This window comes from Haemaphysalis longicornis, unplaced genomic scaffold (assembly GCF_048455015.1).
Source record: "Haemaphysalis longicornis isolate Haplotype H1 unplaced genomic scaffold, Haemaphysalis longicornis Haplotype H1 scaffold_10, whole genome shotgun sequence".
NCBI classification, from domain to species: domain Eukaryota; kingdom Metazoa; phylum Arthropoda; class Arachnida; order Ixodida; family Ixodidae; genus Haemaphysalis; species Haemaphysalis longicornis.
In genome coordinates, this window is record NW_027526204.1 from 141,114,012 (window position 1) to 141,235,907 (window position 121,896).

General features: G+C 47.5%; 4 protein-coding genes and 6 non-coding genes across 12 annotated transcripts; 6 read left to right on the forward strand and 4 right to left on the reverse strand.

Moving 5' to 3' along the window:
• Positions 1-22,057: 22,057 nt before the first annotated feature.
• On the reverse strand, positions 22,058-22,149 carry Trnai-uau (transfer RNA isoleucine (anticodon UAU)). Its single transcript is given in 2 exon segments — positions 22,058-22,093; positions 22,112-22,149. It is a non-coding gene; the product is annotated as a tRNA-Ile (tRNA).
• Positions 22,150-27,635: 5,486 nt separating this feature from the next.
• Positions 27,636-47,858, reverse strand: LOC144157973 (glycine receptor subunit alpha-2-like). Its single transcript, XM_077688677.1, has 8 exons — positions 47,717-47,858; positions 47,571-47,638; positions 38,321-38,388; positions 35,401-35,615; positions 35,006-35,088; positions 33,453-33,614; positions 29,429-29,754; positions 27,636-28,587 (listed from the first exon to the last, which is right to left on the reverse strand). Exons 1-8 carry the CDS (start codon positions 47,785-47,787, stop codon positions 28,321-28,323), a joined length of 1,260 nt encoding a protein of 419 aa, XP_077544803.1. The 5' UTR covers positions 47,788-47,858; the 3' UTR covers positions 27,636-28,320.
• On the reverse strand, positions 39,088-39,160 carry Trnaa-agc (transfer RNA alanine (anticodon AGC)). The gene has a single exon. It is a non-coding gene; the product is annotated as a tRNA-Ala (tRNA).
• Positions 40,719-41,960, forward strand: LOC144158073 (uncharacterized). The gene has a single exon (XM_077688736.1). It carries the CDS (start codon positions 40,719-40,721, stop codon positions 41,958-41,960), a length of 1,242 nt encoding a protein of 413 aa, XP_077544862.1.
• Positions 46,814-46,886, forward strand: Trnaa-agc (transfer RNA alanine (anticodon AGC)). The gene has a single exon. It is a non-coding gene; the product is annotated as a tRNA-Ala (tRNA).
• A 1,079-nt stretch (positions 47,859-48,937) lies between the features above and the next one.
• LOC144159521 (ras-like GTP-binding protein Rho1) lies at positions 48,938-115,065 on the forward strand. 3 transcript variants are annotated; one of them, XM_077691072.1, is made up of 5 exons: positions 48,938-49,399; positions 100,664-100,839; positions 102,688-102,888; positions 113,726-113,914; positions 114,882-115,065. In XM_077691072.1, exons 2-5 carry the CDS (start codon positions 100,675-100,677, stop codon positions 114,918-114,920), a joined length of 594 nt encoding a protein of 197 aa, XP_077547198.1. In that variant the 5' UTR covers positions 48,938-49,399; positions 100,664-100,674; the 3' UTR covers positions 114,921-115,065. The 3 variants fall into 3 exon arrangements, with proteins under 3 accessions (XP_077547198.1, XP_077547196.1, XP_077547197.1); XM_077691070.1 differs by lacking the exon at positions 48,938-49,399 and adding an exon at positions 85,252-85,406; XM_077691071.1 differs by lacking the exon at positions 48,938-49,399 and adding an exon at positions 85,252-85,406 and having other exon boundaries at positions 100,667-100,839.
• LOC144159520 (ras-like GTP-binding protein Rho1) lies at positions 55,650-69,556 on the forward strand. Its single transcript, XM_077691069.1, has 5 exons — positions 55,650-55,964; positions 57,795-57,970; positions 66,689-66,889; positions 67,823-68,011; positions 68,970-69,556. Exons 2-5 carry the CDS (start codon positions 57,806-57,808, stop codon positions 69,006-69,008), a joined length of 594 nt encoding a protein of 197 aa, XP_077547195.1. The 5' UTR covers positions 55,650-55,964; positions 57,795-57,805; the 3' UTR covers positions 69,009-69,556.
• On the reverse strand, positions 72,472-72,544 carry Trnaa-agc (transfer RNA alanine (anticodon AGC)). Its single transcript has one exon. It is a non-coding gene; the product is annotated as a tRNA-Ala (tRNA).
• Positions 73,129-73,201, forward strand: Trnaa-agc (transfer RNA alanine (anticodon AGC)). Its single transcript has one exon. It is a non-coding gene; the product is annotated as a tRNA-Ala (tRNA).
• Positions 74,510-74,582, forward strand: Trnaa-agc (transfer RNA alanine (anticodon AGC)). Its single transcript has one exon. It is a non-coding gene; the product is annotated as a tRNA-Ala (tRNA).
• Positions 115,066-121,896: the final 6,831 nt, after the last annotated feature.

Genomic DNA, 121,896 nt, shown 5'->3' on the forward strand with positions numbered 1-121,896 from the left:
TTGTGGCAATATCATCGCTGAATTTGAGGCTATTAGCTGACCTTAACTATTCTATACACATTAGAGCATCGCATCGCATAGCAGCGCTCGTGCTCATCATTGCCCTGTTAGCTTTTATTCTCGAGTAGACCTTTATTTTTACAAAAAGGTATTGTTTTTTTGTCTTCTAGCCTCTATTTTCAATCTCTTTAGCAATTCCCTCTTGTGATTATGTGCCCTTTCTTCATTTAAATTTTTAGGTTTCTAATTTGCAGTTTTGCGAAGCGGGCGTATTAGACCTTACACCCGATTCCTGGCCAATCTCCTGCGTGGGTGAGCTTTATACTCGAAGGAACAACAACAACACCGGAATGGTAGGCTAAAGTGCAAGTCAGCAGATGTGTGAATAGCTTATAACGATACACTTGCTTACCCTGGATTTCTCACGGGTTGGTGAACTGTTTGCGCAACATAACAGTGCGAGAATAGATGAATTAGGATCCCAGGCAGAAGCCAACAAAGAACACTGCCACGCTGATATGAATGTCGAGGCGCAAGGCACTTGGCTGCAGATACGTATGTACTTGCCGGCACCCTCCCGCCATTTTGGTACAGTTCAAATGTATTGATTCGTTGGTTCACAAGCGGGCCATCAAATAAATCTTTACTGGGCAACACCTTATCATTAGTGGTTGGAGCGGCTGCGAACGCCCGTATTAATATAAGAGTGGTGATCTTTGAATCCAAGATGCCTTAATTAATAAGTGAAGAGCACTTTAGGGGCTCGCCTTGTCGTCGTAGCTAGCTCGCTGGACTCAAGTAGAGCCACACGGCGTTCCGTAGTAGCGGCTGTCGTCGCGGCGTAATCCAGAGGCTTATGCGTTCGGAACTCGTGAACCGCTGGCGCTTGTCATACGTCTCCCTATGTTTAACGAAAAAAAAAATTAGCTACATTTGAATCAAAATGTACCCAATTACCCGCAGTGCCCGCGTTCATTTATTTAGGAACGTTAGAAAGTAAGCAAAACAAAGCGGCAATGCAACGCCGGCACGTACGGGAGGAAAAACAAGCACAAAAAGAACAGAACTCCCGCTGGCGCCGTTTCAGGCAGGGGGCGCGCGAGCACTTTGAAGGCGGGAAATTTGAATTGCATTGGGTGGTAGCAGTGAGCGGATAACAGCGCTTCAGTCCATTATGTCGAATCACTTCTCTGCACTTCCGAGAGCTTTCAAATTGAGTGGAACGGATTTGTTTTTTTCCAGAACGGTCGAGTGGGTTGAAACACTGTGTCAGCCCAATCGTCTAGAAGGTGGAGCAGAAGCAAAACAGTAATTTTGAAGCGGTTCCTCGTTGTTCGTTGGGCCTTGGGATTGTGAGAAAGTTTTTGCCTTCAAGTCTAACGCTTCGTTCGCCCGCAGGGGGAAAAAGAGAAGGTTGGTTTTTGTGCCCGAAATTTCCGCTCACGTGGTATACGCAGGCAACGCCCACCCACCTCGGGCCTCTTCCGGTCGCATTGTGGTGGCCTTCTGGTGGCTGGCGTTGCTGGTCTTCACCAACGTGTTCACCGGCAAGATGAAGGCGGCACTAACCGTTCGCCAGCTGAGCGGACACCGCATCGACTCGCCCGCTGACCTTGCCGCCCGCGACCATGTCAAAGTCTACATGATGAGGGGCACGGGACACCCGCTGGTTCTGGCGGTAAGTTTCTTGCTCACATATTAACACGGGAATGTGTGTGTGTACATGTGTGTGTGTGTGTGTGTGTGTGTGTGTGTGTGTGTGTGTGTGTGTGTGTGTGTGTGTGTATTTCTTGCTTTCCTTGTCATTCTTGACTGCCTACTTTCGGTCTTAATTCAACGAACCCCCCATTTTTCAGTCTGATATACATATATATATATATATATATATATATATATATATATATATATATATATATATATATATATATATATATATATATATATATATATTTATATATATATATATATATATATATCAATGTTGCAGTCCTTATTGCCAATGCCGTTTGGCGTTTTAACAGTGTTTTTTTATAGTGCCGAATGAGGTATGATTGCCTTTTTTTTATGCAGGAATAAATAATTGAAAATTCAAGTCGAGAAAAAATGCGCCGTTTTTTCCGGAAGCGGGAATCGAACCCACAACCTCCGCATAACGCGTGCGGTGCTCTACCATTGAGCTAGTTCCGCGGCGACTCCTCTCTCGACTATACCGCGGGGTTTTGTATTTACGACTGCTCAGAGCACGGTCAACTAGCGCCGCCCCTCGACCACCGCGGGAAGACGTAGAACGTCTTTTCCCAGCGGCCGCACGTAAGACGTGGTCGGAAGTCGGGGAGAGCCAAAGGCATTTCAGACTGCTGAAGCCAGAACCCTCGTAATGCATTTTGTAGAACAGAGACGTACGGGACGAGGGATTCCGTAAGGACACATATCAATGTTGCAGTCCTTATTGCCAGTGCTGTTTGGCGTTTTAACCGTGTTTTTTTTTATAGTGCCAAATGAGGTATGATTGCCTTTTTTTTATGCAGGAATAAATAATTGAAAATTCAAGTCGAGAAAAAATGCGCCGTTTTTTCCGGAAGCGGGAATCGAACCCACAACCTCCGCATAACGCGTGCGGTGCTCTACCATTGAGCTAGTTCCGCGGCGACTCCTCTCTCGACTATACCGCGGGGTTTTGTATTTACGACTGCTCAGAGCACGGTCAACTAGCGCCGCCCCTCGACCACCGCGGGAAGACGTAGAACGTCTTTTCCCAGCGGCCGCACGTAAGACGTGGTCGATATGGCTCATAATATGAGACGGATTTATTACGCCAAAGCAAATCACTGCGCTTCTAGACTATAGTTGAAACTATAGTTTTATTTCCCGCAGTTTTTACGTTTTTGTTTACTTTCTGTGACGTCACAAACCAAAAGCGCAATCCACTGGAGTTTTCCGGCCTCCTGAGGGCGCCGCCGTTTTTCTGCGATTAGTGCGCCGCCATGCGGGCGTTTCCTGTAGGACTGCCAGGAAACCGCCGCCGATCTTGCCACATGCTGCCATTCGCGCTGGACGGTATACCGTGCGGCTTATTGTGGAGGCATGTACTTGAAATGTAGCAGACGACGCGCCTCACAATTTTTAACCGAATTACTCTATTTATTTTACTGCCATCCACAAAAACTAAGCGACCCATTGATTGAAAATGCCGGCGTGTGTCACTCGTCTTCACCTTTTGTGGTGAACGGGGGACACGGCAATGTTACTCTAGACTGGAAGGGTTGTACGCCGTTCCTCATCTCAAGAGGAGAACGGGAATGACGCTAGAGGGAAGAACGACGTCTGTCTTGGGATGCTGGCCCAAGTGATGCACACCAATTCAAAAAGAAGCACGCCTATTGGATGTGACCCGTCCCATAGCGCGCGTTGGCACTCGAAAAGCGGGGGTACAGGTTCCGTTGGAGCGGAAGGCTGCTAAGCGTTTCACTGACTACCGAGAGCAGCCCGCACCTGCTGCAGAAACATTAAAAATAATTAACACCCATTCAATCCCTAAACAAGATGACAGAACACGCAGAAAAACTAGAACACGTTACTTACAGCGCAAAACACAAATAAGCACTCAAGGGCGTTTAACTCGACATTGTTGGTTTTCGCATTCACAAGTCCTAAACAGTGCTAAGATGATCTCGGAATTTTCTTTTACAAGAACTCACGCCACCGTACGCACCGGGAACAGCACGGAAGCGGAAGAGTGTGTAATAGCAGTCGCAGTCAGCACTCGCCCTTCAGGAATCCCAATAAATATTATATCCGACTCACAAGAGGCATGCCGAAATTATGCGCAAGGACGTATCTCCCCGACCGCCCATCACATCCTGCAGCGAAACCGACGCATTCCACCAATCCGTCTGATTTGGACCCCTGGGCGTGTGTGTCTCCCTGGCAATGAACGCATTCATGCGATAGCCCGAGGCCTCACCCTCCGGGCACCAGCGGAAGACCAACCCAAACCAGACAAGCCAGAAAGCATCCCACTCACATACACACATATACTGCAACACTACTGACTCTCCCGTAGGACATTGCCTCCGCAACACGCGGAACTCATCCGTGAAGAAGCCGCTGCAAGTCGCCAGCTACAGACTAACACGTCCCCTAGCCTCTCGCTCTGGCACACCTTCTGCCCTACCATCTACCAGACAGATGTCCATCCTGCGGAGGACACCCAAACCTGTATCCCTCTACAGGGGAACGTCCCAAACCCCCGAACCCATTGCCGATACCAGAGTCCTTCAATGAGGACTCTGCCTATCGGCGGTGAGCGCGACCACTGGCGGCGCTGCGAAGCGCGTCTGCACGGCTATAGGCTTAGGGATTCTCGCATTTGTCGTCTTCTTCACTGCGGCTCGCTCTCCCTGCTGTTTCTTTGCGCTCGGTTGACGTCTGATGCTTGTCAGCAGCATATTTTGTGTGTGCGGAACTGTATCCTAACAAAAGACTTAAAATCGCATACACTAGCTTAAAGCAACCCACAGTGATGGCTCAGTGGCTTAAGGCGTTGCGCTGTTGAGCATGAGGTCGTGGGTTCGATTCCCGGCCGCGGCGGCCACTTTTCTGATGGAGGCGAAAAGTAAGAACGCCCGTGTGAATGAGATTTCGAGATCCTCCGGTGTTCAAAATAAATCCTGAGCCCTCCACTACGGCGCACCTCATCGCCTGCGTTGCATCGGGGCGTTACACCCTACAATCAATTATTCACTAGCTCAAAGCGCGATTTAAAGTATAGTTTTTGATACCGTTCCGGAAGAAACATTGCGGCGTCACCTGATTCCTTGCGAAGCTGGTCCTGCGTAGAGGGTGAAGAGCCGGATGTAGGTTATGTATTCAGCAATCTTTGGAACACAGGAAACAGCCAGCTGCTAATAAGCTACAAAAGCGGAAATGCAAGACAAATTCACGCCTTCGGGGCTGTCGGCTTGGCAGAAGGCATTACGATTCCCGGTAATCGTATGTAAGCTAAAGCAGTTTTTGCAACCTTGCCGAACGCTCGAAAGTACTGTATCACATTGCTTTACGTTGTCATGGCATGAAAGTATGCCGCCATGCACTATGAGCCTCAAAACAAATGTAGGTTGAGTTCCGAATAACCTACTGTATGTGTAGGCGCCTACTCGTTTTATACCAGCCTTCTAACTAGTATAGAGGCTCATTGAGCAATAAGAGTCACATGTACGGTAAAAATACAGTAACACCTGTTTCTTCAGACCTGGAGGGACATTACGGTGCATTTCCCCCAGCCATATTTTCCCAATATTCAGATATGCATTATAGCAAAACTGCACTCAAGAGGAGGAGGGGGAGGAGGAGAAAGAGGAGGAGGAGGAGAAGCAAACTTTATTTACAGTAAAATTGAGCTTTTTAGTTGGCGGAGTCCTTAGTCAAGGACAAGAGAGTAAGAGTAATTTTCTTCAATTTATAGAACGCCATCCGGGATATGATCAGGATATGTTCTTTAGGCCTGAACGGGTAGGAAAACAAAGAGCTGCTCGGACAAATTAATCGGTTTCGATTCATGTTATACTGGAAACGGGCACGTATACTATTTATTGCATTTTTAGTATATCAAGCCTTCAACACCGTAATCATGTCATAACCATTCGAGTTGAGAGTCAGTTCGTTATTAATGCGATGATTACGACAGGAATTCGGGGCACAAAAACCGCCTTCCAGTACTCGGACAACGTTGTCTGCGCCGTTTCGCGATGGCGTAGCACAAACCTTTTCATTGCATTTGCCCGTGAAAAGACAACGCACGCTGCGAATATGCCGCTTCTTGCACGCAGCCATGGCGATACTCGTTTTATGGTATGTCTTACAGCCCGAAGAAAATATCCGCACGAACTTCATGAGCCTGCCGGACCTCCACAAACCTCCTGAGACGTTTGTGACGACGCAGAAAATTTAATACGTCGGGCACAGAAAAAAGAACATTCACCTGATACATGTCAACAACAACGAAAGCGATAGAAGACAACCGTTTTATTGCCTGCTGTGCGATGCTGCTTGCGGTGCGAATCATTAAACAGTTCAATCTTCATAAAATCATCTCAAAAATACTTCAGGGAAGCCGGCGCATTTTGAATACTTACCGAGTAGCTCTGAGCACCGAACCTCGCAAATAAGCTAGAGAGGACGAGTTACACACGCTCTTCTGGCCAATGTTCTCAAGAAAGTTGTTCTGTCTCTCCTCGTGTGTTGAAAGCTTGTGCGGGATAGAGCTTGAAACTATTTAGATGTCAGAAGCTGAAAGAAGCTTCCTGTACATATTCATCGGTTTCGATTCTTGATATACTGCGCTTTATTGCGTTCTTTAGCGAGCATATAAAGCCTTCGACACCGTAATCATGTCATAACCATTCAGGTTGAGAGTCAATTCGTTATCATAACGATGGTTCCAGTAGAAATTTTCGCGCACAAAAGCCGCCTTCGAGCCCTCTGGAGAAAGTTGTCTGCGCCGTTTTGCGGTGGCGTAGCGCAAACCTTCTCGTATTTGCATGTGAATAAACAATGCATGCTGCGCATATGCACTTTCTCGCGAGCAGCCATAACGAAAGCAAATTTGTGAACAAGGTACTGTATGCCTTACAGCCTGAAGAAAATATCCACACGACTTTTTGAGCCTTCCAAACATTCTCAAACCTTGTGGCAGTGCAGAAAAATTAATTCGTTGGGCACAGAAAAAATATTCACCCGACACAAGTCAACAACAACGAAAGAAATAGCCGTTTTATTTCCTGCTGTTCGATGAGCGTCTTGGACCCGCTGCTAGGTGCGTAGCATTAGACTGTTGATTCTTCATAAGGGCATCTCGAAACACTTTAGGGAGGCCTACGGGTTTTGAATACTTATCGAGGAGCTCTGAGCACTGAACCTCGCAAATAAGCTAGAAAGGACGAGTTACACACGATCACTGATGCTCTGAACAAAGTTCCTCTCTCTCTCTCCTCGTGTGTTGCAAACCTGAGCGGGATACAGCTTGAAATTATTCAGACGGGTCAGAAGCAGCCAAAATAACTGAATTACTGGAAATGCGCTTTTTAATGCACTAAAGCGTCAAAGCGGGCGATTTCTAGCACATGCGTTGCTGCTCCTCACAAGCGGAGGGTAGCAGACGACAGCAGCGCAAGTCCCTAAGCTGACGTCAGAGCCAGGGGGCGCCACTCAAACATCTCTCTGCCAATACCCAGCCCCTTCCCCACCGGGTTGGAAGCCGCTCTTTCCAGCCCAGCCTATAGGACAATTAGCGCTCACTGATCGACCGGGCAAGGCGGACCGCAGCAACAAATGGGGCTCAGGACTAAGGGAACCACCTTTTCAAAGCTGAATAATCTGACTTGATAATAAAGTTTTCTACTACTGCTAATTTACGGATTTGAAACCATTTCCCTAACGAAAATGCACTAGTGCTTCGCGCTCTTGTGATCTTCAGGAGCTGGTACGTGCTGAAGAGCTCTGCTTGAGTCAGCGTTTTTCTTGGTTTTGTGGCACATTGACATTTCTTAGTCAATGAAAGATGCGCATATCTCACTGCGGAGCCTTCACTGCGCAGCTGTCACCCCGGGAGCAGGACCGGAAGGTGTACCGCATGCTGAGACAAGAGTCCTTCGTCTCATACCGCCGGCTGTGGTCACCGGAGGTGCTGGACCAAGTGGCCAAGGGCAAGGCGGTGATCATCGGCGACAAGACGTCGATGATATACCAGGCTGCCAAGGCGTGCCAGCGCTACCCGGACAGCGAGTTTTACTTCGCCAAGGAGCGGATCTCGTCGCACGTGCTGGGTACCTATCGCAACAGCCACACGTTCCGGTCGCTGTTCAAGAAGTGGAACGAAAGGTCAGCTGCCCATACCATTGGTGTAAAGAAAATGCATGAGCGCACGGGGTTCTACAGAGTACCGCCCGCTCTTGTCTGAGTGTCTGTCGTCAGTGCATTTTTCATTTTTGAAAAGCCACCACCACCACCACCATCATCACCATCATCATCATCATCATCATCATCATCATCATCATATCTACGCCCGCTGCAGGGCAAAGGCCTCTCCCATGGATCTCCAATTATCCCGGCCCTGTGCTAACTGCGACCAATTTATCCCCGTAAACTTCTTGATCTCATCTGCCCATCTAACATTTTGCCGCCCCCTGCCACGCTTGTCTTCTCTTGGGACCGGGTTGCAGACCGTTCATCGAACGCCGTTACATCGAACGCCACTTCATAGAAGCCTTTTCATCGAACACCGTTTCATCGAACGCCGTTTAATAGAAGGACGTTTCATCGAGGACATTTCATCGAATTTGGTCGTACACAACAGAGCAGAGCATTCAGGGCGTATGGAAAGACATAAACGACTGTTATTTTTTCTCGAGCTCTATGCAGTTCATCTCAGTACTTCAAACTGGCTACTTTCGTCGCGGAAGAAGCTTTGATTTTTTTTTTCAAGCACGGTACCAAGCGCTTTAACAAAATGGCCTAAAATGGAAGTGACAGCTACTGCGCGCATGAAGCCAAAACTTTGTCTTTATGGCTACGCGTGCATCGTCGACAAAAAGGTCGAATTCAGAGTGAAGTAGAAGTGCAGCACTGTATACTGCCAGTGCAGAGGCCGCGTGGTCACCATTCACGGTCAAGCTGACCAACAAGTACGCAGCATACAGTAATATACCCACACTTCGAACAGCACAAGGCTGAAGGTTTTGCGTGAGAATCAAGATTTAAAACGAACTGCTACTCACACTTTAGCGCTCCTGTACAGATCGTTTAGGTAAGTGCCTACATTTGGAGGCGCTTTTATGAGCTAAGATTCTTGGCGCATACTTGACTTTTTACCTACTCAGCAAGTGTCCTGCTCCCAGCGCGGGAAAGGACGCCAGGCCATCTGATGTCATGACACGCTGAGAGAGGTTATTGTCAGGGCATGCGGGCCACTTTTCCCTCCGGAACCAACTGACCCAGCCAGCCTATAGTCATTACACACTCTTTCCGGGTTTTAGTCGACAACTTCCCGCAATTTGACGAGGCGACTTTTGACAAGACCAGAATTTTGTTATCTGCACCGAAAATAAAAACAACGAAAGGAAAGGAAGTAAAAACAAAATTCAAGCCGAAACAACGGATTTTAAGGGAAGGCACAGTCATGTACAATTGAAATCAGAACAAACAATATGGACGAGAACACCACGCAAAATCAAAGAACATCGATAGTGGGCATAAAATAATGGCTCGCTGGTCGTATATAAACAAACACGTTTTCAGTCTTCGTTACTGGAATAATGCCACGAGACCATTTCGCTTGCACGCAAAGACACCGCCCTATTTGTGTATTTTTGTTCATATTTTTGTGTTCGTGCTTGACTTGTCCATGACTACATGGCTATGTCTTACGTGGAGCTGTACATCCTCATATTTATGCTCGGCCAACTAGCCCAACATCGAACCTTATTAGAAACAAGGAAGATAAAAACAAAAAATCAGTAATCACAACACAAACGGCTGCAACAACCGGTGCGAGCTCAATGCACTGCATGTCGCCGATAATCCCCACGGGAAGCGGCAGTGGCAGACGAGGGCTTTAATAATGCGTCAACTATAAAACATTTCATGCTTCGTGCAACTCTTGATGACGAAAAAATTGGAACTTTTCTAGCAGCAATACGAATTGTGACTGCAGCTTCAAAACAGGATTCGATAAAACGGTCGACATCACATCGCTGAAACGGCGTTCGATGAAACGGTTTCGATGAAACGGTTTTGATGAAACGGTCATGCCTTCGATAAAACGGCGTTCGACGAAACGGTGTTCTATGAACAGTAGTGGTCTTGAGGTCCCTCATGAATGCCATCCGCACGTTACTCACTAACATAAACACTCCATCTGCGTTGAGTGCACTACAAGTATCGGAGGCCCTGGAGCCAGTACTCGCAAGCCTCGGGTGAGCAAGTGCAATGGCCAACGTGCGCCCTTCGTTGAGTGCGGATGTCAAGGACGCTTCCATTTTTCAGTGGAACGCCAAAGGTCTGCTGTCACGCATCGCTGATCTTCGCCAATTTGTGTTCAAGAAGTCGATTCCCATCCTTGTCATTTGTGAGGTGAACCTGCGTAAACCTATTAGACTATCTTGCTATGAACTTTTTCAATCAACCACAGATGGGGATCCAAGCAAAGTCGTAGTTTTTATCAGACGTGAGCTCACCTATGTAGTACACCTCCCCGTGAAAGCTTACAGGGCTAATGAATGCGTCAGCATGACCATAAGGAAAGGTGACCTCACATTCACACTTGTGGGTGCGTATATACACCCGGCATCTCGCTTTAATCGCAAGAGGCTGCAAGACATCTTAAGTGCAACAGCTGGTTCGTAGGTTATTACGAATGATTTTAATGCACACCACTTACTGTGGGGAAGCTAAAGCACTAACAGCGAAGGCCGGAACCTGGTGTCCTTTGCGTCAGACCATGGCCTATGCTAACTGAACGGTGGAAGTCCGACTTTTTTACGTGGCGCAAACTACGGCAGTTGCTTGGACCTAACGTTAGTTTCGCGGTGCCTGTCCGGACACACACAACGGTATGCAGACGTAGAAAATCATGGAAGTGGCCACATTCCTACCTATCAAAAGATTAATGGAATACGAAGTCGCATCGACCCTAACGTCATTCGGGTGACCGATTGGTCACAATTTAAATCCCAAATGGAAGATTTCTGGGCGAGTAATGAGTCTGGAGATGTGGAGTCTGCTATTGGACGCAAGCTGGTTGCTTGCAAACGTTCCGTTTGCTTGTCCCCGAAAATCACAGAGTTTTACATTGAGTTGGAACACGTCAGAGCTATCTGTCGGCGCGCCGAACGAAGGTACAGACGTACGAAGTCTCTTCAAGACTTGAGGGATGCCAGAAGGACACAAAAGAAGATTCATCGCTGCATTATCCAAGTGCAAACACAACGTTGGAAATCCTTTGGTGAATCGCTCGACCCTCGAAAGAACTTGTCTGGAATATGGAGGATTGTACGAGGGTTAATGACCCCCATGCAACAGCGCTCTCCATTCGAGGCTTTGGCTCTTCACCAGAAGCGCGGAGAGCTCGAAGTAGCAGAGGACTTCTGTGTTCGGATCGCCAGTGGAACAGGCCCTTCCGGCTCATCACTTGCCACCGACATTCCCGAATCGCGGGATCCTCGGATGGACGTCCCGTTTTTGATGGAAGAACTGGAGGCGGCATTGGCTGTGTGCAAGCGGTCGTCATCACCTGGGACCGATGGAATCACCTATACCGCTCTCTGTCGCCCTAGAAACGACGCCGGGCACGCCCTTTTGAAATATTTCAATGAACTCTGGCGTGATGGCATAGTTCCTGAAAAATGGAGGTCTAGCCGCCTTGTTCCTCTCCTGAAACCGGGCAAATTTCTGCTAGACCCTGCGGCATACCGACCCATAGCACTTGCCAGCTGCGTTGGAAAGCTGATGGAACGAGTTATCCTGGCACGTCTGGAGTGGTTCCTCGAGCACTACAACGTCTACCCTGCAGTCGTGGCTGGTTTCCGTCGTGGCCGTTGGTCAATCGATTGCGTCATCGACCTGGTAACTTTTGTGCAGCAGCAGAGACGTGCCAAGTGCATATGCGCTGCGCTGTTCCAGGACGTTGAAGGAGCATATGACAATGTGGAGCCCGATGCCATTCGTAAGGCACTACAGACAGTGGGGCTGGACGGCCGTGTCTACAAGTGGGTGGGGAGTTACCTTTCGGGGCGGTCGTTCTTTGTAATAACTCACGATGGCCCTACGTCAGTACACTATACCCACCGAGGTGTCCCCCATGGAGGCGTCTTGAGCCCCACGTTGTTTAACCTAACACTCTCCGGCCTGGCAACTTCGCTTCCAAGCATGGTTCATCTGTCGATTTACGCGGATGACACTTGCATATGGGCAGATGGAGTGACGCGACGGCACGTGCGCGCGCGCCTGCAAACGGCTGCAGATTTGACCACTTCCTATCTGCACACAAAGGGGCTGGAAGTGTCTACCAGCAAATACGAGTGCTTGCGTTTTCGCGGGAGCCCATGTATGCATACCCTTTGTCAATTAATGGCGAAAAGGTCTCTTATGTGAAACCTCACAAGTTTCTTGGAGTGACTGTCGATAGAGACCTTTCTCGGAGCCCCCACGTACGTTGTATGAAGAAGCGGCTGTCTGCAGTAACCAATATTCTTCAGTTCCTTGGCGGCAAGACGTGGGGAGCGCCCATGAAATCAATGTTGCAACTATATAATGCACTATTCTTGCGCTCCCTACGGTACAGCCTGCCTGTACTTTCCGGTACATGCCGCACAAATATTCAGGAACTTCAAGGAATACAAGCGCAGGCACTCCAAACTTGCCTTGGCCTACGACGGTGCACGTCAACAGCTGCAACCATTGCTGTGGCCCATGACCACCTTTTGTCCACCTACTTGACAATTGATACCCTCAGGGCGCATTTGAGACACTTAACCAGACTGCCTGATCACCACCTTGCGAATATGTCATCGGAACGCCCCCATGCATCCTTCGCAAAGGTTATAGCTGCCCACATTACTAGCCTGCCATCCAACTATACGGCTGAAACGAGGCCGCTGCTCCCACTTTGCTGTACGCTGCAGCCACGAGCATGCCTTACTATTTCAGGGTTAACGAAGAAGCAAGATTGTCCGACGCTAGCCCTACAGCAGCTAACTCTCATCTATCTACACGAGCGATACAGCGACCGCACCCATATTTACACCGATGGCTCGGTAACAACCTCTGGTTCTGCCGGCGCCGTGGTTATACCACGATTGTCGATGACCACGGAATTCAAGATAGCCCAGCCCACCCCTTCCACGGCTACCGAACTTATCGCCATCCGTTGCGACCTTCACACATTGAGCAAGCCTCATGCCGAAGATGAGCGATCTTCTGTGACTCCAAGCCTGCGCTCCAATCGCTCCAGTCAGCCCTGTGCCGTGGACCCCATGGACAGCTGCTGGCCAAAATAAGGCTACTGTATGACCGGCTCAAGCGTGTCATGACATTGCCTTCCAGTGGCTTCCCAGTCACTGCGGCATGGTCGGAAATGAAAGTGCGGATGCTGCCGCCCGCTTGGCACAGCAAAAGTCGGAGACCATATCTATTCCATTATCCAGGACGGACGCCGTTAGGACTCCCCACAAACTTGCCCGGGAGACCACGATAGCCAAATGGACTACCCGAGAGTTCACGAGCTCTCGTATTCATGCCCTGGACCCGCATCTTCAGCGCCATCTCCCATTAGGCCTCCCACGGACTAATGCAACCGTTCTTTGCTGTCTTTGCTGTCGCCTTCACGAATGCTTGCTCCAATTTGATTGGAATGCAGACAGTGAGGCGTGTGAAGTCTGCGACACACCATAGACCAGACGCCACCTTCTATGCGAATGTCCGCGTTTTTAATCGGCAAGAAGGCAACTCTCCTCAACTTTACGGAAGCTCGATTCTCGGCGGCCGTTCTCTGAGGAGAAAATCCTGGGCCACTGGTCTTCACCGTCATCTACGCACAAGGCCACAAAAGCGCTCCTGTGCTTCCTAAAAACAACGAACTTGCACAGCAGATTGTAGCGCGAGGGAGTGCTCTCGGGGAAGTCAATGAACTCTATCGCCTGTAGAGTCGTGGCGCTGGCCACACCTCTATACGCTCTCTCCTTATTTCCCCTTCTTTTGCTGCTTATCATTTTTTCATATTGTTCCCCTTCCACACGTGTAGGATAGCAAACTAGGCCACAGCCTGGTTGACATTCCTGCCTTTCCTTTACCTTTATTCCTTCCTTCCTTACAGGTGGAACATTTGCGAAATCTGCATTACTGTGGAAATGCAGGGCATTTCGCTTTTCGCCTATTTTCGTAATTTTTTGTATTTTTTTATTTTTTAGTTTTTCTAAACTTAGTGCGACCAATTATCCCCATTTACGCTATTATAGCGATTACGAGTGGAGCTTGGCGATATCTACATTCTTGTAGAAATGAAGGTCGTTACACAGTCTCGGCTGTGGGGCTACTCGGCAAAGAATGCTACGCATTAATAAAAATAGGTGCTTGAACTTCGGTATTGTATACCCCGGTCTGCGGTAATTAACGCACGCCCGCGTGCCACTTCTGCAGGATCGTGCGGGTGAAAGAGATGGGCATTCTTCAGAAGTGGTACGACGATTCCGTGTCGGAGGACGGAGCCTTCGCTCGTTGCCCCAAAGTGGACTTTGGAGAAGCGGAGACGCTGGACTTCAACCACCACCGCTCCATCTTCCTTCTCTGTCTCGGTGGGAACTCCCTGGCCATCGTTCTGTTCATGGCGGAAGCGCTCTTCGGTGTCCCCGTCACCCACCTGGTCTACGCTGTAGGCCGCAGTATCGGCCGTCGCTACGGACGGATTATTCGCCGTCGCCCTGCGGCTGTACGCCGAATACAAATTCGTTGAGGGAATGGAGTCTTTTCGTCTGAGGTTTAAAGGGACCCTGCACCACTATCGATAAGCGCTTTCCCTCTTTCCTTCGCGCCTGGAACCACTGCGGAAGCTCTTGCTATCGCCAGCACGGAGCGGCGCTGCGTGATTTGATTGCGAAAATTGCGCTAAAAGGACAAACAGAGGAAGGCCGACAGACAATGCGCAATCATTGTACCTCTGTTTGTCCTTTTAGCGGAATTTTCGTGATTCATAATGCACCAACTAGCCCAACAGCACGTTTTAAAGTGATTTCATAGCCGCACCAGATACGCCTTCCATTTCTGCTTTGTTTTTGTAGCTTTTTAAAAAGTTGCTATCGAAAAGCGTTCATTGCTGCAACTGAAGAAAAACCGGCCAACAGACGCTACATGTTCTTAATGACGTAATTTGAGCCGTCGAAGAATGTCAAGACCGGGAAAGAGAGGAAAATCTTTTGAGAGAGGTTAAAAGCAATCTGATGGCATAGAGCAGTATTTTTTGGTAAGGTACTTTGCGACCCCCTAGTCTATGTACTGGGTGTGTTGGGTGACTACATTCTGCAAGCATTTAAGATTTCAAAAAAGTTGAAAAAAGTGTTGCAGGGTCCCTTTAAAGCTTCCTGGGCGATCTCGGAAGCGATGGAGTCAGCAGCCAGGGAACATCCGCCAAGTTGTTGGAGTTATGAAATGATTGACTGCCCTTTGCATTACAGTTGTACTTCTGGAACACTGTGCTACTTTGTCATTACTAAAGAGTTATAGCCCCTTATAGTCATAGAGAAAAATTGTTTAAAGGCGGAGCTCCCTCGACCGTGTCAGAATGGCTCAGTCGGATAGACGTTGGCTTCATAACTGGAGGGACCCACGTTCGATTCCGACCGGGGAACCGTTTTTTTCTTGGGACGCTTGATGTGCGTTCGCGTATCGGCATCGTCGTCTTTTAAAACCCATTCTGTAAAGTTGGCTTTTCTTCAGTGCGTTTTGGCGTGACGTGGAATGCTATTAGTGAGGCGAAAAAAGCTTCGCTTTAAAAAATCACTGTGCTAGCAGAGATTAATACAATTCTCAAAAGTTGTCGCTTGTTCTCGTTATCAGACAAGAAAGCGTCTCTGTAGTCGTATGCACGTATAACGTGTTTCACGGAACTTGCCGGAATTAACAATTTTAGCAGTGCTAGACTTTATGGCAACCAAGGAAACCAGTAATGTTACAGAGTGGCGCGGTTCATCGCGCCAACGTTTTAACGTTGGTGCGTTGGTCCGATGGACAAGGTAACGTTATAACGAATCAATCGAGCCTAAAAATTTCAATCACAAAGTTGTACAGACGTGTCGCAATGCAGCCCTTTAGGCAAACATATCATTGGGGTAGAGGATATTTCAGCTTACCGCCTTAGTTTTGTGCATTCTTTTCTTTTTTTTCTTTTCGTGCGTGCTTTGTAGTGTCTTTGTACTTGCAATTCCCTTTTCACTATTTTAATATGTACCGCTACATCCATCCCCTTGAGTAGGGTTAAACCGGACAGTTCGCTGGTTAACCTCCCTGCTTTCCCTCTACTCCTCCCTCCATCCCTACCTTCATTTCTTGCTTGCTTAGTTACTTGCTTCAAGGCTCAAAGAAAGTGCGCCAAAAACCAACGTCCATAGCTCTGCAGTTCTTTTCTCTAGGGTCGGGCGGCAAGGAACGCTCTCCAACTGGACACTGACATACTGTCTCTGGCGAGCGCAGCCGCTGTTGACACCATTTTGCACGTGCGGCCGTAATTTCGTGCCACGCGTTTATCAAAGACGATAGTTTTCCCCGGGCTACAAAATCCTAAAATGTTATTCTGCCTGGCGCTCAAATCAACCACTTGACGTCCGTCCACCGCCCAGGAAGAACACACTCAGTGCGCTCTAAAATCTGCCCTCATGCCCCCCCCCCCCTTTTTTTTTTTTGCCGACCATGGTTACGTGTGAACTTGTCTCTACTTTGTAGCACTTTTGTAAAACTAACACTGATCTCTTCCTTTCGACCATACAAAGACGCGCATCGGCTATAATATTTGAACTATACTTTTGCTTTGTAACTTAGTTGGAAACCCGCCTTCGAGTGCAGCGACGCCTTAATCACCGAAATCGGCACACAAACATCAACATTACAGATTTTAACTTTTTATTTTCCCGCTTTCAACCTCCCTGCCCAGGCATCTAAGCTAGGCGTGAAAGTCCTCAACGCTCTAGCTGCTAAGCCCACATAATCCACGCGAAATACCACCGCTATAATCATCGCAACCGTGTGCATCTAAACCGTTTCCCCGGAAACACAGGTTTCAAAAACAACAGGTTTTCACATAAAAACCGCCGTTCAGCGATAACACGTTGTCCTTGCGGAGCTAGCACCACGCCCGGAACCAGTGTTTCTTAACTGGGGGTCCGAGGACCCCGGGGGCTTTCGTGGGCATTTAAGGATTCGGGAATCCCTGTACGATGCTCTAACCCCAATTTTTTCTCCTTTTAGTGCGCAAGCACTTTTGCGGCCGCAATTGTGGTTTGGCGGCGACAACGGTCACGGCGATGGTCTCGGCGTCGCCATCGCTAGAAAACGGCGGAGGAAAGTGTGGCGAAAGAGTGAGGGGGAGGGCAGTATGTTGAGCCCGCAGGAGTGGGAGCGTCAAGCGAAAGTGTGAGCGGGAGGGCGGCAGGCGCTGCTATGGCGTCCTCTCTCTCCCTGCCTCCCCCTCGCACTCTCGCCAGCGCTACTCCTCCGTGCGTGGCTCATGCATGCCACGTGACATTTTCCCGGGAGGTTCAAAACCGATTTGTAACAACACGCTCGGCGGCGACGGCGAAGCCCGGCGAGATGATGATGATGGTGATGATGATCGATGATTGCTATTGGTTTCACCTTCGTAGCGGGGTGATGACGTGTCATCTTACCAAAAAGGACTAATATACCTGTTTTATACTCTTGTTGGTTTAGTACTAGCGCTGCTTAGGGCAGGCCCAAAAAATTATTCGGCACAAAATACTTTTTTTTTTTCCTGTTACAGGTGGTAGTTGTCCTAGGCAATATTCCCCTCTCTGCTTTTCGTCCCCCAGCATTCTAATCTTCTGTTCGTCGCCTCGAAAGCCTTGAAGTTAACTTCCTCTGTGCTACCCTTAAATCCTAGGGCTTCTGGAAGCCGAATATTTCCCTCATGTAGATTTAGATGGATACCCTCGCATTCTAACACTATGTGCCGGACAGTTTCTGTTTATTTTCCGCAGACCACGCATACCCCATCATCGGGATAACAGCACAGTAGCGCGCGCCTCGGTGCGTACGCGGATCACGCGATCGCTTCCTGAGACGCAGCGGATATGCGCCGTGACCGAGAAGACTGCAGTTCTCGCCGCGCACAATTGTCGCATCAGGGAGTAAGGTCATTGTCAGGGAATTTTTGTTTTTGGCAGAACTTGCTGGCATGCCAAAACGGTGGCTTCACCGCGTTACTTTCACGTCAAATGTCGCCGCAAACGACAAGGTTTAAAGGTGGCTTTTTGCAAAACCCGGCAGCTATGCGAAAAAGCCAGCCACACTAAAGATAGCCCGTAGGTGCCGCTTTCAGCTGCAGGGGCAAATTGCTTAAAAATATGACGCCACCGGGGTATAATTCAGACACAAAATGCGGAGATTGATAAGTACGTTGGAGACTTTAGCAGCGAATTGGAAAGTGTTTGACATTAGGGCACGGATGAACCCAGTTCAGCGTAAGGTACCCCACCACTTTTAACAAGTTCGAAAGGGGTTCCCAACATACCCATGAGTGAAAAACACTGCCTTAAACCATTGGCTTAGTGAAAACGCCTGCATTTTATTACTCATCGGAGAAGCGAAAAGGTGATGAGTTGAGCGTTTGGCTAATCTGCTATTGGTTCACTTGTTAAAAAGTTATATTGAGAGAGAGAAAGGCGTTAACCAACAATGAAGATGTCAGACGTTATTTTGAGGTAGTGTTCAATTCTTGTGTATAAACAATCGGGTCAGATAGTCCAAGCCTTACGTTACTGCGTAATTCAGTATTTCGAGTTCCATCTCTTGGGACGAGATGCACCTGTACGTTCTTGAGCGGAATCGGAAAGGCTATTGATTTATCGCCAAAAGCATGTTCAAAAGCAGGTTCAGACAAAACTAAAACGGTCATAGCTGTACGCCCTGACATTGGGTATAGTTGTTTAAATGTAGCAGCATTCGTAGGGATATTTGTTTCGCCGTGCTGCCTAGTTTCCAGCCACACAGTGTCCACAAACACAATGATAGAATGATAGCTGCAACAACGTTTGCCGTGTATAATACGAATGGATCCATTGTGCCCAAACCCAGTCGTGGAGCTTTTCCCCACGCGTAGTATAGTCTTTCGTGACGCACTGAACGATTTATCTTTGCATAGCGCCGAAGTTAGGGAAAACAGCTCCGGAGGATTAAAGTGTTTGACATATCACTGGTAGATATTTCTCTGGGCACACTACCCATTATTTTGACACACGCCAAGCGCTCACGTGCTTTACGTAGGGATTTATTACACGCCAGTACAGTGCGATTACACGCCAGGTTTGCTAGATGGCTGTCTATGGGCTGCATTCATTGCCTATTCTGAAACAAAGCAGGGCGGTCCTCTGGCGTATTTCGAAATCGATCAATTTGTGTAAATGTAATTGAGTCGATGGGACTTCTTGTTGTTCGTGAGGTGTGTTTTGTGGTATATTTTTGTCATGTTTGCCTCAAGGTAGGTTATTTCGCAGAAATTCATGACCATAATTTATGAAGGTATAGGCAGAGAACACAAAGTTAATGACAGAAAATTTTAATTTTTTCCGAGCGGTTAGCATCGCGGGTTTGTTGCCTATACTTGAATCAAGCAAATTTGAAGACTGGAGAACAAAAAAGGCACTTTTTGTGCAGCGAACGGTGGCAAAGAAGAGCATCTCACCTATGTATTAACCCGCTGCCCAAACATATTGATTCTAGAATGTATAAAAAATAGTACATGACTTCTGATAAGGTATGGTTTTCAAGGACATTATCACCTAGTACCTATGAAGCATGATGAGAAGTGATGTGACGGCCACCCCTGTCAATTTTTTTTAGAACTGCCCCTTCGCAATCTTCGGAAAACCATACGTATTGCACAAAATAAACCAACTGGCGGTTAATCATATATCCACAGTGATTTCATAAATTACACTCGTAATTTTCACGTAGTGTCAGGGTGACTTACTTTAAATGGGGGGGGGGGACGATTTACTTGCCTCGCATCTTTTGTTTTGTATACCTCAAAGTCGACAATAGTTTGCAAATTCTGTAAATATATTGGAGAATATATGTCAAGTAACTTTCCTCATTAGTGCTCTCAATTTGTATATTACAATAGCATAGATTAAAATATCATGCAGTTCTTGTAGCTCGAGACGAGTGCAGTGCCTTTTATTGATGACCTGTTTCTGTTCTGGTTTCGCAATATTCTGAAGTTTTTTTTTTTTTTGTTAGATGCCGTTGTATGATGCCAGCATAACAGAACCCATTGCATTGTGTTGCTTTATATTTGGGTTATTCTTAACGATGCTTGTATATTTATTATCTTCCCAGATTCCCGCTTTTAAATCTGGAAAAATAACGTATTAGGAGACTGAGAAGTTTATTTATCGTAAAAAAAACCTGACATGATTATATTTCTGTTCCTTTGGACAGTATCGCATTCTATCTGCGCGATATAACAGCTTCACCACCACAAATTAGGAGGACACATCTAAATGAGCTACGGCGCGATTGTTCTTTGAATAGTCATGCGAGTTTTGTGGCTACTCCTTTTTGTGGCACCTGCTGATGGCCAGGCGGTACCTGATAAGACTAATTTGGCTTTGGTACCTCAGGTCTTGTAAGGATTTTTGTGGCTGTACTAAACATGGTGTTAATGCTTGATGGCAACACTCTACGATGCTCTATATCCTGCTGTCATTTCTTGGACGCATACTGCACGTTATCTACATACCGCATTTTTTTATCATGCAAATCCAGCGTGAGGGTCCCAAAATGTTCATATTATGTCTGCAAGGCCTCCCAAAAGTGGTAGCAGTGTCATTGGTGTTTTTTTTTTTTTTGTCTCGTATATTTGGGCGTTTGCGTTCTCATAGTGTACTCTGTTCGCCAACTACATAATGAGGGTGCTCAAGTACGGTATTACTAGATCTGTTGAAAGGTCTGTCAGAGATCTTGTGCTTGAATTTGTCTTGTCAGCAATGAACGGAGTTCTTTGTTTAATGCCTTTAATGAAGTGTACCTCGCATTTGGTGTGCAGTGAAGCACGTTCTGTGCACGATTTCGCCCACGAATGGATTCCCACGTCTTAGTGTTTGTGCAACACGTGGGTGGTAGTTTTCTCAGTAGATTATACAGCATAAATTTCTCCTCCAGTCTTTCCTCCGATTGGAGCCAAGCACGTTTAAAGCCGAGTTGGAATGACCTTTCCCCTGTCCTTCCAGCTCGATGCACACGTTCCACTGATCGTCGACAAGACTCACAGCACTGCGGCGGACGTTACAAACGGCGTCATCTTGCTGGCCGTGCGGTCGCTTTCCGTGAACTTGGCACAGATGACGGATGAGATTTCGAATAAAGATAGTCTTCTGTTTGATGTCGGAATTCTACCTGTATTCTTTCTTTCGGCAGGGGAGGGGGAGCGGAGCAGCAGAACGGACGATACGAAGGATTCGAACCGACGATATTATTAAAATGAGATGGAGCGTAGAATGATCAAAATTTTACTTGGTATACTTGGTTCGTTTAAAGGCAATGTTGTAGATTTATTACAGATGAGGAGGAGGACGGCAGAAGAGTTAAAACTTGAGCTGTTTAGTACGTAATTTTGAGAGAAAGCGACAACGCACCAGACGGAACGGGAAGAGCAGTATACAAACACTGGCGCTTACTAGCAAGCAAAACATTTTATCGGATCGGTGCGACACTATAAAGGCGGGTAACCGCCCACTATCACCACCATTCTGAAAGGCTAATTAAGAAGATCAGCTCAGCCATGGTGCCGCGAACGACGGCCGTTCTCTAAGGGGCTGTGTATACGGTGGGTATTACTACATAGAATGGTAAAGAAGGTGTGACGCCTAAACCTATCCTTGTTAACATATTAATGCCGGCTGTGACATTTTTTTCCATTCATTTAACGGAGATCGCGCTCCTAAGTGAAAATGAAGGTGCCACCTTTTTTAATATACCTTTCTATTTTAAGGGCAATCAAGTCAAACAACACTAGTCGTTTGTTTTTTTTCGTCTATTATGCGACTTTTTGTAACCTTGACCACAACTGATGTTATGCATAACCCATCCAGCATAACATAAACCACTGATGTAAGCAAGCGCTGCATTATATAAAAAAACTTAAAAACGTAGCAGGTGGTTTGCGCTTCCGAAATAAAAACGTAATGAAAGAATGATGTAGACATTTACATCACCAACGTTTTGAAGGTGGCTAGGTCGGCAGGGTGACAGCGAAGGCGCCAAAAACAAAAAAAAAACTTTCCCCAGGTGAGGCTCGAACTCACAACCCCGGCATAGCTCACGAGCACTGTCGTATAAGTACCGTGCGCTAACCAATTGCGCCACTGGGGAACGGTTCCGCGCTGCACTGCTACGGCGTGTGAAACGTGAAGGCACCCCCTCCCCATCTATGAGCTGTGTAGTGTGCGCAGACAAAAATAAAGGTGAAGGGTGAGGGAGCGCTGGCTATTCTCTAAAAGTCTTTGTGGATGTATACTGCTGAGTCTCGTACACTTCTGGAGCTTCTATTGTTCCCTTCAAGCTAAATCAGTTGCCGCTAACAGTAAACGTTTCGTTCTGCCAGGCCGAAGCGACTTTTTTACGGAAGAAAAACAGGCTTTACAGAACCGATGGCACTTCTAAATATGCCTGCAACCATGCAGAGCACCGCGTTGTGCTCGGTCGGAAATGTGCTCGGTCGGAAATAGCGAGGTTTGACAAAACATCCCTCTCGCGAGGGGCACGATCAAATGCAGAGCATTTCCGCGGGGGGCGCGCCTGCAAGTCGTATAGATTACGTATTGGTTGTTGTTGTAATTGTTGTCTTCCAGCGTAGACATTGTCGATGAAGTCGCTGGTGAAACGTGCCGTGAACCCCCTGCCGCGGCTATGACGCAACGTGGAGCGGCTATGACGCAACGTGGCGCGGCTATGACGCAACACAATCCAACACAATCCACTTTAATCCAATCAAAATCCAAATCCAAACCAATCCAAGCCGAGCCAAGTCAAGCCAAGCCAAGCCAAGCCAATCCAAGCCAATCCAATCGAATCCAATCCAATGCCCCTCGCGAGAGAGTGTTATAGCGCCAAAATCGCGCCACCACACGAACGCGTGATGTTGACGTCACGATCACGCCACAGATGTTAGCGACCGGAGCACGCGCGAACGACATATGTGGTTTAAGCGCGAACCGACCGGGGCGAGAGAGCGCGATGCGAGCGCCCCCACCTGTTCTTGCGCGCGAACCGGCTGTTGATCAGCGCGAACCCAACGCGGCGAGAGAGGGCGTTGCGAGCGGAGAGAAGGCGAGGAGCACGCGGGGGAGAGGGCGCACCTGTGGCCGACGGTTGAATGAGTCAAGGATATAAGGCGTGTTCGTAACTTTCCATTCTTTGTCGGCTTTGTGGTGCAGTGGGTAGAGTACCATGTACCTTCCGTTCCGCCCGCATAGTCGTTGGTTCGAAACCTGGCGCCGGTAAGTATTATTTTTTTATATAGTGTAGGGGGAGCGATGCGGACTACGGACGCCAACGCGGGTGACATCGTGAGTTACTGAAATGCTCTGCATTTAAAAACAGTGACAACAGGAAGAAACCATTTCGTGCGCACTTTTCTTTGCAACAGGCGCGTTAATTCGGGGTGATATCGAGCCATGCCAGAGGTACAACTGTATCTTAGAAAATGCACAGCGAAAGAAAGCAAGCTTCCGAGTGTCATCAAGCGAAGCTCACGGCGGCGCAACTGATGATATTATTCGCAAAATAAATGGCTCAGCTGCTCACACACTGGTTTTTCACAAATGACATGAACACAAGCAGATATGAAAGCGCCGCTGTTTAGTGGTCAATCGCCGGCAGGGTATGTGCCACACAATCCGAACTGAGCTAGAAGGTGAAGAGGTAGACGGTCGAGGTTGCGTTCGGCCAAATTGTTACGTGGAGGTTCCTCTTCTGCCTGCTGAGACGAAGCCTGGCGAGGTGTTCTTAAAGGCCTTAACACTTATGAAAGTCAAACACTAAGGAAAATTCAAACAAACACCTTCATACACAAGTCTAGACTTGCTCTAATGTTCCCGAACTCCACAAACGAACACTGCAAAAATTGTGGAGAGGTGGCAAATCTCTTCCACGCATCCTGGGGATGCCCCGTTATATGGCCCCCGGAGAACGCCCACGAACCCAACACACTAGAGACATGGGAGGCAGCCCTGGCCAACTCCGCCCTCGGGACTCAGCGAGGAGGAAAAGGATAAACTTTATTGGGAGCATCGTAATGTGGTGTGGCGAGAGCTGATCCGGAGAGCGAAGATCGGGGCAGCTGAAACTGGGGCCCTGGAAAGAGGGCTCCACTCACTTCTCTAGCCCCACCTTCCCTTCCCTCCTCCCCTTTCCCGTCAATAAAGTTTACTGACTGACTGACTGAGGTTCCCCTCCGGCGCCTGGGTCTCGCCTTGTCGGTGCCTAATTTATTGTCATTAGGGGCAGTCGGGCTTGGTTGGTGCAACGGGGATGTTTTTCGCGCTCTTCACTCATTTATTGCCGAAACAGGTCGCTTGCCTTGTTAATCAATCGCATCAACAAATTTTTAATCGTTTATTGAAATACCTGTTGGTACAGTAGTATTGATTTTTTTATCCAAAATTGTTTGCATCACTGTACCCTATTTTCCCTTCGTGTGAAACTAATTACTCAGCTTCTTCAGCAGTGAAATCACAATAAGACTTGGCCAATCCCCAAGTACGCGCCATTATTGTTCCGGATCCAACCAACCAACCAACCATTTTGGATTGCGCTGGTTACTCCTCACTGTGCGGCAGTGCACTCCTCTTACATTACTGTTTCATTTCACTGTATACGTGTCATTTCGTGGTATAGGTGCGAGGTGCAACACCCCATGCACTTTGTGTCAGGTCAACCTGTCGACAGGTGCACTAGGCATCAGGAGGTGACCCCTGTGCACAAATCAAAAGCCGCCGCCTTCAAGGCCTAAAGCCGGAGTTTGGCCTGCTTGTAACGCCACGTCGGACGATGACAACCACGACCACCTGCCAAATGAGTGCGTTCCTCGGAGCTCCCCGGCCACTTGTCCTCCGCACTCAATGCACACGGGCAGGCATTTCACGGGGACCCTTTTGAAGATGTGGAGAACTGGTTAGACCACTTTGAACGCGTGGCCATTTTCAACAAGTGGGCCGACGTATGTATAAGATGAGACGCGTATATTTCTCGCTCGAGGACTCAGCAAGGACCTGGTACGAGAATCACAAGCGTTCGCTGACGAGCTGACCGTAGTTTCGGCGGGAATTGCTCGACAGTTACGGTAACAGTGAGCGCAAAGAAAAAGCCGAACTAGCTCACCAGTCTAGGGCACAGAAAACCTAACGAGAGCGTCGCTATGTTCGTTGAAGAAATGTCGCGTTTGTTCAGGCGTGCGGACCCCGGTATGAATGAAGCAAAGAAGGTGCGCCATCTCACGAGGGGAGTAAAGGAACAGCTTCTTTATGGACTTGTACCGAGCCCCCCAACGACAGTAGCCGACTTCGTCAGAGAAGCGTCTGCAATGGCACGTACATTGCAACAGCGCGCTATGCAATACGGACGTCAAGCGAGCCTGGCTGTTTGCACGTCGCCTTCCAACGACGAGAGGGCACTGCGGGAGCTCGTACGCAGTGTTCTTCGCGAGGAGCTGCAGGCGCTTCAAGCAGGTCACAATCGCCCAACAGTCGCTGCGGTTAACGACGTCATTCGTGAGGAAGTGCGGCGGGCAATGACGCCAATGCCACCACATTAAAGGAGTACTGACACCAAATTTTGACGCCTAAAAAATGATATAATTGGCTTCAGTAGTTTGTACAGATGCCTCACAGAAATGTTTGCAGTGATCCGAGGCCGGAATCACATCTAAAATCGATTTTGATTATCCCGGCCGCGAGCTTCCACAAATCGGCAGCACTAGCGAAATCGCTTTCGGCGTGACGAAACATCGGCCTGCGTGTCTGGCCGGTTCAGGGTGACGTCATATAGTCGTTTTCGGAACCGGAAACGATATCCTGCGCTGCTGTTGTCGGTGGTATTCGCTTGGGCAGGAGACGTGGGCGTAGCTGTGTGAGCAATGCTTGTAAACTTTGCGTGTTCGACGTCTTTGCTCTTCAGTTCGTGGCCGGCGCATGGTGTTCCCTTGCACTGGTGCCGAAAACTGCGTGGTGCGCGATGTGCGCCGCGGCGACGCGGCGGTGCGCGTCGCCGAGCTCGCTCAAGTTGTGCTATGGCAAGCTCGCGGAATGCGAAGTACTGCTCGTGGAAGCCTGTCCGAGCAAATCGACGACGACGCCAAGATGCATTATTTTCCACGCGACGACATGCAACGCTAAACGTGGACCGAGTTCGTGCGTGGCGGCGGCCGCAAGAACTGTCGCCCAAGCCAGCGGGCTCGGCGTTGCTCTGGTCAGCTTGGGTGTTGGGAACTTGAGGCTTAGTATCGTGACGACTATTTGATCGCTGGTATCTGTACAACTGCGAATGACCATCCCTTACTCAACTTTTCATCACACTATCATCGCCTTTTTCGCATATGTAGCTGTATTTTGGCGATAATTTCCGTTTCAGCGATCGGTAACCAAGACATCTGCCGTGGCCTGTTTTGATTCTAGCGCGCAGGTGGCGCCATCTTTCGGCCGCTCGCCGCACCGTGGTGCCGGCAGTGCTGGGTCGGAGCGCCGAACCTCCGCTTCCGGTCGGCGTAGGCTTACCATCGCGGCAAATATCTGAACGCCGCTTTTAGATTCAGCGCTGATAACAACCCCTAGCACAATTTTTCAACACACTAACATCTACTTTCTCGCATGTGGAACTTCTTTTTCGCGATCACATTGATTAGAAGAGTGGCGACAAGCTGTTGCTATCACGGTCTGCGCCGGTTCGAGCCGCAGTGATATTAAAAAACGGAGGACGGCGAAGACATCGCCGGCCTAATCGCCTGGCCAAATAAAGTTGTTCTGTCTGTCGAGTGGCAGCGACTCATCCGAGTCTGACGATTCAGACGACATGTCGACTGCGCGGGCGAGTGCGGACCATGTGCAATCGTAGCAGACGATGCGGCGAACGTCCCTGACGTCACGGGTGAGACCGTGACGTAAGGATGGCCCGCTTGCAGGCTGGCCTTCGAACGGCCATTTTCCCGCGCGGCGACCAAATTTGAAACTGGTTGCAATAAACGTGCTGTAATTAAGTGTGTTGGCGGCTGACGGCTTTCGGTTCGATTTTTGTAATTACTGGGCCAATAGGTATTCTTTACAGCACAAAAACTGAAAGCGAGAAATTTCGTGTCAGTACTCTTTTAAGTTCTAAGTGCAGCTACAGTTCAGGCGAATGTTGTGAGCCCGCCGGGTCCCGCAGCCACCGGCCTACACGAATGTGCTCCGCATGCCAGCTCCTGCAGCTCCCCAATTCATTCCAGCTGCACCCCAACCGTTCCAGCGCTCGTCGAACCCTGCCACGCACTATGCAATAAGACGAGGAAATAAAATCCATTTTGGATTCCCCCGGTTACTCCTCACTTTGTGCGGCAGTGCACACTATTTCTTTTCATTGTATAAGTGCAATAACATTACACGGGTTCGGAATATCGTCAAAAAGATACACACAAAAACAGTGGCATGCAAGTCACTCGCAATAACATTTATGATGTCTCAAACAGCACAACGTTAATCTTACCACACACACAAAGAAAAAAAAAATAGCAGTGGCTTAGCTCGGTTATGCCAAGATATACGTAACGTGAGCTAAGGTTCAGCTGGTTATTCTTAGGTTTTCTGGTTGTCTAGAATTAGCTCATTATCATGCTTACTGCTGCTAAAACGATTTCCAATCCAATCCAATCCAAACCAGTCCAACACAACCCAATCCAATCCAGTCGCGGAAGCGCCGGCTCCGGCGCGCCAGCTGTGCGCGGTGAGACGGCACTGTTCCTCGCGCATGCACAGCACGGCTCTCCAGGAGCCACGCGAAACTGCTCAACCTCGGCCAGTGTAGCTCCCGCTACAAAAGTAGCGCGGGAATTAGTAAAGTCATAAATTAATCGTAAGTACAATTGACAGCCTTTTAATGTCCACAGGGCTGCAAATATTTGTAACAAGCGCTGTCGGCGCAGACCTCGGAGACCATGACGTCGTTGAATGTCCTCAAGAATCCCCACCTTTCACAGTCGAGCTAGCATGTTCTTTGGTTTCCATTTGCGGTTTTCGTACAGTACAACATACACGATGAACACCGTCAGAAGTAATTCCGTTTGAACACATTGTTGAGACATCCATTTTACGATTGCAAGCAGTGGCTGCGATTGCTTGATTTACTAAATATGCGCGACATTAACACACTTCCAGCTGGGATTCAGCTATTTAAGAAATATTGCATTAACATTTTCGTAAACTCTGAGGCGTGAAGGTGCGGGCTGATGGCCGCGTGTTCGGCGAGTATCGGCTGCCCCGGTGAAGAGGTTTAGCTCGCCGTTTTCGCGCGCTGTCACGTGCGCTTCTTGTAGACGCCGTAGTAGACGAGCACCGCCCAGTAAACGACGGCGAAGATGGCGAAAGTGACGGGAAAGGCCACGCGAGCCACGCGGTCCACGTAGTTTCGGTGCTCGGACTTGATGTTGCGCATCATGACTTCGTCGACGAGCTGCCTGAAGGTGTTCTTCCTGACGCGGATCTTGGCCACGCTGGCGCGCGCACCCCCCGCCTCGTTGTTCTCCGGGCTAGGAACGTCGTAGGCCTTGGAGGCGCGCTTCGCCTGCGCAGACGACGACCACCATCAGGGACACGGCAACGTCGAAACTATTTATACTAAAGGCTGCAGCTTTAGGAAAGGCAGACAGTACTAACAGAATACTACATCTGGGGCGGTATTCTCGTAACTGTCCCTTTTGAAAACGTCCCTTTTGCGTCCCTTTCATCGTGACGTACTTCCGGTTAAGCAGTGGACGTGGGCAGCATGAAGAAAAGTTGGCAGTAGGTTTGCCGCGCTCGGGTTACGTCACTTCCGGTTGTTTGCTTTTAGCCAATCAGGGCTCGCCAAAAGGGACACTTTTGAAAGGGACGCAAAAGGGACAAAACTCGAGAATACCGCCCCTGGATGTCTTAAAGTCCTCGTTGGGCGTCTTCAGCGCAGTGCTCCAGAATGACCAATCGAAGTGACTTAGTGTGCAGATTCGGCGAGTACGTGGCCGAGCCTTCCATTAGAGCGAAAAGGAAATCGGGGCTAAAACAGCGCGCAATGCAAGACGCCGCTTGTGCCTTTCGTGTTGTTCCTGCACAGATGCACTTTTTGTAGCGTGAACTACACTAGCCAGGGGGACACCAGCGGGGGGGCCGCTGGTTTCCCCCTGAATTCGCTCTTACGCGTTCGTTCCAGAACGGGCGGACGACCCCGGAAGGAAGGCGCGCATGCCCAGTCGTGTCCCGGTACCCGGCCCTCCTAGCGTAGCGTACACTACCCGTTACGCTAAAACTGTTTTCACTCGGCATTTGCTAAATGTGCGACACCTTTGTGCGTTATTTCGGGAAGTGTGCACGATCTGTAAGGTGTGGTTCCTGCCAAAGAGACGCGAGCCTTAAAATTAGGATGGGCTCACCGGATCATAAATGAGGGAACCTGTTTTCGCGAGTGTGTAGGCAATGACGAACTCGAGCACGGCAGAGATGACCATTATCTCGCAGGCGAAGAGCCACAGGTCCAGGGCGTTCATGTAGGTCACGTCGAACGACTGCGAGATCTGCGTCACAATGGTGAGCACGCTGGTGACCCCCAGGCTGACCCGGCCGGGAACGGCGGTGACGTCGATCCAGAAGCCCGCCCACGACATCATCACGAGCAGGCTGCTGGGCAGGTACGTCTTCAACACCCGCGACGTCAGCTCGCGGTGGAAAGTAAACTGCGCGTGCAGGACGGAGAATTTTCCTGCGCACGCGTCGTCAGGACTAAACGTTAGCAGGCGGTCGTTGGCCCTCCTTGAAAAAACAGACACGCAAGTGCGTCTGCAAAGACAAGATTTCTATCATTTCGACTCCCTAAGAATAAAGCCGTCGTACTAACAGGGCATCAGTAAGGGCTAGTTCGAACTGCATAATCCCAGCTGGGCATAGAATAGCACCAGGTATGGAATTCTAGGAAAGGGCCCACTTGTCGCAGCCAACAGGTCATATGAAAACTGGTAATAGGTGAACTGGCCAACGAAGACATCCCGTTCTTGTAATCCCGTGCTATAGGGAAACTTGTCACACTGACCATCTCGTTCTTTGGGACACGCGCTTCCCTCCTATTGTTTTATGAAGGGGTGGGGACACTCGCAGTGCTTAAACCTGATAAGTGGCCCACTGACCTTGTCGCAGTTTCCGGACTGATTTCTTTTTTTTTTTTTTTTTTTTTTGCAGGAAGTAACTGGTGCTAGCCTTAGAGTTTTAACTCTACCTTCGCAGCCCTTTTCTTATTTTCCTCCTCGTTCCAGAAAAATACGTCCCGTATATTTTTGTTGCTGAGATCAACTTTTTGGTCTTACCTTCTGCAGCTTCACCGTCCCTTCGGTTATTCCATCCTGTTTTTTTTTTAACCAAACAATTTTTCTACAATGTCTTTTCAAGCTGCTCGACTACATCAGCCGAAAGCATTGCATGAAACGTTCGGCTTTGAATCCCTCTTCGCATCAATTGATATCAGCGTAGATATTAACCGCCCCTGTGAACTGTGAATTAGCACATTTAAACTTGCTTCATCCATTTCTTAAAATGCTAGTTTCTGGTAGTTTCTTGCGTCGACGCGCGCGTTGTAAAAATTCACATTTACTTCTTCCAACTGTGTTCCAGGGCTTAACGAAGTGACATTCTTGTATTTCCGAGAGGTTGTTTTATTTGATAATAGGTTAGTCGGGTCGAAACTCCACCTAGCGCCTGGGTACACACACTACTGAAGCGCGGTTAAATCTGGTGAATGTGTAGAGGAAGCGGAGTTCTACTGCTTTTATAAATGCTCGCCGACAATAGGACCATGTTGCGCTTGAAAAATAAATTAATTTTCATCCATCATTAGATAGTATTGCGTGAACAATTTTCCCCAACTACCCCAACACGGATAGCGGGGTGCCTTGTAGCTGCACAAAAATGCGTAATTGACGAATAGAAGGCATTTCCTCGCTACAATAATGCAAATGTGTATCATTGTAAAAACAAAATTAACGAAACATAAATCTCCTAATTTGGTGTTGATAGCAAAATGTGTGACGCCTCGCCGATCGCAGAAAACAAAACAAAATAGAAACGACAGAAACGATAAGAACAGGAAAAATAAATATGAACAAACGAATTAGCCAAAGTCACGCAACCCACCGCCGTCTCGTGAGTATTAAGTAAAAAAACAGAAATATATGAATACAAAAAGTTGGAAATGAGTTAACGAAATTACAAAGGTGTAAATAATCAAGCACCCTCACTTGAATAAATTCGTTTTAAATATATAATAAACAAAAAATCAGGTCACGAAATCGCAAAGGTCATTGTAGTGCAGTGCGCTCACGCGGTCAGCTCACGCAAAGCAAAGAAAAAAAGAAAACCACGAACGGGCGCTGTTTCAGCTGACGTGCTTCTAAGGCCGTTAAGGTAACGTAATGCTGACGCACGAGGAAATGGGGTAAGCTAATTACGCATCGGTAGGCTATCCTCAGAATTTCTGTACTTCTTGCTCTCTAACTGCACACGCATGACTGGCGAAAAAGCAGTGACGAAATGGACAAGCGTTCAGTTATCCTACGTTACGAGTTCGAGGTGGCCTATGACGACTTGATCTGTTTGACGAGCTCAGCGATGACGATTTGGCTGGGACGAGTTCACTTGTAGCGAGTTCTCTTAGCCCTACAATTACTATCAATATAAGAACTGAGCATGTGCCCTATGTAAAAACATTTGTGTTTTCTTTTTTTTTTAACAAACATATGGCTCAGGAGCCGCCTCCCAGCACCCGCTTAATAACGGGCGCATATGGTCATACACCGAGAAATCTGCAAACGCCGCCACCGTCGTCAATAACCAAGGAACAGAGATCATTGCAGGGACAGTTTTCACGAACCCCATAGGAACAGCTGAAGAGGTTGACATTGTTCTCACCGCCACAACAGGCGAAGAATGTTTGACAGGTACTATTACTTACTGCCAAGCCGCCTGCGCCTTCAATATTCTCCAACAAGCGAAACCACTACCAGTACTTCAAATTTGGTTTCCAGGCGGCGAATCCCTCGAGGGTAACGAGGCGGCACACGACGCTGCCCACGCTCATTCACACCGGGCCGTTTCAAACGAGGGACACGAGCCCTCATCTGAAGCAGCCCTTAAGCACACGCCACTGCAAATATACGCCGAAATACTCGCCACGACAGAAACAAGCGCCGAAAATACCCACTTCCCCACCCAAACCTTCCACGAGACGAAGCTACCACCTTCCCGGAGACTACAAACTCATTCCTACCCACATATCACCCTGGAGCCTGTTCTTTCCTACATGCTGGTACATGCCATGTATCCTACCCTTTACCCCGCCACATGCAAATAACCTTATCTAGTGACACTAGCTCATGGCATCCCAGATTAAGGACGCCTCCCACCGGGCGGGTACCCTCATACCAGCACCGAGACTCCGAACAATAAAGTTTGTTCATCATCATCATTTGATTGTTTGATTGATTGTAGGGTTTAACGCGCCGACGCAACGCAGGCGATGAGGCGCGCCGTAGTGGAGGGCTCCGGATTAATTTTGACCACCTGGGGATCTTTAACGTGCGCCGAAATCTCGTACACACGGGCGTTTTTGCTTTTCGCCTCCATTTTTGCTTTTCGATGCGTTTCGCCTCCGGCGGCAACCATCGTCAACTAAGTCTGCTCCCAAATAAATGTGTTTCTCCTCCTTCTTTTTGTTCGCGCCTGAAGTGGACAGCTCAGACGCCGAGTTCGCGAACACAGTCGCCCTCGAGTTCTGGCGCGTGTTACCCTGGTCCACTTTGGAAAGACGTGAAAGCCTGCGGACGAAGCGATCCGGGCCTACCAGTCAAGGGGAAATCTCAGCGTCCAGTTCGGAAATCCATATGAGGTGCAACAGCAGGATCGGCGACCATGGGAGAAGGGCCGCCAGCTCGGCTTTTTCTCCAGCCTTGCACACCTAGTGAAAGCTGTGCCAATTTGTCTCTGCGTGGGTGTGTCTGGGTGTGTGTGTGTGCGGGGGGGGGGGGAATATCTTCGAAGAAATAGCCTCCTAGAGCTCAATAAAAGCCATCCTTAAAACTGAACGCTCTGCCAAGCTTTCATTCAGACCGAAAAAATATTACCCCATAAAATGTTTGCGATATCATGAAGAGGCTATGATGAGCTACGCTGATTTTTTGAACACACAATGGAAAGGAATCTGAAGCAGACTCAAACTCTCATCCGCACGCATTTTGTTCAAACTGAAATAAGATGCACCTATTAGGGTCAATTAAATGTCATTATTTTAGAACGACGTTCATTTAAAAAAAACACACAATGGCACGTGTTAAAGCCGACTCGAAATTTCCTCCGCCACCACTGACGTGTCTATGCTTCCCGGTACCGGAGAAAACCTTGGCGTGGGATGAGCACCTCTGGCCAAGACGATTGTCGTTCTGCTGGCGACCGGCACGTCCAGGGAGAAGCGCACGTCGTGGCTGCCTTGTTGCAGCCGGATGCTCTCGATGGCTTTGTGCGCGTCCGCTCCGGACTCGTGGATCCAGCGCAGTCTCAGTGCCGACTCGAACGTGGACACTGCGAGAAGCCAGCCACATGCATCATGACCCCATCCCTTGAGGTCTGCAGGGCTCTAGGGCACCCTAAAGAGAACTAGAACGTTTCCCTTGTCCCCGTAATAAACGCACAAACACCGGGTCTGATTTGGTTAAGCACTGATTTATTTGGAGGGGGGTGGGGGGTAGAGGAGCAAAGTCAAAGTGTATTCAAGGGACCCTGCAACACTTTCGATAAACACTTTCCCTTTTTCCTTCGCGTCTGGAAGCACTGCGAAAGCTAGTTATCGCCAGCACGGAGCGGCACTGCGTGATTTGCTCGTCGCACCAGATAAGCAATCCGTTTCTGCTTTGTTTTTGGTTGCAAGTTGCTATCGAAAAGCGTTCATTGCTGCAACTAAAGGAAAACCGGCCAAAAGACGCTACATGGCCTCAGCGACGTAATTCGGGCCTTCGAAGTACGTCAAGACCAGGAAAGAGAAAAAAATCTTTTAAACGAGTTTCCAGGTTATCTGATGGACATAGAGCAGTAATCTTTGGCTGAGGTACTTTGCGACCCCCTAATATAAGTACTAGGTGTGTTGGTTGACTAGGTTGTGCAAGCCTTTAAGATTTCGAACAAAGTTGAAATATGTGTTGCAGGGTCCCTTTCAGTTTAGTTCTGTGAAGCTTTTCCTCACGTAACTATCTGAACTGCTCGCTGACTGGTCTAAGTAAGGGTGATACTTTCGAAAAAAAGATAGCCTGGTATGCAGAAAAAGTATACTTAACAGCTACACATTATTACGCCAATGACAAGAGAAGGTGGGATCATCAGACAGTCTCAGATATCGTTCTTAAAGGATTCCCCATACCGCCATGACACCAAGCTCTCATATCTAACTGATCACTTATTTAAAATATATTGTTGTCAAACAGCAAATGAAGTACAACTCACTTCATCCATCGGAAAGTCTTCCATTAAATGAAAGCGACTGCCTAATGAACAGTGAATGCCAAGCAGCTTTCGTGTAACCTGTAGTACAAGAGCACGACGTATACCCGCGAGCTGATTCCGGGCTTTGCACACAATCGATAAGCGAACACAAGCTAAAGAGCACATTCTATGGGCTCTGAGACACCAAGAGTAATCTTGGACAAACTACTTCGACTTTACAGCAAATTCATCCCACCTTCCCAATTTTAGGCCTTCTGCTCTAGCTGCTGGCCAGAAGTATTTGCAAATAAAATAACCAACTAAAGCCTCCCCCAACCTCGAAATTTATACGTTTTGAAATTAGGCCACGCAGATCTGCAGTTTATCTAGATGTTCGAGCCAACACGAGGGGAAAATATCCTGCAAAATGCTTTGCGGAAGAAAATTATGAAGGCCCACTTCCCCTGAAGTTGACCGTATACGGAAGACGCACTTACGGCTTCTCATGCTGAACGGACATTCCTGGCTGTCGAGAGGAAATAACGTGAGATCCACTTCGCAGTGAATCTTGAACGAATACCTGTCAAAATGAAAACAAAAGCAGTAATTGTGCTAATATTACTCACTGCTTACCGGAACGAATTAATTAATGTGCTAAATACGAAGAAACGAGGAAAATACGAAGAAAATTAATTAATTAACGTACTGATATTACTCAATGAGCTTACCGGCACTAGTATAACTCACTGAGCTTACCGGAGCTTATCGTCCCTTACCCGAACTAATGCTCGGGCTCGGCGAGACATGGGCGCCGTCCGCGCGCGAAAGGAATTCACATGCCTAGTCGGGTTAAAACGGCCTATGGTGTTGCCCTTCCGTGGTTCCCACGCACCTGGAGACCCTGAGCAGCTGGTCGTCGTCGAGCAGGAGCAGGTGTCGGCTGTTGTCTTCGAGGCGGCTGCTCTTGGCGTGGTCGTAGTCCAGCACGGGCTGCCAGATGCGCCCCGCCACGCTGGGCGGCAGCACCAGGCCCTGGCTGAGGTTCTGCAGCGGACGCAGCCGCCAGTCCGCCCACCGCTCGAACAGGAACAGGCCCAGGCTGAACTCCTGCAGGCTCCACGCGCGGGCCAAAATTAAAGGCGCGAAATTCGAGGCCCCGTCAAGAGGAGCTACTAAGTTCTCGTCTCCGATAGCGGGGTAAATTAACAGTGCGATATTCTAAACCCTATAAGAGAGAGAGAGAGAGAGAGAGAGAGAGAGAGAGAGAGAGAGAGAGAGAGAGAGAGAGAGAGAGAGAGAGAGAGAGAGAGAGAGAGAGAGAGAGAGAAATAACTTCACTGTATGACAGCCCAAATAAAATATTGTAAATTTCCGTCTCCGATAGCGGTACAATTATAATTTGCTCCGTCAGTAAATAACATCCGAAAACAGAATCCGGAGTAGGCAGAGTTTAGTTGCGAAACCCAGTCCGCAGAATGCGTAACGTTTCATGTAGCTCATGAATATAAACGGAGAAGAACGAGGTATATTTAATGATATACCCATTCGTGAAGCATCTGCGGGACGTATAAAAACACCGTTAAAGGGACCCTGCCACACTTTTTTCAACCTTTTTTCGAAATATGAAATGCTTGCAGAACGTATCCACCCAACACACCTAGTACTTAGATAAGGGGGTCGCAAAGTACCTCAGCCAAAAATTACTGCTCTATGCCCGTCAGATAACTTGGAAACTCGCTCAAAAGATTTTTCTCTCTTTCCCAGTCTTGACGTTCTTCGACGGCTCGAATTACGTGACTAAGGCCATGTAGCGGCTGTTGGCCGGTTTTCCTTCAGTTGCAGCAATGAGCGCTTTTCGATAGCAGCTTTAAAAAAGCCACAAAAACAAAGCAGAAATGGAAGGCATATCTGGTGCGACGAGCAGTGCCGCTCCGTGCTGGCGATAACTGTAGCTTTCGCAGTGGTTCCAGACGAGAAGGAAAGAGTGAAAGCGTTTATCGAAAGTGTCGCAGAGTCCCTTCAAAAGTTACCTGGACTTCTTATTTTACTTTTGATTGCTTGTGGTGTTTAACGCGCCGACGCAACGCAGGCGATGAGGCGCGCCGTAGTGGAGGGCTCCGGATGAATTTTGACCACCTGGGCATCTTTAACGTGAGCCGAAATCTCTTACACACTGGCGTTTTTGCTTTTCGCCTCCGTCACAAAAGTGGCCGCCATGGCCGGGAATCGAACCCGCAACCTAGTGCCTTATTTCAGTTTTAAGGACATGCGTGCTGTTATGCGTCAAGGCACCTCAACGTCTGACGTGCATTTAGGCAACGTATCGAAATCAGTGTTCCTCTACACAAGGAATTTATTTCACTGCGTACGGAGAACAAACACCCGGTGGTGTGCTGCATTAGAGGGCTTAGTGGGGCACTGGGTGGCAAGAGCACATGATCTCTTGACGCAGAGCCATTTTCCGAAAACTGCGCGTTATGCTCTCCTACGCAGCTCTGCAGGCAGGTCACTGCAAGCCCAAAAAACAATACGAAAGTGCTAAGCTACCGCTGAAGGCTGCGTATTGCGAGGACAAGACTGGTCAATTTCAATTTAAATATAGGCGTAGTATGCGCAAACAGCGCCTCACTTCTGCTTCCCTCCTACTATACCTTAATGGGGTGCTTGAAAGGGACAGCGCCGTAACAACTGGCAGCGGCGGAGCCCTCGAAGCCGACGCGTAGCAGTGGAACGCGGAAAGCAGCAGCCGACACCGCAACAGGCAAACTATGGGAGCTTTAGGGGCGAAGCCCCTTGGGGGCTCGGGATGTTGGCGTCTCATGCCGTCGTCGTAACCGTCATCTCATGTAGTCACGGTACTAACATACCGGGACACTCGTTCACGCCTCGAGCTAGAACGTAACGCGTACTAAGAAACATCGGGACCCGCCGCGGTGGCTCAGTGGCTAAGGCGCTGTGCTGCTCACCACGAGGACTCGGCTTCGATTATCGGCCGCGGCGACCGGTTTTCTGGTGGAGGCGAAAAGCAAAAACGCCCGTGCGTACGAGATTTCGGCGCACGTAAAGATCCTCAGGTGGTCAAAATTTATCCGTAGCTCTCCACTGCGGCGTGCCTCATCGCCTGCGTTGCGTCGGCGCGTTTAACCCTACAATCAATCAATCAATCAATCAATAAACATCGGGACACTCGTTACGCCTAGTCCTAGAACGCTTCGTAACCTGTACTAAGAAAACACCGGGAAAGAGCGAGAGAGTAAACTTCATTTTGCAAAAAAAAAAACCTCGCGCTGGAACACTTCGTGGTTAAAAATACGGGACTTTAACAGCGAAGCTGTATACCTCTACCCCCCAACGGTTTCATCTGCGTTTGAAAAAACGTCAAGGCGCCAAGAATACGCTTCTACACTGCATGCTTCGCCCCTCGCCAGGTTTCACGTTAGTGGAGATGGCCCGGGTTTTTTTGGTACTTTTAGTGTTGCTACTGCGTGGAACTGCTTTTTTTTTTCATTTTATACTTAGATATTTATTTTGTTTTTTGCGAAAGTATTTAGTCGACAGCACAGCGCTTGTTTCGCGTTCCGCCCACTATGGTGTCTACTTATTTTTGTTTTGCGCGCTTTTTTCCACAAACCTGCAATGCACCAGTTATATTGAATATTCGGTACTTGACAATTATAGCTGACAATTAAATGAACCTAACGAGCGTTGCATTGCCAGGAGGCGCAAAATAATACATATACTCTGGAGTATATTCCAAGCATCCGTGGCTTTTATCGTTGCGGAGAGCTCCAAGTTTGGCTGTCGCTGCTGACCTTGTTTGTCTCACTGATGCTGCCGGCCTGGATTACCTCGATGTTGATGTATACCGTGGCCGCTGTACCTGAAATAAATAAAAAAAAAATAAATAAATAAATAAATAAATAAAAAATAAATAAACAACAGAAGATACAAGCAAGTACAAAGGAAGCAAAGGTGAATACAAAAACAAAAGAAACAACGAAAGGAAGAAAACGAAAAAGCAGATAAGAAAGCGTAATAGGACTTCTTTTTCCCTCCATCCTTTTTGTGGTGAAAATTTCATTTAACAACCTTCCTTCTAGCAGAAACCTAAATCCACCACTGCTGCCCCTCGTCTTCGCTAGCGCCAAGTTAGTTAAAAGTACAGGATAGCTTGTATCTTGCTACAGGCACGTCGGAGCGTTGCCATCTCAAGTTTTCAGCAAGGAAATATTAACACCAACAAAATCTTGGTTTGTCTTGCGACCGCAGGGAGAGAACATCAAATCGGTTTAACGGCTTTCAGCAATCGCGTATGCTGCCAACAGTCCAATACACATCCACCGCCACAATGGGGGGCCTGCATCTTCTTGATGTTATCCACCGTGCCATCGTGAGCTACCCAGTCAAGATTTTTAATGATCGCGAACTAGCCAAAGGGTCAGTTATTCAGAATTTCGTATCGAACGCAATCCCACACTCCTCCATAACGGGAATAAAAAAGTGAGCGATTTAGCAACTTTGGTCGAAAGGGTATTGTGCTCGAAGGGTTATCGAGACAAAAAAAAAAAAAAAAATCTCGTGGAGGTGCGGGGTATCGATCCCCGTACCTCTCGCATGCTAAGCGAGCGCTCTACCATCTGAGCTACACCCCTTTTTTTTTTTCTTTAATGCCGGTCTTCGACACAACACAGAAACACAAAACAAACTTATTCACATGAGCAACTCGAGCGACGAGCCACCAACCTATATGAAGGCTGATGTCTCTCTAAAATTCCCTAAGCATAGTCAAGGGTTCTATCCTTGACAGCCACTCAGGAGTGTATGCCTTGCTCTTCTGGACTTCTACGTACTGGGATATAGACTCACGAAAACATTGCCGCGTAGGTCGGGCGTCCACATCACCGTGGAGCCAGGCCATGCGCGAGCGCCATATGCTATGCAAGGCCACCAACATAACGAGGTCCAAGGGCGCCCCCTCCTCGTTTTCGACCGCTAGATAGCGTATGCCATGGGGGCTCAGCGGGAAATCTTTATGAAGGGTCCTCTGGAGGACATCCCACAAAAATACCGCAGCCCAACAATGCAGAAAAACGTGCTCTATCGTTTCTGGTTGTTTACAAATTGAACACTGAGTTCCCCATGACACAGATATCCCTCTATCCTGCATCCATGTTCCAACAGACAAGGTGCCTGTGTGTAATTTGAAGAAAAAGGTTTTCACACCAGAGTGAACCTCCATTCTTTTGACGCGCTTTAGCACATTTTGGCCTGGCCCAGCACGGTAATTATACCTATACATAGGGACGGGGAAAACAACATCGCAAATGTCCTTATACGGTTTTTTGCGTGTCACAGAGGACAGGTACTCTCCAGAAAAACGTGTGAATAGAAAACGGGCCGTCATAACTATTTCCTTCAAATACCCATACACGCCACCTGGCATGCACCATGTTGATACTACATATTCCGGCATAGCACGCGCCAGCCGTACTTGCATGACACTCTGCAAGAACGGGTCACGAACATCTCGCCAAAACAAAAACCGGTTTACCAGCTGTCGCACATAAAGGTGCGCCAGCCCCAAGCCACCATCTCGGACTCTCCGAAACAGGTTTGTTCTGCTGCACCTCTCCCATGTTGAGCCCCAAACGAACACCGCAAATACCCGGTGAAGCCTTTGGACGTTGATTCGCGAACAATGCAGTACCTGCATGATATACCAAATCTTCGCTACAAAGAATAAGTTACATGCCGTGGCCCTTGCAAAAATTGACAACCTTGCCCCCTTCCATTTCTCGGCCTTCTCCCTCAACGCCATTGTCTGGCTACGCCAGTATGGTTCACTATCCCTGTAATATTCCAGTTCAACGCCCAAGTACTTCACTGGAGTGGTGACCCAACTAATATTAGCGAAGGTTGGCGGTGTTGATGACCATTCCCCATGCCAAAATCCTAGGCACTTTGCCCAGTTCACAAAACTACCCGTCACCATGCCAAACTTTTTGACAGTGTCAACTACCAACTGAACGCTTTCTTCGTTCATACAAAAAACGGCCACGTCGTCTGCGTAAGCCAAAAGTTTAACTTCCGACTCATGCAGTCGGAAGCCTTCGATGGCACTATTTCTGATTATACTCATACACAGGGCTTCGATGTATATGCAAAACAATAGGGGCACCTCTTGCCACCGTAGCGTGCGGACGCGGAATCATGAGCTCCGTTGGAGCGGCGACAGCGGCCCACGCCGGCCGCGGAAACAGGGTAGATGCTAAGCGAGATAGTGAGTATCAAGTTATTTTGCCTCAGTTGCCTACAGGACGTATTGTTTCCAATACGGTGTTTCTTCACGGCGACGTGAAAGCCCGACCGTTTCGTGTAGAGGACTTCCGAGACATGCTCGCCCGTGTTGGTATGCTCCCCGACGTGATTGCGCTGGGGGCGTACCAAATCAACCACGTGTGGGCGGTGACCTTCAAGAGTGCCGAGGCCACAAAGAAAATGCTAGCGGCCGGCGAGCAGGAGGTGAAGGGACGCCGGTGTCTCGTCATCGACCCGCAAGACCACCAAGTGAGGCTTAAGCTACACTGGCTGCTGCACGGCGTTGATGACGAGGACGTCCGGGCAGCACTCGCTACCTTCGGCAAGGTCATCGAGACCACCAAAGAAAGATGGCGAGTACAAGGTGTCCTTGACAAAGGGTCTACGACGAGGGTGGTGACGCTGAAGCTAAAATCTGGCGTGACTTTGGAAGATTTGCCCCATCAAATTCGGGTGGCTGGGGAGCTGGCCCTCCTCGTCGCACCGGGCCGGCCAATGCAATGCCTTCGCTGCCAGGGAACGGGTCACGTCCGCAGAGACTGCAAAGTGCCACGCTGCTCCCGGTGCCGGCGTTTCGGCCACTCGGAAGCGCAGTGCGTTCGCACTTACGCGGCGGTCACGGGGCCTGTGCAACGCGAGGAACTTGACGAGCACCTCATGGACGTGGTCGAGGCGGAAGCGGCCGCGGAAGGCACGGGACACCAGTCGACAGCGGAGGAGACTACAAGCACAACGGACTTCTCTCAGAGCTCGGAGCCTAGGACGCAGGAGGAAGCCGCACCGGCGTCTCAGCCACCAACGGGGGACGCCGAGCAACCGGGCGCAGCGGCGTCTCAGCCAGCAACGGGGGACGCCGAGCAACCAGCCGCAGCGGCGTCTCAGCCAGCAACGGGGGACGCCGAGCAACCGTCCGCAGCGGCGTCTCAGCCGCCAACGGGGGACGCCGAGCACCAGCCCGCGGAAACGCTAGGTGGTACAGGAGGCACAGTCAAGCGCAGCCTTGACAAGTCGGGTGAAGGGAGCGGCCACGAAACCACAACCAGCAGCGAGGAGCCGCCACTGAAAACGAACCAGGGGCGACGGCTGTTATCCAAGCCTCGAACGAACGTCCATCGCGGTCGGGGGCCTCCATAGACGCAGCCGGTGCAGCAACTTCCGCCAGATGCTTTGGCGCCGCTTAAGAACGCGTAGCGTAGTCCTCACGTGTCAGGTAAGCACCATGCGCCCGGTCTGTAGCCTTCATAAGTGAACGGTAATGAGTGGGTCCCTGAGCGTAGCAACAATTAATGTCCGGGGGCTGTCGACACGTCGAAAGCAAAGTCAGGTTTACCGTCTGTTAACAGAGCAGGACATTGACGTTGTAGCCGTTCAGGAGACGAAAGTCGAGGGGGAGGAGGAGACCGAGGCCATGGTGCGTCGTTTCACGTCGAGGTACTATGCTTGCGTAAGTCATGCTGTGGGGATCTCCGCGGGATGTGTATTGTTGCTGAAGAAACTGCCGGGTCTGGTTGTGGAGGGTGTGACGTCGTGTCGTTCGGGCAGGCTTGTTGTGTGTGATTGCAGCCTTGATAATGTGAACTTTCGAATTGTCTGTGTATACGCTCCAAATGCTGTAATAGAGAGGGAAAAATTTTTTGGGACTCTCAGGCAACACGTCGATACAGACAGAATGCTCATTATAACAGGGGATTTCAACTGCGTACTTTCTGGCCGGGATAAAACAAGCAACAACGCGTATAGAAATGCTAGTACTAATTTGTTATCCGAAATTGTTGCGGATTATGGACTCGTTGATGTCGGGCAATGTCTAGACGGGGAAAAAGACGTCCGATTCACCCACTTTCAAGGTTTCAGCCACGCGAGGCTGGATAGGATTTACGTTTCGCTGGATTTAATACAGAAATGCCAAAGCTATGATGTGCACGCGGTTTCCTTTTCCGATCATTGTTTGGTTAAGTGCACGATTGGGGGCAAGAAAGAAGAGTCCCCCTTTACATGGGACCTATGGAAATTAAACTGTAAACTTTTGGAGGACGAAACATTTACGACGTTTGTTAGAAAGAAAACTGCCGAACTAGATGGAACACATAGTGACATCGGGGCGCTGTGGGAGTTAAGCAAGCAAGAGATAAAAATAAAAGCCATACAACGGTGTAGCTGTATTAAATATGAAGAAACCAAAAAGGAAAGAATGCTTAGAAACATCCTACAAAAATTAACGTTAGAGGAGGGAAGAATGCCCGGGGTGTTTAAGGACGACATAGCACAGATAAAGCATAAGCTTGAACTTATTGACGAAGAACGCTATCGCGGTGCCCTAGTACGCGCGAGAGCAGAGCAATGGGCAGTAGGTGAGGCGCCCACAAAGCGTGCGCTCGGAATAGAAAAAGCACATGCACGACGCAATCAGATCAAGGAGATAACTTACATGGGTAAAGTAACGAGTGAAAAAAGCGAAATCGATAATGCTTTTTATGAGTATTACCAAGCACTGTTCGCTCTTAAGGCGGTGGACGCAGAAAGCTTCAAGCGGGATTTTATGTACGGGCTGCCTCGTTTGGAAGACGAAATGAAGGACTGGCTTGAACGACCTATTTCGGAAGACGAAGTGAAATGTGCTATTGAAAGCCTGAACCCGGGAAAGTCGCCGGGGCCGGATGGGTTAAGCGCTGCTTTTTATAAGATGTTTAAATATGAAATGGTACCTGTGCTAACGAAGATGTTTAATGCAGCGTATGATCTTAAAAAACTGCCCCCTTCATATTCCACGTCCCACACAGTCCTCATTTCTAAGACAGATGAAGCGGAGAAACTTAAATTTGTCAAGTCGTACCGGCCAATATCATTAACAAACGTCGACTACAAAATCTTTATGAAAGTTCTGGCACAAAGGCTTCAAAGTGTTGTCCAACAAATAGTAGGGCCACATCAGACGTGCGGAATTAAGGGTCGCAATATTTTTACAAATATCCATAAAGCAAGGTGTGTCCTTGAGTGCTGCGACGCCCTGCACACGGGAGTGGCAGTCCTGCAGATTGATTTGGAAAAAGCGTTTGATTGTGTGTCACACGAGATATTGTTTTGTATTTTGGACCATGTGAACGTTGGGTTTGTAATTAAAGAGGGCGTCGCCCTGGCGTACCGCAATTGCACTACGCGGCTGATCGTGAACAAAAAGTTGGGAGCCCCAATTGAAGTGCAGCGTTCGGTCTGAGCTACACCCCCGACCGAGACTAGGAAATACCGGAGTCAGTAAGTAGGAAGAAAGACGGCCTGTAAGAACTGCATTGCGCAACCACGACAGAGCGCACAACAGGATTTTATCTGGGTCACCGGAAGGGGCGGCAACAGTCAAGGAGAAGAGTTCTCAAACATTGTGCATACCACCGCGTCTCCTCGTCCGGGGGTGTAGCTCAGATGGTAGAGCGCTCGCTTAGCATACGAGAGGTACGGGGATCGATACCCAGCACCTCCACTTTTATTTATGTACGAACATTCATCTTTCGATTGTTTGTGACATACGTGCCTATTCTCGCACGCACCGATATTTGTGCACCGGAGTCACACGTACAGGGTGGATTAAAAGAAATGCGAACGGAGCGCAGAGCCTCCGACGCATGCTGCACCGTCTGGCTGCACTGTCAGTAAACTGCGCGCATGCGCACTCCTTCGAGAGCGTTTGAGGGTGTGGCCTACCTTACTAGGTAATGCTTGATCAAAAGCGACGCCGGTCGTTTATTTCGAGGCGCCTTTTCACGCTGCGTCGCTACTGAACAGGATGCTCAGTGGCGACAGAGCATAAAAATCGAGTCACAGACAGACAGACGGACAGACATACAGACATACAGACATACAGACAGACCAAAATTTCTGGGTTTAAGGAGCCCAAGAAAGACTATCGTCTTTAAAAGACGCCTCAAAATAAATGACCGGCTTCGCTTCTTTATGAATCATTTCCCCTAACAGTAGGCCACACTCTCAAACGCTCTGGAAGAATTCCGCATGCGCGCAGTTTACTGACAGTGCAGACAGACGGTGCGACATGTGGCAGAGGCTGTGTTCTCCGTTGTTCGTATTTCTTTCAATCTCCCCTGTTCATCCCATCATGGTATAAAAGGATACAAAAGCAGGGCATGCAAAGAGAATCACGTTGTCACGTAGCAAGCAGCTCATCTTACCTGCACAAAAAGATGTAGACACTATTCCACGCTGTCTCCTAAGCCGTTCCATATTTCCCGAAACATTTGATTGACGCAAAAGAATTGCATTTTTATCTAAGCGCAATAGTATCAACGTGTTTCATCCTAAAACTGAGCTCTAGAGCACTACATAGCGAGCGCATTCCAGCACTATTTTTTGTATATGAGGAGACGGTAGAAATAGTCACGAATCGATTCCCCTTGGAATGTCACTCGTGGTGTCGAAGCGGAGAGAGAATAAATTCAGCGGCTTTGACGCGCCGAATCTGCAATTGCACTCCTGAGGCGCACCATAGTGGAAGGGCCGTGATTGACTTTGACCACCCGGAGCTATTTAACGTACGCCAAAATCTCGACAAACAGGCGTTTTTGTTTTTTTCCCTCCATCAGGAAAACTGCCACCGTGGCCAGGATCGCCGCCGCGTCTTTTGGCTCAGCAGCACAACGCATGTAGCCACTCAGCCACCGCGGCGGTTTGTGAGGGAGAATAAAGTCTGATACAGTAGTCGACCGATTTTTCGGACCTTGAGGGGAACGAAAAAGAGTCTCAATAAGAGAGCAGTCCGAAAAATACGCGAGTCGCAAAAATTAACTTCATTTCATGTAAAAATATAGGACTCAAGAAGCCGCGAATGGTTCCTTGTCTTAAATTCCTCTTTCGTGGGAGGAACGGTGTGAACCCCGTGAACAGCAATCACCACAATGGCTACCGATTAAGCAAAAGAACAACGCGCACGATTTGCGACACAGGGCAAACGAGATGATGTTGCTTATAGTCAGCGTCGCATGGTGCCTAAAAAAAAGTGGTGACTGAAAAAACTGGCCCCGTATGACCTGTTTCCGGCTTTCGAGATTGATTACACCGCAGATGACATGCAAAATTATGGCCTCTAAGATCAAAGTTTGTTACCCCGGCGGAATTCAAGACAATTCCCCATCCAACCTGAAGCTATCCAGTGGCTTAGGATACAAAATGGCGTCATCCTGGAGCCGCACCGTGGCTATGTCGCAGAAAAGTTTGTCCGTAAAATCAATTTTCTGGCTTTATTTTGTCCGATATATCCGCTGTTCATATACATTACTCCTATGGGACATCTTGTGGTTCCTCGGCAAAGTCCGTCCGGAATACCGAGCAAGTCCGAATTTTCGGAGTCCGTAAAAACGGTCGGGTACTGTAGAATGTTCTTAGCATTTATTTTGAACATTTTGCTGGGCTCTCATTTGAGGAAGCGTTTCGGGTAGAATCGAAGTGAGAAACCGCTAAAAGTTTGTAATAAAAGCTGCATGCCTTTCTGGACGAAAACGCACTGAAGTGATTCCGATTCACAACAGGCTTGAGCAATACCCTGACACCTCAAGCTTTTAACACTTCTTTACTTAGGCTGCTAGGTGTACCTGAGAATAAAAGCATAGGATTATGAATGACTTAGTGTGTTCCATGAGTACGGGGAGGAAAAACGCATTCTACCATTTATACTTTTTCAACCCCTGACGTTCATCCAACGCGCCCCCGCAGTGCCCGATAACTGCGGAGCGAATGGAGATCGCCGCGCGAAAGTGTGCAAAAAGTCAACTATTTCCGTCAAGGAAGAAACGCAAGAGCGTTTCACACAACGCTTGAGGATATGCCAAGATAGCCTTGCCGGTTAGGAAAGTACGGAATCAGCCTCTCTCATCCGGGTAGTGACCTAGTCCCTGAGCCGGATTGAGAGAGAAGGCACGCAAGCCCTCGCACTTTTGATCTCGTTGTGAGTTCGAAGTACGTTTCCAGATCCTCTCAGGTCTGTCGGGGGTGTAGCTCAGATGGTAGAGCGCTCGCTTAGCATGCGAGAGGTACTGGGATCGATACCCAGCACCTCCACGACACCTTTTTTCTTCATAAAATATTTGTGGTGTCAGGTTTTTGTGCAAAACATTTTTCAGTAATTTAGAAGGTCAGGGCGTGTTCGTATAGTCATGTACAAATAAAATGCGATCATAAAAATATGAACTAGAACACACAAATAGTGCGATTCTTTCCATTGAAGCCAGATTGACGCGTGGCTTAATTAGAGTGGCACTTAATTACAGTTTGAAATCTGGCTTTCGAAATATACCAATAGCGCGCCATTAGTGCACTTCCACGAACAGAATTTTTCAATTTTGAGTGTTTTGGCGCATTTTTCGTGTTCTAAATTTCATTTGTCCATGACTACGTATGAAAACTTTTGCTTCTTATTAGAATAATGCGTAAACGATCAGGAACTAATCGAAGCGAAATCTGCCAGAGAATTTCTTGCAAGAAACTGGGGGGAATAGTGAACCCGTTTGACCTTGTTGAAACAGCTGGTTCATTAGATGGGCGCGATAGGGCAACCAGAATACCTCACACATATCAGCGCGAGAAGTAGTACAGGCCTAGTCGAGCCTTGTTCCAATTATTTGCACTGACACAAGCTACAGGTATTGTTGGCATGCAAGGCACAAAATCTCGCCCGTTTTTTTTTTTTTTTTTTCCCCAACCTAAAAAGCAACTTTGGTGGAGAACGAGGGAGATTTTTCTAACCGTTGGGGTAGATGGGTATAGTCTCGTCCACGTAGTCCGGGGGGAAGATGCCGTCGAGTAGCGAAGAACTGGAAGAGAGAGAGGGATGCGTTAAACGGCTTCCTTGGCTTTCGTGCAGTGGGCAGCAAATCACGTCGAAGACTTACTTGTACGCCTCGATGCACCTGTGAAAAGCGTACAGGAAAAGGCTGCAAGTAAGAATATACGGCGAGTTCATGGCATTAAGCGCACGCACTCGCTTCTTCTTCGTCGCCTTTGCGCTTGTTGAAGTTGCTCGTGCTGGAAACAGGCGACCTGGTGGCTGTTGATAACAGCAAAGAAAAAGAAAAGCGGTATCATCAAGAAATAAAGAGGAATTCCGCCTCTATCATCTACATAAATGTGAATTAAATCCTTTATAATTGTAAAATCCCTCTCCTAAACAACGTATACACCAACGACACCGGTCGGCTGTATGACGAACGAGCTGGATAATAATTTTGGACTGGTGCATGGCATTGGTACATTACACTCTGTTATGACACAGAAAGTGTTTAGAAGATGGCAATGAAGACCGCAAGAGAGAAAGAGTGCTTGTGTCGGGTAATTCGGGTTTTAATCATAACCAAATTTCATTTTACAGACTCATTCTTTCCGATAATAAATTAGTATTTTGAGGTCCTCGGAATTTCAGCAATTGGGTTAGCCCTGGCCAATCCCTTGTTGTTACATTCGAAGAACTTTGAGGGTATCATCCTCCTTCTCCTCCTCCTCCTCATCATCATCTGTTCCGTTTCTGGGTGTCGTCTTCTGCGTTGTTTATTTGGGGGTGGTCAAAACTTAACCACCCGAGATTTAAACACAGCGGAAATTTAGTTCAAATATCGGTATGACATCAAAGTCTTAGCAAATAAGTGTATTTTACAACCGCCGATCCCAAAGGGAATTTATGCCAGCCTATTCATGTCGGGCGTATTAGGTTTCTCATTTTTTTTATTTTTCTCATCGATAAATATCTGGGCGCGGATGAGCTAGCAGTGAATTTTGTTTTATAAAAGATGCACCGAGAAGGAAGCCATACATTCAACGCAGTTTTTCTCGTCACAGGATAGACAAACTCACAGGCCCCTCACAGGTGAAGCTGCGTGCGTTGGGTGTGCTAACGGGGTATCTTCCCGGCGAGCGTGTATCGGACTTCCGCGTCTGCGGCCAAGTCGTTATCGGACCACGGTGTGTCGCACACTTTGCAGATCGAGACGAAATAACGACCGAGAACGTGCCGTCGGAAGCTCACGTACGCACACTTGGAACTCTACCAAGTTCGCACCTTGGCGCCAAAGGCACTTTCAGGCATACTCTGACTCACTAGTATTTCTGCGTAGCTGGTCCCCACTGGTCGCTTGCGTGCCGTCTCGCGGAGACGCTCGTCTGACGCCGCATTAGTATAGGCACATCGTCGACCATTGCACTCGAGTCGCTGTTATTAAACCTCGTTCGGATCGCATTTTTCTTTACGAGTAGGCTTCACCGTGCAACCCACAGTGAGAAAGCTAATTTACGAAGACCAAGCTTACACCGATGTCTTTCACGAACTTTCATTTTTAAACACAGATGCACTGCTGGAAATACATTTTCAAGGCATTAAAGGCCATATTATATCAAAATATGTAGGCCATAGGACCTAACCGGTGTAAGTTTGGTCTTTGTAAGGGGGCTTTCCTACAGTTAGTTTTGCCACGCGGCCGCCATAAAATCCTCCATCGTAGCCATAGACAACTTCGCTGTAAGAAAGTTTGTGCTCATCACCCGAATTGACGCGGGCAAGATATCGTTTTTCTTCAACTGAGCAGGTAAGACAATGTTTTGTTTTGAAAAAAAAAACTCGTGTATGTGATGTACAAAGACGCAGAAACATCTCTAATCTGCTTTTACGTCTGCCTTGGGATCGGTTTTGAGTAGCTCTGTCCGTGATGGAGCACAGATTTTCATCTTTGTTCGTCAGATAATCAGTAAACACAGAGATTACAGAAAATTTACCAGTAGGGATGTCGTCCGTAAAATGTGCAACAACGAAGAAATACTTGCCCAGAAAAGGCAAGCATTCTAGGAATACCGCTCCTGAAAAGGGGCGGCTAACTGACGCCACGACTGATATTGAAAAGGAAAAGCGAAGGGCGTCGAAGTGGGTAAAAGATAAGATGGCTGAAAGGAATCCGGAACTGAATTTGGTCTTCTTGTATTTCATCACTAACCGGGAGACGGTACGCAGCCAGATGCGGCGCATGAAATTGATGTTTGATTGATCGATTGTGGGGTTTAACGCACCGACGCAACGCAGGCGATGAGGCGCGCGGTGGGGGAGGGCTCCGGATTAATTTTGACCACCTGGGGATCTTTAACGCGCACCGAAATCTCAAACACACGGACGTTTTTTTTTTCGTTTTTACCGCCACCAGAAAAGCGCCCACTGCAGCCGGGAATCGAACCTCCGTCCTCATGCTCAGCAGCACAAAAGCTGATGTTTAAATGTTTACATTTTCATTACTGTTGTAAGGGGCCCCTGGCTGCGTGAATGCTGGGGTTGTGTTCTTTTTTTCTTTCTTTGCGCGCAGTTCTGTGCGATCGTATTGGTGTGGGGTGTTTGTTGCGTTTTCGAGGTCTCATTCTTTGGGTATGTTTTATATTGTTGTTTAAAAGTGCCCTTACTGGGTGAATGCTGAGGTTGTGTTTTCTGCTTTGCTTGGTCTTCCACTGTTCTGTATTACATAATTCTTCAAATTGTTTTTAAGTTCGTACAGTGTTGTTTCTCGAGTTTTGCACTGTTGTGGGGCGCCATTCACAGCGTAAAAGCTGAGCTGAGCCACTTTTCAATCCGTAGCATTCTTTTCCGAATACTTCCGCAGCCCCAAGCGTGTACGCCGTCCATTTTCACAAAAAATGTATAATTGGTAGAGTTGGCACAATTATTCGTTGTATTAGCATAAATAAAGATAATGTGCCGAACGGATAAAAATATCAATAAAACAATAGTAGAAAAAGCAATAAAAGGCAATGACACAATTGGAAACATGCATCTTATACTTTTGCCTCAAGGAGCAATATAAAAATAAAAAAAGCTGGGAAGGAAAGGACTGAAACACAAATAAAAATGTCGCGAGAGAACGTGCCAACCACGTACCGCCCTGCATTTGTACAAAAACTCATAGTTGGCAGCGAGAAGCTACTTAAGGGTGCTATGCACTACTAGATAATTTTCAGACTTTCTCCACGTTTTTAAAGCAAAGCTTCACTAACCTAGTCGAACCGAGTTTCACCGTAATCAGCAATTTGACCTTCATTTGACCGCAACTGCACCGTAGCCTGGGCAACGATTCATGTGACTAGGCGAGCCAATCTGCGCCGCCTCTGTCTTGGCGCATGCGCTCTCAGCAGCTCGGTCACCGCCTGACCACGTGACTGACCGCGCGCCTGGCTAAGAGGAGCGCCGCGCTCGCTAGTCATTGCGAGCTTGGCCATAGACGAATGCGGGGCCAAGCCATCTTCTCTGAGCGTTGCGGGGGAGCTGGAGGCTTTGAGCCGTCATGGGCGAGCGCCGTCTGACGAAGCCGCGGATATCGCCAGGCGAGCTGCTTCGTTGGAGAGGGCCCGGAATGCCAAGCGCGTGAAGTTAGCGTCAGAGACTGAGGAAGAGCGAGCCCTTCGGCTCGCAAAGCGGCGGAAGCGCGACCACAACACACAGCCCTAATACCTGTCTTAACGATGAGTGTATACCTAAGTAAAAATTAAAGCCGTTCCACTCAATGTGAAAGCTGTCGGAAGTGCAGAGCAGTGATTCGCCATAATGGGCTGTAGCGCCGTTTTCCGCTCACTGCTACAACCCAATGCAATTCAAATTTCCCGCCTTCGCAGTGCTAGCGTGCCCCCTGCCTTAAACTGCGCCATCGGGATTTCTGTTCTTTATATGCGATGATGATGATGGTTTCAGTTTAATGGCGCAAGGCCGACAAGGGAAAAGAGCCCCAGAGAGAAAAGTATTTGATGAGGACGGATGGGCAATTAAATACTAAATTGGCGAATAAAACATGGGCCCATCTCCCCGCGAGGGGGACTCGAGCAAATGCGTCGCATAGGGGGTGGGTATATTGCGTTAACGTTTAGTGTTTGGGGGGTTGGTGCTATCACGTGTACACCACGCAGCTATCACGCCGCTAGCACGCCGCTGAGTCGCCAACGCACGCCGCTGACGACGTAGTTTGAATGAGTCAAGGATATAAGGCGCGTTCGTAGCCTTTGATTCTGTGTTGGTTTTGTGGAGCAGTGGGAAGAGCACCATGTACCTCGCGTTCCGCCCACAGGTAGTGAATGCGTTGTATCAGCAGCTTCTTGACGAAGTTTGAATGAGTCAAGGATATAAGGCGCGTTCGTAGCCTTTCATTCTGTGTCGGCTTTGTGGAGCAGTGGGTAGAGCATCATGTACCTTGCGTTCCGCCCGCAGGGTCGTGGGATCGAAACCAGGCGCCGGTAACTGTTATTTCTTTTTTTATAGTGTAGGGGGAGGCTGGCTGCTGCGGACGCCGACGCACAGGGTGACATCGTGAGTTATAAAAATGCTCTGCATTTAAAATAAAAGTGAAGCGAATGAAGGAAGATGGTTGGTGTATAGGGTTAGTGTAATTATGCATGATATGAAAGAAGCTGCAAAAACTTGACGTCTGATAAAAACTGAAAAACACGTTTGTTAGAAAACATTGGGTTGTCGGCGAAGAAGTGCGATGGGTGTAGCGGGATGTGTTGTCTGTACAGTTCAAGAAAATGTTTGCGTCGTGTGGTGTCGAGCGCCTTGCACTGAATGAGTACGTGAACTACGTATAGGGCCTCTCCGCCCCTGCTGCACTGGGGTCTTGAAGATCCCGTGAGCAGATACGAGTGCGTTGCCTGGGTGTGCCCTATCCGTAGCCTAGCCAAAGCGACCTCCGTGTATCTGTTGTCTGAGTCAGCTGTGTACCGTCCCAAGTGTGGCTTTATTACATGTAGTTCGTTGTCTGTCTGTTCATTCCAGTGTGTTTGCCATGTTCTGCGCAAGTGTTGTCTTAGGTATGGCTTGAGGTCTGTATAGGGTACCGTTGTAATGTCTACAGAGTTTCCGAGTGCAGCAGCAGCGGCCCTCTCGTCTGCCAACTCCTTCTCAGAGATCCCAGAGTGTTCTGGGACCCAGCAGAGGAGTAGCTCATGCTTTTGCGCATACACAGACCTGTTAGGGTTGAATACAAGATTAACTATGTGGTTTTGGGGGAATTTGTGCGATGATAGCGCGCGAACAACACTCAAGGAATCTGTATAGATGATGGAATTGGGAATTTGATTTTCAAGAATGTGTCGTACAATCAGTAAAATTCCATACGCTTCTGCTGAAAAAATTGTGGTGTGCACGCTCATGGTTCTGGCTGCATTGAAATTGGCACCATGAGCAGCGCAGGAGACCATAGTGGAGGTTTTAGAAGCGTCACTGTAAAATTATGTACGTGGGTTGTTTATTTGCTTGCTTTTCTTCCCGTACATGCCTGCGTTGCACTGCAACTGTTTTTTTTTTTTTTTGCTTACCATCGTAAAAACCATGGGGTAAGGTACATTTTTGTCAAAACCAACCCAACGAGCGTTCCTAACTAAATAACGCGGGAGCTGCTTGGTAATTACGTATATTTTGCGTCAAATGCACCTACAGTTTTCAACGGGAAGATGTATGAAAAGCGCCAGCGGTGCACAAGTTTCGAACGCTTATGACTATATAAACCGCTAGGCTTACGGCGCCTGTGGAATACGTTGCGACGACATCCCCTACTAGGGAACGCCGTGGAGCTCCATTTTGGTCCAGCGAGCGAGCTACGCCGACAAGGTGAGCCCCTAAAGCGTTGTACATCTAAAAAATTACAAATGAATGAATAAGTAACCAAGGGAAACCAAGACTTTATCAGGCTACACCAAGCGTTCGCTTTGCATATACGGGGTTAGGTGAGCTAAACCGGAGACATCTTGTTTTCTTGTCTTGGTGAACCCGTTTGTTGGGCGTATTCGTCGGCAGCCGATTCTGCATGTGCCCCTCCTGTGCATCTCTAGCGGTCAGTAGGCTATAAGGTTATTTGAGAAATAAATAAATAAATATTTTATTGACGTTGGACAAGAATAACAGTCTTCAATAGGAAATCATAACGCGAAGAACACAACGACAACGAAGCAGGATGGCAGAATAAGCTTCAGTCCTGGCCTCTTCATTGCTTCAGCGTTTGTCCTGTCCTTCTGACTCTTTGTCCTTGTGTTTTTCGGCCTCAAATACTGAAAGCCATACGCACCAACTTGTCCAATAATATGCTTTACGAGGAAGCAGCAACAAACAGTCGACACTTTGTTACACTACTGGAAGAGCAGAAATAAGAACGCGCTGAATGTACGGTATCACGCGGCTGTCAGATGGACCATCCACAATGATTAGCGCGGTTAAATAGGGATGCATTTTACTACCGTTCCATCACTTAATGCGTAAAGAAATGTAGAGAGAAACCCACGCAGTCCTTGCGGCCATTTTTCTTCTCGCATTGGGTTGCAAGAGACACTGCAATTTCATGCACGGAGATTATTGGCCGGTTGAAAACTGGCCGGATGATAACTAATGAATAAATTATAAGTCTTTTATTGAGTTCACAGAGGGGCGCTCCAGACGGCTCTAACGTGGAAAGTGCTGTGCTCACAACAGAGAACTTTCCACGCACACTGTTTTGCGTAAACTTGCCTTGCTAGTGTGTTATAAACATTTTCGTATTTTTCATTTTTATGTTGCTATCTTTCCAATGAGTTTTAAACTGTACGGCCCCTTCCGCGTGATTTAGACCGATGTGCCAATGGTCTGCAATTTTTTTATCCCTCCCAAATTGAATTTTTTCTAGAACTGCATTCTGAGTAGCGCCCATTTTACTTTTCCAGGATTCGTTTTAACCTGTCATGGCTTCGCTAGTGCGGGTTTTGTCCTGAACCCCTGGTTTATTTAAATATTTGTTTTTATGTTCGGCTTCGAGGACATGAATTAAACGGTATTAGATGGGCTTACAGCGGCCTCAGTCCAATGTATGGTGCCCATGATGCTATAGAACTATCATAGCTATAGCGCTATGATGCTGTAGAGATTTTTCGGCGAAGCTGTTGGCCTCTGATTGCTCGGGGTTTTCCGCGAGTCTCCTTGCGCAGAAAGAAAGTGGAAGGAGAGAGGAGGGGGAGAGGAGGGGGAGAAAAAGAGGATCAGTCCACAAACGTGGCTTATACACCCCAGAAAATGCTAACAAGAACGTTGAAAATGAGATACTAGGAAAGTTAGGGCAGCAAGAAAAATTAGAAAGATATCGCAAAGGTAAACGCTGAATCAAAAAGAAACGGCACAAGGAAAGGGAAGACTACCAAACCAAGAAAAATGTGAACATCACAGCGCGAATGAGCACTATCTTGAAGCAGTTGCCCTATTTACGAGCCGAAGAGATTTTTCCAGTTCAGAGTCCCGTAGGGAGCGGGGAAAAGTTTCATTTCCCAATGGTCTATAACCACTATTGGCCCACGGCCGACAAAAAAATTCGCGCATCTCCACAAAGTGAATCATGACGAGTGAGCGAAGCACTGGGGATCGTTCTTGCCGTAAATCACCCGTGAGAGTGCTTACTGCTGCTAAATCTATTTCCAATTCAATCCAATGCAATACAATTCAATCTGATCCAATCCAATCCAATCCAAATGCAATTCCATCCAATCCAATCCAATCCACGGCTCCCCAGGAGCACTATCTCTCTCTCTCTCTCTCTATCTATCTCTCTCTCTAACCTTTTGTGAACCTTTTATTTTGTTCTTGTTCACATTTTGTGAACCTCTTGTTCACAGACGTTTCGATTTACACGGTGCTGTGCTGTGAGCACGGACGCCGGACGCCGGACGGACAAGCCTCGGCCTTAAGGTCCGTCGCCCCTAAAAGACACAGTTCTATCCTGCCGCAACGTCGTACATGAGACAGAAGCCTAGCTGCAGTCTTTCGCGCTTCAAAGAATCGAGAGCAGATACACAGCCAGGGATTTGTAGCCTCGCGCAAGGCGTGAGTCGAGCACAACGGGGAACCATCCCAAGTCGCGCGCAGCGCGATAGAGAATCGGGCATTCACCTTGATCCGTCCTATCGAGTGGCTTAGGCGATAGCGTGTAAATACGCCTGTACGACCGTGAAGTGTGGGACATACAACTGGCCGCACGTTTGGCTTGGGGGCGTCTCGCGTGTCGAAATGGAGTTTTTGATCTGCGTGACGGCTTTCTTTTAATCGGCGTCCGATAGGTTGTAGAACGGAAGAACACCGGATACCGTGGCAACGCCTTCAACACGAAGGTCAAGTCGGTGAGTTGGGGGAACTGTGCGGAACTTTAAGTTAAAAACATTTTAGCGCTAAGTTTCAGCCTTTTCTCCGCTTCCTACGGGACTCTGAACTGTAAAAATTTTTTTTAGCTCGTAAACAGGTCAACTGCTTCAAGATAGTACTCGTTCGTGCTGTGATGTTCATGTTTTTCTTTGCTTGGTATTCTTCACTTTCCCTGTGCCGTTTCTTTTTGATTCAGCGTTTACCTTTACGATTTCCTTTTCAAATTTTTCTTGATGCCCTAAATTTGTGCAGATTTCCTTGTAGTATCTCATTTTCAACGTTCTTGTTTGCATTTTCTGGGGCCACGTTTTGGGGCCACGTTCTGGAGCCACGTTTGCGGAATCATCCTCTTTGCTTCCCCCTCCTATCTCCTTCCAATTTACTTCATGCTCAAGGAGATTCGCGAAAAACCCCGAGCAATCAGAGGCCAACAGCTTCGCCGAAAAAGCGTTATAGCATCATAGCGCTTTAGCTATGACAGCGCTGTAGCATCATGGGCACCATACATTGGACTGAGGCGGCTGTAAGCCCATTTATTGCCGTTTAACTGACGTCCTCTAAGCCTAACATAAAAACAAATAGTTAAATAAATTAGTGTTCAGGACAAAATCCTCCGACGCCATGGCTGGTTAAAACGAATTCGAAAAAGGTAAAATTGGCGCTACTACAAATGTACTTCTAGAAAAAAGAGAATTTAGGGCGGATAAATAAATTGCAGTCCATAGGCACCACTGCTTACATTCACGAGAAAAGAACCGTACAGTTTAAAGCTGATTTGAAAGCTAGCAACATAAACGGTGAAAAATGCGAAAATGTTTATAGCGCACTAAGAAAGCAAGTTTACGCAAAACAATGAGCGTGCAAAGTGCTCTGCTGTGAGCACAGCACATTCCACGTTATAGCCGTCTGCAGTACCACGCTGTGAACTCAATAAAATGCCGATAATTTATCCATATGTTATCATGCGGCCAGTTTTCAACCTGCCAACCATCTCCGTGCATGGCATTGCAAGGTCTCTTGCAACCCAATGCGAGAAGCAAAATAGCCGCAAGTACTGCGTCGGTTCTCCTCTGCAATTCTTGACGCATTAAGCGATCGACCGGTAGTAAAATGCAACCCTATTTAACCCTGCTAATCATTGCGGATGGTCCATCTGACAGCAGCTGGGTACCGTACAGTCGCGTGTTGTGATTCGTGCTCTACCAGTAGTGTAACAGAATGTCGACTGTTTGTTGCTGTTTCCTCGTAAAGCGTATTATTGGACAAGTTGGTGCACATGGCTTGCAAAATTTTAGGCAGAAAAACAGAAGGACAAAGAGTCAGTAGGACAGGACAAATGCTGAATCGGTGAAGAGGCCAGGACTGGAGCTCATCCTGCCGTCCTGCTTCTTTTTTGTTGGGTTCTTCGGGCTCTAATTTTCTAAGGAAGACTGTTATTATTCTGCAATTTGAATAAAATATATTTATTTATTTATTTATTTATTTATTTATTTATTTATTTATTTATTTATTTATTTATTTATTTATTTATTTATTTATTTATTTATCAAATACCCTTGTAGCCTACTGATGACCGCTACTTAAGGCGGGGAGTGGAACATACAGAACCTGGCTAGCAGAACATGAGCGTCTTGATACAACAAAAAAGCGTTTCATGAGTTAATGTCTTGGGGAACCAGAGCAATTTCGCATATTAAACAATAATTAATGTCAGTATTGCCAGGGATATTCAGCAAAATGTAGCTCAGAAAAATTAATCCTCTGAGAACTAATAGGCCTAAGAAACCAAATGTTACCGCCTGCACCAGGGGAGCAAACTATGGCCGGGAAGAAGACCGTAGCACGCAAGTTGGTCGTGGTCGGAGACGGCAACTGCGGCAAGACCTGCCTCCTCGTGACTTATTGCTGCGATTGTTTCCCGTGCGACTACGTGCCGACCGTCTTCGAGACGTACAGCAAATTCGTCGAGTCCAGTGAATACAGGGTAAGAGCATGCGCTATGAAGCGTATTCTATTTGAATGTGGAAGAGAAATATATACGCACAAGGACAGTAGCATGGCTAATCAGTGATTAAGATGGTTCTAGCTCATTCCTGGTTTACACTGCCTGCAAACATTACTGATAGCTTTCTGAAAGGTCGTGTACCCAAGGTATGACAACTTTTAACCGCGAACATAAAAGGTTTGGAGCTAGATCAAGTTGATTGCTTGGGAGTTACTGTATGTTGCATATGTAAACACTGTACAGCCGGTAAAAGGCTTGTCTATAACACAGCGTTCGTACTCTCAGCCCTATCCTGCCCCGCCGGAGCGGGATTTGAATAAAACTACTGAGGAATAATGAAGTCTTAGCCCTTCGCTTTTGCATCCGACATGTTTGGAACGAGTATGTTTCGGCAGTTTTCGGATGTAGCTGGTTGAAGTTGAAATCACTGTTATAGACAAGCGTTTTACCGGCTGTACAAGCGTTATACTGAGCGCTCTTTATTTATTCATTTTACCTCCAAATGGGAAGGACATTACGGATGAGAAGTGGTAGTACGTTTGCCAACCTTTTTAAGGAAAATTCTTTTTAAAGAACATGCGCTGATTGGGCGCTGAAGAAGCGCCGGTGGGAGGTGCAATCCTGCGCTTGCTGAGGCGGGGGCGCCCTCTCTTGCGTTGAACCGGATGTAAGTTATTAAATGAGAGACAGACTGGCCGCAAGTTGCCTTCGTGTCACACGCTGGAGAATGCGTTCTAGCGCGAGGCGTTGGAAAACGAATGTATGGGTGTGTTTTTTAAGTACGCATTGGAGATGCGACGTTCTAGAGCGAGGCGCTCGAAAACGACTGTCCCGGTGCTTTAGTACCGTGACAACATGCTACGACAAGAGACGCCGACAGTCCGAGCCCCTGAGGTGCTCCGCCCCAAAAATATTTAAAGGTCCTAAGGCCGAAATACTTTGATATAATGCAATAAGCTGTATTATACCGTAATATAAGTATCACGGTAAAAAATGTTTTCTCAGCAATGCATCGGTGTGTACAGCTGAAGCCGAAATCAATAAAGTCGGTGTAAGCTTGGTTTTTGTAAGCTGGTTTTCCCATATTTCATAAAGAGCAGTGAAGCACAGCCATTTACGGAGGGATCATGATTAGAGAAAACGGCTGTAACTCTTGTGTTGTCAAAAGTATCCCAAAACAAATTATATGACCATAAGTCCCTAAGACGACTCTAGACCTACAATGAGTTTCCTTTACTTGTCATGATTACTTATTTCACAGTGAAGTTGTAAACGTTAAGAATTACTGTGTGCTGTATATACAGGGCATTGCATCGATAAATAGAGGTCTTTCAAAAAAATTAATGCGTAGCATTCTTTGCCGAGAATCCCCTCAGCCAGGACCATGTAATACCCTGCATATGCACAAAAAGTCTGATTTCGCGAAACAAATACACCTGTAATCGCTAGAATAGCGTAAATAGACATAATGGGCTCAATAAAATTAAAAAAAACAAAGAATGAGAGAGAGAGAGAGAGAGAGAGAGAGAGAGAGAGAGAGAGAGAGAGAGAGAGAGAGAGAGAGAGAGAGAGAGAGAGAGATAACGCTTATTGAAACAACAGGGACGGAGTAGGGGAGAAAAAGAGTTAGGAGCTGTGGGCGGCCATCCTATTCCGGTAGGCCGCGTGCCGCGGCTGCCATCCTCGCCCGAGAGATCAGGGGCTCCTGGTCTTCGAGCTGGCAGCTCTGCAACGCGCACTCCCACTGCTCAAGGGTAGGGGATCTGGCTGGTGGAGGGTTGGTGGGGCACGTCCAGACGAGGTGAGCTGTGGTGTTGGGCTCGTCGCATTGGGGGCAGTTAAGTGGGTAGTTAGTAGGGGATATGTGGTGGAGATGGAGGTGTTTGTAATAAGTGTTGGTTTGAAGTCGGCGCCAAATGCGGGCTTCAGCGGTAGAATGGGAAAAATAAAAATAAAAAAAAAAATTCACGAGGTTATCTGGCAATATCGAAAATAGGCATCTTCAGCATCTCGCCCCAAAACCCAAGAGTAAATAAAAAAAAAGGTCCGGAAAGAAATTCAGGGAAGTTTACACTCACGCACAAAACTCGAATTGCGGAGCTGTTGTAGGTGAGCATTGCCGGACACATAGTTATGTTTCAATATCATTATTTGCATAGTTTCGGTGCTAGTAATCGTCATCATATACATCGAACAGGTTTCCGTCTTATTCGCCGCGAGTGGTGGATTTAAAATCATCGTCACCATTGTAGACTTCCACCAGATGGGATCTGCAATTCGTTTCGGGAAGGATCGGTACACTAGTAGCCATGTCTACAATTATCCATTATGGCTTCTAGAGAATACGGCGGCCACGGTGATTTCTCCCAAGCAGGGTGTCTTTTTAGAATTAGCGCTGGAGCTTTTTCTTTTTTTTTTTTTGCTAGATTTTTTTTTCTGGAGCACTGGAGTTTTTCTTTTTTAAGCCACTTCGCGAGCCAGGGACTCGGCGGTCGCCGCGAGGCACACGCTTACGAGCGCTCGCCATTTTCTCACTCTTCAGAGGTTTTGCCAGTATTTTTTTACTAAAGCATCTACGCGAGCCGAGGACGCCCGGCGGTCTCGGTGAGGCAAGCCCTAGCCAGCGGTCGGAATTTTTTGGGTATTTTTTTCTGTAACGGTGATTTTGCGGCCAGTAACAACAGCCCAGGTGTTAAAGAACATTTCGAATACGAAAAAAAAAAACACGTGTAACGCCCTGCATTTCCGCGAAAATGCAGATTTGGCAAACAAAACACAACTGTCACCGTTATAATACGTCAAGGACGATAATTTGTGGAACAGCATTTGAAAAACCCAGAAATAGGAAATAAAAAAAGAAAATTTTCACAAAAGTGATCTGGCAAAGTAAAAAAATATGCATTTACACATCTCCCGCAAAATCGAAGAAAAAACGCAAAAGAAGACCGCGAAAGAACGTCGGAAATAGGTATAAAAATAGCGTAAATGGGCCCACTCTGCAGTACCATTGCTTCTTCGCAAAAAATACATAATTAGCGAAGTAAAGGCACTGCGTTGAACAAATTTACATCAGTGGAGAAAAAAGTAAAAGAGAATTAAAAAGAATAAAATATTCCAACGTCTTCTGGTACTCATGTCCATATTTGGCTGCAAAGAACTCGCACTCTACACAAGCCCCATAAGAATGTTACACATTAGTAGACAATTCTCTGAATTTCTGCAGCTTTTTTTCCTCAGCGAACTGCTCCTTCACTCAAGCTCAAACTTCCCACGAAGGTCGTGTTTTGTGGTCTATGTTGTTTAACACAGGAACTAACGATGGAACTTACCTGTTTATTAAAAAAAATAAAAACAATTTTCAGGTATGGGAAAATGGCGGTCAATCTGAACGTGCAAGCTGATCTTGCAAACGACGCAACACCCGAGATATGCGAAACCAATGCAAAACGAAACGCACGATGGTGATAGGATGGAGCCAAATGCAGACGATCAGAAAATCTCTTTCGTCGTTAGTTTATGATGGCCACAAGAAGTTATATCAGAGTATACGAATCATAATAAACTATTCCCACGGTTCATAGTTAAAAATACCAGTCATCTTGTTTCAGATCGAAAGTCGTCTGCTGTGCCAGGTTCCCCAGAGATCTTGAAATAAGTCTCACGATTCTTTCTTAACGTATCTTGTTTTGTTCTTTTTTCACTTCTACTATTCTGCGCGTCCGCGTCCGTACTTGTGACATGACGTCATGAGATCATTCACTGCAGATGAAAAGCGAAAAGACCAAGGGAGTATGGTTACAGAAACTGTTGTTTTACAGAAAATATCCGGAATAAAAAGTTAGCCCATAAGGTGACTCTAACATTGCGCACAAGAAAACAACTAAAGCCGTTCCACTCAATGCGAAAGCTGTCGGAAGTGCTGAGCAGTGATTCGCCATTATGGGCTGCAGCGCCGTTATCAGCTCACTGCTACCACCCCATGCACTTCAAATTTCCCGCGTTCGTAGTGCTCGCGCACCCCCTGCCTGAAACTGCGCCAGCGGGAATTATGTTTTCTTTTTGTTTTGTTTTTTTGTGCTTGCTTCAATTTCGTATGCTGGAGCTGTTTTCACCACTTCGGACGCGTAATTTCTTTCTTCGTCGGGTTTTTTGCCTTTTTGCATTGTATTGGTTGGAGCCTAATTAAATCTCAGTTCAGTAACTTCCCAACCAGACAGAAGTCTGTCGAAATGTTCACTTTCAAATTTCTTTCTTGCGCGGCTGGAGCCTTTCTGCGGCATTTCGAACGCGCCATTTTTTTCTTGCGCGTGGAGCCTTTATGCGTCCTTTCGAACGTGCCATTTTTTTTCTTGCGCGGCCGATTTTTTATGTTACACTGGGTGGAACTGGGTTTACATTTGTTTCGCTGTATGTGTATTTGCTTCGAAAGGTTCAGCGCAGGACAGGAGCGGTTGGAGCCCAATGGGAGAGGCTTTCGTCCTGCAGTGGACCTCATAGGCTGTTGTTGAGGATAATAATGATGATCGTCTGTACGTATAAAATTTAACTAAATCCCGCAATAATCCTCATCCTGGAAGGAATTGCTGTGTACAAAACAAACACAGGAGAAACTTACCAGATGTCATGTTTTTTTTTGTTTTTTTTTTGACAAAAAGCTGCCCTTTTCACGTGTAAGCCACATTTAATCGCGCAAGACATTTAAAACCGACGGTGAAACAAATTATTCGAAGTTGTATTCCGGCTTCATTGTCTAGCCAGTTTAACCAATGCATTTTATTATCTGACCAAGCACCGTTCACGGCCTCCGCGCAGACTACCAAATGTCGCCATTGTTGTTTCCAGTGCGGTTGCATGCTACCCAAGCCTTCGAAATTTCACTTTTCAGTCATTTTCATTGTTGACATGAACTTTTTTGCTGGTTCATGTGCAGGTTCTACCGGTTGAACAGGCTAGAAATCCGCTAAATTTAGCTGTGAAGACTCGCGATTGAGCCGTCATGGCCGACGACGGCCAATGGGCGGAGAGAATGATGTCACAGAAACGTCCCTTTCTCGGCGCATCTCTATAGTTGAAAAATGGTGTGAATGGGCTGGAAACACGCCTAACATGGCCTATATGCTCTATATGGTGCTTTGTTACGTAAATGAACAATGCCGACGAACTTCTTACCATTTTCCAGAGTGTTCCCTAAGTCAAAAACGGCCTACGCACTGAAGGCGGTTATTTTCGGCATCGCAAGAAGTTCCGGAATTCACAATCGTGGAAAAAAAGGCCATAGAAGATTATTTCTCATTGGCTCTTGCGTTACCAAGGGACGCAAAACGACATTTTTTCTAGGTGGCGAATGAATGCGAGTAGGGGTTGGAGAATGGCGTTTTTTTACCTGAGTCGAATATGGATAAACTAGGTGTTCTACTGGTTAGAATATCAATCAAATAGTGACACATACACGTTAAACACGAAAAGAATCGTTAAATACACAAACTGAAAATGGAGAACAAGTTGTGTGACGTTCTAATTATTTCCGTGGTGGTTGGAAGTATGTCGTTTACAAACGTAGCTAGTAAGTACTTTTAGTGACAACGCCACATTATGATGTGAAGTTTCCTATAGAGCGTACTGCTGCGGCAAAATTTGTTGTGCTCCAAGAGCTGTGCTGTATACCGTAAATTTCTCAGTTGTCTAATTGATGTTGTGGTTGTCGTCCATCACGAGCAACGTTCCCAAAATAAACGTCGTTTTCAAGGCTGATGGAACGGTGATGAGTATGTTGATCGACTTCTTTGCCATCGTACGCAAGTGGTGGTAAGCAGCAGTCGATGATTCTGTAATAATTGAACTATTTTATTTATTTATTTATTTTATTTATTTTTACATACTGCCAATCCCATGAGCGATTTTAGCAGGAGGGGCGCGGACATAAAATTTCGAATAAGTACACAATAGAGACACATACATCGCGATAAATTACAGAATGAAACTAACAGAATCGGATCATTTAAAGTTTTCAGATGAAGGAAAGCATAAAACATTAGTGATAACAAAAGTTGTTTGAAGAAAATAAATTCAGGGACTTGAATAATGGTTGACACATTGGCATATGCATCAAGAAACACAACAATAAGAAACTACAATAATAAGAAATTACAATACGCAAAGTAATTCAAGTGAGGGCAAATTTATACACACACTAAAACAACATGATCAAGAATCACCAGGCTATTTTCTATTCTCCTGAATTATGTACTGAACAGTTCCGGGAACCATGCATTGGGTTTGTTTATTCATGTTTTGCTTTTACAGCCCGGCTGCGCTGGTCTGTGTTATCTCTGTTATCTGCGTGAAAAGAGAAGGGCGTGTTCCATTAATGCCGCGAACCATGCATCGGGTTTGTTTATTCATGTTTTGCTTTTACCGCCCGGCTGCGCCGGTCTGTGTTATCTCTGTTATCTGCGTGCCAAGGGAAGCGCGTGTTCCATTCTTTCTTTCTATGCCACATGTGTTATCTGTTCTGATAGGGACAGCATTCCGAACTAACGTGAACAGCCTAGAATAAACCTTTGTTCTGGATGTAAATCGGCGGTTCGAGAAACACTCGCGCCGAAAGATAAAAGCCTGCAGAGCAGACGCCGCGGTTTCAATCCGAATCGCCGACGCTCGCTACCTCACGTCACTTTGTTGACTGCTGCTTCGCCGTCTGTGTACTTTTTGAGTTGTTAGGGGAGCACAAGTTCGCTCCAATAAACTTGTTTTTCCGTGAAGACGACTGTGTCATCTATGACTTCGTGACATTTTAACCACATCTTTAACACAACTATACACAGTAGAAATAATATGATAAAATGATACTTCGCTGGGTACAATATACACACAAACACACAAATGAGAATCAACTAAGGGATTCCGCTCGCATAATACAAAGTTCATTTTCGACAAGGGTTAAAAACTTTGCTAATTGAGTAGTGCTGGAAATATTCGGATTCAGTTTATTCCATTCATTAGTGGCCAACGGAAAAAATGAGTACTTAAAGCAGTTTGTGTTAAATGAGTCTTCGTTAAGTCTCATTGGGTATTTTGGCGTGTTGTTCTGGTTAGTTCAAACGTGAGATAGGCGGATACATCAATGTTTAGATGACCATGGATTAATTCATGCATAAATTTTGCACGTGCTAACCTTGTTCTATTCATTAAAGTGAGTAATCCAGCGTTTTTAATTAGCTCAGTCGGAGAATCTGAATGTCTGTACCGGTTGTAGAGAGAGAGAGAGAGAGAGAGCGATCTTTAATGAAGTCTGGCGATGTTAGCTGGGCTAAAATTAACCTCATAGCTTTCCTTTGTATTCCTACTAGTTTCCTGATTTGCTGTTTTGTGAATGGTGACCAAATGATATTACCGTATTCAAGTAATGATCGCACAAGGGAAATGTATGCAAGCAGCTTTAGAGGAAGCCCGACCTTGCGGAGCCGGTATCTAAGTGTAAACAAACGGCGTAGTGCAGCTGAAGTAACGTAACTTATGTGTGCGTACTATCTTAGATCTTCAGTTATGATAATTCGAAGATACTTGGCTGATTTACTCTAGTTATGGGAATGTCATTAATAGTGCAGTGAAAATTTGACCTAGTTATTTTTTAGACTTACCGACAAGAATGTACACTTGTTTGCATATAGTGACATCTGTCACTTACGGCACCAGCGGGAAACATCTTGTAAAGCAGTAATTAAAGCTACATGGTCATCGGTTGAATTGATTTCTCCATAGAGCACGCAGTCATCCGCGAATAATTTGATTTTTTCCTTAGTATTTGTAGGCAAATCATTAATAAAAAGAAGAAACAAAATTGGGGCCAGCACGCAGCCTTGCGGAACTCCAGATGTAACATAGGTGGTAGCAGAAATTTCATTGTTAAATTCGACATACCGTGTATGATCAGTTAGATCATTTTTAGATCCAGTTAAGAACAGATGAATTTCCTAGGGTAGCCTCAAGTTTTTCTAGTAGCCACATCGTTCATGTGATGCAGTAACGTTTCGTTAGTTCTTTATTACTGTTACCGGTAGCGTTGTAGTAATGAAGCGTTCAGTGTGTGATTTGATGTGCAAATACACTATATATGCATATCTTAAGAGTTCCACACCAATTCTTCCTTGCTACTTTCCGTCAACTTTTCTGCATTCACCATATCTCCTTTAGTTACGACTGGGACTCCGTGCTAACGATGCCACTCTTGTTAAAAGCCTTCTTTGATTCCTTGCACTTGTGTCATACAAGTGTACGTGTAATCGCACTATGATTTTCCAAATATGACATGCCTTTTATTTATCATATGTTCATACCTCATTTCTTCTTCATTTTTTTATCGTAAGTAGGTATGTTTAGCAACATTGATTTAGTCTCCTAATTTGTGCCTGTATTGTTACATCTTGTATAATGTTTATCTAACCGGTTTCCGTTCTCGATATCATGCCCACCTGACAGCTTCTAAGCTTTGCGTCCTCTTTTTTGTATCGAATGGTGTTCCAAATACATTCGTAGTCTTCACACTCAGAGTATGAAAACTGCGAATGTGTTTGGACCGCCATGATCAGGAAGTACATTGACACAGTGCACTGCCTCACCCAGGTTTTAATTGCGAGTTCCGAGACAATTCCAAATTCGAATGACAGCTTGTGGTCCGGCCGCCCCACCCGCCTGCAGGTGCAGCTGTCGCTGTGGGACACTGCCGGCCAGGAGGGCTACGATCGGCTGCGGCCGCTGTCGTACTCGCAGACCGATGTGGTGCTCCTGTGCTTCACCCTGGACGACAGCGACAGCCTGGGAAGCGTCGAGTGCAAGTGGGAGCCCGAGATCCGCCACTACCTCCCCAGGGTGCCCATCGTGCTCGTCGGAAACAAGAAGGCGAGTTGGTGTGCAGCACAGCGACGTGCAAAATTAGTTACAGAGAAAGAGACCATCTGTGTCTTTCTGAGGCGCACCTTCCATTGCATAGATTACTTTTCCCCAACTGCACAAGTACTGTTTTCTTAATCAGAATCATAATAACTGTAATCATAATAATGGGTTGCTTGTTCATGCACGATAAAGACAATGACCACCGCAGCTCCTTTTGTTCTTCATCGTCCCCGCCCAATTCTTCGCAAATCATCATACATCGCACTTCTGCATTGCACTGTACCTTGTACCTTGTACCATCAATTATCGTTATCGCACTTGCACCTTGCCAAAGCCTCTCCCTGCGTCCGCCACGGTACTCTCATCTGTTAAAGATAAACGATACAGTCCCCTGGGCCTTTGTCATAGCACATGTCTTGCTAACGTTCATTACAATGTCCTCCCACGTCTCACGTTTGTTCTCAAATCCATGTTCACATCCGTGTAACTCCATCCTAATTTTTGGGGCGGTAGCCAGTGTCACTCCGACTACCCTTGTGAACGAAACCTTCTTCTTTAACATGGCCAGCCTATTACTCGAGCTTCAGCGACGAACGCAAGTGAGAAGAGTAAGGGAGGCTTATTTAACGGACGAACTTGTGCGCGCAATCACTATGATCCCACAGCTAGAACAAGGGAGTTTCGACTTCCTCATTCTCGCCTTTTACTCCCGGCTCATGGGCGCAACTCGAGGCTGCTTTTTCCTCTGTTTAGTAACTAGCTTCATAACGAGACGCAGTCACATTTGCCGAGTAGGTACTTTGGCCCGCAACATTGCAGACGTGGTGGCAATGTATATCAGGGTTATCGGAACGGGAGTTTGATAGGGCTTTCTTTGCTCTGAAGAAGGTTGAGGGACCTGGAAGGCCGATGACACGTCTCTGGCCACCTTCCTTGCAGGACATCCGCGATGACCACAGACCGCCGGAGGTGCTTCCGCGCAACTACAAGCCTCCCGTGACCACGTCCGAGGGGAAAGCCGTGGCGAGCAGCATTCGCGCAGCGGCCTACGTCGAGTGCTCGGCGCTCACAATGACCGGAGTGCGGGAGGTCTTCGACGCGGCCATCAAGGCGTCGCTCCAGCCGCAGGTTGGGACATTTTATAGTGTACACCAACCTTGCATTTAAGAAAAACGCAAGAAGGAAGAGCGGTGGGTTTGTTGTATTCCAGAGACGACTTCAGAAACTGCTCTTTCGTGAGCTACGCGTAAGTTCCATGTGTGAACGGCCTGCCAGTTGCTCCGCGAGCACTCTCGGCGCCTCGTTTCGCCCCACAAAGCAGCCTTAAAACGGCAAAAATAAAAATGGGGGTGGAATAAAATTCAATTTACCTCATGTACTAATCGATTAATGCGGCATGTAATGCGATGAACGCGCAACCGGTGGACCACCGCGGTAACAGAATGGCTACGCAAAGACGTGGGAATACAGATATTATTGATTTGGATACAGACTGATAATTAAAAATATAAATTTTTGCTGCTAATAATGGACTTCGGTAGCCCAGGATAGGAGCAGGTGGAAGGCTAGGAGAGGCCTTCGTATTGAAGTGTACAAAAATAGGTTGAAAAAGTGAAGAAGTTGCCAACATAGATTCAAATACTGGCAGCATTTGCAGGCATACATCAACTTTCGGCCCACTTTCATCTCGTTGAAACTATACACCGGTAATGCCGATGCGCTGGGGGCCTACAGCGCATTACTGATGCCTTTTGAGATAAAACTTGCTTTAATGCAGTACGTTTCACCACGCTGTGGTTCCGAATTAGCCCAAATATAGCTAAATGATCACAAGGTGCGCAGAGTATTCCATCATAGCGACACTTTGCAATATTTGGCATATCGAATTACCACTATGTATAACTATTTTCCAATCTACTTCAGAGCAGACACATCTAGGTTAATGCATATGCACGGATACACATGCACGAACAGACCGTACATCCCAAGTATTGTTTGCATCGCTTGCACCATAACTTCATAGATATATATTGCAGCAGGTCAGCAAGAACTGCTCAACACTTTATCTCCTTTTTTTCTTTTGCAGCCCCACCGACTGACGAAACGGCAGTGCCGTCTGCTGTAGGTGGCACCAAGCTCAAGCTGCTACTGGGCGACATCAAGGACTAACCTTTTCATGCTCATCTGTGATAACCCCACATCATTTTCCGACCTTTTCGCAAGACAGCGCAAGAAACAATAAGGTGTACAATAATATGAAATATTTGCCCCCACCTCTTCTACACTCTACAGACCTCGCAAACTGTATACCTCATACAATGGTCCCCTCAAGGCTCCCGCAGGTCTGTGGTGTTTGTATAGTCAGTGAAATTTTGTATAAAGCGGGAATCGCCACTATACGGGGCTTCTGAATGCCTCAGTGTTCGTATCAGTCCGTCATGAGCTTTACGACCAGGGGCCAAATTTTATGGAATGCCGGAAAACTTCCGCAGGGATCGGCTTGATTTCTCACACGGTCTTCCGTAATTGGCAGTGCACGCCGTCATCCGGGACTTTTCGCCCACGCAGTCACCTGAGATATCGATCCGCCGTATGTTTCCCGGCAGCGTACAAAATTTGCTTCCAGTATTGTAAAGAGTATTGTATTGTATCCAGTATTGTGAGATATGTAAAGAGCACGGTGAGAGCCACCGTTTTTTTTTTTTTTTTGAGAAAGAGTGGAATCATGTAAGCCCCCTCCTTATGGCACTACGCAAGGTCGTCCGACTACAACGAGCTACAACGAGCACTGCGTGACGGAATCACCTTGAAGTACGTCAAGGAACGAGAGCTTGTTCCGTGGAGTTGGCCGTTGACCTAAATAGGCTGTTGATGACGATAATGAAAGTGGAGGGAGCAAAGTAGATTCGATGCAGTGTCTAGAGTGCCATGCGACCTCACTGCAGCAAATCAGCCTGCAAGGTCGTCCGATGACATTCGAATATCTAAGACAGGGCTGACACAGGCCAGAGTATATGCCGTTGGGCTGTACAGGTTCCCTCTTGGCTTCCTGTGATAAAGGGTGGTGGTTCGGGTCCAGCTGTTACCTCCTTCATTTTCTTTACATCACACGTTTAATTATAATTTTCATGGCTTAGGTTGGTCTTCCAGTGTTTGAAATGATTTTTTTGCGTGTTCGTTAGGTTATTTTAGGTTATTTTACGTTACGTAATGCACACTAATTACTTAATAAACTTCACCACTTATTCACAATGCCGTATTTCGCACAGCGGCGAGTCGTAAATGTTGCGCACGCGTCGCTAAGCGACGAGCAGTTGGGATTTGTCGTGGTTATTTGGTGCCATTTTTCTGCACCGTCCCAGTATGGATGGTTGCAAGGAGGTGAAGGGTAAGGCTCTTCGTTTATTAGCCTCAGACTCACCGCGGAGTGGCGTCGCCACAAATTTATTTCGGTGAGGGGGGAGGGGGGGACGCGCTGACACTACACAGGTGATTAGGCGCCCCTTAGTGGAGGGCTCCGGATTAATTTTGACCCCCTGGGGATATTTACGTTCGCCAAAATCTCGAAAACACGGGCGTTTTCGCTTTTCGCATTCATCAGAAAAGCGACCGCCGCGGCCGGGAATGGAACCAGATTCCTTGGGCTCAGCAGCAGCACAATGTCATAGTCAATGACCCACCGCGGCGGGTTAAATGAGATTTCTTGAAAAACTATATGCATACTTGCTCATCGGATATAATCCTTGGCACAGAAACCTGGCTTTCGAATGTCATCACAGATAGCGAATTCGCCTTTCCTCACCCGCTTGTTGTCTTTCGCGAAGATAGATGTGGTTCTCGGGCAGGAGGCATTACTGTCGTAATAAAACAGGAATACCAGCCAACACTAATAGCAATTGACACCCCTCTAGAACTAGTCTGCATATCTGGGGACTCGGGGACTCTGGTTCGATTCCCGGCAGCGGCGACCGGTTTTCTGATGGAGGCGAAAAGCAAAAACGCCCGTGCGTACGAGATTTCGGCGCACGTAAAGATCCTCAGGTGGTCAAAATTAATCCGGAGCCCTCCACTACGACGCGCCTCATCGCCTGCGTTGCGTTGCGTCGGCGTGTTAAACCCTATCAATCAATCAATCAATCAATCAATCAATCAATCAATCAATCAATCAATCAATCAATCAATCAATCAATAGACGTCGGGACACTCGTTACGCCCTGTCCAGGAGCGCTTCGTAACGTGTACAAAGAAAACACCGGGAGAAAGCGAGAGAGTAAACTTTATTTTGCAAAAAAAAAAGGGAGCACGTGGTCGGATTACGACTCGCGCTAGAACCCTTCGTGCTTAAAGATAGAAGACTTTAAGAGCAAAGCTGTATACCTCTAACCCCCAACGGTTTCATCTCCGTTGGACAAAACGCCAAGGCGCCAAGAACACGCTTATACACTGCATGCTTCTCCCCTTCCCGGGTTTCGCTTTAGTGGAGATGGCCCGCCCGGGATTTTTTGGTACTTTTAGTGTTGCTACTGCGTGGAACTTTTTTTACTCAGATATTTATTTTGTGTTTTTGCGAAAGTATTTAGTCGGCAGCACAGCGCTTGTTTCGCGTTCCGCCCACTTCGGTTTCTTCGTATTTTTGTTTTGCACGCTTTTTTCCACAGACCTGCAATACACCAGTTATATTAAAGGTTCAGTACTTGCAAAATATAGCTGACTTAAATAAACCTAACGAGCGCTGCATTGCCAAGAGGCGCAAAATTATACGTGCACTTTGCAGTATATTGCAAGCATCCGTGGCTTTTATCACTGCGGAGAGCTCCAAGATTGGGTGTCGCTGCTGACCTTATTTGTCTCACTGAGCTGCCGGCCTGGATTACCTCTATGTTGATGTATACCGTGGCCGCTGTACCTGAAATAAAAAGTAAAAATGTAAATAAATAAATAAATAAATAAATAAATAACAAAGAAGCAAGTACAAGGGAACGAAAGGTAAATATAATAAAGAAAACAAACAAAGCAAAGAAGAAAACTAAAAATGAAGATCAGAAAGCGTAAGGGGAGTTTTTTTTTCCCTTCATCCTCCTTTTTGCGGTCACACTTCCATTTAACATCCTTCCTTCTTGCCAGAAACCTAAATCCACCACTGGTGCCCCTCGTCTTCGCTAGGGCCAAGTTGGCTTCAAGTGGGGGACAGCTTGTGTCTTGCTACAGGCACGTGAGAGCATGGCCATGTCAAGTTTTCAGTATGAAAATATTAACACCCAAAAATCTTGGTTTGTCTTGCGACCGCAGAAAGAGAACATCATGTCCGTTTATCGGCTTTCAGCAATCGCGTATGCTGCTAACGTCCAATTCACATCCACCGCCGCTCTGGGGCCTGCATCTTCCACATTTAATCCACTGTGCTATCGTGAGCTACCCAGTCAAGATTTTTAATGATCGCGAACTAGCCAAAGTGTCAGTTATTCAGAATTGTGTGTCGAACGCGATCCCACACTCCTCCATAACGAGAATAAAAAAGTGAGTGATTTAGCAACTTTTGTCGAAAGGGTATGGTTCTCGAAGGGCTGGCGAGACAAAAAAAAATCTCGTGGAGGTGCGGGGTATCGATCCCCGTACCTCTCGCATGCTAAGCGAGCGCTCTACCATCTGAGCTACACCCCCGACGGAGACGGGGAAACACCGAAGTCAATAAGAAGGAATAAAGATGGTCTGTGCGAACTGCATTGCACAACCACGACAGAGCGCGCAACAGGATTTTATCTGGGTCACAGGAAGATTGATTGATTGATTGATTGATTGATTGATTGATTGATTGATTGATTGATTGATTGATTGATTGATTGATTGATTGATTGATTGATTGATCGATCGATCGATCGATCGATCGATCGATTGATCGATCGATCGATTGATCGATCGATTGATTGATTGATTGATCGATTGATCGATTGTAGGGTTTAACGCACCGACGCAACGCAGGCGATGAGGCGCGCTGTAGTGGAGGGCTCCGGATTAATTTTGACCAACTGGGGATCTTTAACGTGCGCCGAAATCTCGTGCACACGGGCGTTTTTGCTTTTCGCCTCCATCAGAAAAGCGGCCGCCGCGGCCGGGAATCGAGCCCGCGACCTCGTGCTCAGCAGCGCAACGCCTTAGCCACTGAGCCACCGCGGCGGGTTAGGAAGGGGCAACAGGCAAGGAGAAGAGTTCTCAAGCATTGTGCATACCACCGCGTCTCCTCGTCCGGGGGTGTAGCTCAGATGGTAGAGCGCTCGCTTAGCATGCGAGAGGTACTGGGATCGATACCCAGCACCTCCACTTTTATTTATGTATGAACATTTATTTTTCGATTGTTTGTGACATACGTGCCTATGCTCGCACGCACGGATACTTGTGCACTGGAGTCACGCGCACACCCATGATGGTATAAAAAGACACAAAAGCATGGCAACAAAGCGGATCAGGTTGGCACGTAGCGAGAAGCTCATGTTGCCTACACAAAATGATCTGGACGCTGCTCTACGGTGTGCCCTAAGCCGTTCCATATTTCCCGAAATATTTGGTTGACGCAAAAAGAATAGCATTTTTATCAAACTGCAATAATAGCATCTATAATTCGAAAACTCAGCTGTAGAGCTCTCTGTACATAGCGAGCGCATTCGAGTACTATTCTTCGTACGTGCGGAGGCGGTAGAAATAGTCACGAATCGATTACCCTGGGCATGTCTCTCGTGTTGAAGGTGTCGAAGCGGGGGGAGTGTAAAGTCAGCGGCTGTTACGCGCCAAAGCTACAATTGCACTTATGAGTCGCACCATAGTGGAGGGGTTCTAATTGATTTTGGCCACCTTTGGTAGGCTTAAATGTCGACAAACGGGCGTTTTTGTTGTTTCCCTCGATCAGGAAAACTGCCACCGCGAACAGGATCGAACATGCGTCCTCGTGCTCAGCAGCACCACGCATGTAGCCACTCAGCCACCGCGGCGGTTCTTGAGAGAAAATAAAGTCTGATAGTATGCTGTTAGTACATTCATTTCGAACATCTTGCTGGGCTCCCATTTGAGGAAGCGTTTCAGATAGAATCGGAGTGCGAAACCGCTATAAGTGCGTAACAGCTGCAGGCTGTGGCCGAAAATGCATTGAAGTGACCCCGATTCACAACAGGCTTAAGCAAAACACTGACTCCTCAAACTTTTAACACTTATTGACCTCGTCTGCTAGGTGTACCTGAGAATAGATCGAGCAGCGGAGCATTATGCATGACTTCGTGTCTTCCATGAGTACGCGGAGGAAAAACGCATTCTACCATTTCTACTTTTTCAACCCCTGATGTTCATCCAACGCGCCCCCGCAGTGCCAGATAACTGCGGACCGAATGGAGATCGCCGCGCGAAAGTGTGCAAAAAGTCAAATATTTCCGTCAACGTAGAAACGAAAGAGCGTTTCACACAACGCTTGAGGATATGCCAAGATAGCCTTGCCGGTTAGGAAAGTACGGAATCAGTCTCTCTCATCCGGGTAGTGACCTAGATTTTCTGAGCCAGATTGAGAGAGAAGGCACGCAAGCCCTCGCACTTTTGTTCTCGTTGTGAGTTTGAAGTACGTTTCCAGATCCCCTCAGGTCTGTCGGGGGTGTAGCTCAGATGGTAGAGCGCTCGCTTAGCATGCGAGAGGTACTGGGATCGATACCCAGCACCTCCACGACACTTTTTTTAGATGCGACGCATCTCTTGCTCTCGGATTTGTCCCTCCTGCGTCGTCGTCGTCGTCGCGGCGTCCGCACACCACCTGCGCATGCGCAAACTCTCCTCCGTTCTTCTCGCCAACAGCTGTGTGCAACATGCTCTCTCTGTCTCATTATCATAACAGCTGCGCGCGCTTCGCTGAAGCTTCTCTCTCGCATTTGCTCTCGCTCATCATGCGCAACTCTCCTCCGTTCGTCTCCTCTCCTTCAAGTGCTGAATATAAAGCGGTGAGCGCGCTGCGCCGGTTCAGTCAAGTCCCTTCGCTTGACTGCGCTTGACTTTGCCCCATCTTCCCGCGTATGAGAACACCCGCATGTGATGGAATGCATCATACGCGTTCACAACACGTTTCACGCGATTTAGAGAATCAACCCAATGGAAACGCCAATTGAACCCCCCCCCCCCCCCCCCCCCGATGCGTCGCATCACATCAGGGTTCCCTCGCGGGAAGATGGGCGTAATTTTTCTTCATAAAATATTTGTGGTGTCAAGTTCTTGTGAAACATGTTTCAGTAATTTAGAGGGTCAGGAGGTATACGTATGGTCATGGACAAATAAAATGCTATCACAAAAATATAAACTAGAACACACAAACAGTGCGATTTTTTTCCATTGAAGCCAGATTGACGCGTGGCTTAATTACAGCGGCTTAATTACACTTTGAAATCTGGCTTTCGAAATATACCAATAGCACGCCATTAGTGCACTTCCACGAACAGAATTTTTCAATTTTGCGTGTTTTGACGCATATTTTCGTGTTCTAAATTTCATTAGTCCATGACTACGTATGAAAACTTTTGCTTCGTATTAGAATAATGGGTAAACGATCGGAAACTAATCGAAGCGAAATCTGCAAGAGAATTTCTTGCAAGAAACTGGGGGGAATAGTCAACACGGATGACCTCGTCGAAATAGCTGGTTCATTAGATGGACGCGCCAGGGCAACCAGAACACCTCTCACATATCAACGCAAGAAACAGTACAGGCCTAGTCGAGCCGTGTTCGAATTATTTACACTGGCACACGCTACCAGGTATTATTGGCATGCAAGGCACAAAATCTCGCCCGTTTTTTTTTTTTTTTTTTCGCAACCTAAAAACCAACTTCCGCGGAAAATGAGGGAGCTTGTTCTAACCGTTGGGGTAGATGGTTATAGCCTCGTCGACGTAGTCCGCGGGGACGATGCCATCGAGTAGCGAAGAACTGGAAGAAAGAGAGGGATGTGTTAATTCGGTTTCCTTGGCTTACTTGTACGCCTCGATGCACCTGGGAAGAGGGTACAGTAAAAGGCTGCAAGTAAGGACATACGCCACGTTCATGGCATTAAGCCCAGGTACTCGCGTCTTCTTTGTCGCCTTGGCGCTTGTTAAGTTGCTCGTGCTGAAAACAGGCGACCTGGTGGTCGTCGATAACAGCGAAGAAGGAAAATGGCGGCATAATGTAATGAACAGGAATTTCGGCTCTATCATCTGCATAAGTGTTCATTACATCCTTTATAATTGTAAAAGACCTCTCCTCAACAACGTATACACCAACGATACCGGCCGGCTCTATGATAAACGCGCTGGATAATAATTTTGGGAGGGTGCATGGCACGGGTGCATTACATTCTGTTATGACACAGAAAGTGTGTAGAAGATGACAATGAGTACAGAAAAAGAGAAAGGGTGCCTGTGTCTGTTGTACTTCTGGGTGTGGTCTTCTGCTTTTTTTTTTTTTTTTTGAGGGTGGGGGGGTGGCTTGGGGTGATCAGGACACAACCACCCGAGATTTAAACACCGCGATACTTTAGTTCAAATGTAGGTATCATACAAAAGTATTAGCAAAGAAGTGTAATCTTTCACAACCGACGATCCCAAAAGGGAATTTATGCCAGCCTACTTATTTTGTGCGTATTACGTTTCAATTGGTTTATTATTCTTGGCGATAAATATCTGTGCGAAAATGAGCTAGCAGTCTATTTTTTATTATGAAAGACGCGGCGAGAAGGAAGCCGTACATTTAACTCAGTTTTTTTCGCCACAGGATAGACAAACTCACAGGCCCTTCACTGGCGAAGCTGCGTGCGTTGGGGGTGCTAACGCAATACTTTCCCGGCGAGCGTGTATCGGGCTTCCGCGTCTGCGGTCAAGTCGTTATCGGACCATGGTATGTCGCCCACGTTGCAGCTCGAGCCGAAATAACGACTGAAAACGTGTCTTTTGAACCTCACGTACGCCCTTGAAATTTGCCAAGTTCGCGCTTTGGCGCCAAAGGCACTTTGCGGCCTTCTCTGACTCGCTAGTATTTATGTGTCGTTGGTCCCCACTCGTCGCTTGCGTGCCGTCTCGCGGACACGCTCGTCAGACGCTGCATTAGTATTGGCACATCCTCGACGATTGCACTCGAGTCGCTGTTATCAAACCTCGTTCGGTTCGCATTTTGTAGCGTAAGCTACAATGGCCGAGGTTGACCAGTTTCGCCTGGACCGTGAAGGGCCGTACTGCGCACGCGCGAGGAGCATTGGAACGGATTGGATTGGATTTGGATTAAATTAGATTAGATTAGATAAAATTGGATTAAACTGGATTGTAAATCCAATCTAGTTGGAGTACGGGTGTGTAGAGAATTGGGTCTGCACATTAGCCGGTCTGCGCATTCCAGAGGAGTGACGTCATAGCCGCGGCAGGCGCACTGGCACCGGCGCGCGCCCTGCACCTGTGTGCCTCAGCCGCTTGATAGCCGTTTCGCGTGGCTCCTGGAGAGCCGTGTGCTGCGCATGCGCGAGGAGCAGTGACTCGACTGGACTGGACTGGACTAGACTGGACTGGACTGGATTGGATTTGATTGGTTTAGATTGCTGAACCTTAGCTCATGCTACGTATATCCTGGCATAGCCGAGCTAAGCCACTGCTAATTTTTTCCTTTACGAGTTGGCTTCACCGTGCAGCACACAGTAAGAAAGCGAATTTACGAAGTCTAAGCTTGCACCAATCTCTTAAACGTCGGATTCAGTTTTAAACACAGATGTACTGGTGTAAATACATTTTCAGACATTAAAGGCCTTATTATATCAAAATGTGTAGGCCATAGGACCTGATCGGTGTAAGTTTGGTCTTTGTAAGCGGGCTTTCTTACATTTAGTTTTGCCGCGCTGGTGCGAAAAATCCCCATCGTAGGCATAGACAACCTCGCTGTGAGAAAATTTGCGCTCATCACCAGAATAGAAGCGGGCAAGATTTCGTTTTTCTTCACATGAGCAGGTAAAACAATGTTTCGTTTGGAAAGGAACTCGCGTACGGGATGTACAAAGACGCAGAAATATCTCGAATCTGCTTTTACGTTTGCTTTGGTACTGTACCTGAGTAGCTGTGTTCGTGGTGGCGCCCCAGCTTTTCACCTTTGTTCGCCAGATAATCAGTACACACAGAGATTACAGAAAAATATCCAGTAGGGATGTGCGTAAAATGTGCAACAACGAGGAAATACTTGTTCAGAAAAGGCAATCATTCCAGGAGAGCCGGTCCTGAAAAGGGGCGGCTAACTGACGCCACGACCGATATTGAAGAGGAAAAGCGAAGGGCGTCGAAGTGGGTAAAAGATAAGATGGCTGAAAGGAATCGGGAATTGAATTTGGTCTTCTTGTTTTGCTTCACTAACCAGGAGACGGTACGCAGCCAGGTGGTGCACACACTGTTGATGTTCGATTGATTGATTGATTGATTGATTGATTGATTGATTGATTGATTGATTGATTGATTGATTGATTGATTGATTGATTGATTGATTGATTGATTGTGGGGTTTAACGCACCGACGCTTCACAGGCGACTGTGAGCCCGCTCGCCGTAGTGGAGGGCTCTGGCTAATTTTGACCCCTAGGGATTTTTACGGTGCACCAAAATCTCGACCACACGGATGTTTTTGCTTTTCGCCTCCACCATAAAAGCGGCCGCCGCGGCCAGGAATCGAACCCGCGTCCTCGTGCTCAGCAGCACAAAAGTTGATGTTTAAATGTTTGCCTTTTCATTGCTGATATTAGGAACCTTTGGCTGCGTGAATGCTGGGGTGTGTTTTCTCTTTTTTTCTTTCTTTTTTTTTTTTGCTCTGTTCTGTGCGATCAGATTCATGCCGGGTGTTGTTTGCTTTTCCGAGGTATCATTCTTTGGGTACGTTTTATATTGCTGTTTAAAAGTTCCTTCACTGGGTGTATGTTGAGGTAGTGTTTTCTTTTTTGCTTGCTCTTCCACTGTTCTGTATTATTTAATTATAAATTGTTTTTATGCTCTTACAGTGTCCTTTCTCTAGTTGCACAGTTGTGGGGCGCCATTCACAGCGTAAAAGCTTAGATGAGCCACTTTTTAAAGCGTAGCATTCTTTTCCGAATACTTCCGCAGCCCCAAGCGTGTGGCGCCGTGCATTTGCACAAAAATGCATAATTGGTCGAGTTAGCACAATTATTCGTTATATTAACATAAATGAAGATATTGTGCCGAAGGGATAAAAATATTAATAAAACAATAGTAGAAAAAGCAATAAAAGGCAATTGACACAATTGGAAACATGCATCTTATACTTTTGCCTCATGGAGCAAACATAAAAATAAAAAAGCTTGGAAGGAAATGACTGAAACACGAATAAAAACGTCGCGAGGGAACGTGCCAACCATGTAACCCCCTGGATTTGTGCAAAAACGCATAGTTGGCAGCGAGAAGCTACACAAGGGTGCTATGCACTAATAGACAATTTTATGACTTTCTGTACGTTTATAAAGCAAAGCTTTACTAATCTAGCCGAACCGAGTTTCACCGTCGCCAGCAATATCACCTTCATTTGGCCTAAGATGCACCGTAGCCTGGGCAACGAATCATGTGACTAGGCCCACCGATCTCTGCCGCCGCTGTCTTGGTCAGAGTTGCGAAACTCCCCATAGGCCCCATGCATCAAAAAGTGGCCCTACGATTGGTCCACTGTTTTGGATCTTGTTTTACAGTGGCGCCATCTATTGGTGACAAAATAAACTATACAACTTGCTTTACCGCTCGATGACCTGGGCGAAAAATGGTATTTGAGTGCGTACGTAAATTTGTTATGCCAAAGGAGCCCAATGTGTTCAACTACGGAAATGTTTGATATACATACGAAGCAAGAGTAGCAAAAAGAAATGCGACCGTGGCGTCAACCGCCGCTTGCGCACTGTCGTCTGCTGCGCGTCCTCTCCGGTCTTCTGGCGGCAAAAAAAAAAAAAAAGAAGCCGCCTCTACGGTTCTATGCAAGCTGAAAATGATTATTTAGAGCCGCTTGATCGGCTACTGGATTAGTTTTGGCATACAATGTGCTGTAGGCCGAACGATAACTGCAAATTTAGTACTTCAGGTCGGACCTATGTTGTGCCGGAGTGCCCGCACAAGCGCTAATTGGTCGAGGCTGTTGCGCGTACGCAGAAACAGTCACAACCTAAAAACTAAAGTTAAGATAGCAATGAATAACTTATGAAAGCACAAAAAGAAAGAATTGTGTACTTTAAAACAAAATTTAACGTTAAATTTTTAGGTTGAATAAATAGCTTCTTTTTGGATAGTGCGTGCGGCGGCCGCAGTGGCGTTACCGTACGTACGGTCAAAAGGAGGAGGGGGGGGGTCCAGGTAGAGTGTCCAGGTGCGGGCCGTTTTTTGAGGCGGAGTTTCACAACTGCCTCCATCGAAGTGCTCTTGTCTTGGTGCATGCGCTCTCTGCAGCTGAGTCGCCGCCTGACACGTGACTCGCAGCGCGCCTGGCTAAGAGGAGTGCCGCGCCCGCCTAGTCAGTGCGAGCTTGGCCATAGACAAAGGCGGGGCCAACCCATCTTCTCTGAGCGTTGCGTGGGAGCTGGAGGCTTTGAGCCGTCATGGGCGAGCGGCGTCTGAAGCAGCCGCGGATATCGCCCGGCGAGCTGTTTCGCTGGAAAGGGCCCGGATTGCCAAGCGCGTGACGTTAGCGTCAGAGACTGAGGAATAGAGAGCCGTTCGGCTCGCAAAGCGGCGGAAGCGGGACCGCAACACAACGCACAGCCCTAATACCTGTCTTAACGATGAGTGTATACATAGTAAAAATTAAAGCCGTTCCACTCAATCTGAAAGCTGTCGGAAGTGCAGAGCAGTGATTCGCCATAATGGGCTGTACCACCGTTTTCCAGTCACTGCTACCACCCAATGCAATTCAAATTTCCCGCCTTCGCAGTGCTCGCGCGCTCCCTGCTTGAAACTGCGCCAGCGGGAGTTCTGTTCTTTTTGTGCTTGCTTTCCCTCCCTTACGTGCCGGCGTTGCACTGCCACTTTTATTTTAAAGACGATGGTCTTTCTTGGGCTACTTAAACCCAGAAATTTTGGTCTGTCTGTATGTCTGTCTGTCCGTCTGTCTGTCTGTGACTCGATTCAGCCACCTGGCCAAAGTAAAATTGATATTGCGCAATAGTCTTATATACTCACAGCCACATGTAAATGTGTGAGCCCGCTTTATAGGTTCATAGTTGTCAACTTTGTTGAACAAGAACAAGACATTACGCAAATATAGGACAGGAAATTAGTACACATCGGATATTTACAGTGTTCCTTTATTAAAAAAATTCATGGATGCATGGTTTTTCGACAGCAAATGATATTCTATATCTACTGCAGAAAACCGCCGCCTCCTGGCGGCAAATGAAAAATCACGCGGCAACAGCAACAAAAGGTTCCACTAGCTAGGTCCCACGTTCTGCTTGGAACGCACGTGGAGCACGGCCACGCGGCTCGTATAAACCTTCTAGTCGGCCCCCTCCATTCACGCGCGTCTCCGCCGTACTGCAGCGCTGGCATCGAAGAACCCTGCCTGTACCAGTGGAACGCGGTAAATTCTAATCGCCTTGCGCAAACCTTTAGTGTGTTTACCTTGGAATGAGCGCGACGGTACAGGAACAGCATGAGAGGTGAGCGGGAAGGCAAAGGGGGGCATTTCCTTGGCAACTGTCTACAAAGACTATCGTCTTTTGACGACATTTGCAACGAGAGGAGCAGATACGCGGCCAATTTTCGTTTCCTTACCATCGTAAAAACCACGGTGTAAGATAAACTTTTGTCAAAACCAACGCAACGAGCGTTCCTAACCAAATTAACGCGGGCGCTGCTCGTTAATTACGTATATTAGGAGTCAAACGTACCTACAGTTTTCCATGGGGAGATGTACGACAAGCGCCAGCGGTGCACGAGTTTCAAACGCCTATGACTATATAAACCGCTTGGCTTAGGGCGCCTCTGGGTTACGTTACGACGACATCCGCTACTAGGGAACGCCGTGGAGCGCCATTTGGGTACAGCGAGCGAGCTACGCCGACAAAGTGAGCCCCTAAAGTGCTCTGAATCTAAAATATTACAAATGAATGAAAGAGTGACCAAGTGAAACCAAGACTTTATCAGGCTAAACCAAGCGTTCGCTTTGCACATAGGGGGTTAGGTGAGCTAAACCAGAGCCCTTTTTTTTTTCTTGTCTTTGGGAACCCGTTTGTTGGGCGTATTCGACGGCAGCCGATTCTGCATGTGCCACTCCCCTGCATCTCTAGCGGTCGGTAGGCTATAAGAGTATTTAAAAAATAAATAAATAAAGATTTTATTGGCGTTGGACAAAAATCAGTCTTCGTAAAGAAATTAGAGTGCGAAGAATACAACGAAAAAGAAGCAGGATGGCAGGATAAGCTCCAGTCCTGGCCTATTCATCGCTTTAGCGTTTGTCCTGTCCTTCTGAATTTTTGTCCTTGTGTTTTTCGGCCTCAAATTTTGAAAGCCATGTGCACCAACGTGTCCAAAATTATGCTTTACGAGGAAAGAGCAACAAACAGTCAACACTTTGTTACACTACTCGAAGAGCACCAAGCAGAACACGTTGAATGTACGGTACCACGCAGCTGTCACGTACGGACCGTCCAGAATGATTAGCGGGGTTAAACATGCATGCATTTTACTACCGTTCCATCACTTAATGCGTAAAGAAATGTATAGAGAAATCGACGCACTCCTAAAGAAATGTAGAGAGAAATCGACGCACTCCTTGCGGCTATTTTGCTTCTCGCATTGGGTTGCAAGAGACACTGCAATTCCATGCACGGAGATTATTGGCCGGTGGAAAACTGGCTGGATGATAACTCATGATAAATTATCGGTCTTTTATTGAGTTCACTGCGGGGCACTGCAGACGGCTCTAACGTGGAAAGTGCTGTGCTTACAGCAGAGCACTTTCCACGCACACTGTTTTGCGTAAACTTGCTTTCTTCGTGTGTTATAAACATTTTCGCATTTTTCATTGTTTATGTTCCTAGCTTTCAAATCAGCTTTAAACAGTACGGTTCTTTTCGCGTGAATGTAGGCAGCGGTGCCTATGGACTGCAATTTATTTATTCGCCCTAAATTCTTTTTTCTAGAAGTACATTTTCAGTAGCGCCCATTTTACATTTTTGGAATTCGTTTTAACCAGCCATGGCTTCACTAGTGCGGGTTTTGTACTGAACACTGACTTATTGAAATATTTGTTTTTATGTTCTGCTTAGAGGACATACATTAAACGGCATTAAATAGGCTTACAGCGGCCTCAGTCCAATGTATGGTGCCCATGATGCTACAGCGCTGTCATAGCTATAGCGCTATGATGCTATAACGCTTTTTCGGCGAAGCTGTTAGCCTCTGATTGCTCGAGGTTTTTCGCGAGTCTCCTTGAGCATGAAGGAAATTGGAAGGAGATAAGAGGGGGAAGCAAAGATGATGAATCCGCAAACGTGGCTCATGCGTTCCAGAAAATGCAAACAGGAACGTTGAAAATGAGATACTACAAGGAATTGCGCGTATACTTAGTAGAGAAACAAACATTTCAAAAGGATATCGCAAAGGTAGACGTTGAATAAAAAAAAAACAGCACAAGGAAAGCGAAGAATACCAAACCAAGAAAAATGTGAAAATCATAGCGCGAACGAGTACTATCTTGAAGCAGTTGCCCTGTTTACGAGCTGAAGAGATTTTTCCAGTTCAGAGTCCCGTAGGGAGCGGAGAAAAGTTTCAGTTCCCTAGGGTCTATAACGACTATTGGCCGACGGCCGACAAAAAAATTCACGCATCTCCACGAAGCGAATCATGACAAATGAGCGAAGCACCGGGGTTCGTTCTTACCGTAAATCACTCGTGAGAGTGCTTAATGCTGCTAAAACGGTTTCCAGTCAAATCCAATGCAATACAATTCAATTTGATCCAACCCAATTCAATCCATCCCAATTCTTCAATGCTCCTCGCCCATGCGCAGCACGGCTCTGCGGGAGCTCTCTCTCTCTCTCTCTCTCTCTCTCTCTCTCTATATATATATATATATATATATATATATATATATATATATATATATATATATATATATATATATATATATATATATATATCTCTCTCTCTCTCTCTCTCTCTCTCTCTCTCTCTCTCTCTCTCTCTCTCTCTCTCTCTCTCTAACCTTTTGTTAACCTTTGATTTTGTTCTTGTTGACCTATTGTGAACCATTATAAACCTTTTGTTCACAGGTGTTTTGATTTACACGGTGCTGTGCTGTGCTCGGGGTTTTCCGCGAGTCTCCTTGCGCAGAAAGAAAGTGGAAGGAGAGAGGAGGGGGAGAGGAGGGGGAGAAAAAGAGGATCAGTCCACAAACGTGGCTTATACACCCCAGAAAATGCTAACAAGAACGTTGAAAATGAGATACTAGGAAAGTTAGGGCAGCAAGAAAAATTAGAAAGATATCGCAAAGGTAAACGCTGAATCAAAAAGAAACGGCACAAGGAAAGGGAAGACTACCAAACCAAGAAAAATGTGAACATCACAGCGCGAATGAGCACTATCTTGAAGCAGTTGCCCTATTTACGAGCCGAAGAGATTTTTCCAGTTCAGAGTCCCGTAGGGAGCGGGGAAAAGTTTCATTTCCCAATGGTCTATAACCACTATTGGCCCACGGCCGACAAAAAAATTCGCGCATCTCCACAAAGTGAATCATGACGAGTGAGCGAAGCACTGGGGATCGTTCTTGCCGTAAATCACCCGTGAGAGTGCTTACTGCTGCTAAATCTATTTCCAATTCAATCCAATGCAATACAATTCAATCTGATCCAATCCAATCCAATCCAAATGCAATTCCATCCAATCCAATCCAATCCACGGCTCCCCAGGAGCACTATCTCTCTCTCTCTCTCTCTATCTATCTCTCTCTCTAACCTTTTGTGAACCTTTTATTTTGTTCTTGTTCACATTTTGTGAACCTCTTGTTCACAGACGTTTCGATTTACACGGTGCTGTGCTGTGAGCACGGACGCCGGACGCCGGACGGACAAGCCTCGGCCTTAAGGTGCTCCGCCTCTAAAAGACACAGTTCTAGCCTGCCGCAACGTCGTCCATGAGACAGAAGCCTAGCTGCAGTCTTTCGCGCTTCAAAGAATCGAGAGCAGATGCACAGCCAGGGATTTGTAGCCTCGCGCAAGGCGTGAGTCGAGCACAACGGGGAACCATCCCGAGTCGCGCGCAGCGCGATAGAGAATCGGGCATTCACCTTGAGCCGTCCTATCGAGTGGCTTAGGCGATAGTGTGTAAATACGCGTGCACGGCCGTTAAGTGAGGGACATACAACTGGCCGCACGTTTGGCTTGGGGGCGTCTCGCGTGTCGAAATGGAGTTTTTGATCTGCGTGACGGCTTTCTTTTAATCAGCGTCCGATAGGTTGTAGAACGAAAGAACGCCGGATACCGTGGCAACGCCTTCAACACGTAGGTCAAGTCGGTGAGTTCGGGGAACTGTGCGGAACTTTTAAGTTATAAACATTTTAGCGCTAAGTTTCATCTTTTCTCCGCTTCCTACGGGACTGTGAACTGGAAAAAACTCTTCGGCTCGTAAACAGGGCAACTGCTTCAAAATAGTACTCGTTCGCGCTGTGATGTTCATGTTTTTCTTTGTTTCGTATTCTTCTCTTTCCTTGTGCCGTTCTTTCTTTTTTTTTTTTATTCAGCGTCTACCCTTGCGATATCCTTTCGAAATTTTTGTTTCTGCCCCAACTTTGTGCGGATTTCCTTGTTGTATCTCATTTTCAACGTTCTTGTTTGCATTTTCTGGGGTGCATGACCGACGTTTGCGGATTCATCCTCTTTGCTTCCCCCTCCTATCTCCTTCCAATTTCCTTCGTGCTCAAGGAGACGCGCGAGAAACCCCGAGCAATCAGAGGCCAACAGCTTCGCTGAAAAAGCGCTGTAGCATCATAGCGCTATGGGCCTCGTGCACTGCAGTTTCAAGTAAACATGTGGCGCCACCTGAGATCGGCGGCGGAATTTTTTTCCGCAGAACAAAATAAACATAAAGAGCAGTTCGCTACGGGGCTCAATTTGAACAACAACCGGAAAATTAGTATACAACAATTACCACGTTTTTTTTAAATTCACAATTGTCATATTAATAGAAATACTCCACTGGCGAGTTGTGCGGGAATACAAGCTGAAATAATTTAGAAAGTGCCCCTTCTCCAATTAAAGCAGACCACAGTACATGGGTCAGCTGTCTGCGACGCCGACGTGCACAAATCATATAGTACCCGAAAAGAAATAAAAAGAACAGATCCATGGGTGCATTTGCGTATGTGCAGGCTACTTGGCGTAAGACTGCTGCGAAAAAATGCCGTGTATCCAACCAAACCGAACGAGTGCTTAATTCTGTAGCGCCTCAAATAGCCTTTGGTGTCAGTATAATCTGTGCATGCATAAGAAAATACATGGAACATCCAACGGATATGCATGCTTCAACTGTACGTAGTCATACCAGCAAAATATAAAGCTTTAACAGAAACGTAAATGTTTACGATACACAGCGACACAACAGTAAACAGATGGACACACACCAGCCACAATTCGGAGACTCGCATCTACACTTTTATTGAAATGTCTCTCAAATATCTCAAACATATGTTCCTGTACAACTCGTAGTTTGCGTTTGTGTGGCAGTCGGTGAAAAACGAGTTCAAGTGGGGCTTGTTGCGCAAAATATTTTTGCTGACAAGGATAATTTGCAGCAGCACAACTATTCACACTGACATGTAGTTACACAAACATCAAGTGCAACTCTGTCAGCTTGAAACAATCTCCATTATTCCAAATGGTCTTATATTTTCATCGTCAGAGGACCCATTTATGCACAATTAAAGCTCCTGTTGTTCGATCTACCATATGTGTGCCCGTGTCTATGTCGAGCGATAAACAACAAGGTAAATAAACGTTCAGAGGCTTTCATGAAAGCTTCGTCTCGCGCATATACGTCCAAAAGTATTCGCATATTAAGTACGTGTTTATATATCTATGAAAGCACTTTAAAAAGCATTGCGATATTTTTCTGAGCCCATCCAACGAACTCATCGTAGTTTCAGCAGTTTAAGGTAGAGTTTACCAAAGCAGCTCCATTTTCAAATACCTGCCTCTACAAACCTGAATCTTCGGGCACTTGAAGCCGCATATCCTTGGTGTAGCAATATACACACGAACCTTTCACCGCAATTTCACGCACACAACCATAGCTCGGCAAAACTGGGTGCCACTCACTACCACTCACTCAAAAAATATTTTTATCCTAACACACTCACTCGCACTCACTTTCGCCACTCCGTCCTCACAACTCGCACTCACTCGCGCTCACGTTCGCCACTTGTCCCCACCACTCGCATTCACTCACGCTCACGCTCACCACTCCCGCTCCCCACTCGCACTTTCTCCCACTCACTCTCACCTCTTGGGCCTCACTATTCGCACTCACTCCCGCTCACGCTCACCACTCGTTGTCACCACTCACACTCACTCGCACTCACTCTCGCCACGCCACCCTCACCACTCGCACTCACTCGCGCTCACTCTCGCCACTGGACCCACCACCCGCACTCACTAGCGCTCACGCTCACCACTCGGCGTCACCACTCCCACTCACTCGCGCTCACGCTCACCACTCGTGTTCACCACTCGACTCACTCGCGCTCACTCTCACTACTCGTACTCACTGACGCTCACACTAACTACTCGAATTCGCCACTTACACTCAATCGCACTCGCACTCACCACTTACAATGACCACTCACACTCACTCGGACTCACCTATCACTTCCTCCACTCACACGCACTCGCCACTCCCATCGCCCACACACGCTCACTCACAACCGCCACTAATTCGCATTCCAAATCACTTGGTTTCTTTGCAGCATGGGAATTTTAACTTCGCTTTGTTTGTAAACCACGTGAACCGTTCCATTTTGCGGAGACCTTCAATGCGGCCCTATTGACACCGACACCACAACCATACTGTTACGTAGAGCGAGAAAAAATTCGGTGCTTTAAGAGAGACGTTTCACATCGGCTGTGAGGCATGCCCCACAACAAGCATTAACTCCAAACAACTTGATCCAACTGAGAAAAAATAGGTACCCCTGTATTATGAGAATTAAAACGCGAAGCTTTCTCCCGTGCAACCTGATTCAGAGACGGTTTAAAATTCAAACTGATTCAACAGCGTCGTAATGGAGCAATCGGATATTCGCCGGCTTCATATCGCGGTGGACCCAGGTTCGATTCCGACTACGAGAGAGGTTTTTAAATGCAGAGCATTTCTTCAACTCACGATGTCACCCGGCGTTGTCGGCGTGCCTCGGCGTCCGCAACAGCCGTTCCAGGTGCGCCCTCTCCCCCACTCCTCCTCACCCGCATCACGCTACCCTCCTCGCTCTCAACAACAGGTCCACACCCCTCCCCTTACACTATATAAAAAAATAATACTTACCGGCGCCTGGTTTCGATCCCACGACCCTGCGGGCGGAACGCAAGGTACATGGTGCTCTACCCACTGCGCCACAAAGCCGACACAGAATGGAAGGCTACGAACGCGCCTTATATCCTTGACTCATTCAAACTACGTCAAGAAGCTGCTGATACAACGCATTCACTACCTGTGGGCGGAACGCGAGGTACATGGTGCTCTTCCCACTGCGCCACAAAACCGACACAGAATGAAAGGCTACGAACGAGCCTTATATCCTTCACTCATTCAAACTACGTCAAGAAGCTGCTGATACAACGCATTCACTACCACCAACTCCCCAAACACTAAACGTTAACGCAATACACCCACCCCCTATGCGACGCATTTACTCGAGTCCCCCTCGCGGGGAGATGGGCCCTTTTTTCTTGAGGCGCTTGGTGTGCCTTCACCTATCATCCTCGTTTTGTGAAACCCACCGTGTATAGTTGGCTTTTCTGCAGTGATTTTTACTCAGACGCCGACGCCATCACTGAGGAATAGAAAGCTTCACATAAAAAAATGGCGAAGCGTTCACAAAGTCGCGCAACGCTTGAACCACAACGAAGCTGGATGATTTCTTTCTATGTAAGCACTGAAGGACACACCACCACGCATTGCATTAGGTTCGAAATTGTTTATTTACATGTTGCGTCGTAGCTTTTCACTGTGGTAGTAGTAGAGTTGAACCTGGATGTAGCGAAGTTGACAAACATTCGCAATTTTTCGTTACGTCCCGGTTTTAGTTACGTGCAGGTTTTGAGTTGAGGCTTGCGTGAATGAAGCACAAACGAAACCGGACTGCTAGACATCAGTGACTGTGAACTTACCATTCAATTGGATTGGATTGGAAAAACATTTATTGTGCCTGCGGCTGAAGTCCAAGTTAGGACTTCAGACTTGGCCAGTGTCGTCCTCGCTGTCGCCACCAGGGTTAGAGGCCCCCCGCCCGTTACCGGGCTGCGAAGTCCCCTGCCTGGCCAACGCCACGATGACCCGCTGGACGGCCTCGAGTTGGAGGTCTTGGTTGCCAGATCGCTTAGCCTCTTCAAAGGCGGGCGGAAGCCTTCCTGATGTAGAATCTTCTGGGAAGTTCAGACAGTCCCAGACGATGTGCTCAAGAGTCGCGGGGGCGTTGCGACCCACCCTGCACGTACCGTCGGGGTGTGCACTAATAAATCCTTGAATGGTGAGTCCTAAGCTATGAGGCCTTATCCCAACACCAGGACTCACCATTCAAGGATTTATTAGTGAAAAACTGCGTGATTTGCGCCTCCTGCTTTCCCACGAGCATAACCACTGCACGGCATTCCAAAGAAGTAATCTCACTTACCACCGTATGCGCAACCGTAACTGAAGTATCCTTTTTGCCTTTTGACACTTTTCGGTGCGTTAACACACTTCAAGGACCAAACGTAGGCTGAAAGGGCGCCTTTTTGCGAAATTGAGGCTGTTTTACACCTTATTTGGACGTTCTTATTTCGACGTTGGGCCTTATTTGGACGTTCAGTGATTTCAGTAGTCAAGATGAAACTGGAAACTGGAAGCAATCAATTCTCTGCTCTTGTCTCCCGTTTAACCCCCTTTGAGGTCAATACTGACGACCTCATGCAAAGCCTTGTGTTGATAGGAAGTGACGGGGGGGGGGGGGGGGGGGCGATTGTGACAGTGTACTGGGGCCACATAATATTTCCCCACGGGACGCGGATTGCCGACGAGCAGGTTGCCGAGAGGAAAACGAACAGTCAGTAACGATCGTATGTGAATATTTGGGTACACAAGTTGTATGCAGCTATTTTATGTTATGTGGCAACAAGAAGATATGGCAACAAGAAGTGGCAACAAGATGTCTCATCATTCGCAGCTGCGAGTTGCACCTCGTCGAGTTTTGAGCTCCGAAATTGCGACCGGCCCTCCAACATTTCGTCCGTGTAGCGGGGCTCTTCTGGATAGATGCAACGATGGCACCACATTTTTGTACTACCGTATTTGCGCGATTATAAACACGCCCCCTATTGGAACGCGCAGGTACGTTTGTGTAAGAATATTCGAAAAAAGAAATAATTTAACGTATATTCTACCGCGCGGATGTAAACGACATAAAACCGCGTACTTGTTAGCAGACATTTACGCACGCAGCTGCACCATCAAAATCCTTTGTGCTTCATAACCTTGCTTATCCAGCTCCTGCTGGAATTAAAACGGGAGCAGTGAACATTCGTAGTACATTCAATTTCAAGTGACTTGACCTTAATTTTAGACATGACGGGCCGTTGTTCATTTTTCGCTAATTTATAAATTCCACATGGAAGTCTTCAAGTTTCCAAAACCGTAGGTGCTCAGGGCCGGTAAAGCCTATGCATGAAATATGGCCCTAACGACACAGAACGACACAGAATGCGCCAACAGAAGATGAGGTTCCCTTCCTAGACAAGTCATGTGTGGGAGCGTTTGTGTTTGATAACGATTGGGGGCTGTCTGTTTCTTGATCCCAATTTTTGCTTAACTTACGTGTCTTCCTGATAAACCTTCAGTTGTTAAACAGCCCTTGTGTCATTCTTACCCTTCATGATCTGTTTTCGTTTGGGCTGACCATCATGAGCATGCAGTTTGTTTGTTTTCTTCCCAAGTAATTTTTAAAAAAATGTTCTTGCGGCGAACGCGAGCCGCTGGGCACAGCAGCGAGCAGAGTGTGGCAGTGAACTATGAAAACACTTTTTATTTCCGATAGATGCTTAGAAAAGATGGAGGAGGTGTTCGCATTAAAAGCCGAGGGGGAAGCTTTGGCATTTATAGTATGAGGGAGCTCCTACATGAACCGTTGTGATTCTCTAGCCGCCAACAGGCGCCAGCGGGTCGGCGTCACCCCCCGGACCTTTCCATCACCACAGGCGCCAGGTAGAGGTGTGCGCCGTGTCGGTTTTGACCGGCGGCGGCGTGGTGGTCGTTTTTTGTCGGCGGCGGCGGCGTCGGCGGCGCGGCGCCGGGTATTCATCGGCGGCGGCGCACGGCCAATTTTTGTTGGCGGCGGCGGCGCCGGCGGCGCCGAAACCGGAACCGCAAATTAAAAAAAGGCCAGCCATTAAAAAAATCGTTCCGCTACATCCAACGCGATTTGGACAACATTCAGCTGTGGTGTCACAAGCGGCACATGTCATTAAACCTGAAAAAAACCTGTACACATGTGTTTTACGAAGAAAAGAAATGCCTCGAAAAATTTTTACGCTATAGACGGGTACTCGTTGTAAACTGTTGGTGAATTTAAGTATCTAGGTGTTTTCCTTACTCCGGCACTGTGCTGGCATCTCGCTGCGCGCTTCATGTTCGAGCCGGCGTCAGTGACTGCACAAACTTCCTTTCCCACCATGTTGAATTCTTCGAGGCACCTTTGAAACTCATTCATGATGGCAGCGCCTGTATGCCTCTCGGTCATGTGTCTCGTGCTCAGGGTCAACGATACGAGCTCGAAGTTCTCTGAAATAAAAACAGCAACCATGACAACCTAAAACAGCGTGGTCAGAAAAAGATCTAAGAAATCTAAATCAGGATACTTACATGAATTATTCTGTTCTCGCTAAATCACTCCCTGGCTATAACCTCTCACCTCCTCAACAAAACTGAACACATTTCAGGGTTCGCTGCACTCGCCCAGTATTAATGGGATCATTTAATGCTTTCATGACACAATACATGTATTTTTCAAGATACAAAACAAACAAAACCGAAGCATGTGGGGTTTTTTCGCCTTGTTGTCTGAAAGCTCAGGTAAATATAACGTAAATTAAAACTTTCAAAAAGTATTTTGGAAGCACGCGCCATAAGTTACTACATGGGTTGAGGCATGCGCTTATTGGTACCTGCACTGAAAACATGCTAAACCTACCGTCAATATGGTGACAGGTGAACGTTATGTAGGATCGCCGCCTGGAGTTGTCGGTCCACAGATCGTATGTGACGGCACAGAACCTAGACCCCTCAGCCACCATCTTCTTCACCTGTCCGTGCATGGCACGGTAAACATCATCCAAGGCGGATCTCGACAAGGTCGTCCGGTCAGGGAGCTCTTGGGGCACTCTGATCACTTCATACTTTATGAGGAAGTCCTACAGAGGAGAAATGAAGTAACTTTTGTTCAGACCTATATTATATCATAAAATGAACATAAATGCACAGAGTGTGTTATATTTGTCACCAACCTGTAATCCTTCGCCATTCACTATGTTGAAAGGCAGCAGGTCCCTGGCGATCAAAAGGACCAAGTCTCTAGCAAGCAAGTTCTTTCTTGATGGCGTTGTCGCATTGCGCCTGGGAACCATTCGGAAATAATCTTTGACTGTCGCCGCCTTCTTGCAGTCGTCTTGCAGTTTATGGACATCCATCAAGTGTCTCTGCATGTTCGACGTGCTTACGGTGCTCGCGTAGCGTTTCACGTTGCAGCTGCGGAGGAAACAGGCGATTATTTAAACTCTCACAACTAAACGATTAGGCTGCTCACAACAAACGGTTTGGCAGGCGCCTTGGTAGGCGTTATGAAATTCCGCCCCCCCCCACCCCCGGCCCCCTCACCCGAACCCGAAACTATGCTAATTCCTGCGAGGTGATATGCGCGCATTTCACCGTCAATTTCAACGTATGTGAACTCTGAACTCTAGACGGGCGTCCTGATGTACGGTCGCGAAAACGGCAGCCGGTCTCGCGAGCACAACAGCTGAGGAGCGCACTGCACGGTATTAAGTCTCACAAATTTCACAATTCCTACGAGGCGCCAGCCAACGGTTCAGTTACTTAGAGAAACAAAGGAGCGCTACTTACGATTCGAAAGGCTTTGAGTCTTCCTTCTTTGAGGAGTTGGTCAAGCAGCTCTTGCAGTAGTAGTCCGTTCCAACTGTCTTCTGCTTTCCCCCCGTGATGTATGCTAGGCGTCCAAAATGTTTCCAAACAAAACTAGACTTCCCCTTCGAATGCAAAGGAACAATCCGAAAACTTCCAATCGGCATCTTAAACACATCGGGGCCAGGAATTTCTTCCTCGCAACAAGTTGCAGATATGTCGCCGATTCCATCCGCAACCTCAGTACACGCGACCGTCAAGCCGTCATTCCGGCGTTTCGAGGCCGTGGCTACCGTAGCAGAGGCCGCTGCTTCTCGTTGCGCCATTTTGCGCGCGAAAGAGTAGTTAGGCAATCCCACGTTGCTCTGGCTAGAGACGACACGCATGCGCAGATGAGCGGAGAGCAGGGTTGCTTTTGTTTTCTGTTGCTTCATTATTCTCCTACGTGACATTGAAAAATGCCCGAGGCATGAAAAAAAATTTGAACAAAACACGAAATCTCAAACAAAGCTGGATTAATTTTTAAAAGTCATTTTTATTCTATATACGTAAATGCCGCGCCGATCACGCCGAAACAATACGTCGGCGGCGGCGGCGGCGGCGGCGGCGCGCCGATCAGTTAGTGTCTAGGGTGCCTCGATGCGCGCGGAGCGGGCGCGCATCGAGGCACCCTATTAGTGTCGGCGGCGGCGGCGCGGCCAGAACAGTCGGCGGCGGCGCGCCGACGTCTCGGCGCACACCTCTAGCGCCAGGCGTCTTGCGTCGGAGCTCGGACAGGCGGCGGCGAAGCGGCGGCGGTGGCGAGGGGCAGTTATCTTTACGTGGGCTCTCCTGCTTCGGTTGGCTGCCCGAACGAATGCCGCCAATGCCTTCTAAAGTTTATTCCCTCTCATCTGTGCATGGAGGGAGGGGGCGCACACTTTATCGTGTACGACTGCGTCCCTGCAGACCTCAGTCGACCGTCGACGCAGACCCGTGCAAAGGCGTCCGTGTGTCTAGACAAGGGTATAGCAGGTACAGTAGTTGAAAGAGTTAAGGGTGGAGGGGGTGGTAGGGGGAGGAGAAGGCGGGGACATACGGCGCACCGGCTCGTATGCGAACACAAGCGCTGATGCGAATGTGCGTCTGTTTCGCCGACGGCGAGGAAAGGAAAAAAAAAAAAAAACGCGTAAAGTGTGGGGAGAAAGCAGGCCCCATCGTGTGTAGAGATGGGCAAAACGGCTCACTTCAGTGAGCGGCTCAGAACGGCTCAGTTCACTGAAGTGAACCGGTTCATTTGAACGGTTCAGCGGTTCATTTAGGTTTGTAACCTGTGTTAAGCATCCATAATCTAAATTATTACTCAATTGTTATTTAGTCATTTATTTTGTAACAACATCCGCTGTATTTGTGCTGAAAAGAATTGACCTCACCATCATTACAAAGGTTTTTATGTGTCAGTGGTATTTCAGAATCACTCTCGGTCCATATATATAGAAGAAAATGCAACTTTTTGTCAACTTTATAACCTCACAAATATGATCTCTACTAGTGAGCTGTGACGCCAGAAAAAATGATTCTGGACATAATACAAGAAACTAATTTTAATATTGTGGTGGTGAACAACACTTTGTTCAGTTTATTCGAAGCAAGGTCGACGGGTCCGCTTTTTGGCAGCGATAATAGATGACGCGAAAGTTGCACACAAGACCCAGCTGGGTCGGCCGATACGCCTCTAATAACTCTACCGGAACGTGCCGACACGACTCCTTCAGAGCCATGCTCAGCACGATTCTCTAATCGAGCGAGCAGCCGCTGAACGTCGGTTCTTAGGAGAGCCGCTCTGCCAAAGAACCGCCGGGAGCAGATAATCGCCGCGGAACTGAGCGGTTGAGAAGATGCGGCTCGTTCCCGACTCGGACAACAGCTGCACGCACAAATGTAACTGTAGTGATTCTAGTGAATTATACGGTCACAGGAGTTTATTTTCTATTACTTTGAAAATACAGACGCAGTTCGTTCACTGCTGCCATTGCGGCCTCCCGATCTGTCATTCACCGCCGCCGCCACCGCGGTTCCCAAATGGCGCCTCAGAAGATCCCATGGAGGAAAAAAAAGCTTAGGAGAGGCCCCCAGCTATCCCCGCGCATTGGCAAAAGTGTGGAGGAAGTCACGTGTTTTCGGCGGCCATTGGAAGTCGCGTTAGCAACAGCGTCCTAGCAACAGCCCGCCCGCCGTTCGCCAGTCATGGAGGAAAGGCAGGGCCTGCCTTGTCGTCCGATTGCGAAGATTGCTGCTTCGCTTTGCTGCGCTGTGGTCTTGCGGAACTCGAAAAGGATGCTGCGAGTTGCGACAGCTGCGCCGATGTGAATATGTCATTTAATTTCTACTTGCAAGTGCACCTTGTACCGCGTCAAGCTTTTGCTCTGGTCGCGATCACGACGCGCCTATTGAAGTGCAGATATCGTGAACGCGCCGTCCCGTCGTACGCGCGGACACCCGTCAGGTAGATTTTCGGGAAGTGATACACGGTGTGCAGTACGTAGGCGACTTGCAACCGAATGATTCGCAACTCAATTTTTTGGTTATCGCCGCTGCAATATATAGTTTGCTAGGCCGGCAATGCGCTGCAGTGCCTTTGCAACTGTTACAAGGTATATTCCCAGTTGATATAATTCCATCGTCCTATTACCTTAGTAGGTGTCCGTCTGTTGACTGGAAGAGTGCTGGATCTGGAATCTGGATCTTTTTGTGGTCTCGCTCTGGATTTCGCTTTTCAACGCTACTGCGAGGTTAGTGTATGAACGTTTTCAACTGATATCACCTTGAATGTATTGACACTGAGACAAGTTGAAACTTGGCGAAAAAAAGTTTATTGACGCCACCCACCCTCTCGTTTTTTTTACTCAATAAAACGTTTTGCCTCCTCCTCCTCCTCCTTCGCAAACAATTCTATCGAAGGCACGCGAACAACGGTAAAAACATTCCGCAATTTTTTTAGCGTGAAATCTGCATGAAGTACTGCTTACCTATATATATAGAACGGCCGTTTAATTGACTAGTCATCTCTGGGATTGCCAGTGAAACTGCAACGCAAACTTGGGCACTTTCCAGTCCGGTAGCCGCACGGCGTTCGCCCACTGTTTGCGGCGTTCTCCATCGCTTGGGAACCTATAAACGGCGGCGATTGCAAACAAAGGATGAATGCACACCAATGTACAGCAATACTAGTCAGCGGAATGATGCATTCACCGGTGGAAAGTGACGCCCAATTCTTTGGGTACCGATCGCGACTTGCAGCCTGGCACCGAGCATTGCGGCATTGTTAGAGCGAGCCGCTTCGCAAACCTGCTGCGGCCACACTGAAGACGTGTAACAGTGTAACCGCGCGTTTAGGTTCACGGCCACGCGCTGCAAAACGGCCTTCTACCTGCCTATCAGCTGATTTCCGACGCGAAAAGCGGCTCTCGAAAAGAGCGGGAGCCGTTCTTCGGTTCTTCGGTTCAGTAACTGAGCGGAAAGAGCCGGAAGACCCGAAGAACGGGTCAAAACTGCATCCGGTTCTTCTGACTCGAATTGTCTGCTCCCACGACAGGAAGCGCGCTGGAGGAATTTGAAAAATTAGCCCCAGCCGGCCCGGCAGTACAGTTGCTTTCTCGCGCCGATAACAGATGGCGCAGAGCGACGGCTCATTTGACCCGGGTCTTCGGCTCTTCCGCTCAGTAACTGAGCGGATTCCGCTCACCAGAAGAGCCGATGAACGGGTCAAAACTGCATCCGGTTCTCCTGGCTCGAATTGTCTGCTCCCACGACAGGGGGCGCGCTGGGGGAATTTGAAAAATTAGCCCCAGCCGGCCCGGCAATACAGTTGCTTTCCTGCGCCGGCAATAGCTGGCGCAGAGAGCGTTGACCCGGCTTTTAGGCTCCGTTGGCTCTTTCTCCATGGTTTGCAGTGCTGTGGCAGTGGCTCGCCCCGTTCGACACGGATCACTGAGCGGGCGAGAAGGGTTTCCCTCTCTCCAAAAGAACCGCCGCTCACTTTTACTGAGCCACGGCTCACTCGTTCTTCAAAAAGAGCGGCTCAAAAGAACCGGATCACTCCTGAGCGACGCATCTCTAATCGTGTGGGCGCCGCCGAAAAAAAAAGGGTGTAAGAGGTGTGCTATTCAGCACGACGGATACCAATGGCATAAAACCGCGGTTAAGCGAGTAATGGACCGAAACTTAAACATAATTGCAGAAGGCACGTCGGTCATAAATGTATATTTGTAATCAGCTGAGCCACGTTCAATATACTGCTTTATTATTAAATTCGAGGCCTTCATTTATCTAGATGGCTGGTGTAGCAGCTCATACGAGTTGTGTAGATATTTGATTTACAAAAGATTTACAAAAGAGTAGCTTTGCATTATGGCGCCAGACGTCTATCCAAATCGTATTCCTAAATCAACACGTCCCGGAGAGTTGATTCCACGGTGCCCCATAACAGGAGGGCAGTAGCAACATATTCTTGAAGCGAAAGGAAATCGCTCCATTGACTTGTGGCTCTGCGTACGAGTGGATATCGCCAGCAGAATTACCACAGCGGGCGGCTCCTGCGACGAATGACAACTGCGAGTAGTACTCACCGCGGTAAGCACCGCACATTGCGCAAAAAGCGCGAGTGCACTCGCCACTCGCGAGTGGTGAGCGGTGCTCGCCGCGAGTGGAACTCGCACTCGCGAGTGGGGAGTGGTTCTTACTAGAGTCGCTAAATAAGGTTTACCGCGAGTGGCCGCGAGTGTTGACTGGGGCTCGCCGCGAGTTGAACTCGCACTCGCGAGTGGGGAGTGGTTCTCACCGCAAGTGGCCCTCGCACTCGCGAGTGCTGAGCGGGGCTCGCCGCGAGTGTAACTCGCACTATCTATCTATCTAAGTGGTTCGATGAAAAAGGAAAAGAAATGGACTGGGGATATTATTGAGCCCATCTGGGGGCTCACCGGCATACAACCCAGTCCGGGGGGTAGGGAATATAGAAGGGGATGAATAGAATAGGGTAGAGAAAAGGAGATATGTAAAGAGAAAAGTTGAGCGGGACTCGCCGTGAGTGGCGCTCGCACTCGCGAGTGCTGAGCGTTGCTCGCCGCGAGTGTTAAGTGGGGCTCACCGCGAGTGGCGCTCGCACTCACTCGCACACGCACTCATCAGGCCGAAACGATGGTGAGGCTCACTCACCACTCACTCGTGAGGGGTGAGGGGGGGGGGGGTGCGTGAGTGTACTCACCAGTGAGCATGCCGACCTATGCACAGAACACATCAAATCACTTCCTGACACGTACAAGGCACAGTGGAGTGTATGCACGGGAGAAATTCGCTTCTGCAAGAACCATGAAGTCGCGTCGTCGGTCTTCTCACAATAAGCTGTCCGTGAACTGCTTGGTTATGCCAGCAGTTCTACCCAGCAGTTCTGGTCTAAAACTGAATAAATCAAATCCACCAAAGCGACCAAAGCAACCAAGGTGTTGCCGGCGGCGTTGGGACGTTACTCCGTTATTTGATGCTCCTCGGGGGCCAGCGGCCCCACTAAAAGTTTTTCCATTGGTGGAGCGATCGCGCCTTCCCTCACACATACATTATCGCTTCCGGGAGGCGACGCGCACACAGACGCACACTCCTGCACCCATCTCATTCTCTTCGTAAGATCGCGAGTTTTCGTATTTTTATTTGTATCTCTTTTTTGGGCGGCGCTGCTGGTGTTCACTAGAAGCCGTTGCAAAATGACCGTGTGATGCGCGCTGCACGGAGACAATCCGGCGCTTGTATAAAACCGGTTTTTGTGTTATAAATCGCTTTCCTGTCGCCTTTGCGAACCGTATTCTGTTTAATAAAGTACCGCTTGACTCTTCGTATCGCATGGCAACAGAATAGCGGTCATTTCTTCTTTCTCTCGCTAATAATCGTACTGCGCGGAATACTATGCTCCGGACGCCGTCTGCTCACGGACTTCAGAAGTTATGCCTTCGTTGTCCGCAAGATGGCGCTAAACACAGCACATCAGTGGCGCCACCATACAAGCGCATGAGGCCCATAGCATCATGGGTACCATCTATTGGGCTGAGGCCGCTGTAAGCCCATTTAATGCCGTTTAATTCATGTCCTCTAAGCAGAACATCAAAACAAATATTTAAATAAATCAGGGTTCAGCACAAAACCCGCACTAGCGAAGCAATGGCAGGTTATAACGAATTTGAAAAAGTAAAATGGGTGCTACTTCAAATAGACTTTAGAAATAAGAGAATTTAGGGCGGATAAATAAATTGCAGTGCATAGGCACCGCTGCCTACATTCACGCGAAAAGAACCGTACAGTTCAAAGCTGATTTGAAAACTAGGAACATAATTAGGAACATAACTAGGAACATAAACATAGGAAAACTAGGAACATAAACAATGAAAAATGCGAAAATGTTTATAACGCACTAAGAAAGCAAGTTTACGCAAAACAATGAGCGTGCGAAGTGCTCTGCTGTGAGCACAGCACTTTCCACGTTAGCGCTGTCTGCAGTGCCCCGCAGTGAACTCAATAAAAGACCGATAATTTATTCATGAGTTATCATCCAGCCAGTTTTAAACCGGCCAATAATCTCCGTGCATGGAATTGCAGTGTCTCTTGTAACCCAATGCGAGAAGCAAAATAGCCGCAAGGAGTGCGTCGGTTTCTCTCTACATTTCTTTACGCAATAAGTGAAGGAAAGGTAGTAAAATGCATCCATGTTTAACCCCGCTAATCATTGTGGATGGTCCGTACATGACAGCTGCGTGGTACCGTACATTCAACGTGTTCTGCTTCGTGCTCTTCTAGTAGTGTAACAAAGTGTTGACTGTTTGTTGCTCTTTCCTCGTAAAGCATAATTTTGGACACGTTGGTGCACACGGCTTTCAAAATTTGAGGCCGAAAAACACAAGGACAAAGAGTGAGAAGGACAGGACAAACGCTGAAGAGATTAAGAGGCCAGGACTGGAGCTTATCCTGCCATTCTGCTTCTTTTTTGTTGTATTCTTCGCGCTCTAATGTCTTTATGAAGACTGTTCTTATTGTCCAACGTCAATGAAATATTTGTATTTATTTATTTATTTATTTATTTATTTATTTATTTATTTATTTATTTATTTTTCAAATACCCTTATAGCCTACTGACTGCTAGTTAAGGCGGGGATATCTGGCACATGCAGAATCTGTCTAGCAGAAAATGAGCGTGTTGATACAACAAAACACTTTCCATGAGTTAATGACTTGGGGAACCAGAGAAATCCCGCATATGAAACAATAATGAAGGTCAGTATTGCGAGGAATATTCAGCAAAATGTAGCTCGGAAAAATAATCCTCTGGGAACTAATAGGCCTAAGAAACCAAATATTACCGCCTGCACCAGGAGACCAAACGATGGCCGGGAAGAAGACCATAGCACGCAAGTTGGTCGTGGTCGGAGACGGCAACTGCGGCAAGACCTCCCTCCTGGTGACGTATTGCAACGAGTGTTTCCCGAGCGACTACGTGCCGACCATCTTCGAGACGTACAGCAAATTCGTAGAGTCCAGTGGATACAGGGTAAGAGCATGCGCTATGCAGCGTATTCTATTTGAATGTGGAACAGAAATATATACGCACAAGGAAATCATGGCTAATCAGTGATTAAGAGGGTTTCTGGGAGATCCCTATCATCAGCCTTGCGTCACAAATGGACTAACGAGGCCGGAGGCAACATTGCTGTACCGCATCCGAACGTGCCCAGCGAAGACCACAGCATGGCTATTCAAGATGGGCCTCGTGCGATCACCTCTGTGTTCGTCATGTGCTGTGATAGGGGATGTACACCACTATGTAATGTGTTGTCCAGAGCATCTTGTCGAGCGGTCTGCAATGCTCTCAGCAGTTCGAAAGTTGGCCGCCACACACAACACTCTGGATCACATCGTCTTCCCAATTGGTCATTTGATGCTGCGCAGAGACGTGTCGCGCCTTCTACTGAGCTTTCTTCAGGAGACGGAACAATGCCGACGAACTTCTTACCATTTTCTAGAGCGTTCCCTAAGTCAAAAACGTCCCACGCACTGAATGCGGTTATTTCCGGCATCGCAACAAGTTCCGGAATTCACAATCGTGGAAAAAAAGGCCATAGAAGATTATTTCTCATTGGCTCTAATGCGTTACCAAGGGACTCAAAACGACATTTTTTCTAGGTGGCGAATGAATGCGAGTAGTGGTTTGAGAATGGCGTTTTTTGTTTTACCTGAGTCGAATATAGATAAACTGGGCTTTCTACTGGTTGGAGTATCAATCAAATAGTGATACATACGCGTTGAACACGAAAATAATTGTTAAATACACAAACTGAAAGTCGAGAACTGCCGTCTGACGTTCTAATTATTTCCGTGATGGTTGGAAGTATGTCGTTTACAAACGTAGCTAGTAAGTACTTTTAGTGACAACGCCACATTATGATGTGAAGTTTCCTATAGGGAGTACTGCTGCGGCTAAATTTGTTGTGCTCTAAGAGCTGTGCTGTATTCCGTAAATTTCTCAGTTGTCTAATTGATGTTGTAATTGTCGTCCATCACGAGCAACGTTCCCAAAATAAACCTCGTTTTCAAGGCTGATGGAACGATGATGGGTATGTTGATCGACTGCTTTGCCATCGTACGCAAGTTGTGGTAAGCAGCAGGTCAATGATTATGTAATAATTGAACTACTTGGCATCGTTCACGTGGTGCACTAACGTTTCGTTAGTTCTTTATTACGGATACCGGTAGCATTGTAGTAATGAAGCGTTCATTGTGTGATTTGATGTGCAAATACACTATCTATACATGTCTTAAGAGTTCCACACCAATGCTCAGTTTTTTGCTACTTTCCGTCACCTTTTGTGCATTCACCATATCTCCTTTAGTTACGACCGGGTCTCCGTGCTAACGACGCCACTCTTGTTAAAAGCCTTCTTTGAGTCCTGGCACTTGTGTCGTACAAGTGTACGTGTAATCGCACTATTAGCTTCCAAACATCGTATGCCTTTTATTTATCATAAGTTCATGCCTCATTTCTTCTTTATATGTATCTTCTTTACCGTGAGTAGGTATGTTTAGCAAAATTGATTTAGTCTCCTAATTTGTGTCTGTATTGCTACATCTTGTATAATGTATATCTAACCGGTTTCGCTTCTCGATAGCATGCCCACCTGACAACTTCTAAGCTTTGGGTCCTCTTTTTTGTATTAAATGGTGTTCCAAATTCATTCGCAGTCTTCACACACAGTCGGAAGACTGCGAATGTGTTCGGACCACCATCATCAGGAAGTGCGTTGAGACAGTGCACTGCCTCACCCAGGTTTTAATTGCGAATGCCGAGACAATTCCCAATTCCACAGACAGCTTGTGATCCGGCCGCCCCACCCGTACGCAGGTGCAGCTGTTTCTGTGGGACAGTTCCGGCCAGCAGGACTACGACCGGCTGCGGCCGCTGTCGTACCCGGAGACCAACGTGGTGCTCCTGTGCTTCACCCTGGACGACAGCTACAGCCTGGAAAGCGTCGTGGACAAGTGGGAGCCCGAGATCCGCCACTACCTGCCCAGGGTGCCCATCGTGCTCGTCGGAAACAAGAAGGCGAGTTGGTGTGCAGCACAACGACGTGCAAAATTAGTTACAGAGAAAGAGACCATCTGTGTCTCTTTGAGGCGCACCTTCCATTGCATAGATTACTTCTCCCTACTTCTCCCTTCTTTTTTTATTTTCCTCTTTTTCTGCATTGTTCCCCTTTCCCCCGTACAGGATAGCATAGGCCTTAGCCTGGTTAACATTCCTGCCTTTCCTTTACTTTCTCTCTCTCTCTCTCTTGCTTCTCCCTAGCTGCACAAGTACCGTTTTCTTAATCAGAATCATAATAACTATAATCATGATAGTGGGTTGCTTGTTCATGCACGATAAAGAGAATGACCACCACAGCTCCTTCTGTTCTACATCGGCCCCGCCCAATTCTTCTCCACGAATTATCGTACATCGCGCCTGTACGTTGCATTGTACCTTGTACCTTGTACCCTAAATTATCGTAAAAAATGCTACAGCGCGAAATAAAACACGGACACAGAAAGACGACGGGACGAGCGCTGACTTGCAACTAAATTTAATACGATGAACCTTGCACCTTTTATACACATTCATCATGTTAACATAACTGCAAAAAAATTCTAATCTCTAGTATTACACAACCATGTCAGCACGCGTTCAATGCATTCCCCTGAGGAAATGTGGGTTGTGTACGTCGGTCAAACTGGCAGATGCCTTAATGACCGATTGAGGGAGCACGACAAGAATGTCAAAAAAGCAAACGATGGGTTCTTGGCCATGCATTGCAAATCTTGTGGATGCAAACCTCAGTTTGAAATGTGCGAGGTGATAGGTAGAACCACTGAATTCCACTGCAGTTGCTGGATGGCGCTTCGAGCTCTCCGGCGCGCGGCCGCCGGAAGTTCGAGCGCTCGTCCCGGAAGTCGGGCAAATGGCCCCCGTTCCAGCATAGCGCCTGCTGCGTATGGGCTGGTTTCGCGTGCATTCCGCCAAAAATGCCTCCTTGTTGCGCCTCCAACTGCACAAGCAGACCAGAGAAGTCGTCTGGGAAGACGTTCCACTTGGAAGTATTACAATATTCTGTTCGACGTGCGTGATACGCAGCGAAACGCAAATGTCAAATCAGTGTCGTTAAGCTGTGGCTCTTGTTACGCAGATTCCCTCGCTCTAAGCCGGACTTATACCGGCGTTCGGTGGCAAACTTATACCCTAGTTACAAGGCGAAAGTAACCGCAGTTAAGTTTACCCGGGGTTACTAAACTTGAACTCTGGTTATCGCAAACTGTGGTTTTGGCTGTTAGACGCGAAATTGCGAAAATAAATTACCACACTTTTAACTTCACGATAAAAAACAAAAGAGAAGCAGTGTAGACAAAAAAATATCTTTAAAGCAGTCGCTTCTGACCCAAACGCAACGCACTCGCGTGCGGGGAAGAGAGGGGCTTCCCCAGCAGCTCGCAACCGGCTTGGTTTGCTTAGGTCTGTTCGGTGTTAAGAACTGTCGGCTTAGCATCGCGGTACATATTTGACCGCCGCTATCTCTACAACTGCGAATTACGATCCATAGCACAATTTTTCACCGCACTAACATCAATTTTCTCGCACGCGGAAGTTCTTTTCCGCGATCAAATTGATTTTGAAGAACGGCGATGCGATAAGCTGTTGCTGCCGTGGTCTGGGCCGGTTCGGGCCGCTAGCAGTGCCGTGCGGGCAAACGCGCCGGCGTGTATGCATGCAGGCACGGCCGACGCGGCGCCGATCGTTTCCGAGTGCTGAAAACGCTCCAGGATTGCCTGATATATCCATTTTTGGCGGTACAAATTTAGCACGGCTTTTGTCGTAGTTGATCGGGCGGATCGGGAAACGAGCCGCTGCTGACGAGCAGTCGCGCTGATTGCGAGAGCCATGCAAAGAACGCAAGCGCGTCTTGGGGACAGCTTTGGGGCGCCCGCTATTTGAGAACCTTCGTCTCTTCCAAACGCCAGGTGATTTTAAAGACGATAGTCTTTCTTGGGCTACTTAAACCCAGAAATTTTGGTCTGTCTGTATGTCTGTATGTCTGTCCGTCTGTCTGTCTGTGACCCGATTCAGCCACCCGGCCAAAGCAAAACAATGCCTGCGCAATAGTCTTATATAGTCACAGCTAAATCTACCCGTCTTTGTCCGGTGGAATGCTCATACTTGTCAACATTGTTGAAGAAGAACAAGACATTACGCAAATATGAGACAACAAATCAATACAGAAGTGATATTTGCAGTGTTCCTTTATAAAAAAATCAAACATGCTTGAATTTGCGAAATTAAATACTCCATCAACTGCAGAAAAAGAATTCACTCCGCCGTCGCCTGCTGTCGCTCGCGCCACTATAGCTTCTGGGGCCATTTTAAGAAATCAACCGGCAACAGTTACGCAAGGTTCCACTAGGTAGGTTCCACGTTCTGCTTGCAACGCACGTGGAGTAGGCAAACGCGGTTCTATAAACGCTGAAGTAGGGCGCCTCGATTAACGCGCGTCTTCGCCGAACTGCAGCGTTCGCATCGAGACACCCGGTTTGGAGCAGTGGAACGCGGGAAATTTAAAATGGTTTAAGCAAACCTTTGGCGTCTTTACCTTGGGAGGAGCGCGACGCAAGAGGAACAACATGAGAGGTGAGCGGGAAAGCGAAGGGAGGCATTTACTTCGCAAAAGCCGATAAAGAATCGTCTTTTGACGGCATTTGCAACGAAAGGAGCAGATATGCGGCCATTTTTTTTTTTCGCCTCCGCTGATAGGATGGTAAGCACTTGCGTCCGAACTGACTTGTGCGCTTTTGAGCACTGCGGCGGCGGAAACTGCGGTTAGCGTGACCGAACTGAGGTGGCCAAGCTGCAGTTTACGTTAACCATGGTTAGCGACGTAACTGCAGTTTCGTCTGTCGTGTAACACAGCAAACTGCGGTTTTGTCTAACCGCGGTTCGCTTAAGCGTGGTTAACTGTGCCCGTGTAACCAGGGTATTAGGAAGGGACAAATGGGCTCCATCCCCAGGCAGCAGGCTCTGCAGTACCACTTTACTGACCACTGTTTTGACAGAACGGGCGCATGAACTCGGCTACAGCCTGACGCCGTGCCCACGTTGTTCTCTTTCTAGCATAAATCCCTAACTTAAATTTCTAGCATAAATCCCGTTCTAGCTGCGTCGTCTGCTCTCAAACCAAGACCCAAGTGACATTTTCGTTCTCCTTCGCAATTAAATTCTGCTTCAATATTAACTAACATCGCATCTTTCGGTATAGCATAAGTTGCGATCTGAACGCGATGTGTATAGCCAAAATGCAATAAAGTGATAAAAAATTTCCCCGCATTTCCCCGAGGGGGAGAATGTGAAAGTGCGAATGCACGGTTGTCGGCCCGCTTGCGGCGCTTGCGCTCGGCCCCCGCAGCCCACCGCCTCGCCGCCTTCTCTTCCATCTCTTCCATCGGGTTTGTAGTATCACGTGTACACCACGCAGTTATCAAGCCGCTATAACGCCGCTGAGTCGCCAACGCACGCCGCTGACGACGTAGTTTGAATACGTTAAAGATATAAAGCGCGTTACTAACACTGATATCTGCGTCGCGTCCGTGGCTTAGTCGGTAAAGCGTCGCGCTGCGGCCGCAAAGTCCTCGGATCGAAACCTGGCGCCGGATGCTGTTTTTTTTTACATATAGAGAGGAGGACTGCGGACGCCGCCGCCGCCGCCGGCGGTGGATGGTTTGGGGTCGCTTATAAAGTGCATTGCCAAAATGCGCCAACGGGGACGCTTATCAGCGGTTGAAAAGCGTAGCAGACGCCCGACTTCCGGGACCAGCCGTTGAACTTCCGGTGGCCGTGCGCGCGCCCGGCCGCAACAGCGGCGAAGCGCCATCCAGCAACAAAGTGGAGATCAGTGGGTAGAACCGGTAATCAAACTACTCTGGAAAATATTAAAGTGCACGAAATTTTAAGGCATGGCAGTAAATGTGTATGCCGGGCGTCTATTGCGTTGTCAAAAAAAGAGATAGACTTCCTTTCGAACACGTGCTGCACTTTGCGCATGACGCGAATTGTTGTTTGTATAGATTGTGCCAAGTGCATTGAACGAGTGCTGATATGGTTGTGTAATACTAGAGATTGGAATTTTTTTGTAGTTATAGTGACATGAAGAATGTGTATAAAAGGTGCTGCAAGGTTCATCGTATTAAATTTAGTTGGAAGTCAACGCTCGTCCCGTCGTCTTTCTGTGTCCGTGTTTTATTTAGCGCTGTAGCATCTTTTACACTAAACTACCAACTCGCCCAACAGTACACTTTGTTAGCCTAAATTATCGTTATCGCACTTGTACATTGCCAAAGCTTCTCCCTGCGTCCACCTACGATAAACGATACAGTCCCCTGGACCTCTGTCGCAGCACATGTCCCCCTAACGTTCATTACAATGTCCTCTCACGTCTCGCGTTTGTTCTCAAATACACGTTCATATCAGTGTAACTGCATCCTGATTTTGGGGGTGGTGGCCAGTGTCACTCCGACTGCACTTGCGACGGAAACCTTCTTCTTTAACTGGGCCAGCACATTACTCGAGCTTACACAGAGCAATTGACCGCTGGAAGGCCCTCTTACGATATTGCAGCTCAAGGGAGAGGAGTGAAGGGGGTATATTTGCTCTGCTGCGTCACAGGTCTGACCGCCGCCGTGGTCAGTTGCTTCGCAGCCACTGGAGACTGACGGCCGTGGGTTAATTGGCGTATTCATGGGAGGTTGTGGTCGTTACTACACCGGGGTGGCCAATCCGGCTCTGGTGAGGGAGTGCGTTACCAGCGATGGTCGCCGGGGTCAGGCCGCACCCCAAGCCCCATTCTGCTATTCCCTCAATGCGGTAATTTTTTTTAAATGCAGAGCATTTCTTTAACTCACAATGTCGCCCATCCGTTGGCTATCACGATGTTTGCGGGGATAAATTGGTCTCAGCAGAGGACCGGGGTAATTGGAGAATAATAGAAGAGGCCCTTGCCCTGCAGTGGGCGTATATAGGCTGATTATTATTATTATTATTATTATTATTATTATTATTATTATTATTATTATTATTATTCGCCGCGTGATGGCGCCCAGTAAGGACAAGTGCCTCCTCTGCTGCCTCGCTTTCTTCGGCAGGCAGGAGTTTTTTCGATGTTCTGCGTGTAAACGCCGTGCGCACGGAAAGTGCATTGTTCTTCCGGACGAGGAACTGCAGCGTTTGACCTCCGGTGAGCAGCCGTTCGTCTGTAATCTGTGTGTGTCCGCGGCGTCACCCGCTAGGCCTAGCGACCCCGGTGACCAAACCAGTGAAGACGGTGAGCCAGCGAACATCCCGGCCAAACGAGTGGCGTCCCCTGTCGGAGCATGCTTCAACCCTTCGGCGGACCTACGCGCAGAGGTAGCTGCTTTGAAGAATCTCCTGTCCGAAGCCTGCGACAGCCTCTCTTTTCTTGGGGATGTTGTCACCGAGCTGCGGGAGGAGAACCGGCTTCTGCGGCGGGATAATGTGGCTGGGCTTGCCCATCAGGCTGCAATCGTCGCGTCCCTGCGTGAGGAGGTTCGCTGCCTGCGAGGGGAGCTCGCCCGTCCGCCGCCTTCCCCGAAGCCTGCTAGCCGTTCCACGCTACCGGTGACGTCACCCCACTCCGGTCTCCCCATGAGGTCGTCGTTCGCCGCAGCTGCCGCCGGTGCAGCGGGCGAAGGCGGCCCCCTCCTGTCCTCGACGAAAGCTTCGGCATTCTTAGAACGCTCCAGCGGTCAACCAGGTGCGGTGCTGAGTGATTTGAGTTCCGCATCGGACTGCCCCTTGCCTCCGCCTCTACAGTCCGACACTGCGAGTAATGGCCCGCCGGTGAACTTAGTGAAGAAAAGAAGCCCTCCTCGCGTTGGTGCATCGGAAGCTTCTGAGTTGGTTGTGGTGCGCCGACCGCCGAGCTCCAGGGCCATGTTTGTTTCGAAGTTGTCGGCTAACACGACATCTGGGCAACTGTTGGCCCACTTGTCGAATGTGCAAGTAACGCCATTGTCGTGCAAACGCCTTAAAACCAAGCATGACTCCTATTCCTCTTTTTGTGTAACTGTTGACGCAGAGTGTTTCAGGCGCCTGTGCGACCCGTCTATGTGGCCAAAGGGCTGCCTCTTCAAGCCGTTCCAAGGCAAGCTCCACCCTGGCATGGTGCACAGCTGTGAAACTTCTGAGAATGACCAGTAAGAACGACACTCTCGACATCTATTATCAAAATGCTCGGGGTCTACGTACTAAGTCCTCCGAATTTCTTAGAAATGTTGTGTGCTCCAAATTTTCTACTATTGTTATTACTGAAACTTGGCTTTGCGATGATATATCATCTTCCGACTATTTTCCTCCGACCTATGAAATTTTTAGAAGTGACAGAAAGTTAACTGGGCCTAAGCAAAAGGGTGGCGGTGTTCTCATTGCCATCGATCGCTCAGTGCAATGCGTGCGGCGTGCAGACCTCGAGACTGAGGAATCAGTCTGGCTTGAGGTAGGCCTCAAGAGGGGCGAGAAGCTGCTCATCGGTGCATTCTATATAACCCCGGATATCTTACCTGCTGAATATAATCTCAAGCTCACATCTATTGAAAATGTTTCCAATTCACACTCCAACCATAAGCTAATTATACTTGGGGACTTCAACACCCCAGGTATTCACTGGAACAGTCTTTCATTTCAGCATAAAAACCATTATGCAGCGCAGAAATGCACCATGTTATTAGATTTTCAATCATTCACCTCCTTGCAGCAGTTCTGCCACATAGAAAACTTCTGTGGTAATGTCCTAGATGTGTGCTTCTCGAACTTGAAAAACGTACAAGTGTGTGCCTCCGAAATATCTCTTGTACGCCCCGACAAGTTTCACCCCCCTCTTATTGTCTCTATCTCTGTCGCTGCCCAGCATTGCTATGGTGGTGTTGACGATTGTGCAGTCCCGCGATATGCTTTCAAGCGTGGAGATTATGTTGGGCTCTATCACTTTTATTCATCTGCTGAATGGTCTAGTGTTTTTGATGTCAATGATGTTGACGAACAGGTTCGACGTTTTACCGAAATTGTCAGGAGTGGCATGGAAAAGTACATCCCTTTTTATAAGCCTGTTCATTCCAAATTTCCCCACTGGTTCTCTAAAGAACTTCGAAGTTCGCTTAAACTTAAGGACAGTGCCCACAAAAAGGCCAAGTGGTCTGGGCTTGACAAGTGGAAAGCGGATTTTAGTCGGTATCGCTCACTTTGTAAAAGCCTCTACCGGCGTGACCACCAGCTCTATATAGAGTCGTTAGAGGCTTCTGCGTCTCAGAAACCGGCTGACTTCTGGAGGTATGTACGCGGCCGTTCTAAGGCGTCTAAAGAACACATTAGTCTGATTAATTCCGATGGGGAACAGGTTGAGGATGTCGCCACGAGCTTTGCTCAGTACTTTCATTCTGTCTTTCAACTGCCAGATGGTCCCGACGAACGCCTATCGTTTAATAATATGTCTAATTTTAGTATACTTATGTTCGATGAAAAACTTGTCAATGATAGCCTTAAACGGATGAAACCGTCATTTTCCTGTGGTGCAGACGGAATTCCAGCAGCCCTCATGAAGGCTTACGGCAACATTTTTGTGCCTGTCTTAACTTCCATTTATAATAACTGTTTGCTTTTCGGCAAATTTCCTCGTGCATGGAAGATTGCTCGAATTTTTCCAATATTTAAGTCTGGTGATAAGTCAGCCGTTACCAACTATCGCCCAATCTCACTCCTTTGTGTCGCCTCAAAACTCTTTGAGTCAGCTCTGCACAACGTTCTTGCTGCCTGCGTCAAGAACTTTCTGATACCAAATCAGCACGGCTTTTTCTCGGGTCGATCGACGGTTACAAATCTTGCAAGCTTCATGACTCAGGCCTCGGCTGCAGTTTGTGAAAACGGCCAGTTGGATGTAATTTATTTTGACCTCAGTAAGGCGTTTGATGTAGTGAACCATAAATTATTAATTAACAAGCTTACTATGTCCGGTGTTGATGCAAGTCTTGTTGCCTTGTTGTCCAACTATCTCCTTGACCGGTCCTTTTACGTAGATGTAAACTTCAAAAGGTCTAGTGTTTACACTGCAACGAGTGGTGTACCTCAGGGTTCTGTGCTGGGTCCACTATTGTTTTCTATCTTTATCAATGATGTGTCAACAGTGTTAACAAAATCTTCATTTCTTCTCTATGCTGATGATGTCAAACTATTTAGGCACATTAGCAGTTTTCAGGACTGCTGTGCCTTGCAGAGGGATGTGTCGGAATTATCGGTCTGGTGCAGCAAAAACTGTCTAATTTTAAATCCAGCTAAAACAAAGGTTGTCACGTACAGCCGGAAAACCCATCGTCTACTGTTTTCCTACAGTATAGCGGGAGCTCCTTTGCAAAGGGTTGAGGAGATTAGGGACCTCGGGGTTCTTTTCGACAGTACCCTCTCTTTTTCTTCTCATATTAGGCTCATCACCCGGCGAGCGCTCCGAAGTCTTGGAAATGTGTGTCGGATTACAAAGGAATTCTCTTCTCCAGATCCATTTCTAATGCTATACAATGCAATATGTATCCCCCAGTTAGAATATGCTTCTGTTGCCTGGAACGGCATCTCCAAATCTAGTAGTGAATTAATAGAACGTGTGCAGAAGAAGTTTTTATCCATATTTAAGCACCGTCATCACAATCACAGTCCGGGTCCTGATTCTGACTTACCCATAGTTCCTTCCATTCCTTCGTTGACCTGCAGACGTATGCGTGCAGACCTTACATTTCTTCACAAAATTGTTCATGGTGACCTTTCTTGCGCAGACCTGCTTAACTGTTTAGAGTTTAGTGTTCCACAGAGGCCCACCAGGTCGCATCGCCCTTTCTTGACCGCTGCGCGCAACTCCAATCATTCTCCTGTGCGCAGAATACAGAATTGCTACAACCGCTTCTCTGAACGCCTTGACATCTTTCAAAGCTCCTTTACAATTTACCGTACTGCTTTGTTGAACACAGTATGTTAAACATCTATGATATCTCTGTCGTTCGTTTTTCTGTTTTTTTTATTGCTGAAATTTCGTTTCTCTGTGGTTCTGTTTAACCAATATAGTTGCCTGTTTTTGAAACTGTTTACTTATCATGCTTGTCTTATCATTTGTCTCTATACTTTGTCATTGTTTTTGTCGTCTTACTGTTAAACTTTGTTCTCTGCTTGTTGTGTATTCATTACAATAAGCTGAGCCACAAAGGCATCTTCTTTTTCTTTTTTACCTGTACCCAGGCTCCGCCTGTGCTTTATTTCTGTAATTTTCGCTACTTCAATTTGTGTGTGTGTTGTCGCTTGTTTGTTTCTTTCAATATGTTTCTTGTATTTTGTTTTCATGTAACTATCCGTGCGCCAGCACCCAGGCCTCTGGCTGTTCCTGGGCACGTAAATAAACATGATTGATTGATTGATTGATTGATTGATTGATTATTATTGCAGGTATTCTAGAGAGTTTAAAGGTCCTCTTCCTTTTTTAAAGTTGTATTCGGCTCTCTGCCTACCTCTTCTCGAATACGGCTCTGTTGTTTGGAATGGAACTTGCAAGTCCAATAGTGACCGTATCGAAAGAGTTCAAAATAAGTTCCTCTTTATCTTTAAGCACCGCTTCCATCATGTGCTAGAAGACGCTAACGGCAGTGTGCCTTTTCTGAAAAGTCTTCCTTCCCTTCGGTGTCGACGAATGCGAGCTGATATTATCTTTCTTTATAAACTTCTTCATGGGGATATTTTGTGTGACGACTTGGTTACACTTATCAATGTCAACTTGCCGAACAAACTTTTCCGAACATTTCGAACTTTTAGAACAGATGCTTTAAGTAGAAGACGCTCGTCCATCTGCAGAATACAATGTGCATATAATGAATATTCTGATCGTCTTGATATATTTCAGAGCTCTTTTTCTTTGTTCTCAAACGACTTGAAAACTGTTGTAGCTTAAGTGCCTTTAGTCATTGCAAATTTATGTGCTGTATTTATTTTAGGCAAATCATGTTCTTGTTTGTTTGTTTTTCACATTTCCTGGTTTTGCGTTGCTTGAATTTCTGTAGGTTTGAGTGCCAGTGCTTGTAATGCTGAACTTCTTTCAAAGTTGAAACTTCCGAACATTTTGTTATAAAACCTTCGTGTTATGCGTATAACTTATCGCTGTCATGTTCAGTGAGTATTTCCTGTTTTTCACGTGCCTTGAACATTTCGCTGTCCGAGTGTCATGGCTTGCAACGCTAGGTCTCCTGTTTCTTTTCTTTTCTTTTCTTTTCTTTTTTTTTTTGCTGTTTTGCTTTCTGAGATTACTGTAACTATCTTTACTTTATTGTTTCTTTCATGCATACAGTTTTGTGTGTTGTGTTGTCTTGATTTTAGTTTGTTTTTATGTACGATTTGTATATGGTGTACCAGTACCAAGACCCTAGGGTTGTTCCTGGGCACCGAAAATAAAGGTTGATTGATTGATTGATTGATTGATTATTATTATTATTATTATTATTATTATTATTTACCGGAGGAACTTGTGCCCGCAATCACTATGATCCCACAGCTAGAACAAGCGAGTTTCGACTGCGTGATTTCCGCCTTTAAGTCCCGGCTCATCGGAGCAACCCGAGGATGCTTCGTCCTCTGTTTAATAACTAGCTTCATAACGAGACGCAGTCACATAGGCCTAGTGGGTCCTTTGGCCCGCAACATTGAAGTCGTGGCAATGTATACGGCACAAGGGTTGTCGGAACGGGAGTTTGATAGGGCGTTCTTTGCTCTAAAGAAGGTTTAGGAACCTGGAAGGCCGATGACACGTCTCGGGTCACCTCCATTGCAGGACATCCGCGACGACTACAGCCCGCCGCAGGTGCTTCCCCGCCGCTACGAGCGTCCCGTGACCACGTCCGAGGGGAAGGCTGTGGCGAGCAGCATTCACGCAGCGGCTTACGTCGAGTGCTCGGCGCTCAGAATGACCGGCGTGCGGGAGGTCTTCGACGCGGCCATCAAGGCGTCGCTCCAGCCGCAGGTTGGGACATTTTACACTGTACACCAACCTTGCATTTAAGAAAAACGCAAGAAGGACGAGCGGTGGGTTTGTTGTATTCCAGAGACGACTTCAGAAACTGCTCTTTCGTGAGCTACGCGTAAGCTCGATGTGTGAACGGCCTGCCAGTTGTTCCGCAAGCACTCTTAAAACGGCAGCCTTAAAACGGCAAAAGCAGCCTTAAAACGGCAAAAATAAAAATGGGGGTGGAATAAAATTGAATTCACCTCATGTACTAATCGATTAATGCGGCATGCAATGCGATGAACGCGCAACCTGTGAACCACCACGGTAACAGAATGAATACGCAAAGACGTAGGAATACAGATAATATTGATTTTGATACAGACTGATGATTAAAAATATAAATTTTGGCGGCTAATAATGGACTTCGGTAGCCCAGGATAGGAGCAGGTGGAAGGACAGGAGAGGCCTTCGTCTTGGAGTGTACAAAAATAGGTTGAAAAAGATGTTGAAGAAGTTGCCAACATAGATTCAAATACTGGCAGCATTTGCAGGCATACATCAACTTTCGGCCCACTTTCATCTCGTTGAAACTATACACCGGTAATGCCGATGCGCTGGGGGCCTACAGCGCATTACTGATGCCTTTTGAGATAAAACCTGCTTTAATGCACCACGTTTCACCACGCTGTGGTTCCGAATTAGCCCAAATATAGCTAAATGATCACAAGGTGCGCAGAGTATTCCATCATAGCGACACTTTGCAATATTTGGCATATCGAATTACCACTATGTATAACTATTTTCCAATCTACTTCAGAGCAGACACATCTAGGTTAATGCATATGCACGGATACACATGCACGAACAGACCGTATACATCACAAGTAATGTTTGCATCGCTTCCACCATAACTTCATAGATATATATTGCAGCAGGTCAGCAAGAACTTCTCAACTCTTCATCTCCTTTGTTTCTTTTGCAGCGCCACCGACAGACGAAACGGCAGTGCCGTCTGCTGTAGGTGGCACCAAGCATCAGCTGTTCCTGGTCGACATCAAGAACTAATTAACATTTTTATGCTAATCCATGATCACCCCACATCACTTTACACATTTTTCGAAAGCCACAGCATAAGAAAAAAAAAGTAAATAAAATCAAACTTTTTCCCCCACCTTTTGTCAACTCTACAGATTTCGCAAGCTGTACATGTTCACTGCAATGTCCTCGTCAGGGCTCCTGCGGGTCGGTACTGTTTCTATAGTCAGTGGAACTTTGTCTAAGCGGGAATCGCCACTATATGGTGCTTGTGAAAGTCTCAGCGTTCGTATCAGCCCGTCATAAGGATCATGACCAGGGGCCAATGTATGGAATGTCGGAAAACGTCCGGATGGGTTGGCTTAATTTCTCACATGGTCGCCCGTGATTGGCTGTGCATGCCTTCATCCGGGACTTTTCGCGCACGCAGCGAGAATCACGAGAGATATCAATCCGCCGGATGTTTCCCGGCATAGCACAAAGTTTTCTTCCATTGTTACGCTTGCAAAATATGTAAAGAGCTGGGGAGAGCCACCATTTTTTCAGGAACAGTGGAATCATAAGTTCCTCATTATGGCACTACTCACGTTAGCTTGCAGCGAGATAAAACTTCGCTGTCCTGTGCACGAGCACACCGTTTTTTGTTTTTGTTTTGTTTTTTTGCTAAACCGAACCTCAGCGAAGAACATCGAGCATTGAGCGATGGGACAGCCTTGAAGTACTTCAAGGAATGAGATCTTGTTCCGTGGAGTTTGCCGTTGACCTAAATAGGCTCTTTATGACGATGATGAAAGCAGCGGGAGCAAAGTAAATTTAACGCAATGTCTATAGTTCATGCCACAAGCTACGTCCAGCACTGTGGAGACTGCATTGTTGTCAACAGTGCGCCCACTGAGGGTGCCTAACTCCCCATGAAGGGGGCCCTGAAAGGACATTTCCTTTTCCCCTCTCGGCAGGTGGAATCGCAAGGCCACGGCGCTTCTTGTCGCATCCTTCGCTGTGAGTTAGGCGCCTTGAGTAGGCGGACTGTTGACAACGATGTAGCCTCCGCAGTGCTGCACGTAACTTGCGGTGTGAAATATAGAGCGGCGTCTGACGGCACTCCAGATCAGCGCTACAGCCATGCCTACAGTGTCGTCCGACGACATTCGAATATTTAAGACAGAGCTGACACAGGCCAGAGCATCTGCCATTGTGGTGTCGAGGTTCCGTCTTGGCTTCCTGTGATAAAGAATGGTATTTCAAGTCCAGGTCCCCAACCTCCCCGGTAGAACTAGTTTGGACCCCGGCTCATGCCGGCCTTGGGGGAAATGAGGCAGCCCACGTCGTCGCTCGAGGACTTACCATCCGAGCGGGCCCCAGCCTCGTTCCCTATTACACTCCCCATTTCAACTAGTCTAATTACAAGGAAAGATGACTGAGGGGCAAACTTTTTGCGGAGAAAAGTAATACCATGGGGCCAGATCTGCCAGGGACAGACTTACAACTTACCACGATCTCGTCAGTCATTACCGCCTCGCCCACCGCAAACACCCCCCTGCCCATTCTCAGCTCACCCACGCGCAGGAACGCACATGGAGACTCATCCAGACTCACACTCTCCCTTGCCGAGCGGTACTTCAACACATCCACCCGTCCCTTTACCCTTCCCCCATTGTCCTGCCTTTGGCACACGCTCCACTGTATCCAGTGTGGGGCTAAAGACTCTTTCCCTCTAATTTCCTCCGACGAGATGTGGGAGGGGGCGCTGGGTAGCTCTAACCTAGGGACACAATTCTCCCTCGTGGACAGGGCGACACTAGTCGCCGCCAGGCTGGAGCCTGCGGCCACCGTTAAACCTACTGCAAATAATAAAGCTTTCTCTCTCTCTCTCTCTCTCTCTCTCTCTCTCTCTCTCTCGAGTCCAGCTCTCACTTCCTTCATTTTCTTTACATCTGAATTTTTAATTATAATTTTCATGGCTTAGGTTAGTTTTTAGTGTTTTAGGTGTTTTTTTGCATTCATCAGGTTATTTTTGGTTATTTTACGTTACGGGACGCACACAAATCATTTTGTAAACTTTAGCATTTATTCACAATGCCGTATTTCGCCCAGCGGCGAGTCAAAAATGCTGTGCACGCGTGCCGAAGCGACGAGCAGTTTGGATTTGTCGGGGTTTTTTTGGTGCCATTTTTCTGCCCCGTCCCAGTATGGACGGTTACAGTCTCAGACTCACCGCGCAATGGCGAAGCAAAGAAACCCGCCCGCATCTTCCCACGGGGGGAACTCGAGTAAATTCGTCGCAGAGTGGTGGGGGTATCGCGTGAATGTTGCGTAATTGGGTATGGTTCGGGAATGCTTAATTGTTATTTCGTCTTTATTATTCTTATTTATTGAATGAAGGAGAAGCGAAGGCAAGGAGTGTAAAGTTAAAGTCTGTCTTTATTGCTTGGTGCCGTCAAGCAAAGCGTCAAGTCAAGCGAAAGCCAAGCAAAGACGCCGTTGACTGAATTCCGAACGCGCGCTCCGCCGCTTATATACACACCGCCCGCGTTCGAGGGAGAGGAGTGTGGGGGAGAGACGAGCATGCGCACACTTCCGTACACAAGCGCGCGAACTTTCCACGCACCCACCACGCCGTTATCACGTGTACACGCCCTGCCGCCGTTACTGTTGAGCGCGACGCAGCGCACGGGATACGACACATGCGCGCACAGACGCGCTCCCCCCGCACCACCGCAGCTGTTGTTGAGAGCGACGGAGCGCACGGGGTACACGCGCTCCTCCCGCACCGCCGCACCTGTTGTTGAGAGCGAGGTGGGTACGGGGGAGAGACGCGCACCTGCGCCTCGACGCGACGCGCATGCGCAGTGAGCGTGTCGACGGCGCCGACAACATCGACGAGTGACATCGCGAGCCTAAGAAATGCTCCGCATTTAAAATTTATTTCGGTGAGGGGCCGGTAGGAGGAGGGTTGCCTCTGCTATAATCTTGATTGTGGGATTTAACGCGCCGACGCGCACAGGCGATGAGGCGCGCCGTAGTGGAGGACTCCGAATTAATTTTGACCACCTGGGGATCTCTTTACGTGTGCCGAAATTTTGAACACACGGGCATTTTCACTTATTGCCTCCATCAGAAAAGCGACCGCCAGAGCACAGCGCCGCCACTGAGCCGCGGCGGCGGGCTAAACGAGATTTTTTGAAAACCTATACGTTGTTGGAAAGCCAGGGGCTGACTCCACTGTTGCGAACCGTGGTAGCGTGGTCGATGTGGGCCGAGGTTGGTGAAGTGCCGGGGCAGTCATGATGGGCAAGTTGACGAAGAAGAAAACTTTATATACAAGTATTTACATCTTGGTATGAGAGCGGGCAGTGCGCTCCTGCGCGCGCGAGATTAAATAGGCACATTGGGTCCATTCCCCTTCACCCCTTTTCTCCGGCTGACGTCCGGATGCACCAATCACAGAACATGGCACTGATGGCAGCGCCACCACGAAAACACAAACGCGCACACGCACTAGAGACCCCTCCTCTCCTGGGCAGGTGAGCGCCAGGTTGCTCCCGCCGTGGGAATCCGCCGTGGTCAGCGCCCCCTTTGTCCTGGCGATGTTGCACTACCACGAAGACGCCTTGCATCCCTCGGTGGCAATATTCTTCGAGTGGCCTATTGAAGACAACACGCCACAAAGGAGCGTGACAATAAAGCGCGGGCACGCCGCCGAGGCTTGCAGTGCAGGGCGCCAAGCAATGCCATTGTTAGCACTTGCCATTGTTAGCGGTTGGCGCCTGAGAATCCACGAGGCCACTGAAAGGCGCATAATTCAAGTAGCTGCATAGTTCGGGCCTGTGAATACGCCGGTTTGTGGAAAGTCGATGACGGATGTATAGCCACGTAGCCGCATAGTCGCCACTGTGAATACGCTGGTTCGTGGAAACTCGATGACTGAGGGTCAAAGGCAGGTTTTCGAGGAATCAATGTCGCAACAACGTATACTTGCTCATCGGATATAGTCATTGGCAGAGAAACCTGGCCCTCGGATGTCATTACAGACAGCGAGTTCCCATTTCCTCGTCCGCTTGTTATATTTCGTAAAGATAGAAGTAGGTCCCGGACAGGAGGCGCTACTACGTACTAAAACAGGACTACCAGCATACACTAAACACATTGACCCCTTTCTCGAACTAGTCTGCATATTTGCCACCATTGCTTCTGCCAGTTGTGTGACTGGGCGTGTAACCGCCCCCCAGATTGTCAGAACGAGTTGACTTCTAATTGTTGGAGCAAGTTTCTGCTAAGTTCTCGAATCGTAGGGTGGTAATTTTTGCTGGCACCGTCAGCTATCCCAACATTGACTAGTCGAGAGTATCAATTAAGACCCCTTACAACCGAGGCAAATACGTTCGCTTTCTTCAGTTCACTCAACTTCACAACCTCATTAGAGAGAGAGAGAGAGAGAGAGAGAGAGAGAGAGAGAGAGAGAGAGAGAGAGAGAGAGAGAGAGAAAAAATTCTTTAATGAGAGCGAAGAGGTCAGCCCTGCATAATGCTGGGCTTGCTACTTCAGATGGTTGGTGAACATGTGATAAGGGTTGTATGCTTACATGAATAATACAAATAAGAAAAAGAGAGAAAAAAAACGAAAGGAACTCCACCAGACAGACACAAGAACACACATAAAAAACAGCCACAGGCAGTCACAGGCTGGAGTCGAGTCCAGAGCCTCTGAGGAAACGTGCAAGAGCTTTAAAACCCCGCACTGCCCTGTCTTCGCTGTTCCAGGGGCCGAAAAAGTCCTCCATGCTGACAGTTCTCGTCCGTAATAAACTTCGCGCTGTCGTTCGCGCCGAGGTAAAACGTGGACAAACGCAGAACAGGTGTTGAGTGTCTTCTCGTACACCACAAAGCGTACACAGAGGTGATGCCATCAGACCGATTTTGTTAAGAAAGGTTTTTGTATAGGCTACTTTGAGGCGCAGGCGATGTATAGCACACTCTGTTTGCCTCGATAAACCGTGAGGCATACGAAACGTACACTGCGGGTCGATAGCGAAAAGGGGGGCGTACTTCAGGTCCGGGTTCCGCCAGTGCTCCAATTGCATGCGCCGTCCAAGAGTTGTGGCTATACCGTTGATGTCCTCCTTGGATAAAGGGAGTTGTACTGGTGAGCTTGTGGAATGGCCCTGGCGTGCGAGCCGATCCAATATCACATTGCCCGTGATGCCGCAGTGTCCTGGCAGCCACTTGAAAGAAATAGTGTGCCCGTTGCGGAGTACCTCAGTGTGTATGACGTTGATTTCTTGTATCAATTGGCCTTGATTACTTCCACGCTTGAGAAGCGTTTGTAGCGCAGAGCGGGAGTCCAGGAAAATTACCCAAGGTTTTGGAGGGCAGTCCCTGACAATCTGCAGCGCAGCTCTTACTGCTGCCAGCTCGGTTTTTGTAGCCGATGTCTTGTGGCTGAGCTTTTGGCTCACAGAGACCCCCGAAGATGGCACCCATACACCTATGGCGGAAGATTCAGAAGTCACGGACCCATCAGCATATACGTGGGTATACCCGCCATAGCAGCGAGATATATGCTGAAGTGTGTAGTAGGTCAAGGCCGGTGGAGACATCGCTGACCTTTTCCCGATTCCAGGCACTGTTGTTGTTATTGACCACGTAGAAAATTGCCAAGGTGGTAACTCGGGTCTAATAGGACGTTGATAGTAAACCGGCAGAAATCCATGCACATGACTTCTGGAGCTATCTGCCAAATGATGGGCAAATGAACCGCTAACATGGCGGAGGCAGACACGGATATTTTCTTGTCTTAATAGTACCCTGACTGAGAGGCATCTCGCTTCACAAAGTGTCCAGGACGTTGAAGTGCACTTAGGGAGTCCCAGGCAAATACGCAGAGCTTGCGCCTGTAGTGCCTCTAGCTGATTGACGTTGCTCTTGGACAGTGAACCGAGGGTAGGCAGGCTGTAGCGAAGCAGACCAATAAAGAGTGCCCTGTAGAGTTGTAGCAGCGAAGCAACCGAGCAACCCCATGCAGTGCCTGCAAGCATCCGTAGGATGTACACGAAAGACTGTAGTTTGTCTTTTATGCATAGAATATGATAAGTCCATGACATTGACCTGCCAAATACAATGCCTAAGAATCGATGACATCGCACATATGGTATGGTGCAGCCTGCTACAGTCAGGGCATATCGAGACATGTCTAGCTTGTGCAAGAACCTACCCGAGAAAAGCATAGCTTAGATTTAACTTTAACAAAGCACTCAGTCAACGCTTGGTTCATGTTTTGGATGAGAATAGTGATCAAAAATCGTTCATTGCTTGCTGTCGCTGTCGCGCCTAGATAAAACGGTAAAATTAAAACGCTTGCGGAACTACGCATCCGTGGACCTTGATGAAATGAACAGTATGCTCACAGATTTCACCCTCCACTTTCTAAGTAATTTTGAGAGTAGCTCAATCAACGAAAACTGGTGTTTCTATCGCGACAAACCAAAAGAAATAAAAATATACGGGCACTAAAAGAAATAAAAAAATACGGGCATTCCCACACTGACTGTTAAAAAACAAAGCAATGATCCTTGTTTTACGTAAGATGTGAAGATCTACTTAAATATGAAAAACGAGCGTGTATGAAGGCTTCGCGAACCAAATCGGTAACCGAATGGCTGTAGTACAAAAAGCTTGATAAAGTGGCAAAGACAGCGATTTTGGAAGCAAAAGATTCCTTAATTCTACTTTACCAACCCTACTAAAAACCGACCCAAAGACGTTCTGGCGCACAGTGAAACCGAAGACCGTTAACTCAGTTCCTGCATTAAAAACTTCTGATGGCAATTTACTATTATTGGACCAGTGCGCCGAGATTTTATATAAGCATTTTAGTGATGTATTCTCGTACGAACTTCCCATTTGTGAATCATTATCTCTAACAGAAGCAGAAATACGACATTCCTTTCCTGAAATAGCTATCAC

Excerpts from the sequence above, each read along its gene's own strand:
- LOC144158073 (XM_077688736.1), top strand. The coding sequence starts at position 40,719 with ATGAGCTCCGTTGGAGCGGCGACAGCGGCCCACGCCGGCCGCGGAAAC.
- LOC144157973 (XM_077688677.1), bottom strand. The coding sequence starts at position 47,787 with ATGAACTCGCCGTATATTCTTACTTGCAGCCTTTTCCTGTACGCTTTT. Across the intron at positions 35,616-38,320 it reads GCATCAGTGAGACAAACAAG|GAGTTCAGCCTGGGCCTGTT; the intron begins GTCAGCAGCGAC and ends TGGAGCCTGCAG. Across the intron at positions 28,588-29,428 it reads GTTCCCTCATTTATGATCCG|GCGAAGCGCGCCTCCAAGGC; the intron begins GTGAGCCCATCC and ends TCGTCTGCGCAG.
- LOC144159520 (XM_077691069.1), top strand. The coding sequence starts at position 57,806 with ATGGCCGGGAAGAAGACCGTAGCACGCAAGTTGGTCGTGGTCGGAGAC. Across the intron at positions 57,971-66,688 it reads TCGAGTCCAGTGAATACAGG|GTGCAGCTGTCGCTGTGGGA; the intron begins GTAAGAGCATGC and ends ACCCGCCTGCAG. Across the intron at positions 66,890-67,822 it reads TGCTCGTCGGAAACAAGAAG|GACATCCGCGATGACCACAG; the intron begins GCGAGTTGGTGT and ends CCTTCCTTGCAG.
- LOC144159521 (XM_077691072.1), top strand. The coding sequence starts at position 100,675 with ATGGCCGGGAAGAAGACCATAGCACGCAAGTTGGTCGTGGTCGGAGAC. Across the intron at positions 100,840-102,687 it reads TAGAGTCCAGTGGATACAGG|GTGCAGCTGTTTCTGTGGGA; the intron begins GTAAGAGCATGC and ends ACCCGTACGCAG. Across the intron at positions 113,915-114,881 it reads AGGCGTCGCTCCAGCCGCAG|CGCCACCGACAGACGAAACG; the intron begins GTTGGGACATTT and ends TTTCTTTTGCAG.